We start from the raw sequence: 141,593 nt of genomic DNA on the forward strand, positions 1-141,593 counted from the left end.
AACATGACTGCACACAGAATTTGCACGGTTTAGCGTTGCAGAATATGTAACAGAGATCTGCTGCCCTCCTGTGTTGTAAAGTATTATGAGCAAATAGCATATCTGGCTAGCTTGACATGATGCCAGGAGAGCACATTGTAAATAGGTTTTCATGTTAAGCAGGAGACTATTCAGCCAAGGTGAGTTAAGGCAGAAGTATGTTTTCAATGTGTCAGTAAGTTTGCACCAAAAATGGCCAGGCTGAATTTCATAAAAGTATATGGTGAGGTGGAACGTAGGTAAAGGGGAAATCCCAGTAATTATGGGGGAAATGAGGATCACTTGTTTAAATGTGTGAGGTACAGGATTCACCTTGGTGGAGAATGTACTATGAGTGCTCGTTTCCCCATATACCTGAGGATCAGCACCTAAAGGGGGGTAGATTTAAAGGTTCACCAAACAACTAATGGTAAAACTGTTGTCTTCTCACTTTTTGTTTTTTTTGCCAATCCATTCATTCATCCATACTTTTTCTTTATTTGGTTTAGGGACATAAAACCATCTAACCTGATGGAAAATGAGTGAGAGGTGGGATACAATCATGTACACTCACACCTACAGTTAAATTACAATTACCAGCTGAGCTAATTCATGTGTTTGGACTCTAGGAGGAAATTGGAGCATCTGGAGAGACCCATGCAGGCATAGGAAGAACATGCAAACACCATACAGAAAGTCACCGGGTATAATTTAAAAAGGAGGGCTGGTCGAATAGTCTTTTTCATCTTAGGAAGGTTTTTTTAGTTTCATGAAATGACCCAAAAGTACTAGAGCAGCAGCCATAATGAGAACTGTCTGACCATCCTTTATGAAAGAAAGGAGATAATTCCATTCCACACTTCCCTGCACTTTTAAAGGAACGCTCAGTTATTTTCCATCTGGTTAAACTAATTGTGATTTGTGTGGATAAATATTAGGACATGGGGGTAGGTGCAAGCAGTCTACAACTTTTTTTGTGCCTTTCTTTCCTATTTTTTTTTCTTTCCTATTTAAATGATGAACCTTGATGATAAAATAACATTTTACATCTCATTTCGCTAACACGATATAGTCTCTCTCCTCTCTCTCTCTCTCTCTCTCTCTCTCTCTCTCTCTCTCACTTGTTAGGTATGTTTAAATATTACCCATGACCAAGGTGAATAATAAACAGATAAACCTATTAGTGGATAAGTGTAGGTACAATCAACAGTTACCACACTCAATGTCATGCTAAGAATGCTGTAAGTCTGCACTCAAAGAGGAACCAAGCATCCGACACCTTATCAAAATATGACAGCTGGCTGACTCTGTTAGAGAAGAGGGAACCTCCCATCCCACATGGTGATAATAATTTGGCTCACGGTATGTGCTCTGGGCTAAGCAGCGAGCTCTTCCATCTCAACCACCTCTGCTGTAATCACTCATACTCTCCGGTGCACTGTGCCTTGAGATGTTATATGTTAACCACATGTACTTATATGTGGTTATTCATTATTTTTCCAAACTCATTCTTGCTCATAATGACATCTCTAGGATTTAATCACAAAGACAATCATCTAGTATTTGATATTATGGTGAAGGAAAGGAGTGTTTTGATGTGTACATGTACAAATAAATCAAATCATGCACTAACTTTTACCTTAGATGTTACAAACCCATCATATTACACTGTTACAATTTATGTGAACATTATTATCAGTGGTGCAATGACACTTAAAATCATCATCTTTATCATGGAGAGTTCAGAGGATACTCTTATCTTGGCCATTTCCACAGCTGCTTTTAACAAACAGGTTCCAATGTAACGTGGTATGTCTTGCAAAGGGAAGGCCACTGGATACGACAACAGCTCCCATCTTTAGGGAAAAAACAGCACTTTCTAAAGTTTCTGTAAAGTATTCTTGTGGAAGGTGTCCTTGAGCAATGCATGGTTTGCCAAGGTGATGGCTCAAGATCAGCAAAGGGTTGCTAACCCTCATCAGTAGCCACACTCAGTGGTCCATCCAGATCAGAGGCTACTAGGGGTTCCTGTCCAGGAGAGAGAGGATGTGAGGAGTGGCATCTGTGAGAAAATGATCCTATTTTTCACTTGAATTATTACCTCAGTAAACAATATAATAAGTTTATGCTCCTGATTGCTTGTTTAAGACTTCTTCCATACAGTTACAATGATCTTTGTTTTTCAAATTAAAACATTTTAAAAAACCAAGAAAACTGAAATGCTAAAGCCCTCGTAATTGGTGACACATCACTGTGGCTATGCCTATTTTTTATATACAGTACAAGACAAAAACACAAGCTTTCTTCGTACTAACTCATCATCAACGAATCATTTGTACTACATGAGAGAGCATCCTCGGTTCCTCAGGGTGCTGCTTCTTGTGTTATAATTATAAGCGCATGCTTGAGTCTAAGAAAGAAAAAAGGAAAGAAGTTGGCAGCATAGACTCTGAATTCAGAGTCAGCTCAATTCGATGAAAGGAGCCTGTTATAGTGGTTGAAAAGAGCTTTACTTCCTACTCAAAGACATGCCTAGTGCATTGATGAGGACCATGGATGTTCTCTGTTATATTCGCTGGAAGGAAGGGGTACAAATAAGCCAGTAGTTCAAGTAAGAGAGGATCTTTGCACCACAAAGGCACAGTTATATGGCTGCCCTCATGCATATAGGCATGGACAAAAAAGAAAAGCATGATATACTTGTCTTGAAAGGTGAGGCAAATGTATTTCCTGCTTAGAATGAAAAGGAAAAAAAGGTATGCATCTTTGTAATTCCAGTGTCATGGATTCATGGCTTGCCATGGATACATGGATTTATCTGAATGACATGTATTCAACATAGAATAAAAATTGGAAGGACTTTTGGATATTTTTCATGCCTTCTCTGATCAAGACATTCCAAAAATAAGATTAGTGGCTTGACAGCCCAGCAGATGGATCTCTCCTGTGACTAATACAAACCACTTTTATTTAATTTACTCAATTCAATTAAATTCAGTTAAGTTTTATTTATATAGCGCCAAAATGAAACAAATGTCATCCCAACAAGCTTGAGAGATACAGTCCAAGCCAGGCAAATTATAATCAAATTCAGATACTTCAATTGCAATATAATCAAAATAATTAATTAAAACCCTGATTACTGTCATCTCATTAATTTGATGCCAATTTTTTTTGTTTTTAAAGTTGCCTAGCTACGAAAACCAACAGATGGCATTGGAACTTTTCTCTGGTTTAACCCCCCCCCATCTTGAGCATGCATGAGGCGATGATGGAAAGAAAATACTGCCTTTAAACAGGAAAAAAAAAGGAACTAGACTCAGGAAGGGCGACCAGCTGGGTTGAGAGGACAGGAGAGAGGAGTCAATAAGCACCATAACACCAGGCGAGGGATACCTGCTGAGAAAGGGAAACACAAGTTTTGGTCATGCGCACATGGAGAGTAAAGACAGCACAGTGAGGAAAATTGCTCAGTCCATCATGTGAGGTCCCACAGCAGTCTTGGCCTTTAGTAGCATAACTAAGCGATATCTCAGGGTCACATGAGCCATCCTTAAAGATGAACTTTATCAAAAATGGGCACTTTAAGCCTAATCTTAAAGGTAGAGAGGGTGTTTGCTTCGTGAACCCATATTAATAGCTGGTTCCACAAGAAACAGAACTAATAACTTAAGTATCTGCCTCCCATACTACTTTTAGAAACTCAAGGAACCACAAGTAAATTTCCAAAGCGCTCTGTTGGGAAAATATCAAACAATAAGATATTTCAGATCTGATGGAAATTGGTCATTAAGAGTATCGTGATAGTACTGGAAGGTAAGGTAAGGTAATGCCATCCAGAGTAACTATACTGTTGAATAGAGTCTTCTGGTCCAAGGACGACAACTTCAGTTTTGTCTGAATTTAGAAGAAAAAGTGATTATTTCAATATACAACAATAACATCCCTGAACAGAAAGTCTGAGGTCCGAAACCCTGACCAGGACAAAAGGGTCTCTAATCTTCCACAGCCTGTACTGTTTCACAAAGTATAGGTGGATGTTATAGTTAATGCATGGGTCGTAAAGTGTTTTTCTAAGATGACTCACACTTGGAGAACAGCTCATGGTCATTGTCCACTTTAGGTTGGCCTCTACAAGAAGCACTGAACAGCATTATCGCTTCTTTGCTTTTTAAATAAATAACAGTTAGAGTGGGAACACTGACTGGAAACTTGCTGGTTTTGATGTGCTTTTAGAAGATGTGAATAAGCAAAGGTGAAAAGAAACGGCAAAAATCCCAAACACTTTTACTAATGCGTGCAAATATTCAAACCGCTGCTTTGGGTGGTTTTTACCTGTTTCAAAGATAACTTCATAGCTTTAGCGGAATGGAAACAGCGTTCGAATGGCATCTATGGGCCCCAATACACCAAACTGACATCAAGAAGAGAAAGCAAAAGCCAGATTTTCTGATCTGTGTCCTCATGTTGCCAGATCCTAGTTAACATGATATTTTTATAGTCATTATTCCTTCAATTTTTTTCCTCCAAGTTCTAGCTCAGTAATATTTTAATGTGTGTGGACTTAAAAACCTGCTTTTCAATTGAAACGCGGACATCATATGAATTGTTTTGCACACGTATACTTTTAATAAGCATTCAAGCTTTATGTATAGAAATATAACAGTTAACATTACATTAGCATATTAGATCGAATTCACTAAGCTGGGCATCTCACCAAAATAAACATTGACAGGGTTTAACAGAGCCGATGGTTCAATACATACCGAAAAGATGTTTCACCCTTTTGCTTGCGTAGTGCTGGATAGTGTAGTGGTAAGATTGACACCTTTCATGCAGGTGACCTGGGTCCTTAGAGACCCCCTTACCCTGCCTGCCTACCTGTAAGTCACTTTGGATAAAAGCGTCTGCCAAATGCATGAACATGAAAAGACAAGAAAGAAAGATGTTCACAGACAATCCAGACATTCACGATGGCCGATTGATGCCTTGGTGTATAAGAGCCCTAACCTTGCAAAGATTAAAATTACACACTGCATCAAATATAAAACTCAAGATAATCACAGAGATGAAAATAATTCCTGAGGAGTCATATGAGCTTGAATAAGGGCAACTGGACTTCTTCTTGGATCTTGAAGATGTTTCACCTTTCGTCCGAAAGGCTTCTTCAACATAATTCCTCAGGAGGGCTCTCTACAATTTTCATTTGTGGATTTCCACTGCAGTTGCTGTTTTTACCTCCTCGAAGTTGGTTTCTGATCAGGAGAACTACTTCTGCTGAATTAGAACCACTAGTACTAACGCCGACACCACCACCTGCGTGGTTACACTATACAGCCTTTATTGTTTGTCACGTTTCTTTTTTTTTTGGGGGGGGGTTCCATCAGATATGCTTGAGCAGTGAATATAAACCCAGCTACTTTCTGTGATGCACACAGACAGACGGGCACTAAATTCACCTAAATTCAGTGTGACCAACCTGCAAAAAAAAAAAAAAAGCTGCCCTTCACCAAGTATTACATTAATTTAACCTAAACTGGGCAGAACTTAGACAGTACAATTCAATAACAATAATATGAAGAAGAAATGGAAAAACATGAAGGAGAGGAGAAAAGTAAAAGAACAACCGTCATATAGCACTTTGTTTAAACACATGTTAAGTGATTCATACCAGCAGCAGATAGGAGAGTAGAATCAAGTTTGACAACTTGATAAAACAATTTAAAAAATGGTAGTATTCGAAACAACCAATGATGGACCCCAATCAACCAAATGGATCAAGTAAAATAAGGAAAGGTTATCCAGTAAAGTAATGTGTTAGGAAGAGGTCACTGACTCTGCTGACCCGATATCCTCAGGCTGCTTTTTCCACAGTTTGACCGTGTTGTTCACCTCCGGTCTTCAGCTGTCCCTTTTGAACAAACAGAAATACTCTGCACACAGGCTTATATGATACTAAAATGTCAGGTCATAAGAGCCTCAAAGGTCAATAGTAAATTCTTAAAATCAATTTGAAAACATGCTAAGAGTGAGTGCAAGGAGGTTAAAACTGGTGTGATGTACACACTTGTCTTGGTTCTTGTTAAAAGTATGGCTGAATTTTATACAATCAGGAGCTAGGATAATCAATATTTGGGTGAAACAATGCAGTAGTCAAGGGGGAAGGAGAATAAAGCGTGTTAAATGGTCTCTGTGTAGTCAATACTTGAAATTCATTGAGACAGAGGAGGACAACTGACAACCACAGTGAGCGGGGCAACACACCCCCCTCACCTGGAAGTTGTCATTGACTAACTGGATAACATCAAAGCACACTGCACTTTCCCCTCTTTGACTGTGCAACAAGAAGGTAAACATGATTCTTACTGAGTGATCCACCTACACCAGCGAAAAGATCTGACAGGCCAGCTGCTGGAGTTGTCGAATTTCTACCCCTCCAGAATCCCACCCTCATGCAAGTACCCTACTCACTGGGGGAGGCGAATATTTCCCAGTGCTATAACTGAGGTTTCGATTAGATCAAATTCTATGTTGAATTATTTCTATATGATTTAATTTTTTATTTTTTTTGGAAAACAGCATTTCTGGCCCAAGAATAAAAAAAAAAACAGGTTTTGCAAGTATTCTGAAAGGTAGTTTAGAGTTTGTAATTTCCTTTAGGAAATTAAAAATATTTAGGATGTTTGTGACTCATACTGCACTACTAATTTGTGTCCATTTATACTGTTTAAGATTTCAGCGGGATGGGGCACAGCTGACCAATCAGACCGAGCTTTCCTGGAGCTACAATGCTTATGGACAATCTCTAAAAGTAATACTTTATGCTACACAATTGATAATAACTTCAGACTTGCTGTGGTACTAACGTGTTTTCATCCCACAGTCTTTTTTTCCATCCTCGTGGACTTTTTTTCCCCTCTTTTTATTAATGATCATTTATTTGATCATACAACTATTTCTATTGAAAAAGGTAAATAACAAGTTCACTGTCAGGTCATACTTTTGAAAATGCACTTACAAACATGTAATTCACAAAGTCGAACCCACGTGCTTAAAAGTGCAACAGCATTGGGTGAACTTCTCTCTAATAATACGCAACAATGTATTTTTAGCCGAGCTCGGCCCATTATCAGCAGGATTAGTAACTAAAGAAACAAAGAAAGAGTCGGACAAAACACACACAGGTGACTCCGTATCTATGCATTTAATAGTCCGAAAACGCGGAAGCTAAAAACCTGTACTGGTATCTTGTCAGCCACATCTCGGGCCAATCCGAGCTCTTAGCACGGTCCCGGTGAATGTCGCTGAGAGCTGGTGAGAGCTGGTGAGGGCTGGAGAGGGGAGCAGCTTAGTCAGAGACACAAGTGACCGCTAGCTTCATGTCAGCCGTGTAGACATCACTGAAGTAGCAGCGGAAATCTTTCCGAGGGAAGGAGGAGAGGGAGAGGCAGAGGGAGAGTGAGGGGGCAGCCGGAAGGGATACGGGACTCTTTTGCCTCACGATTTAACCGAGTAATTATTTGTTACGACTCGGTTTCGCCTATTTTAAGCACTTCGCAAACATCAGCTGGAAGGTTAGCTAGCCGCCGCCATCTCCTCTCAGTCGGAGCGTCCGCCGTGTCTTCCACACCATGGGGAATGCTGCCACCGCCAAGAAGGGCAACGAGCTAGAAAGCGGTGAGTCTGGGCTGCTGTTTGGTCTCAACTACGTTTTATGTCCTATTTAGGCGTTTCATCAACCCTCCGTAAAACCGCTAGCTATCCTGTTATAACCCTGAAATTGTCTTAACCGGTGGCTACTGTAAAGCAGGCGAGGGCCGTCAGTCATCTATCGCACACTTGCACATATTCCACCAGTTCTACAAGCAGTCTTCCATAAGCGGTCGACAAGGGCCATAGATAAATGTTTGTGTGGGTTTGCATGTATAATTAACGATAGCCTTAGATAAATCAACTTACAGAAGATGAGCCCAGACTTGTGGGTGTGTTAGCATCCATAGGATGGGGAAGGGGGAGCATTGGCAGTGTAAACAAGCTACTAAACGCAAAGAATTGGCTGTCAAAGCAGCTGCTTATTGACACATTCATAATACTGGAAATTCTAGATGTTTTGTAGACGTTTGCATGCCCGCTGGAGCTCAAGAATTGTCAAGGCTGGATACCAGCTAGCCTGCTAACTTTAGCTGTGATGGGGGGGATTAGCCCACAGAAGGCCCCTCATTCCGTCCTTATGGTCGTAGCTGTTCAGGCCCTTTACAGTCAGCCGTGGCATGTAGCCGTTTCCTGTCAGAATCATGGTGTATATACTAAAAGTCTCAAAGTCAAAGTATCACTTCAGCACCCCCTGTACAGTGTCATCTTGAACTTGTGTCATTGAGTGTGTGGCTCTTTACTGTACGTTCGGCTGCGGGCTCTTCTTAGCACAGCCAGCTGTGTCAGGCAGAAACTTTGCACTGATGATCTTAAATCTGCAGCAATAAACCACAGACCCATGACTAATTGGTATAAATAGGCATTTAATTATTTTATTTGAAGGCAGTGTGGGACTGTTTCAGCCCCAGGCTTCACTGCCACATTTTATTCTTAGCTACATAAACAAAGCTTTCCCTCTGTACAGCACCATGACCAAATATGGTGAAGAAATGACAAATCCCCTCTTTCCATTCATAAAACTGGGACCTACTACTGTCTTTCCAGCATAGGCACACACCACTTGTGTTTTTTTTAGACCCCCTTCTCTAATCTTGCTGTGGTAAAGGTCCATTAGGGCTCACTTCTCACACTCAGCTTGTCATTGACTGGAGCAGCTTGTCATCGGACCTTCGTCAGAGGATAAGGGGTATTACAAGCTTTGAAAGGTTTGACGTAACTCGGCCTAGGCCAGTGTTACTTTACTGTCATATAGTTTGATGTGTCCAGCAGATCATAATTGAACACCCCATGGTGTAAATCATAACTGTTTCCCTATGCCCGGTTGTAAAACACAAAAGTTGTCGAGGTTTATTGTTTGTCGTGTTAATCAAAAATTCCTTAATGGTCCATTTTTGTCACACGTTTTCAATCTCTTAAAGCAAAAAAAAAAAAAAAAAAGCAGAGTTGAGTTTTGCACAAAGTCTGTTTTATAGTAATGTCAATTTACAATGCTGTGAGTAAGCTCCTTTGAGATTTATTGACCTGCTGAGAGACACCAGGCAGGCGCAGTGAACATTGCCAACCGACAGCTTTTGAGCAGGACAGAGATGATCAGATCAGCAATAGTATCTATACTACAAAGCACTTCTTTAGAATGCAACTATGATCCTTATATCCTGGGAAGAGGCTAACTGTTAAATCCGTTTAGGCTGACACTGTTCCCTGAGCTGCAGATTTGTCTGCAGTGTAGCTGCTCTTGACAAGGCCACCTGGTTACCGAACGTGTTGTGAGTTTTCTGTGTTTACTGTATATAGATGTCACTGGCCAGAACGTTTGGAAGAGTACCAGCGCAGTCACACTTGGACAGGGGGATTAAACACTTGCCACCCTGACACCTATTTTATTTCACCGTACCCATGTACTCTGTTCACGCCACAGTGCAACAAGATAGGTCGACATAACTCAGCCATGTTATGCTTGGCTGAATTTTGGCATTGTTCTTCGAAGCGGTTGGCAAACTTTGCAGACTTTAAAGCAGCTCATTTCCCCCATGTCAGATACAAAACGGTGCAGGGAAGTCTTCGTATTTTTGAAACTGTTTAAAGTTTCTCAGCTTGTCTCCTGGATGTTTAGTCAGTGTGAAAATTCAGATGTCTCGGATGTCATCTTAGTCTAAGGAAAATTTTGCTATTTGTTTCCGTAACAGCCAATAAAACAACTTGTCGGGGTGAAATGAATGATGATAATTGTTATCTGCATTTTTGCGCGACACAAAGAAAAGCAGCCGGCTCTCACCGGGGAGAATCTGGAACTACAGACATGTTTGGTATTTTTTTCACAGCTAAGTACTCTCTTATCAGAGTATCTGCTGATTCTGTTTTAATCTACTTGTTTTGTGTCTGCTCTCTCTATTTTTTTATTTATTGTTTGTCTTTTAAAGGTTATTACAAAGAAAGAAGTCTTAAGTTCTCCTAAGTCAAATGCTTTGGAGTCAACTCTGTGTAGATTATCAATTATTTTTTCTTTCGCTTTGGGGCGTTAAGTTATCATTTCAATCTGCTCTAATGTGCATGACTGAATTTCTGCTACATGGCATTTTGATACACCTGTTCTTCAACTACCACAGTAGACAGTTAGTCTGTGCTTAAATTCCTCAGGTGTCAGCTATGTTCTCATCCCTGTTGCTTTGTGTCACAACATATCCTTCATGTTTTTTTTTTTGTGATATACTTGTCATGTACATGAACTCTGTGTTTCTCTCTTGTTTTCTCTTCTGTATCATCCCATCCGTGTGGGTGATTGTTCCTGCAAAACGTTGGTGATCAATAGAGACTTTTGGTATGCTGATTCCTCAAAAAGATGACCAGAATAGCAGAACAGCATTGGTTTCATTGTGAAAACCTGCTTGACGTGCTTGCTTCTATTGTGTGCATTGATAATAAGTCAGTGTCTTGTGTTTGTTTCTGTTTATTTATTTAGTTAATTTTTTTTTTTTGTTTGTTTGTTATCCACATTCTCTCAATCTGGATACCTGCGACCTGCTGTGTTTCCTTTACATTGGTTTGTCTTTGCTCACCATTTCTAAGCTGTGTTTAATAGCCTTCCTGCAATTTGTATCACTGCAAGTGATGCACAAGATGCTCAGAGAAACTTAACCAATAGCTCCTGTGTGGTGTGTTTTCCCTTTTCACTATTGAATAAGGCTACTAAATGACAGAGTTCCGAGTTTCTTGGCATGCATCACTTGTCTGCCTGTTGTGGATGTTGTTGTCTTGTGTTTTTCCTTGTCTTTACCGTAAACTGTGATTTTTATTTTTTTACAAAGGCATTTATTTCATATCCAGATGAGAGTTGATTCTGCCCTTGTTCTTCTCCTTTGCCTTACAATTTAATTTCCGTTCCCGACTTTTATTCCCTTTCTCTTCTCATATCATAGCTATTTAGGCTGTTTGCCAGTTCAATTAAACCCCAGATATGTTTTTGTACTTGTAACCTCACTTGTTTTGCCAAAAAAGTGTACCAACTGTATCTTTTTGTTTGTTGTTGTATTATAGTGAAAGAGTTTCTAGCCAAAGCCAAAGAAGATTTCCTACGGAAATGGGAATGCCCACCACAGGTGAGACCCGTGAGAAGTTGAACATAACATTTACAGCCTTTGTGCCACAAGTATTCTAACATGCGTTCTTTCCACAGAGCACAACGTGCCTAGATGACTTTGACAGATTAAAGACTCTGGGTACCGGCTCATTTGGGAGAGTCATGCTGGTGAAACACAAAGGGACAGAGCAATATTTTGCCATGAAAATACTGGACAAGCAGAAGGTCAGTGGCAGCTTTATCAGGCCTCATGTGGAATTTTCAAATGAACACCAATGTTGACATGATCATTAAATGTGCAGGGACAGTAAAAGTTAGGGGCTACTTAGCATAGCCAAAAAAATGACTGTTTATCTTCTTAAGAATGACATTTTTTAAACCATTTGTGCTGCATTATGAGATTACCAGGGGTTGCACAAGTCAAATGAATTTGAATAAAAAAATAAATAAAAAAACGACTTCTTCTTTTAAAGTTCCTATAACCATGTTGCTAACTCAAGTTCGATTTTTCTGACTAAGTCATCTTATCTCCTCGTCTGTCAGGTGGTGAAGCTCAAGCAAATAGAACACACGTTAAATGAGAAGCGGATATTACAAGCAGTGAGCTTCCCCTTTCTTGTCAAGCTTGAGTATGCATTTAAGGTACCGTGAGCTTATTTTTGAAATTCAGAAATTCCTTTTATTCGGTTCATCGGCAGAATGTAAGTTTTTCTTACTTGTTTTGTAGGACAACTCCAATTTGTACATGGTAATGGAGTATGTTCCAGGAGGAGAGATGTTCTCACACCTAAGACGAATTGGAAGGTTCAGGTGAGCACCGTTTTGGTATTTATTGGATGTAAAATACACTGTCACTCTGTAGTGGTGTCCTGGCTTAGTCTTTAACTTTTTGTTCATTTTGTTGATTATTTCTTTATTTTTCTCCATTATTGACTCTAAACACGTCTTACTTCTTCCCTGCCAGTGAACCACACGCACGATTTTATGCCGCCCAGATAGTGCTGACTTTTGAATACCTACATTCGCTAGATCTCATTTACCGAGATCTGAAACCGGAGAACCTTCTCATCGACCACCACGGCTACATTCAGGTGTGCTACAATGCAACAAAAGTAATTCATCGTGTTGATGCCTCTTCACTTGCCAACAAGCAGAATACAGTATATGCTTCTTACTTGCAGGTGACAGACTTTGGATTTGCCAAACGCGTAAAAGGCAGAACCTGGACGTTGTGCGGGACACCCGAGTATCTGGCGCCTGAAATCATTCTCAGCAAAGTATGGATCTTGTATTGTTTTGTTTTTCGGTGTACATATCACAGTTTATGTTTTCTGCACTTGACTCAAGACTCCACCCAAAAATAATCTGTACAGTTGACACAGTTTGGAGCCAGAATATGTAAATGGAGCCCTTTTCACCCAGTGCTGATGGTTTCTCAGTTATTTCCTCATTCATATTCTTCTATGGCCTTTGCTCGCTTTGAAGTATGAAGTGAACTGCAGATCCTCTGAATGGGTGTTCAGCACTAAATCACACTCGGCACCACACTGTGCTCCCCTCCCCTACAAACTAACATCCTGCTCACTTGTAGCTCTAAACCCAGAAAGAGACAGCATTTATCTTCCATTTTGTGTCACAAAAAATGTTGCAGTGCTCGTTGCTACGGCAACAAAAGCCACTCAAGGAATTTTTCATACCCAAAAGATATATTTTTGTTACATTGTATACTTTTGATCCAGCTAAGTGCGGTTTCAAAATGTCACTATGCAAACACACCATATAACGTTACACGACACCTGCGACACCTTTTGCTCCGTAATCAGCACCGACACGTATCTATGTATTCTGTTATTGATTTGTAGACTGGTGGAAATGTAATGGTGGCGTTTTGGGTTGGAAGCCGGTCACCATTGAAAGGAAGGGAAATGATGGATGACTTTCTTTTTTTTTTTTAGTTTACTTTTCACGTCATCAGTCCATATTTCCATCTGAGCAATGCATTCACACTAGAAAACAACAAGAACCAAACCATGGTTCACTTTCTCTTTTAGAAAGGAAAAAATTAGGTGGTTTAACACGTGTAGTCCAGTTTTGGATCAAACTGACAAGTCCAAACCAAATGAATTGGGCATTAGAGCACTTTTCTCTTTATTTTCCTTCGCTTGTTAAGTTGTATTGATGTTTTTTTGTGTCCATTTCAGGGCTATAACAAAGCTGTGGACTGGTGGGCCCTTGGAGTCCTCATCTATGAAATGGCAGCTGGCTACCCTCCTTTCTTTGCAGATCAACCCATTCAGATCTATGAAAAGATTGTGTCTGGAAAGGTGAGAAGGGTTTTGTTTTAGATTCTTTATTTGGAATAATGTAACGTGCAGAAAAAGAAGCCCCCAGTTTTATCTGCTAAAATAAAAAAAATCTTCCCAGGTACGATTCCCCTCCCACTTCAGCTCAGATCTGAAGGACTTGTTGAGGAACCTGCTGCAGGTGGATCTGACCAAACGTTTTGGCAACCTGAAGAACGGAGTCAACGACATCAAGGGCCACAAATGGTTCGCCACCACAGACTGGATTGCAATCTATGAGCGAAAGGCAAGACAAACACATTTTGTAGTAACATCATCACTCCTGTTATTTGCACATTGACTTATTCACATTGATTTTATTTGGAAGTAGAATCTTCAGTTATTGCACATCTTAAAAAGTTAGTTTTGTTGGTTTTGTGTGGTTGGAAACAGTGGAAACATTTTCCAGAACTGGAAGGCCAGTGTTTTTTGCCTCATCTCTTTTAAATGACCCTTCCCTGTTGGCTTTAAGGTATTTCTGTCGCACGCCATTTTTCCCGGACGACAGTGATGATGGATTGCTTTGATTCATCAAATTTTTTTTTTTTTTTTTGGTGTTGAATAGACATTTTTTTTCCCAATCATTTAGAAATGAATGACATGAAGAAAGTAGGGGTGGGACGATATGCTTTGGTCACGATTCAATTGTATCACGATTCCAAGGTGCCGATTTGATTTGTATCACGATTCTTGATAATTGCGATTCTACAAGTATTGCGATTCGATATAATCAGTAATTGCAATTTTCTTCCTCCTTAAAAAACAAACAAGTTGATTCATACACTTCTACAAAAGGGGGTTGAGAGGCCGCACCTCTAGAATTTGCGACATGGATAGACGAAAGGCGGCAAAGAAACGCTGTCAACGCTGTTGACAGCTGGGACGGCTGTCAACAGCGTTGGTGATGTAAATCGCAGACCGGACGAGTTATGTATTTTCCCCTACTGTGATGGTCAATAAAATGTGATAAACTCCAGATTAAATGAAATCTAAAATTGAACGATGTTTTACTTTTTCTCCAATAAGATCAGGAAGAAGTGGTCCGATATGAAATTTGCAGCTCTCCGACGCAGCATGTCACGGAGGGGGGGGGGGGGGGGGGGGGGGATTTGAGTGCCTTGGAGGAGAGGATCGGAGCTACGTCTTTGCGTATGCGCAGTGTTAAAGCGCCTCTCCTGTACGGCTCATAAGCCACTCATCATTTTCCCGAAAGAAATCCTGCCGGTCCCGGAACACTCTCTCTCGCCTGATGCGCGCGTTCAGGTCCTCTAACAAAGCCAGATCTGCCATCGTTTCGCCATTACCGCGCCGCTAGAATCACCTCTTAAATAGGCGGTTGAATAATGAGCCATCACTCTTCCAATTACGGAGTTGTACTTGTTTAATTTTTTTATTTATTTAATTTGCGTTTATGTTTATATTTATGTTGAAGTCAAATAAAACATGGGCCTTCTTTGAAGTGATAAGTCTGTAATTTTAACCTAGGGATTTGTTGCGACTCATGAGGCACGCACTAGTGACGCTGCTGTTTATGTATGCTATTGCAGTCACCGCAAGTCAAAATGGAAAAGTGCGTACACGGCTTCAGACCTGTCGTGGCGATTTCATCTTTCCTGCGCTCACGATGGATTTGATAAATGCCAACCTTTGCGCAGAAAAGAACGTACACACGACCTACGCATGTTTTTCGTCTTACGCAAGTTTGATAAATGAGGGCCACTCTGTTTAGTAAATACAGAGCTGGTTGAGGTGGATTGATGATTCTGAAGAGCCGACACTTTGAGGGTTCATTTTTATGTCAGGTTTTTGCCACAAAAAAGTGCACTTTATTGAAGCGAATTTCAGCTTGTGGTTCGGGGGGGAGAGGGTAGTTAAGCATTTCAGTAAGAAGAGAATAAAATCAAAGACACCTCAGTTTTTCTTCCTTTGGCTCAAGAAAGAACATGTAGTTCTTCTTTTAATTGCAGACAAGCTACAAAGAGTCCTGCATAACGAATTAGTTTTTCAAGCATTAGCAAAAAAGTGTGAATGACACAGAGGAAGGTTTTGGGAGTTAGTTGGGCGGCTCTAATGTTCTCTTTTGTGCTTTCATGTTCATGTGTTAGAAATATTCCAGGTTGGGTTCGTCACTTATTTTCCCTTAATGCCGGTGAAGCAATGAAATGGGTTTTTATGAATATTAATGTGACAGTTTGGAAGTGTTTTCGTTCTTAATCACACTATTTTTAAATGAGGAAAAAAATGCATCAAAAAAACATTATTACAACCTTTCACAAAAAAAAAAAAAAGATGATCTCTGTTCAAATCGGTTGATGTTATCCTATTTGACGATCTGCCAGTTTTAGTCAATGAGCTGATGCCGACGTTAGGCTAATATATCTGTGTCTCTCTACTCAAAATATATACACGTTTCGGTCTCTGCTGACTTATTTAGGTCTCCGTAAAACCTACAGCCTCACAATGAGTATAAACAGCAGGTTGCCAAAGGAAAACAGTCTGTGAATGTTTAGTCAATAATCAGAGAGTGAGAAACCACAGTCGCCAAAGGTGCCCCTTTAAGTAAAGGTTTACAGGCCGATGGAAAAATAAATCCATGGCTTTTGGGCATATTTATAATCCCTGGCTTGAGATCAACTTCTTTCTACAAAAGTGTCAGTTGACAGTGTAAAAAATGGCTCAAGTGCTATGGAGGACAAAAGGCCTCGAAGGGGGGAGGCATCACCACTTGTGGACCAATTGGGTAACACCAATAAATGTATGGGTATGCCCTGCTGTTAACATGAAAAGTGGGAAGTAAACCTGTAGAGAGAACTGCATGTTGTCGTCTCTCCACACACCTTAAATTGCTGCATAAAGTGTGTAATTGTCAGTACCGGAATGTGGGAGAAGCAGCTGGATCCAATAGGGAAGGGTCTCTGATCCTGATGATATGACCACTTAAGCTGAGAGTGTTGGATACTTCTACTACAATAATGCTGGCTTCATAGAATACAGTAAAGTCTCTGTAACTGTGTGCAGTGGCTTTCACACACCAGTCTGAGCTGTTCTTTCCAGATTTTTTTTTTCTACTTCTATATGAGACCATATATCTTCCCAACTCCCCTGACAAGCGGTGTAGACACAACCCTAACAGCCTTGTTAAATGCACGTCTCTGTTGCTCTTGCAGGTCGAAGCTCCATTCATACCAAAGTGCAGAGGCCCCGGGGACACCAGCAACTTCGATGACTACGAGGAGGAGGAGATCCGCGTTTCTTTAACGGAAAAATGTGCAAAGGAGTTTGCTGAGTTCTAGGACGCAAGAACATGGATATATCAGGGAAAATAAGGGGTTCTTTGCACTCTTTTAAAAGACTTGTGATGGAGCAGAGACCATCTTTTTCAGATCTACTACATAGTCCCTTCATTCCACAAGGCTGAATGAGGTCGCCATGATCCTTGGGTGCCGATAACCTATCACACTGTTGCATACACCTGCGTATTAAAGCAGACACCTCACTTTTCTTTTCTTTTTTTAAACTTTTCTTTCAATTTTTTTTTTTTTTTTTTTTTTTTTTTTTTTTACTTTGAAAGCAGTTTAGTCTTTGGTATTTTTTTTTTGTACCCAATTAAAATGCGATCATTTTTTGATCCACGAGCAGAAACCGAGAGAGCGACCAATCACGATCCACACGCTAACACTGACTCGTCTGTGGCGGATTGAAACCCCGTCCAGTCGGTTGTGCGTCTTTTCCCTCTCGTCATCAGCGGTGTCCACTTCACATTTAGTTCTAACCAGCTAACGAAGGTAGATTTTTGTCTCGCGTGCATATCTGTCGGTTTAAGATATTCGAACACAACGAGCGTTTAAAGCATGACCAAATAGAAAACTTTGGGTGACACAAGAAAGAAAAGAGGTCCTTTCTTTTCTTTGCTTTTTTTTTTTCCTTAGAGAGCCAAATCCCCCCCCCTGCCACAGAAGCATCTGTTGACTGTCTTTTTGGTACTCTGGCCCAGGCACAGAAGGCAGTTGCAAACCTTGCATTGGTAAGAATGCAAGTCCACTAGTGTGTTTGATCCATTTGGGTCTGTTAGTTACAGTCAAATTTGTCATTTGCTATCTCATTGTTTTTAGTTTTTTTTTTTTTTTTTTTTTTGTTCCTTTTCTCATTACCATGTTTTAACATTTTAGTCATTTTGTCCCTAGATTTCAGGTCTGCTTGGGACCCTTTGTTAGAAGTCTGTGGAACAATGCGACCTCAGTAAAATTGAAAAGTGAGTTGGAAATCCTTTTTAGGATTTTTAAATTTTTTTTTTTTATAGTGTTTTGTAAAAGTCGCAAAAGGTCAGTGTGAACAGTGTTGGGGGGCTTTGCGCCTCAACACAGTTGAATCTTACACGGAATCACAGTTTATCATGTATTAAAAGAAAGATGTTTTAAAATCTTAAGAGACAGAAGGACAAAAAACGGCATATTTACCATATTCTCCTTGTTATCACCCCCCTTCCCCCAACAAATTTTTTTATTTATTTTTTTTTTGCTCCATTCTTGTCAAAGAATGTAGATTTGCGACTTCTAGGTATGCGTATTTGAAAGCTTGATTTTCAAAGTACATTTTTTTTCCCTCACGATACACTGGCTAAACTAAAGACTGCTCCTTCTTATCACATGTAACCCTGTTATTGTTAAGCTCATTACATTATACGTATATGCATTGTTTCATATATGTTTTTATTTATACACATTAGAGATGCTAATAAATTTTATTTTTAAAAGTGATTTTAAGTTTGGCAGCTGTCATTCCATCGTGGCGTTTGTCATTCTGCCTCCTGTCCGCTGGCGCAGTTCGGCAGTTTGATCTCTTCACCTGAGAATGGATGGATCCGAGTTCGAGTCCCTCGTTGACAACAAGAATGCAGCCTTTAATTTCAGTACATGGAAGTCAGACAAATGGAAATAATTAGTTTGGTAACGCGGCAAAAAAAAACATTTATCGCCACATAGAGCCGTCACGTGTCTGTTTGCAAAAATTCTGGCTGATATAGGAGCTTTTTAAAAATGTAACCAATGTAATACAGTATTTGCATATTTCTATCATGGGTATTTTGTACAAATTTGGAACAGAACTTATATAAAGACGTAGAGGTAGAATATATTGAAATATAATACATTGAATATTACTGAAATCGAAATATAAATTGGTACTAAATATAGATTTTTTAAAAAAGGACTAAATACAGTATACATTATAGCTAGAGAGGGGATGCATCATATAATCTAATAATATCAAGCTATACAGGCTTTGAAACAAAATATTTGCACTGGCTCGAAATTATATTAAAAAGCAAATGCAATCCAATTTAACCAGGTTTTGACTTATAGCGATTGTTTCAGAGGCTGGCATCCCATTAAAACAGGAAGAAGTTTCTCACTTTGTTTGAATACGTGTCCTGACCATAAATATGGGATGTTTTGCATGTTACTGGAGGTGGTTCCATTTTACTCATTGAAATCGAAAAGCGTATTTTTTTTTAATGTTTTCGACGTCCAGTCATGAGCGGATGTGTTAATGTTACAGTAAACTCATGGACTGCAACAAAATAGGCTTTTGTTTTGCAGCCCACGCTGCCCTTCAGTTCAAAACATTAACTTTCTCCATTTTTGCCTGAACAATTTCCGCAGTTTAAAAAAAATGAATGTGCCTTATTGAACGTTGATTACAGCGAGTGAGGGCGGGGACTTTTTTGGACCTTTACATTTGCCGTTAAGTTCGTGAGGGGTTGCTGGGTAATGTAGTGCGGCAGCAGACACGTGGGACGGTGCGTCACTGTGTGGAATTAGCAGAACCATGGCGGGCCTGGAACTGTTGTCTGACCAAGGGTACCGTTTGGATGGAAGGAAAGCCACCGAGCTGCGGAAAGTCCAGGCCCGTATGGGTGTGTTTGCTCAGGCTGACGGTTCCGCTTATTTAGAGCAAGGAAACACGAAAGCTCTGGCTGTGGTGTACGGTCCGCATGAGGTAAGTGGCGGGTTGATACAGTCCCGGGTATAGTGTAGGAAGCGAGGGTCTGATGTGGTTCAACAGTAGGACTTGTCTGCTTTTATAAAGGAAGTTAACTGTAATGCACACATTGTATCCAGTGGTCCAGTGTGTTTAAGAGCATTTCTATTGTTTTTCGGTTTTATCAGTGTATTATGGGTTCTAATTACAGAGAGCCTGCTGCTATCAGAGCGTGTTATGTGTGTGTCAAAGTTATTCCACAATGTAAAGCAAAGACTCGGAACATCGCTTTACAACTACACGGTTGTTATTCACTTCAGTTTTCGATGGTAACTTTGTTTTTGATGGTATTGACTAATATGTCACATTATGGAAAGAGATTTGCAATCAGTGTGCTGTGTGATTAATTTAGGATGTACTTTTTTTTTTTTTTTTTTAAGGCAGTATTATGGCACAGTATACTCAGTCCTGCTTAGATTAAAGTACCAAAATGAGTTGTGCATTACTTATTTGATGTTCCTCTCTCTGTCCCCTCTAGATGCGAGGCTCGAGGAGTCGGACCCTTCACGATCGGGCTGTTATCAACTGCCAGTATAGCATGGCAACATTCAGCACAGGGGAGAGGAAGAGGAGACCACACGGAGACCGCAAGTCCACTGAGATGAGCCTCCACCTCAAGCAGACTTTCGAAGCTGCTGTGTTGACACAGCTCTACCCGCGCTCTCAAATAGACATCTATGTCAAGGTGAGCATCGGACTGATTGTTACCATGTCCCACCATCTTGGAAAATGTGTAAATTTTTCTTTTTTCCAAACAAAAATACTGTTGGTACTCCAGATTCTGCAGTCGGATGGAGGTAACTACAGCGTGTGTGTAAATGCTGCCACACTGGCAGTGATTGACGCCGGTATCCCGATGCGGGACTATGTGTGCGCCTGCACGGTAGGCTTTGTGGACGAGACTCCCCTCGCTGATCTTTGCTATGCGGAGGAGAGCGGAGGAGTGAGCTCCCTGGCTTTAGCGCTGCTGCCTCGGGGAGGACAGATCGCTCTACTTCAGATGGACGCCAGACTGCATCAGGATCACCTCGAGACTCTGATGGAAGCTGCAATGACTGCTTGTAAAGGTGTGAGCAAGGTGCTGGATGAGGTGGTGAGGCAACATCTTCGAGAAGCCTCAATGCTCACCAGAGAGTGATGTGTATGGACTATGATTCTGCGAGCAGCTTTTATATTTTTGTATTCATTCATAGCAATTACTGTATACTTTTGTATATATGTGACCCTGAAAATAAATATATGAATGCACAACTTTTATTTGTTTCTTATTTATTTCTTTGATGATTTGGAATACGTTTAGCGATACAACTGAACAGGATATATTGAAAGAAGGGAAACTGGAGGACCAAGAGGTGAGCAGACTATATTTTGAGGAAGCTGATGTGTTGCTTGTTATCATGAACAACCTGTAGCACCCCTCTAAGCTAAAGAACACAAGCAGATGTGCTCATTTTTAAAGAAGACCTTTTGGGTTTTTTTGCGACAGATTTTTACTCACTAATCATACAGCAGTATTTAAGTGTATGCTTCTGTAATGATTGTTTTCCAGGTCTGCAAATCTGTGATTTAAATGTTACTTATAATCTGTGGTACATTTATTTTTTGGGACCACTCAAGCGTATCAAACTGATATCTTTGCATGAAGATTGGTCAACTTTTATCACAATTTATCTGTTTATCAAAGATTTACTGCAAAAGTTTTGGTCCGATAGTATTTATAGGAAGATGACCCGTTTCACATTTTTTTCTTTAAAATAGTACCAAAGGCCGGTGCTCCTTATTTCTATTTTTAATTTTATCTGCGCTTGCTTGGGCGGAAGTCAGTCCGCGGTATTTGCGTTCCCCCAGGAACAAGGAAATTGGAAAGAGCAGCTACTGCTGTGATCAAGCCCAACGTCTGCAGGTGGATGAGACCACGGGACAAAGGTATGTTTTTATTCATAATATACATAATGCAAAACTGTTGATATGATTATCAATTCCGGACCGTCTTGACAGCGTTTTGAAACATTCAAGATCCCGTGGAACCTGCTAGGTAATTAGCAAGCAGCAAGCTAAGCACAGTTGTCAGTCGATGCTGCTGTGTGACAAGGGGTGGGATAAAACAGGTCTAGCTGGATGGAAACCCACCTAATGAAGTGTGTGTGAATATTTGTATGTTTGGTAATGATAAAACCGATTATATCAAGTTGTACAGTTATTCTTACTGGCACTGATTGATTTATATTCACGCCTTGAGTACATTTAATTGTTGTAATGTGTTACAGTGGAAACAAGATGGGACTGTTGTCTGACCCCAACAGAAGACGGGCTTTGATCAGCCTGCTGACCCGCCTCAATGCTCCAATCTCGTGAGTGCCAATCACTGGAGGATGTCTTTAATTCCATGTAGCACTTTACTGTTGCACCTATACTTTATTTTATAAACATTTTGATTTCTCTTCATCTTTAGTGCGGTCTGCTACTTTGCGGGTGTGGCTTGGTTTATGGGGTTGGCATTTGAGCCGTTCACACTGCGGACCTACATGTCAGAAAATGCCATGGGATCCACAATGGTGGAGGAGCGCTTCCCTGCTGGGGAGAGGGCACTCGCCACAGGCAGAGAGTTTTCAGCTCATAAGAAGAGAGTGGGGTAAGAATAGTTGTTATTACCATAAATTTAAGTGGAAGTGCTCTGGTTTGTTTTTCACCTTTAGCCTCATGGTAACTTTTATTTCTTTCTCTGCAGTGGGATGCCGGTGGACTGGCTGGTGAAAACCATGCAGGCTCGAGGGCTGGAGGTGTATACCCAGAGCTTCTCTCGCACACTACCCTTCCCTGATGAAAACAAAGAGAGATATGTAAGTTTGTGACTGTAAACATATTGCATTTTTGCTCTGTCCTCACATTTCTGCTCTCAGCTAGTGACAAGCTGTTTTTTTATATTTGAACCCGTTCCCTTTTTTCCCGGCAGTTGGTGAAAGGTACAAATGTCTATGGCATCCTTCGGGCGCCCAGAGCTCCGAGGACTGAAGCCCTGGTGCTCAGTGCTCCCTGCAGCCCCGGCGATGACAACAACCAAGCTGTGGGACTGCTGCTCGGCTTGGCTCATTACTTCCGGAGTGAGTGCTGCATCTGTATCAATGTACGAATTAGACAGCACTGCGAACAATGTTGCATTTCTTTGTGTAATAAATTCTCTCTTTAATAGGTCAGATTTACTGGGCCAAGGACATCATCTTTCTTGTAAATGAGCATGATTTGATTGGTATGCAGGCCTGGCTGGAGGGTTACCACCACACCAACACTACAGGTGATTGCCTGCATTCATCCAGTGACAATGGACATCAACAAATATCACTGAAACATTTCAATTAGTCACATGCGTGTAGTCAACACTGATCACCCAGCTTCTTGTAGAACTGTTCTTAAACCAAAACGGCTGTATTTTTCAATGTTTTTTTGGAACTTGTCATTTAGGTATGGACTGGTCCCCATTACAAGGTCGCGGAGGTTCAATCCAGGCAGCATTGTCCTTGGAGCTCAGCAGTGATGTTATCACCAGTATGGACATAGTGCTGGAAGGCCTCAATGGCCAGTTACCCAACCTGGATTTAACAAACCTCTTTAATGCCTTCTGTCAGAAGATAGGGGTCCTTTGCACAATCCAGGGCAAGGTAAAGGCTTTTAAAGCAGTGCGATGTGTTTGTTAGCAGACCAGGGAGATGATCTGACTTTTTGGTAATTGTCTGTTGACGTTTCTATAGCTGCAGAGGAATGACTGGGACAGTGTGTCAGGCTACAGCCATGCAGTTCAGACCATGATGCTGATGGTAATGAAGCAGGCCAGTGGGCGCCCGTGGGGAGACCATGGTCTGTTTTTGCGCTACCACATTGAGGCTGCCACCATCAAGGGCATCAACAGCTTCCGCCAGTATAAGACTGACGCCACCACCATCGGCAGGTCAGAGCAAACTGCATACAGAATTGTGTTTATCATAAACTTTTATGTTTTGTTTACATTCATCACCAATGTGTGATTTGAAAACAAAATAAAATGTCTTTTAGGCTGCTGGAGGGAATGTATCGTAAACTGAACAACCTGCTGGAGCGCCTGCACCAGTCCTACTTCTTCTACCTCATGCCGTCACTCTCTCACTTCGTCTCCATCGGATACTACATGCCAGCCTTTGGCCTCCTGGCCGTCATCTTGCTGCTTCGTGTATCCTCGCCCTGTAATTTCCGAGAGCATTTTAAGATGACCTGAAATGAAGTGCAGAAAAGTCAAAGAACGACTGCTGAAACTCACATATGACATATCAAATGTTTGCCTCGTAATCTTTCAAATTCCCCCCTTAACCGTGATTCAGGCTTTAGACCTGTGGGTTCAACTTTCAACCCCGCCTCCCAGGACTGACGATGGAGTTGTCGATATTGAGCAGGTTGGACACATACAGTAGAATAAAAATATAAGGAATTCAGCGATTTTCTTTACTTTAATCTGTTTAATCATCTCTCTAAAAAAAAACTTCTTTCCCAGCAGTCCAGTCCAAGCGTGCTGTCAGTGTTGACTCCTCTGGTGATCAGCCACCTGACCGGAGCGGCTCTGTACATGTTGCCAATCCGTTTTCAAGAGATGGCTGTCGAACACTTCCCGGTGTCTGAGACTGAAGCGGTCGTCCTGACAGCTATTGCCATTTACACGGCAGGACTGGCTTTGCCTCATAACACACACAGGTAGGGTAGCTCCTTGCACTGATTCGGATTTATGACCATTTGATTGACTTTTAATTTCAACATGACATTCTGAAAGGATTTTTCACCATTTTGTACTCACTAATGACAGTTGTGTCTCAGAGATTTCCCTCAAATCTTTACTGGAAATATAAATGTCCAAACCATATCAACAGGAAGATTACACAGGAGATGTTGAAGGAAGCTTTTTCAACATGTCAGCTCAGATTCAAACTCGGCACTCATAGATTTCTGACCCTCATCATTGGGACACCAGCGATGCACCAGTGAGACGCTCTTGCAGCAGAATGATCCGTTTTTGGTGTCGTGTTTTGCAGGTTGCTGTCAGGTGAGGGGACGGAGCAGGGATGGAAGGTGCTGAAGCTCGTAGCTGTGCTGTACCTGGCTGTGCTGTTGGGTTGCACTGCCCTCATAAATTTCTCCCTGGGATTCATCCTGGCTCTCAGCCTGGTGCCTGTGGCTGCTTTTGTCACACCCCATGTGCCCAAGTAATACGTTTGCACACACACTTTAGCCATTGTTTCTCTGTAGCCATAATCCTGTCTTGCTTCAGTAGAACGTCATCGACCTCTTCTTTTCTTTTCAGGGTCCTGTCAGCTTTTGTTTTGGTCATCCTCAGCCCCGCCTGCACACTCCTGTTCTCTGTCTTTTTCTTCCAAGAGCTGCAAGAAATGCCCGTCAGCTTCCAAGATGGTTGGTTGCTGTACCTGTCAGTCATTTCGCAGGGCATTCTGGACCACTGCCTGTACGGATCTTTGGTGTACCCACTCATTGCCTTGCTCATCTATCCATGCTGGCTGCTCTTCTGGAACATCCTGTTCTGGAAGTAGCCTGGAGGTCCACCGAAGGCTTACAAATGTGCAACCACTGTCTGAGGTGATCTCAGACTTGTCTGTACTGGAGGAATGTGAGGAAATAACAGTTGTTTCCACTGGAAAAGAAGAATTGCCTTGGAGAGAATGAAATGACTCCCTTTCAGGACATGTTGTTGGTATTATAATATTTGCTCCAAGTACTTTATTCTTTAGGCACTGAAGTCATTTTGGAATTCCAACCATTTTAAACAACAATGAACTGATTTGTACTTTACTTAACTCCTAGAATTATAGAAATGTAAAAAGGGGAAGACTTCCATCTAGTCTCAATGTCATTTTGGGTTCTTTTTGGTTTTGGAGACATGAACAATAATGCATTATTCTGTTTGTTTGTTTTAATTATTTTTGTTTATCAGACAAAATGGTTAAACGGCACTAAAAGAAACTGTTGTAGTTGGTAGTCTGCCTCCTTTTAAGAGGTCTACATGTGTTAAGTCATTGCTACATGGAATATTTTTATATTTGTTTTGATAAATTTCTTTTGAAACAGGTTTATTTCTTATTTATAACTGCCAAAATAAAAGAATGAAAAGGTGAACACGTTCTCTCTGACATACTTTCAGACTTTAGGAGGCTCGGGTTAATCTGTTATCGAATTCAAATGGAGCAAAAGTTATTAACTTGAATATACTTTGTTGCATTTTCTTTTTGGACTCTTCACTTTATCATTCATAAGGAAACTACTCCATCTTGGCTCTAACCAGAAGTGGAGATGGAAAGAGACGATGAGAAGTGAATAACTTGTACTCAGACAGATACCTTTCTTTATAGTTTGATTATGTACTGAAAACAGATCATTCCTTTGCTGTCACAGCTCAGAGGGAATCGAGTATAATTAGACCACTTGCTGAAATGTACATCAAACACTCTATGCATCCAGGTAAAAATAATACACTAAATACAATGTTATTTAAAAAAAAAAAAAGAAAAGAAAAAGGAAATAAAAAGCACTTGACATCCCTGTAAACTACTCATTGCTTCTCCTCTCAGCCTCGTCTCTTTTTTTTTTGTCTTTGCTCTTCCAAGATTATTTATTTTGGCACCAACAATGTCGATGTCGCACTCACAGACGGAACGGGGCATTGCACGAGGCTTCACCTCTCTTCTCACTTCACAGTTGGCAGACACCGAGGATGACGTTCCCTCATCTTCAGCTGCGATCAGATGCGAGAAATTTCATCCCCTCTTTCACCCCTAAAATAAATATCAGGCGGTTTGTGTCGATTGCGCCACACGCACACACCCTCTAAAATAAATAGCAAAGAGGTCTGGCCAAATTAATATGTATGTCATGGTCATGGTCATGGTCATGTTGTCTGTATAAACAGACAAAGTCCTCCATCACCAGTTCATCGTCTGAGCTCTGCGTCATGCTACAGTGCTTCTAAAGCTCCAGTCTTCAGCAGCCAGCCAGCTGTCAGAGGACTCTCAGTGCACTTGACTGTCTTTATGTGAGTATCTTGTCAACATGGATGCGGCAGAATTAGCCTCCTCACTCTGCGAGTGTGTTTATGTTTGTGTGTGTCTGTGTGTGTAAGTGAGCAAGAAATGAAACCCAGACAGTGGTGATGATGATGGGCAGTCAGCTGCTGCTTAAACCGGACTCTCCGCGATCTTCTCTCCTTCCTTTTTCCTTTACGAAAACAAAGAGGTGACAGTCAGTGAGGGGAGACGTTAAGTGTCTCGAATGTGCTGCATGTTAGATATCATGTAGTACCTGCTGGATACAGTGCTGAGTGTCAGGTCTGGCTGTAGCGCAGATCTCACAGCCAGGACGAGATGGTTTGTTGATAAAAGTGCATGAAGGACAAGCCCACTCCGTCTGCTGTGAGAAGGGAGCAGACAGTACAGTTTAATCTAGTATTCACCCAACTGAAAAGCTTGGATATGATCATACGTGCCTTTTTATGTCTTATGACTCTATTCTTGGTGAGTAAAAGCTTCATTCCCTCCAACATTTAACCAACTACTAATGTGTAGCATCACTGCATCCGCAGCCTTTTAATCGGCACAGCTTGGTTAGATACCTGTGTTTTACTGGCTTTGTGGGCGTGATCATTGAGCTGCAGCTTCTCAATGTCGAGGACATCTTTGATGTTACCCGATCGATTATTCCCTCCGCTCGTACCTGTTGGAATCAGTGAACAGTGAAGCACACTGAATTAACACCCGCTTTTATCCAAAAGATAATCAAAGTCGAATGAAAAAAACAAGGCAGCTATTCGAGTAATTTCTTTGGATTTTGAAGTGCTTTAGATTACATTTGTTTCAGTTTTGTGTTGTGAAAATTAATTGGAAAAAAAAAGACAAACAACCCTCTAATCAACAATATTTTATTCCCGGTTAACAATATTCAAATATTTCTGGTCACATCTGCTGCGTGTCGCTGGGCAGAGATTCTGAGGACCGAGTGCCAATAAATGGAATATGTTTGAGGTCCACTTATGAACTTTATCCTTTCTTTGAGCAACTATAGGTTGATAAGGCAGGTGGCTTTTCATTCTCTGAGCATTGACAAATGTGGGCATTAGCTGTCACATGACACAACAGCCAAATGGCATTTTTACTGCAAATGGTGCCATTTAAACACACAGACCTCAGACCTGTTCTATTGAACCCCAGCAGCAAGTTAACATCTCCAGCAGTGGATACACTCTATATCAGGGGTATTCAACTAAAATTTAAAGAGGTCCAGTTAGAGAGAATTTCTTGAAGCAAAGGTCCGGAAGATCATAATGTCTAACTATTTAGTGTGATATATATTTAAGTTTAGTGTGATATATATTTAAGTAGCCAAGTAGTTGTATCAACATCTGCATGTAATCAATACCTGACGGTTAAATCAAATGAATTCAGTACAATTCAAAAACTTTTTGACAATATTTATTGTCACGTAACATAGAACTGAACATGTATGTATGACTTCAGATAAGTATAATGTTCTCGATCATAGCAGGGGCTCCATCTGTGGTTATTGAAACCACTTGTTTTGGCTCTATTCCTCTCTTTGTTAACATCTCCTTTATGGCCAGGTAGATGTCTTCTCCTCTTGTACTCGTCTGAAGGGGAGTGACACCTAACAGGTCTTCACAGAACGCTTTCTGGACTGGTCATATTGGGCTCTGAGACCACTTATTTTCTGTGATCTCACTTCAGATTTGAGTGGGTATGTTTGTTCAAAACCTTTATGTTTTGTCTCATAATGGCGTTTCACATTGGCACTTTTTATAAGTGCCACAGTCTCTGAACATATGAGACACACTGCTTTAATGCTCCCAGTGGGAAGTATGAACAGAAACGAGTCTGTCCATTCCGGATTAAATGCTCTATTTTCGCTGTCCACTTTTCTTTTTTTGGAGAGCGCCATTTGTTACTTCATTTTCTCTCCCTTTGTCCGTCTCACTCCTGTTTCTCTCCCTTTGTCCGTCTCACTCCTGTTTCTCTCCCTTTCTCCGTCTCACTCCTGTTTCTCTCCCTTTGTCCGTCTCACTCCTGTTTCTCTCCCTTTGTCCGTCTCACTCCTGTTTCTCTCCCTTTCTCCGTCTCACTCCTGTTTCTCTCCCTTTGTCCGTCTCACTCCTGTTTCTCTCCCTTTGTCCGTCTCACTCCTGTTTCTCAACTTTCTTCAAGTCAGTCGTCTGTATATCTCCCTTTGTTTTCTCTAACTGTATGCTATCTATCGTCTTTTCATGTGTAACTTGACTCAAACTCTTTTCTGTCTGCACTGTAGGTTCGCAATGTTTACCGCCTGTAATGCACAGACTTGATTGGCTGAGTAGTATCACGTGGGATTGGTCTGTGCGTTTCCACACCAGCTAAACTGCTACCGTAAAGACTACAAAAGCTGCGTCGGTTAAAATGGAAGCGCTCCGTCAGGTTTTATCATAACCTTCTGTTTTTGGCCGGTTAGGTCCGGGTCCGTATGGGACGGCTTTGCGGTCCGGACCTGGACCGCAGCCCGCCAGTTGGTGACCTCTGCTCCATATGTTCCTGGCCTCTACAAAGCTTTCCTCATTTTGAATTATCAGCTCATATTTTCCTACTGTCATCAAATATATCCTAATTTTGTGAAATAACTTAGTATTCTGTAATGATGAATAAACTGACACCTGAATTTAGTGTGGGCTACACTCATGCTGCAGAAATAGAAGAATCGTTTCCCAATAGTAAGCGTGTTTAAATAACACAAGAAAAAAATTATTATTGTACTCGTCCAACCCAAACCACACTTTTAAAATGCATGCAACACGTTAATCTGACTAAATTGTACTAACTAAAGCTTTTCCAAACCAGACAAACACTCCCAGAGTGCAGTTAAAGCTTGATTAATCCCGTTACTGCATGTATATGCAAAGCTAGATTTGGAGAGGCCGAGATGCATCTAAATGCTCCAAAGTTCCATCTATTTTTGTAAAATCAGTAAAGCATACGAAAGCAGCTGAATGCCCATAAAGCTGCTCTTTTGCTCTCTTTAACTGAAACTGATGCATATATTACAAACATGGTGGTCCAGTTAGATGTCACAGTCAAGCTGTAACCATAGCTCGATTCAACTGTGGATGAGGGTTGACATTATAACATAAGATTAAATAAGGCCATTTAATAACTTGAATGCACCAAACACTTGATATGTACTTTGGTGGGACTGATAGTCCTCTTTGTTTCAGATTTTTTTTTTAAAGTTTATAATGTAAAGCACAACCAGTTTACATTAGGTGTAACTTTAGAGAGTTGATGCAAAGAGTTGGTAATGGTTTGGAAGTGGTTAGCTCTGCCATCTGGCAGGACTGCAGCAGGTTGCAGTTTGGCACAGAAAGGCTTAAGCAGGCCAACACAGGCAAGTTGAATAAGACCAACAAAAAAAAAAAAATGTACAGATTCGACAATACAATGCATATTTGCTCTTAAATCTAATTAACTGTAGTGTGTAGAGTGTAAAAAATGTTGTGTTCACCTTGGTTGTTGTGGGGAAGCCTTGATGGCAGGGTGCTGTAACCCCTCCAGTCCTGGGAGGTGGGGCCGTTACCTGGTGGGAGAGGTGGGGTCAGGAGGGCACCCTCCAGGTCCTGCTGGAACAGCTGGCGGGTAATGCGGGCTTGTCGGGCAGAAATTAAGTAAAGGTACGCCGTATCGCCATCCTTTTGGACCCCGTAAGAGGCCAACGACCTCGGCTCGGTGCACAAGCACTGACCGATCACCCAGCGCTGCACACGAGGATGGAAGCCGTACTCGAGAAACACCTGAAGAAGAAGAAGAAGAAGAAGAAGAAGAAGAAGAAGAAGAAGAAGAGCTGTGGAAGTCAGTGGAGGAAAACCCACCAAAAACTATCATTTTATCAACTGAGAGTTTTCTGACCTGTTGCTTGAGTGCCGCCACGGTCATGTAGGGGTAAACTTTCACGGTGACACAACAGGAAGATGAAACATCCTCCACCACCACAGACAAACTGAAACACAAATATGGCATCGTAAATAACACACACACAATAGCGTAAAGGACACTACAAGTCATTTCCATCTCAACCCTCTTCACCTGATTTCTCCATCAGCATAGTTTTTTTGGGACAGCTGTATCGTCAGCACAGCTTTCTGCCGAGCCAGTGCCGACGCGTGCTGTGAAGCGGCCCGAGTGTCACCTGCTTCGATCGCCCGAGCAAGCTCCAAACATAGCTCCTCTGGAAAGCACAGGTTAGAAAACCAAAAGGGACATTTTTGGAACATGTTGCGAGCAGAGAAAGAAGAACGCGGGGCAGTACACTGAAATACTCACCACAGAGTGGCAGCGAGGCTGAGCTCCACTGGTCAGTCGCTGGTGGTGTGTTGTTCGGTTTGCCATCTGATTCGCACGTGTTGATATTTGCAACTGTCAGATGAGGGAAAAATTGTTACTAAAACACTGTGTAACATCTGGTTGCTGACGGACTCAAAATAACAAATAAATAGTTAAATGTCAGGACTTACACCAGCTGCGCTAAGCTGACAAATTTACAATTTTCCCATCACAGTAACACTGAATCAGTAAAACACAAGAATCTTAAAGTTACAGATCATTGTGGCAATTGTGATAATCTTTCAGACACTTTATATCCTCGACGTAGCATTTCTAAACCGGAGTTTGTTTATATTTCAAGCTTTCATCTTACATGCAAAAACAGGTGCTTTATAAGCCTTAACACTTTTTAATCCCTTTCCACGTGGGGTTCACGATGGGCACGTCGTGTTCGTGTTTCAGTTGTTAATTTCTGAAAATGGATTTTTATTCAACATCATCTTCTTTCATCTTCTAGTTTTGAGACAGAAAAAGAACCCTGGGACAGAGAAAATGGTGCACCAAGCAATAAAAGTCCCAGCTGAGGATGCTGCAGTCATATGTTGTGCAAATTAAACAGTGTTAGGAGCAACCAGGGGACGCCTGTGTTTATATTTGTTTGGTGGTTATTAATCCCTCAACGTTCAGCCACTTTATTAAAGCTCCTTGTTTGACTTCTACAGTGAAAACACTGTTAAATACATCGCAAATTAAACAAGTATGTGCCGCGGAAAGGATGATAAACTACCATTTTGCTGTGTATACACTCATATTACAAATCAACTATTGGTGCTGCTGCTTTTGTTATCGTGTTGGTGTTGATGTCTTAAAATAGTCTAAACTGCTTAAATCGCGAAACTCTGAGCTGCCAAACGATACAGTCTTAAACAGCACAACTGGTCAAATCTGATTTGGGGCAGCCGTGGCTCAATCCCCAGCTCCTCAAGCCAACATCTCGAAATGTCCTCAGGCAGTATACTAAAGCCCAAATTTGTGTCTGAATTCATGTATAATAAATGTGCTTAATGTATAGAATAAGAAGCATAATATGAATGTGATTATAAATGAGTGAAGGTGAAGGGCTGATGCCTAACATCATCCTCACTAACAATCTAATTAACGAACAGAACTCTGTTTTTTGACTGACTGTTACATTTCTTTTCTATTCTAATGCTGCTCAGACTTTCTGAACAGAAAAACACCGGCTGGCCAAAAAAATAAATAAAAAAAGTCGACAAACTGACCTCTGTGTGCCTCTCTTAGTGACGACATCACCACAGTGGCCCATTCCTCTGCCTCCCGGTCGCAGCGGAAGTTGAAGCGGATGCAGTCGTGAGGCGGAGCAGCAAGACGCATCTCATGGCAGCGAGAGGATTTGACCTCGTACTGCACCGAGTGCAGGTCAAACTCTGCAATGAACTGAGGGTAAAAAGACAAACTAATACAGAACTGTTCTGAAGCCAAAAAAAAAAAAAAAAAAAAGTTCTATGACGTGAAATCAGCAGACGTTTCTCAAAATCAAACATCAACTCAAAATGCCTCCAATCTGGTTCATTTCACTGGTGGTTGCAAAAATTTTTCACAGAATCTCAAAAGCCGGAACAAATGTTTGGAATTTCAGCAATTATACAAGTAGTTGTATATTAGTTAAATAATTACATTCACAAAAGGAGGGTAGCCGAAGGATTCTGCAAATTATTGGATACAGTGGAGCATTACAGACAACCCTTCTCCTTCATTAAACTCAACATGAACTTGGGGACAAAAAAGTCCAAAAGACCGATGGAAGTGAAGTATATGCTGCAGAAGAAAAGGAAATATTCCCCAAGAATATGGCCGATAGTGTGTGAAATCTTCAGTCCGACACAGGCAGACCGTCATCAGGGAGGTAATTTGGCAGCAGAGATGCTTCCTTTACATAATCTGTTTCCTCTTATTCACCGTAGAAATGGAGGGAACTTAAAGGCCCTTTTGCCGGGAGACAAAAGCGGCAAAGAGGGATTTACCTCTTGCCAGATAGCAGATAGAGCGTATGTGGATTCTCTGAAATGACTGTGTACAGAAAGTCTTACAGATGATCTTAAAAACAACTGGGATCAAAGTCAAAACCGTGCAAATCAGGAAGCGTTTTTGATCGTCACGGGGCAATCTGACTGACTTTGACATGAAAAAGAGATTCAGAGCTTGTGAGAGGAAGATGTCATGCTGCGAAAAAAAGAGGGACAGATGTGAGAGTTCAGTTTGGAAGTGGTGAGCTGAACAGAGTGCAAATTAAGCTCACCTTGAATTATTATCAAGCGTCAACATTAACGATCGATAAAGTTAGGAGATTGGACATAAGAAGTACCTCTAATGAAATGTCTTTTACATGTCATGATGTCAACAGTTTTTATGTGCCAAGTATACTCAGATTTGGGCTCAGCCAATGTGAGGATTGTATTTTCCGTGTGTACTTCTCATGCAATATACTATCTCATTACGTCATAAAAATCATTGTTCACCTACAGATTGATATGGCTTTAAAGGCCTAGCTCTGAGGAACTCGGAGCATCACATCTGAAGTTATTATCTCCTAACCAAGATGTCATCTTCGCTTCTGTAAATCACATCAGGAAACATGCAAAAGGGCCCTGAAGGGCAAAGAAGGTAGAGTTCTTTCACATCAGAAATGGAGGGGGTTGTCTGTGTTTTGCTGCATGACATCTCTGAGAGATGTAACAAAAGTTAACTGCACACTGTATCTACGTGAGCCTTCAAAAATGCACTTTTTGACTACAATCTCGGCAAGCTGACGGAGATATGCCGCGTATCACATCCAGACTCATCCGATTAAGGATTTTCTCACCTCGTTTAGCTCCATATCAGATTTAAGCACTCATTAGCCGCATTCAGCTGCCCTACAGCTCAGCTCAGGTGCACAAAGGTAATGAAGGTGTATGCTTAATTCATGAGCTTTATGTTCTGCATTTTTATTTACTTCTACAGAATGAAACACTAACACAAAGAAAAAAAAGGCTAAACTGACTTGAAAAGTAATCAACTCCACCCTTTCAAGGCTCAAACTCATTTCTCAGGTACTTCATCTCACTATTACCTGACAATCAGCATCAGCTTAACATTTAACGAGGCTAAATGTCAAGACCTGAATCACCTTGTGATCTGCTGCATGATGAGTTAAAGAAATTGGATTTCACAATGGAGTGATATTATGATGAAGCTTGAAACGAAAGTGAAGCTACAAGCTTCGCCAACAACATTATTGTAAACCTAACAGACAGTTTGAATCTATTTAAATGTACGTTTTCCTGTTAGTAGCTGTCACAGCGGGTCCTTATCTCCAAGTATGATTCTGCGGAGCTGCAAGTGTGTGCCTGACAGCTCCCAAACATGGCGAGCACCGTAAAGGCCTATAGTGCTGCAAAATATAGATATAATTCAATACGGTGGCTCATCAAGTACGTGTTGGAGCGGATAACGACAGCTCTTCTTCTAAGCATACAGGTCTGCGTGTGAAATCTCACCACACTGCGGTTTCCGCTCGTATCTCGCAGCGCCAGTCGGAACTCTCCGGCCCGGCTCGGGTCCATGCTGAGCTGCAGGCGCAAAGCCTCGCTCCCTGCTCCGGGGAGGCACAGCGGTCGGATTCCGGAATGGGACACCGAAACACGGACCGACATTAAAACAGTACTGCAGCAAGCAGTTGGCGGAGGCCCGCCGCATGTAGCCTGTTGGGACGAGGCAGGGACCGAAGCTGGGGGAGCCCAGCCGCCCGAGCTGAGTGCCATGGCGCGGACACCAGGAGCGGAGTGAGGGTCGTCACGGCTGCCCGCTTCTGCTGCTAGGTCTATATGGTCCGCCGCTGTTTGGAGTTATCACGTTTGTTTACGGGCAGGCTGTGGTCGTCTCCTCGCCTCGCAATCTTTTCCATTTCTACCCGACCCGAGCGAAAGAGGAGCGAAAGAAAAACAAAACAGGAAGTGGAGAAGTCCGTCTTGTATTTAGCTCCGTGCAGAAACTGAGCGCAGAAACTTTCCTACATTGAATACGAAGAAAGGAGATATAAGTGTTGTACGTATTTATTTATTGCACTTCCATTCGTTGAATGATATCTAATATATATATATATATAAAATGGAATAATCCAATACACATATTTTGTTAGATTCTGTTGATCAGGGCTATTATTGTTAAGGAAAAACTCATACACACTCAGTAAAATAGAAGACAAAATAGATTATAGAAAATAATAAATAAATAAAAAAACATAATACATGTGGAATATTGCTAAATAAATAATTGTTGAATTGTCTCTAGTTGAATATATATATATATATATATACACACACATACATACATATGTATATACAATTTCACTGATCTGGACTGAGATTAATTATTCCAACAGAAAACAGTACAATGCTGCATACACATTCATTCATCAGCTAAAGATGAACTTTTTAAGGTAACACTTTATATCAAGGGTATAAGTCATATACAAACGTAGTCTTTCGTTACAGCATAAATCATGGTGTTTTGTTATTGAAATTATTGCAGGAAATTACATGAATTCCCATTTGTTACCATTAAATAATAACCAGCTCACTTGATTTATGTCGTTACTTCCCATTTCATTTGTCGCAGTTTTTGGGGGGGAGGCCATTGGGGATTTTTGGAAAAAAATTAGTGATGTGGACAATATAGACCAGTTACATTTTTTAAAACATGGCTTGATATTTTTGACATATAACAAAATGTAAAGTTTTCTTACAATCCTTACTAATTAAAGTAATTAAATGAAGATTCATGGAAACCAAGCAATTTGATGGCAAATCAGTTATTGTCTGAAGTAACAGTGAATTAACAGTAATTAAGGGATTATTTAGTGTGAACAAATCTGATAAATCCCTGTGAGTTGATCGTAAATTAATGGTGACAAACAGGAATTCAAGATTTATCCTGCATCATGTATTAACTCACAAGTCATGCATTAACTAAGGATCACTCAAGTATATAATTTGAACCATTATTATAAACTGTTACTGTTCTCTACATGACAGAAATATAAAGTGTATAGTATTCTTCTTGTGAATTTCACTGCATTGTTTGTCTAAGGTTTCATTTTAATTATCAAAACTCTCTTAAAGGTTTTCGGCTTTATTGTCAGGTTTAATTCACCGAATAAATTCATGAAAAGATCAATGAAACAGCATCCAAAATGAAACAAATAGAATAAGAATAGGAACTTCCGAAAATGAGTGTGCTGAGTGCAGCCAGTAAAAGCTTTGCCAGTTGCTTGTTATTGATTTACATAGTTTTGTTTTTTGACAACCTGAGATCAGTGATTACAGAGTACACCATGAACCGGTTTTATTTCACCATCAACAAAGCCACATTTGATCTTTTTTTTTTTTTCTTTACTTGGCATTTGTTTGTTTGTGGTGAGATATTGTGAGCTGGTGGGTTATCAGCGCTTTTGGTGTAGCTGCGAAGCACGAGTTGTTCTTGACTTGATTTTAAACCTCTAATGTGTAGTGAGAATTTTTTTCTTGTCCGTTCATAAATCAAAGTAAACTTTGGATAAATTCAAACATTTGACCGTTTTCTCAGGTTAACAAAACTACATGTTAATTATTTACATTCAAAATTTGATAAAGAAGGACACGCAGACACATCTGTACATGCAACCATTCTTGATGTTTCCCAATTTCCCAGTCTCTCCATCACCATGATGGAAACCGTTGAACCTTCCATCTACTCTCTGTCATCACTTTGTGAAGTGTTTTTATTTTGTACAGTAATTCTGTCTTTTCTGTGATCAGTACAAAGAACCTGCTTTTAATCTGGTTTTCATTTCAGTCAGGCTGGTTACACAGTAACACAGTTTTTTACTGTTTTACTTTTAATCATTTTCCATACTACATTTGTAGAAATAAATTCAAATAAATGACAATGAAACATTTGGATATAAGACGAATTCAGTTATGTTGAGAGAAGACACTTCTGTTTTGTCATGTCACGCATGGTCAAGGTTAAAAGTTAACATTTAACAAAGAAGTAAATTGTTGTTCACTTGATGTTTTTTTAAGTGTGGCGAGGAAGGAATAAGGCAAAAATATCACCATGTCATCCACTGCTGTCTGTTAATAAGGCACATATTACCACATTTTTTCCATGTATAACTTTAACTACAACACAAATGCTGATGCATCATGTGTCTGAGAACGACAGAAACTGTTCAGCTCACTACATCTCAGCGTCTGGTCAGTGAGAAGTGAAGACAAGTCACCGAGATGTCTGTCCTGCAGGAAATCAACTTGAATGTGAGGAACATGAAGCCGTTAGAGTATTCAGCGCTGGCCAAGCGGACAAACAAGATCAAGGAAGAACTCAGACAGGTATAGACAAACACTAATTATCACAGATCTGCAATATATACTGATGCTAAAGTTTTGTAACCTGTGATGTATCTGTTTTTAATTCACATGTCCACAGGGAGTAAGAAAGCCTTACAGGGAGGTGATAGATGCCTCATGGGGTGACCCACACAGGTTAGGTGTGAAGCCTCTGTCCTTTGTCAGACAGGTAATTTCAGACCCACAGAAGACCGTGCAAGCTTGTTAATTATGTTCTGACTGAAAAATCTCTGCCATACACTGTCTCACAGGTTCTGGCAGCATGTCTTTACCCTCAGCTTATGAACACTGATAAACTGCTAGAGGATGTCAGACAGAGGGCTCAGAGACTGCTGGGGAGATGTGCTGGGGAGAGTGTAGGTAAGGCCCATCACTGTGGTCATATGATGAAAAGATGATATTTAGGTCAAATTAAGGGTACAAATAAACTATTTGCAGGGTCACGCGTCGCATTTCTGTGTGAGAAGCATTTAGCTGTAAAAACTTTCATTGTGGTTTGTTTTCCAGTATGTTGAAGTGTTGTAGTCCAACTCAGGCTGTGACTTGCCTACTTTAGAGTGACATGTTAAAGTTTGGGGCATTGGGGGTCAATATTTCGGTTACTGCTAATGGCTCTGCTACTAACAGATGACCTAATTTCCAAAAGGAAATCAGGTAAAGATGAAATGTTTCTTCATATAATGAGACTTTTGAAACAACAAAAGAAAGTAAAAAAAAAGAAATGGGCCATTCTCTGTACTCAATAACACCCCCTTTGGCAAGTTTCACAGCTGATAAATACTTTCTGTATTCAGTTAAGAGTACTTCAGTTCTTGTTTGGGGGGGGGGATTTCCTTTTTACAGACCGTGAAATGATTGCCTCTAGAATTTGCTGGTGTTGAAGTAAATTTGAAGTAAAGTTATCTGTGAAACAATAATAATAAAATAACCCATTCAATTCTAATTTCATCACTGCATAGCCTATGTTAAAAGAAAGCATCAAGGCTTCGTCTGAGCGGGTCTTAATGGGTGAAATATTGGTCTTGATTTGCATTCATAGCAATCCTACGAGCAGCTCTTTGGAAGGTCGTCCTGGCCTTCAAGCGCACAACGTATCCTCCACCATTAAATTACTAGCCCAGGAAAATACACTTTGCTGTATTCTATAACAGTTTGCAGACATACATTAAATCATTATTTGGAGCGCTGGCAGCTGCTTCGAGGAGCAAATAACCTGCCTTTTCAGGATATCATTACCTGTACAAACAAAACCATTGCAGTTTTTTTTTTCCTTATCTTTTTTTTTTTTATTCCCCCAGGTTCATATACGGCTACAGCGGGTATACCTGAAATAGTCCAAAGAGTCTCTGAATTCATAACAAAACGGGATGGTGGGGTTCCATCTTACCCTGAAAATATATACATCTCCCCCGGCTCACAGTGGGCACTCACGGTAGCATCACTCCCACACTGCAAACAGTCCCTTCTTATTGTTGATTATTGGTTAACCTGATTATAATTATTCATCCCTAACCCAATCTGTCTTTCACTGTGGTAATTAGAACATCTTCAACATCCTGGTGAACCCTGAGTCTTCAACCAGAACAGGAGTATTAACTCCAATGCCATGCCACTGCACCACCACTTTGTCCATTATGGGGCTGGGAGCAGTAGCCATCCCCTACTACTTAAGTGAGGAGCAAGGGTGGGCGCTGCAGGTAGAGGAGCTGGAGCGAGCGCTGGAGACTGCGAAGAAAGTCTGTAACCCCGTTGCTCTGTATGTCATCAACCCAGGAAACCCAGCAGGTAGTAAAATTCAGTCAACAAGAGGATTATCTAGCAGTTTTACATTTGAGGACACATGGTAATTTTCATGTCACATTGCCTGTAGGTCATGTTCAAAGCAGAAAATCTATCCAAGCTGTGATCCGGTTTGTTTCAGAGAAGAGGCTCTTCCTTTTGGCTGATGAGGTGGATCAGAGTATCATAATCTGTTCAAGCATAAAGTGAAAAAAACCAAAGTACCTGTAAAAAAATATGCTCACTGATTTATGTGTTCCCCCTTAGGTCTATCAGGACTGCATTTATGGGGAAAACAGCAAGTTTGTCTCCTATAAAAGAGTTCTGGCTGAGATGGGGCCTCCTCTGTCAGACACAGTGGAGCTGGCCTCCTTCCACTCAGCATCCAAAGGCATAATGGGGGAGTGAGTTTTCAGTCCTGATGTGTATCTGAAGTGTGTCATCAACACACGAAAAGGCTCTCCACTCAAAACTTAAATGAAATACCATGCTTTAACTTAGACAAATGAATGGGCTGACAAAACATTTTTACTATTAAGTCAACAAAAATGAGAAGGTTGAATTGTAAATCCCCTGTTTAAAATTAATCAGCAACGCATAAACAATTAATAAACAGCTTTTAAGGCACTTTGATTTGTTGCAGGAAGGCATAAGGACAATTGCAAGTGTTTGTGATATAGCAATAGTTGAGAGATCAGCATCGACTTACAGTTGCTCACATGAAGTGATCGACTTGTTTTAAGTGCCTATACTTACTGTGAATGCTAAAAAGATCGTTGCAGAGCTACTAAAAAAAAAATGGTAAACAATTCCATGACAATATGTTGCAGAAGAAAAATCTTTAAAATGTTTACCACTTGAACTGTAATGTTTAGACACTTCATACAAGTCTCTTCCAACAGGTGTGGACTGCGTGGTGGATATGTTGAACTTGTAAATCTGGACCCCGCTGTTATGAAATACATCTACAATCTATTCTCCATTGATACATGCGCACCTGTGTTAGGCCAGATTGCTCTGGATCTGATGGCAAACCCTCCACAGCCGGGAGACCCCTCATACCCTCTATATCACCAGGTGAGACCTGTGAAATGCAGTGCAGTTTTGCTACAAACCAGCTAATAACATGTGGCGCTCCAGTATGAATTTGCAAATGCTCTTGGCTCTCTTAAGTCTGCTCGGTCCTGTGTAGGAGACTCAACACATCAGAACCACATTGGTTCAAAATGTAAAGAGGGCCTGTGAGGTTCTCAACAGCCTGCCGGGTTTCAGCTGCCAACCGGTGGAAGGAGGAGCGTTTGCATTCCCCAGAATGTATCTCCCGCTTAAAGCCATTCAGAAAGCAAAGGTTAAATACTGATAAAGCAGAGCAATATGATGCAATTAATGGGGGGTGATTAAAATAAAATTGTGCCATTTCAGTGGTGTACCATAACATGAGATGTCTGTGGATATTTTAGGAAGTAGGAATGCAACCAGATACATTTTACTGTATGAGACTGCTGGAGGAGGCTGGAGTGTTCGCCAGTCCCGGATGCGAGTACGGACAAAAGGAGGGCACCTACCACATCAGGTATGAGACAAGCCCTACTCTAGATGCAGACTTAGAAATACTAGACTTTGGCTTTATGAAGAACAGGTTTTTTTTTTTTGTACAAGTGGTTAATATCAAAGTTGAAAGATGTCCAATTCAAAAGAACCTCAAATACAATTTCACACCCTTCTTCTATCTCTACAGATTCTGCATTATGACCACTCAGGACATCATGGAAGAATTACTGAGACGCCTGACCGACTTTAATATAAAGTTTATGAAGGATTTTTCTTAAAAAAAAAAAAAAAAAAAAAGAGGCATTTGTTTCATTGCAGACAATAAAATATTCAAAATCCTACTCATGTTGTCATGTAAATGTTTATTATAATAAATATGACATTATTTACCATCAAGTTCAGTGACCTTAGTCTTTACTCAGAGTAAAACGCAACTTCTGCTTTTCAGAAAGCAATTAAATTCAGTATGATGGGGGGAAAAAAAAAAAAAAAAAAAAAAAAAAAAAAAAAAAAAAAAAAGCCAAAATCCAAACAATGGATTTTTACATAACATGTTGAGTTCAACATATATCAAGAAAACAAAGCAACAGCGAATGGTCCACTGTGGATTTCTGCTATTTAAAGAGTTACCGATTAATTTAAGGGAAATAATTATCTCCATTACTCAAAAGTGCTAACAAAACTAAACTTTATCCTCTTTGGTTCCCCTGTACCAGCAGGCAGATCAAACATGCTTGTGTAGATAACGGTCATTTTCAGTCCACCTCACTTTCTCTGCTTTGACTGTGAAGAGAAGGGTTCGACTCCGTGTTGTTGAGCAGCTCTACAATTAAGGATATGAGCTTTCCATCTTGAGTCGTGTTGGCGTTGCTGGGATTGTTTAGGTTCCGGTACAGCATGGTCTGAATGGAAGTACGGATCTCCCACAGCAGCTCCCACATCTCAACTGACAGCTCGCAGCGCACCAGAGAGCGTCCGGGAAATGATACTTCCACCCTGTCACCGTTCACTGAGAAACACACACACACAAAAAAAAGAAGATTATATTTTTGATGCTTGATGGAAGCTCAAGGAAAACAGTTTGACATATTGCTGGATGAAGGTAGTTTTAATAAAAAAAAAAAAAAAAAAAAAAAACAACCACAGGAAAGAAATATCAGCTAATGATCAGTTAAAGGATCTGAGGGTGGGGAGTTAAGGCTGATAGGCTACCTTACCTGTTTTTATCCTAACAGACTGTGATCTGGCCTGTGTAGTGTTGTACGCAGGCTTTAAGAGGTAAAGTGTTGAAAATGAAAGAGATGGATGATGGCGATGCTGCATTCATATTACATCTTTTTTTTTTTTAATAAATAGTAGAAGAATATCTACTGCTGCACTCTGAGACAGTGCATAGGATGTAGTGACTTCTAGTGGCTCAGAGCAGTGCAACAAACTGAATAAGCCACATTGAGTCAGGGTGGTGGAAATTAAAAAAAAAAAAAAAAAAAAAAACTTTTCAAAAGGCAATAACCGATTATTTTCTGACAATCATATACACTAAACCAATAGAGCTCCTAAATATTACATTTTAAAAGACAAAATGACACAATCCAACTATCAGAAAACATGTTAATGATTTCAGACATTTTGACCCCATTACCAAAACTGATGTTCACATGTCTTCCAGTCCTACACACCCAAACACCTACAAACACTACAACACCTGCGTTATTAGACTGCAGACGCCGACAAATATGCTACCTGTCTCTGTGATATCGCAGTCTGTGAGCAGCAGCAGGGCAAGTGGGTGAACTGCAGAAGAATCTCTGATGAAAACATTCCCGTTAGACTTGACAGCGCCGAAGAATGTCAGCCAACGACTAGGGAGGTCATCTTTTCCTCTGCAACATCAAAGACAGAGTTCAGATGTACGGCATGCAAGTACATAATGCTGCTGCAGTGGAAGTTCCGAGCATCTTCAAACCTGTTCACTGAGGAGCGATGAAGCAACACCGGTCCACCGAGTGTGCGGAAAGACAGACTGTGGGGACGAAAGCGCCCTCCTTTGGTAATGACACCCTTCTTCATCTGTAAACACAGCAGGCGAATTCATGCCAAGCTGGAATGCGACCTCATTAAGCAGTGCAAGCGGAAATCGGGATTCAATGAGCAGAGGCAGGTTTTTAGACTGATACACATAGCAACTGTGACTAAAGGAAAAAAACAAAAACAAAAAAACAATTATCCTACTTAATGGATGATTTACAAGTTTTCGGGGTTTACAATAAGCCTCCCACAGGTCACTCTGGGATGCTGCCGTGTACCTGAATGAGGTTGGGATACAGTCCAGCCAGAAGCACAGCTTTCAGCAGCTCATCTTGGTTACTGTGCTCATTGTAGAGAGAAGTGTGACGCTGGCAGTCACTGGCACGAGAAACCAGCCCTGCTTCCTGCAGATTGTCGCAAAACTGAGAGATGAGACCTGCCACAGAAAGAAACGAGTCCACATGAGAGGTTTCAAAAAGCTGGCTCAGCCAGTCTTTAATTGTGCATGCAAGTCAGACAAACCGTTTATAAATCGGAGACTAGCTTTAGACAGACTATATTTTTTCGTAAATTCCTCCCTGTCGTCTCTGTCGCCCTCATGCTGAACTCTCCTCCAACCAAGAACTGCTCTACTGAACACCAGATAGTCACTGAAGCTGGAGCCGCTCAGAGCCTCTTTGGCCTGGATAAACAAAACACAAATGATTGAATGACATCTACAGCAAAGTACATTTTAACACACAGGTTAAATAAACTTGTTTAAGAACAAACTGGGATTTCATATATTTTAGGGTACAATTGATTAATAGGGACAAAAATATTTGGCATTGGTGCAATACTGAGAAAGAAAGCCTTTACTGTGAGCACTAAACTATAATTCATAGAGCAACTGTCCATGTCAAAATGAAAATTCTTGTTTTTGCCTCAGACAGAGGAAGACTCCTTCCAAAAGTCTTGCTCTGAAATCATGTGGGAGTATAGAATAGTCTAGTAACATAGCAGACTTGAAATACAAAAGCATAGTTTACCGTTACCTAAAGGAATAAGCAGACTCTTTCTGTGTTGTTGCTAGTTGTGCTACAGGTAGATTAAAGCTCACCTTGTTGACGAGCGCTCTGTTCTGCAGGCTGTTGTGGAACGGGTCTCTGGTGAGACAGGCAGCGACAGACGACATGGGCAGAACACACCTGAACATAGCACTCAGCACCAGCACTTTGCCCAGCCGTGGGTCACATGACATACAGGCAACCCGTTCTCCTAAAGGAGTCAGAGTTTCTGTCTTATCCAGAACTCCTGCCAAAGAAAAACCATGTTGTGAATTTAGTCCTTCGCTTAAGTTTATAAATTGGTATAAATGAGGGTTAGTCACTCACCTATATCTTGTAGGTTTTGCACAGCATCTCTCACAGCTTCTAGTTCGGGACTGTCCATCACTTGGGATAAGAAATCTACAGCCTACACACACACACATGCAATTCCAAGTTGTCATTTAATTTGGCAGAAAAAAAGATTAACAAAGAGAAAAAAAAATGGGTTAGAAGCTCTTTTAAAGTACCTTGGAGTTAGGACTGTGAATTTTAGCCTGCACCACTAAACTCTCAAGTGGTGTACGCAAGATCTCAGGAACGGGGAAGGGTGTCATGGCTTCTAACTGTTTCCTTGGGAACAGGTGGTAGGACTGCCCTGGCTGACAACGTCCTGCTCTCCCTTTTCTTTGTGTGACATTAGAGTGAGATATCCAAACTGTATCCAGACAGGAGACCTGGAAAACCAAACAGATGAATTAGTTTCATCATAAAGCCCGGGACTGTTTGCTGACAGATCCTGACAGGAAACAGAAGTTAAGTGTAAATACTAGCCTTTGTCCGTGGGTCATAATTCTGTTCTTTTTGAGTTCCTGTATCCACAACATGCACGATGTCGTCTATTGTAATGGAGGTCTCAGCAATATTTGTGGCTAGTACAATCTTCCTTTTTCCTGCTTTTGGGTGCTGGAACACAGCCTGCTGATCAGCCACTGATAGGCTAGAGTGCACTAGAATTAAAACGGAGGAAATTATGCTTTTTTCCCCCCCACAAAGAAATTACCGGTAAAGCTGTCTTTTTTTTTTTTTTCCTTACATGGTAGGATCATGTGCGAGTCTGAAGAAAAATGTTGTTTTTCCTCGAGCTTCTGTTGAACTGCTCTGATGTCCTGCCACCCAGGGAGAAAACACAGCACTGCCCCTACAGAATGATAGGGAAGATGTATGACAAGAAAAAAAAAAAAAAAAAACTGAGGCTATCATCTTAAAACACCGTTATGCATTACTGTTTTGACATTGTGTTACTTACCAGGCTCTCCATTTCTGTCAATGTGCTCTAGAAGATCAGCTACCAAATCCAGATCTGGTGACGCCTCAACAAATCCTCCCTTGAACAATATTGAATAAAAATATATAAGACCCATGGAAAAATAACTACATAGTAGATAAACACTTCATATATAAGTCACCTATATGAAGTGACTTATGACATAAAAAAGCTAAAAAAAAAAATCTGGCAGTCTTCGGTTTCACCTGCTTGTCTGTCTCCACTCCCTCTTGGACTCGAGCTCGACGTCCCATCTCTTTCAGCAGGTCCTCCAGGAATCTGTCTTGTACTGGATGCATGAACCCTGGCACCTTTACGATAGGGCAGCCTCCAAAGTACTTACTCAGCCGCTGGTTGTCCCCAGTAGCACTCATAAGCACAACTCGTAGGTCAGGGTTCTCCTTTAAGCTTGAGCGCAGTAAGGCAAGAAGTAGGTCTGTGTTTACGTCTCTCTCGTGGACTTCGTCCACTACGATGTGACTGATTCCCTTCAGAGTCGGATTTGACTGCAGCTTCCTCAGCAGGACGCCCACAGTCAGGAAGAGCATCGCTCCTCCACTCCGCTCTGGGGGTCTGCTCTCAAGTCTCACCTATTAAAAAGAAGAAGAAGAATCCTAAAAATCAGCCAACTGTTTCAACTCTAACTGGAAAAAAAATAAATAAAAATAAATAAATCATTCAGTTCAATTGAGTTTTATTAACACAGCGCCAAGTCTACCTGATATCCCACACAGTGTTTAAGTTCTGGACCCATCTCATGAGCAACGCGGTGGGCCACAGACACAGCGCTGATCCGACGAGGCTGAGTCACCAGGATGTTGCACTCGGCGCCCTCCCCACCCTTCACGTGTTCCTCCAGCAGGAGGCGAGGGATCCGTGTTGTCTTGCCACATCCCGTCTCGCCAGCGATCACAACCACCCTGGAAGACCGCACAGCCGAGATGACACGCTGGCGGTGGGCATCGACTGGCAGCTCCACACACAGTCCAGGACTCGCCTTTTCCCATTCGTTCTGCAGGCGGAGGTTGAGCAGCTGAGCCTGATGTTCAGACAGAGGCCTGTACGGCCTGCCAGTGATAGCATCAGTTACAAAGTCTTCATCCTCATCTTCTTCATCCTGGTTTACAGTCTGCTGTCCTCTTGCCTCTTCTTCCTCCCATAGTTTCTGAACTTCTGTTGCTACTGGGTACTGTGAGAAAAAAAAAATGAGGTAATTTTGAGTCATGAATTGAATATATTTATACTATTATGGAGGCCTAAGCTGTGGTTCCTAGCCCAATACAGATCTGGGTGGTTACAAAACACCTTTGTGAAAAACGAAAATAAATGTTTTCCACAAGGTTTGAAAATGACATGAAAATATTTATTGAAAAAAATAATTATTCATACATAAATATGATACATGCATCTATATCCGTTTTATTTTAAGAAGAATATTTGTGCTTGCAGCATTTAGATTTGCCAAGATCAGGAGAAAAGTAACATTAATGATCAAAATAAATGAGGAGAGTCTAACTGTCACCCCTATGGGATGAGAACCAACCTGTGCAAGGTACCCCCTCATGTTTTGTTCCAGGTACTCTGGGACTTCCAGTGGAAGTGGACGCCTCTCCCTCTCTCCTGCCTCCTTCACCTTCTCTTGATGGTACTTGGCATGAGTGAGTGGGTTGTTGTTTTTATCCAGCAGCTCCAGCTCCTGCAGCAGGTGGCATGATACAGGTCTTGACACACTTCTGACATGTAGGTAATGGCATGATTGTTTCACCAAGCTCGCCTCACCTTCAGCTTCATGCAGGCCAGTGCTGCAGCTTTCCTCTCCGCTGCCACTCGGCTACTCGCTGTGGCTGTAAATGCCATCTCCTCAGGCCAAAGCAGGGTCAGCTCACACTTCTTTAGCTTTCCTCCTGACGTTCTGAACTGCATCAGTTCCTGCAGTGACATATTACAGAGTAACTTACAAAATAAGGCAAGCTAAAACTGAAAAGCTGGCAGTGCAGAAAGGGAAGACATCTACCGACCCTGATTCTGTTGGATGATGTGGCCACTTGGACAACCCTGGTCAGGAGAGACTTAGGTTGTGGAAAAAGGGAAAGAGCTTCAGAGACATTGGAAGAGTCTTCTTTAAGAGGCAATCGTTCCTCTGCTCTGGGTGGGACTACATGAACATTATCTGGCAACCAGTCTTCCTCGTTATCATGAAGGTGGGAATATAGCCCTCCTTTTCCCCGACCAGCTCTCCTCTTGGGGAGCTGATTGTTTGGACCAATCACACCCATTTCCTGTGCACAAACAAGAGTGTTGAGAATCCATATCGGTAAACCGGCAAGATAAAAAGTTAATATGTGCCGTTTCTTCCATTACAGATGCTCACCCTGAGCTTGAGACAAGCGGCGGCAGCAGCAAATCTCTCTGCATCGATCTTCTTGGAAGCATAACCCTCCTCTTTAATCTCGCAGGGCCACAGCAGCGTGACGGTGGCTTTCTACAGAAACACATTTACAACACACACTTACTGAAACAAAAGTCACGAATATTGTGAATACGTAACTGCTATGTTATCATGACCGTGCTGACCTTGAGACCCGCATTTTCTGTGCAGCTGTACTGGATGAGCTGGGACGGGTCGCTCATCCCCATTGACCGAGAAATTGTGTTATTCAAGAGGTTTTTAGGATCTGGGAACTCCTTCAGGAGGTCTGGGTTAACATTACCTAGTTGATAAAACAAAAGTCAGACGCAGAAAAAGGTCAACCATATGCACACACCACTCCAGCCAAGTAAATAAATACTGAAGAAAGACCTTGAAATAGAAAACAGGAATGATGGGTTTTTACACAATGAATGTCATTGAGGTTAATGCCTTTGCGAACTGTCACCTGTTAGCTAACGTTAGCCAGCCGGCATTTTTCTCTCACCTTGTTTATTCTGGACATACGACGTGCCATGTTCCTGAGAGCTCCGAGCTTTTGTCCCATACCACCGCATTTCTCTGCTCCAGTTGGACGCTGTTTTTCCACCAGTACCAACGCATTTGGTAAGATTGTAGAGCGAGCTCAGTCGCATGAGTAGACCACCGGGTAGCGCCATCTTTAAACTACAAACTCTTCTTCTTTGCCTAAGAGCTGTGGTAAGACATATGGTTTTTACAGCGACCCCTGTTGGATCGGAGTACAAACTAACGCATAGAAATATCCCCCCTCTTGACAGGCATTTACCAAGTTCTTAGAATTATTTTTTTTAATTAAATTAAATGAAATTTTTAATTTTATTTTCTTCCTGTAAAACACAGAATGAAAGAAATTCATGCTGTAGATGAGTCTTCTGAATATTTCATAATAATAGATAAATAAATCATTTTCAGTCTCTTTATACTTGCTTTAAGCCTTTGTGTAGTTGCATTTAATGAGTTTGAATTTCTTTATCTGTAGTTATTTCTTAATTAATCAGTTTATGCATCTCCATAGCGTTTTGATTTACAAACACAAATTGTTAATATTGACTTCAAAGCAAAGCAGAACCTGGGTCTGTGCTCTATGGGCTCATTCATTTAGCTTTCTTTGCGCACGAGTTTTCAATTAATGTGGAACATCTGATAAGTCCATTGATGATCGATTGAAGCTTAACAATGTAATTCAAGAGGTTCTCAAACAACCAAAAGGCGTCAAAGGTGATCACAGTTCCGACCTTTAAATGCATTTATTAATTGTGACAGTTTCATTATATCATTTACTTGAAACAGAGTATTTGCACAGTGTTAATTAGTACTTGTGTGTCAGTAAAGCCTCTGAATTCTATTCCCACCACAGTGACAAGCTGAGACTCACAGTTATAGCACTGACCTGATAAACTGCAGATGCGGATTACCTTTACTTGCTGCAGTCTGACTCCACCTTCAGTGCACTTTTCTTCTGTGCGCAATATGTCTTGAATAAACCTAACATAACTCTACACCTAAAGGAGACCAGTGTGGAATGTGAGAATATTGTGACAGAGTACTATAAGCCGTCCAACCTGTTGTCTGTCAAATTCGGGACAAAAGTGGTTACTGGGCACCAGTTGTTGGACACTAAACTGCAAATTTGTCTGAGCAACAGACCACAATGCCCATCCAACCATTTATTTTCTATACCTGCTTAATCCAGTTCAGGGTGCCTTTCCCAGCTATGGTGAAAGGCGGGGAACGTGCTGCAGATCACTGACACAGCAATGTTACAGACACAAGCACTTTACCCTTCATTCCAACATTAATTGACTGTTTAAAAAAAGTCTATTGATTTTGAATTTTTGTTGTTTAATGACATGTAGATATATACATTCATAGACTTAATGGAAGAAATTACTTCCAGTTGATCCATGAGAAGAGAAGCAATGCCATACAGCTTTAATGCTGGATACTGTGAACTCCTAAATGGTCTATCAGTGAAATCAAGCTGGGATGTTTTACCCCATGCAAAACTGAAATTAAAAACTCTGATCTGCTGATGAAATACAAGACATAGAAAATTCTGTATTTTTTTGTACAAACAGAATATGTCAAGTTGCAACTAGTGTGTACAGTACACCACGGTGATAGGCTACCTGCCACCTGGAGAATAGAAGGAAAACTCCCAGACTGTGTTTGGTTTTGTCTGGACTGATTCCTGTAAACAGCTCTTGCTAATAGTTCTCTACTTTTGGACAAACGAGAGATGGAACTGGAACTTGTCCTCCTGCTTGCTGTCACAACCGGTAAGTTCACATTAAACCCTTAATATTTTTTTTTGTAGGCGACCACCAAAAATGAATGTGGAGCAAGCTGATGACCTTGATTTAGGAGAAATCTGTTTATACTTTGGGGACCCTTTAACAGTTCCACAGCTTAATAGTCTCACACTGTGTTTAAGTGTCTGGATGTGGTGTGCCCAGTTACCAACCCAGCACCAACCGTGTGGTGAATGGGGAGGAAGCCCTTCCTCACAGCTGGCCATGGCAGGTGAGTCGGTGCAAAAACTAGTTTGTACATCTTCATATTTCAATAGAATAAATGGTTGTTCCATAATGTAATGTGGACTAAATACTGTAGATGATTGATACGATTTTGTTTTAGCTACTGCAAATTACCTGAAAGGATGCTTCTCAACAAAATGTGCATCATTCTTAACATGTCTGATTATTACAAAATTCCTTTTTGTCATACGCTTTAGGTTTCTTTGGAGTCTTTCCTCCCCACTTGTGGTGGAACACTTATTGCTCCTGACTGGGTTTTGACTGCTGCACATTGCATCACGTCAGTAAAAGTTTCATTGTGGCTTTTGTATCTCAAATATCAGCTGTTGTTTTAAAAGTGAAAATGGTACTTGAAGTATCTGAATTAATATAAGGATCACATACAATTCCCAGAGTGAACCAGAAACCAGGGAACCGATCTGAACCTTTCTTATATGATGTAAATGACATCTAACTTTTAAACGAACAGACTCTAGGTTCTGCTTCCCCTCTCAGATTCCACACATACCGAGTGGTTCTTGCTGAGCATGACATGAACAAAGAAGAGGGACCCGAACAGTCCATCATGGTGGCAAAAATGTTCATCCATCCAAAATGGAATGACAACTGTGCATCTTGTGGGTAAGTTGTGCGTGTGAGTCTTTTATTTGATATAAAGAATGTAAACCCTTAAAAAAAAGAGCAGCTAAACAAACAATTTTTGCATATCTTAAACAAGCATGTAGAAAAGAACACTTTATAAAGTTGAAAAGACTCAAAACATAATGGTGTTGTTCTGTTACATAGGAACGATATCGCCCTGCTTAAACTGGAGAAGAGTGCTGTTTTCAATGACAAGGTTCAGCCTGCTTGCCTGCCACAGCATGGTGCTACTCTCACCCACAACCAGCCCTGTTACATCACAGGCTGGGGACGTCTCTATTGTAAGAGCTGCCCCTACTCCGTTAATGTGGGGTCTCGTGTCATTGTGGAAATCAACATGGAATTTTTGAGACAACCTAGAGATGCATCAAATGATATAATGATAAGAAAGTCATTTTCTCTGTAGCTGGTGGTCCACGGGCAGCTACACTACAGCAGGCGTTGCTTCCTGTGGTCGGTCATAGTGTCTGCAGTCAAAGCGACTGGTGGGGCAGCTCAGCTAAGACAACCATGGTCTGTGCAGGAGGAGAAAGCAAGTCAGCATGCCACGTGAGAAACAACCTCAGACCTTCATGGTTCGTTTTTGTAAAACAAACTGATCATGTTGTTCAATGCTCCAGTTTCTTTCTACCCAAAACTTACAGGGTGACTCTGGAGGTCCCTTGAACTGCCAGGGCCAAGATGGCAGATGGTACGTCGAAGGAATTACTAGTTTTGTGGATGGACGTGGGTGCAACACCCCAAAAAAGCCCACAGTCTTTACCCGAGTAGCCTCTTTCATTCCCTGGATCAGTGAGGTGAGGAAGGTGGCTTAGAACCTGCAATCAGTCAGTTTACACACAGGAGGCTCTTTGTGAAGTGTTCAAATTTCATCTTGTCCTATTTCCTTGCAGACAATGGCCCAGAACTGAAGAAGTTTTCATAAATGGTGAAGCGAATGGACAATAAACGGTATAACAACATGCATTACATTTGACTTGTATTTTTAAATATGTGCATACAAAAGGAAATTAGTGGTATACTTCAAATACAAAAACATTTTTATCGAATAGGAAAAATGTCATTTTTTTTAATATGAACAGATTTAACATTGTAAACAGACAGAGTAATATAATGGAAATAAAAAGGCATTAGATGACTGTGTCTGTATGTAAGCAGGAAATGAATATGAACAGAAGAAACCTAAAACTGATCATTATATCGAAGCCAACCTGACTGATCTGAATATAAATAGATGAGACGATGGTTTTTTTGCCTTTGTAAATGATCACATTATGAGAGCACATGCTAAACGTTTGAGTGACTTTGATCTTATGTAGCTATTACTTTGAGCTTGATGACCAGCAGAGTAAATTGAAAACACTCATGGGCCTGAGGGCATCCAGGTGAAAAAGTCGACTCCCTGCAGCTCCTCCGGTAAGTACTCCTGCTCTACGGGACCCCTGATGGCCGGGTTGTATTGGTAGTCTTTACCGTAGCCCAGCTGTTTCATCAACCTGGTGGGAGCATTGCGGAGGTGCAATGGGACAGGAGGCAGGGGGCCTTTGTGGTTTCTAAGACAAGCCTTTACATTGGCATAAGCCTTGTAGATCTCGACAGACTTGGGGGCTCGAGCCAGGTAGACGACGCACTGAGCCAGGATTACCTGACGCAGAGAAAGAAAAACAACTTTTGTAAGAATGACCTAATATTACAAAAAAGCCCCTCATTGGTTAGATCAGCCTACCTCACATTCAGGCATCCCAATTAAATGACAGGCTTGGAAAGCGGACACAGCCTGAGGGAGGGCAGAGGGGTCTGCCATACCTGAAAAGAAACAAGAGATGACATATCCATTCACGCTGGATTATAGAAAACATTTGCTTTTCACTAAATACTCTCTGTGCATTTCAGTCCTGTGGGCATCGTCTTCCTTCTTTTCTTTTTCTTTTTTTACAAGCACCATTTTCCCTTACAGCGATGGTGTAAAATAAGTATACCCACTTATTTTTTCAGACTGTAGTTAAGGCAAGAAGTGGTTATGCTCATTGGATGGGTCGGTCAGGTTGGGGCACTAATTTCATACTGGCACTTAGTTCTCGAGCAGCAGAGGTCATGTGACAATGTGCAAATACTACTGGTTTATTTCTAACAAAATATATCAGAACCTTCTTAAATATCCCTTTTGTATAACATATTTATAACACACAGGGGTACTTTATTGTTGTTGGAAAGGGTTATGGGAAAAAATTTCACCACCACTGCCTAACAGTTTTCATATCGAACAGTAAGAAACTCGCAATAAGGAAATGGTCAAACAGAAGAGGTTTTTCAGTTAATCAGAACATTGATTTGGGAATGGGGTCACAACCAAATTAACCATTAAGATTTGCTCACTCGTTGACCAGGCCAACTTTTAGAAGCCATGCAAGCTGCTAACAACACATCATAGTGTATTGTGAAAGATACTGGAAAGAGATATTAGACAGCACTATGTGTGCAGCTGATATAATGACACTCAAACTGACATTAGTACTAAAAAAAAGTTTATTACTTGAGCTATCCTTACTTTTTATGCACAGGGCAGCCATGTCAGATTTTCAGAGTTGGGGCTGGTGAGATTCCCTTGACATTCTAAGTCGGGAATCCAACTTTGGGGGACATACCAACTTGACTTTTTGATTATATGTAGGAAAACACAATACAGCAAAAACTACCATTTTTCCATTAAATCATTTGCTCACACATCAAAACGGTACAATGAAAGCGACTGTTTTATTCCCCAAATAAAATAACTAGTGTGACTGAACACAGGACAATACACACACTAGCATAAGCACAATCTACAGAAGATCTATCGTTTATAAAGGTCCCAGTTCAGAGAAAACAAAGGCTCAAATTAAGCAACAACACTAGGGAGTCAACAATGGTTACAACTATATAAGGCTACACATGAAATCAATACATTTGCTCTAAAAAAAACAAAAAAAAAAAACAAAAAAAAAAAAAAAACCTCTAAACTGGACGACAACAGTTTAAAAATGAATTCAAATCATTTTTATAATAAAATCTGAGATGATGAAATACTTCATATTTCACGTACCCACATCCTCACTGGCAAAGCGGACCAGTCTGCGGGCCACATAGAGTGGATCCTCACCACCCTCCAGCATGCGGCCCAGCCAGTAGAGAGAGGCATTCTCATGGGAGCCTCTCATTGACTTATGCAACGCTGAAATGCAGTTGTAATGCTCTTCACCTTTGAGTAAAACACACACACAAGCACACACACACGTATTATCACATGTAGTAAGGGACGGAGATCATCATACGGTATACAGCCTAACCCTATGCCAAGTTCTAAGAGACCGTATCTGTAAAGGTCATAAGTAAAGCTGAGGAGCGGTTTCATCACCCAGTGAAGTAGGGAACAGTACATCTCAATCTTTTGGGACAGCTGAGTGTTGTGTAATAGGTTAGAGTTGAGGACTAGTAAGTCTTATGAGGGAGTTATCCATGGATACTCAGCAAAAAAGGGGTAGATGACTGGAGCAGCTAAAACTACAGTGAGCACGTGTTAAATACTCCATCTATTAATAATCTATTAATAAACACGATGCTGATAGAAGCTGTTGTGACTCAGAGAACAAAGCAACATGGAATCTCTGCATTAGTTAGCTGCCACAGCTGTGAGCTCACCAAATTACATCTATCTATAGCTTTATGAATACACAGTACTACAGTCAGTTATACTTTATTTTGAAATGGAAACTAAAGCGCTCATAGATGTGTGCACTGTAGTCATGTGTGTTTAATAAAAAACAAAACACACAACTACAACAGCAACAAATATTCATGCATTATTCACCTCTTTGCCTGCTAAATTTCAATTAAATTCAAATAAAAAGCCCCGTGAAGCTCACACAGTTACTGGTAGATTTAGTTAATGCGTTAAAGCTCAACATATGAGAGTCCACGAAGGAAGAGGGTAAGAATTATTTTTTCACAAACGTTCAACTTAAAAAAGTTTGTCATTTTGAGAAACTGCTGCACCTGGTAATAAAAACAGAGGGATGCCACAGGGATGCGATTTTCCTCTCAATGGACATTTCTTTCCCCTTCTGATACTGGTAAAATATATCTTTTACATTTGAATGAGCATGTTTCCCCCCCCCCCCCCCCCCCGCCCTCATTTTTATTCATTCATTAAAAAAAAACACAGGTACACCTCCAAAATATTGTTATTAAAGCATTTCTCATTGCCAGTTGTACTGAGTTTATTTGGAGTGTGCTGAGGGCTGTGAGCATACACACAGAACTAAAGTTACCGCCAGGAGCTTCTACTTCCTCCCAGGGGAGAACCCTGTAGGCATGTCCCACACTGAAGACATGCTTGCATACAAGCTGCATCACTATGTGGACAATGCGTTTACCAGGCTGGTAACAATTTTGCTCTCATGATCTGCTGGTCAAGCTGAAATACGTCTCACCACACAAGCAATCAGTGCAACTCTGGTGAGAATATTCCCTGCAAATGCGCTAAAGCTGCAGAGAAAAATCTGGACATGTTGATTTCTGCACGAAATGCATTTGAGTGCTGTTTGATACCACCCATTTCATTACTGAGAGTATCATTGTTTCAGACCTACAAAGAGCAGCTGCTAACCCTAAATTCAAATTGAAATTCATTTTATTCCATTTACAATATATATAAAAAACTAGAAAGCTGCAAGCAGCTGTATGCGGGACCGAGATGTGCGCACGTTGGGGCGCATCTCTGCCCACACACACGATACCCTTTATATACGTACGAGGTCGACAGGGTGGACGTGTGTGCCAAGTTTCATGACTTTGCGATGATGATAAGGCTTTGAAATCACAAACGCCATCACACGATTTTCACCGCCTGGCCACGCCCACACCGTTCAGAGTTTGGAAAAGTTTCTCCATGATTTTTTCCCGCAATGTCTTAAGAGTAACCTGGACAAGTTTGAAGCTTGTAGCTTGTAAATCTGTAGGAGGAGTTCGATCAAATGCGAGGTGTGGGGAAAAAAAGACATTTCCAACCACCAGCAGGTGGCGCTATAGGTGGATGCCACTATGATAATATGTACGCGTGCAGGCTGGGTCCAGCATTCACCGTATGAGGCCGATTTCAGACCAGAGCGTGGCGTGGCGGCAGCGAAACGACGGCAGTCTTACGCCGGTTATCAGGCGGTGTGTTCAACTTGGCTTTTCACACCGGACAGTCCGCGGCCGCGGTAGTTCTGCTCCAGCCCTGTCTGCATTCCCCATTCATTTCAACGGGACACCGCCGGCCGCCGCCGGCCGCTGCCGTCCAAATTCCGCTCGAGTTCTATTTTCCAAAAGCAGCGCGGGACGGAGGCGTCTCCGCGCCGCTACCGCCCGACTACCGCCGCGTCGGTGTGCAAGGACAGATCTGTTTCCATGTATTTTCACCTCCGCCGGTGAAAATCGCTTCCGTTCCGCCACGCTTTGCCGCCCTGGTCTGAAATGGGCCTAAAGTTTGGGACAGATTGGATAATGTATGTGGGAGCTATAAGCGACTTCATTTTTTGTGGCGAGTGATGGCGAGTCATCGAACTTTGAGAAGTCGCCACGCCCACACTCTTTAAGTTTTGAAAAAGTTGCCCAATGATTTCCCCCCCCCCATGTCTTAAGAGTAACCTGGCCAAGTTTGAAGTCTGTAGCATTAAATCTGTAGGACAAATTCGATCATATGCAAGGCGTGGAATCGGGCAAAAATGGCACAAAAACTCACTTTCCATCCAAAATGGCCGCCTTCCTGTGGACGTGGAACCATGGCGGCATGGGACTTTTTTGTGCGTCTGGGCATGATGAATGAGTGTACCGAATTGTCGTCCCACGCGAAACTAAGCCCAATGCGGGGAACATTTTTAAGCATCGTAGGGGGCGCTATAGAGTCAATGAACGACTCCCAAAAATATAAAGTTTTGATTGTTTCATGTCGTCACCTGGCGCTTGCAAAATTTCATGAGTTTTTGAGTACCTTTTGCAAAGAATCGGAAAGAAAGAATAATCCTTACAGATACAATAGGGTCCTTGCAGTTTCACTGCTCGGTCCCTAAAAACAACTCTTTGCACTTCTCTAATAGTAGACTGGAGATGACTGAAAATAAGTTTCAGCTAACGATTACAGCAGCAGGCAAAAACAGTCCTCTTACACAAGCAAGATAAGCACATCTGAGCTTACCAGCTTTATCATAGAGAATGTGGGACCTCTGAAGACCCTCCTTGATGTGCTCCTCTGTCACCACTATCTCCGGAGGAGAACCGTCTTGTGCTGACAGGTTTAGTCGTGTTGAGTTCATCTGAGCCTGAACAGCCAGCTGGAGACTGTTAAGTCCTGTTCTTGCATCACCATCACAGAGGTAGGCTATGGTGTCCAAAGCCTTTTGTTCAATGTATATATTTGGCCTAAAAACAATAATATACATCAGTTATAGAGTAGGACTGGGCGATTAATCGAGTTTTACGATTTCTTGAGATGTTTTATGAAATCGAGAAAGATTTTGACATATCGAATTTCTCGAGTTAATGCTGTAGAACCTAAATGAACAAGATTTCGCCACTCTGATTTTCCTTCTGTGCTGTGGAGCTGTCCGCCCCGCCTCCCCTCCCCTTGCGTGTAAGCGGCGTGCGTATGTTGTTATTAACTCCTTCAACATGGCGGCGCCCGCAGAAGAAGCCGACGCGACAGAATTTTTACCAAAGAAAAGGACAAACGGCTCAATTATATGGCGTTATTTCGGATTTAGAGCCTCTGATGAAGAGCAGAAGGAGGTATTCTGCAGAGAATGCAAGAAACTGGTGCCGTCAAAATCATCAAGCACCACGAATCTCTTCAACCATTTGCAGTACCGTCACAAACTCTTATACGAAGAGTGTACAAGGCTGCGGTTCGCGGGAAAAACAAACACCACCACCACATCTAAGAAGACACAACAAAAAACGCTCCAAACATCTTTAACCCTATGAAAAAACAAGTGCAAGGTGGGCCAGCATTACGGAGTCCATTGCCTTTCATATCGCAAAAGACATGATGCCCATAGCGGTTGTTGAGCAATCGGGCTTCATACGTTTTTTTAAGGAAAAGGAAGGCAATGTGTATTATTTATTTTTTTATTTACTATATAACTGTCTACCCTCAGATTTTATGTGTATAATTAGAATAAGGCAATATATTTCTTCCTTGGTTTGATAATGTTAAAAATGGTGCACAAGCACTTACTTGTTACTAGTACCTACCTCTAGGCACTTGGCTGCCTACCTGTTTGCACTTCAATAAAAATTTTTTTGCTGAATTTGGTGCGATTTTTTTATTTGTATTATTATTATTTTTTTCCTGCATAGATATCGAGATATCGTATATCGAGATATAGCAAACACTAATCGAGATTATTGTTTTTCTGAAAATCGCCCAGCCCTATTATAGAGTAGCAGTTAAAAATGATTCTTAAACAGTGTATATGCTATTGTAAACGCAAATACTATTATGCAGTTTTCCTCTGATTTGACTATCCTGCTAATGTATGTATGATGGAGTGGCAACGTTTAAAGCAAGTTGATCTATTGAATGTAAATGTGACATTTGTCTGGAATGTGTTGAAACAATGACAACATTTTTTTTTTTTCTAGAGTTGTTCAGAAGAGAGCAGAAGAGAAAAAGTTGTTTCCAGGTGTTTGTCTGATACTCGGAACCAAACCTGCTCGTCCGGTGTGGAGTTTGGGTTACTCTGATTTATGGCCAAAAATTAGCAGACTAAGCCTTTAACTTCAATATGTGCTGAAGGCCACAACTCACAGGGCTCGAGTCCACATAGTGCTGGCAGCGTGCTCGGAAAAAGCGCTCTGACGCAGAAGCACTTTTTATTTCTATGATGACAATTTCACGACAACACACCTCCGCTTTGACTGCTGCGGCATTACATAGCCTACTCGTTTTCCTTGTTTTATTTTAAGCCTCTGACCCCGGATACGTTATCTAAAAAAGATTTCACCAGGAGCGGCAAACAGTGGATACTTGCCCTCATACTGACAGCTGAATTGGTCTAACACTGTGATGCAGGGAGAGTTCAATCTGTCTGAGACATCAATATACAGAAAACCAAAGTCTTGTGTAGGAGCCACTATTAGAAAAAGCCCAATTCTGGGCCGATTTCAGGTTTATTAAGGACCATTTTAAAGTTTCTTTCAAATGGTTTGTGGTGGAAGAGCACAACAAATGAGCCTTACTTTGCTCTGACATGTTTGACTGATATGTAACAGCCTCCGGCTCAGAATACATAAACACAGCAAGAACAAGGTTATTTTCCATTTTTCCTGGTTGCCTGGGTGACAGTTTCTGCCCATACGATTGGTTGCCTGAGTAAAAGTGGCCATGGCAACTGAAAAGTTCAGAGATTTACACAAAAAAAAAAACAAGGTGAAGCACACGGTGCAGTGCTTTTTCTCGAGGTGACGGCGTGCGCTCGATTCAATTAAAACTATTAAAAAAAGGTCATGAGGACACCGACCTATACGCAAAACATTTTCCAAAGGATTTTGGAGTAATGTGTGACACTTCAGTCAAGGTGTACAGGTAAGCACTCACTCGTGTTCATCATCTTGGTCTCGATCTTTCGATTTTGCTGGACTCTGCCGTTGAACTGTGATGCCAAGTGCTGCCACGGCCCGGTTCAGGATCGAGCCCATCGCCTCCACAGACAGTTTCTCTAGAACCAGCACCCGGCACCTGCTCAGCAGGGCAGCGTTCACCTGGAAGGACGGGTTTTCAGTGGTGGCTCCGATCAGAGTAACTGTCCCACACTCCACGTGGGGAAGAAAGGTGTCCTGCAGACGCACACACGGAGTGAAAACAGACATTTAGGTTACGAAACTGATCGATTATCAGAAATCACTGCCTAGTGCCCCAACACTGGAGATGAAATCACAAAATACAATCACTTTATTAACAAAATGAGCATTTTTAAGCTTTCAACATCATTAAATAAGGATTTGGACCGATGCTTTCTATCATCTTCTCAGGGAATTTACAGTTACACAACACAGGAAAACTCAGAATCCTAAAATAGTTTATGGAAGCCACGGCTTTCAAGGTAAAAAGATGAGGAAAAGCAAGCAAATCTGGTAATTCAATAGATAAAAGTGGCTAAATGTCATCGTTTGATTGGCATAATTATTAAAAAATATGAGACCTTAGTGTAAATTCTTGTGACTAATACAAGTTATTATCAGTGATTTAAGTGCCACAGGTAATATACCACAAGCTTGACCATCTGTAGTGTAAAATACACAAATTGTGTCCTCATGTCTTTGTATCTGAAGTAAACGTCACAAACTTTGATCTGAGCACATCTTTCGGGGCACAATACTCCACCTGCTGGGATTTGTTGAAACGGTGAATTTCATCGATGAACAGGATGGTCTTCCTTTGACATAGCCTGAGCTCATTCTGCGCCTGCTTGATGACCTCTCGGACGTCGCTGGTGGACGCACTGGTGGCCGACAGCTTCACAAAGCGAGCTGTTCCTTTCTTTTTACTGGTGCTGGCAATTATGTGGGCTAGAGTTGTCTGAAAGGAAACAAATCACAAGTAGAAAAGCGTGGGACGCAAAAAACGGTCATGTAGAGCAATGAGCGTTATTCTGAGAGCCATGTAGATCTTCTGGCTTTTAGTCTTTATAGCCAACTTAAAAAAAATAAATAACCAGTGATCGCTGTGAGACCGGTGACAGAAGGAATTTAAGAGGCATCTAAGAGTCATGAAATGCTGTACAAAGATGTTATTATTATAATAATGATTATCATTGTTTTTTGTACTAGTTAGACAATTAAATATTAATGTATATTTAGCTTCAGCAATTGAGTATTAGGGTTAAAAGAACATCGTCTATCCCACTTTGTGACAACTTGCATAGGACTGCATCATAGATCTAACAGCAGGATAATGTGACCTGCGCACCTTTCCGCATCCTGGTGGACCCCAGAGGATCAAAGATGGTATCTCCTGAGACTCCAGAAGCGACCTAATGAGTGTTTGCTCGCCTACAACTTTACTTTGACCAAAGTATTCCTCCAGTGTGTTTGGTCTCAGTACCTCCGCCAGAGGCTTGCTTAATGTGAGCGATATTCGAGGCGAGAAATCATTTGTTGTCTTCAAAGTGTTTCCGTTTGACACAGATGCAGGTTGTTGGCAGTCTGTGGATTCAAACTCCTCGGAGGTCTCTTTCAGTGCACGTTTCACCCCCTTTCTGTGAGCACTGACGGGGCTTTGTTTACTCGTAGACACACCACTTGGATCACTTTGAACGGGAAGTTTACCCTTGTTGGTCTGAAACAGGGAGAAAACAGGTGAAGGCTGCGTCCCTGCCATGGAGGAGGAGGAGGAAGAAGAGGAAGAGGAGGAGGAGGAGGACACAGATTTGTTTTCAGGTTCCGCACTAATGCGAGACTTTTTCACAGGAGGTCCGCTCTCTGTTGTGGACGGGCTGCTGTCTGTAACACCTCTCAGCAGACATACGTCGAGGTGTCCGTTGATTGTCACAGGTGTGAAGTCTTTAAAACATATTGGACATTGGACGGAGTCCGGCGCTGGTGGTGACATCTCGGTCGCCATGTTGATTCCCGCGAAATGTCAGTTTGACCCTAAATCACGTGACCAAAAACATGGCTTTGATATAAACTTTTAGAAAGTTGTTTTTCTGAACGCTTATTCCCCGGTGCGACTTTCCATCTTTACAAGCGAGCTGGTGTGAGCAAACAAAAAAAAAAAATCTGGTTAAGAATTTTCCAGGTATGTTTCACTTTCTATCCCGTTCGAGTGCGTTTACGTGCAGACGAAACTGTCCGCCATCAAAGTGTTTTTATGGTCCATTATGTTTTAACGGAAAATAATGTATTTTCTATCTTATTATCAAGCTTCAAAGCGATTTCACTATTTGCTGCATCTTTATCTAATATCTAATAACTAGAATACAATACATAAACTGATACCAGTGTGCAGAAACGTAGGCCTACTTCCCCAAGTTATGTTCCCCAAAACATACAGAACAAAAGTGCTTTTTATTCATTTTTTTCAATAAGGCATTATTGATTTTTAATAACGTAAAAAAGTGGAGCTACAGGCATGGCAAGGTAATTTTATTTGTAGAGCACAATTCGTACACAAGGCAATTCAAAGTGCAGAACGATGGCATTATTGTGAGTCACTGTCCAGGTTTACCTGGGTTTAAGCAAATCTTGTTAGACAGGCACAAGGTGTTATAAGACTTTGATGAAGTCAACCAATAACCAAACAACCAATATTTTTAATATTCAGTTCACCCAAAGACAGGGCAGTATTTGCTCACTGTCATTTAACATTCAGGATGTCAGACTCAAAGTTAGATCAACAACAGACACAAACAGTGCAAACAGTCTTGGTCCACGTTTCAAGGTGAGACAACATGTGTCTGAAGTAAACTAGTCCTTAGTTCTTCTACCCATAATGAGAACTAGACAACTGCTATTTCCTCTTGGGCTTCTTGTCTCTTTTGTAAATTGTGTATTGGAACATCTATTTACCTCCAGTAGTATATCAAGAGATTGCGAAAAATCTTTGCATAATCTTTTCTTATTGATTTTATTTATTAGATATGCAAAAAAAGCTCATTTCATTGTTTCCATGGTATTCAAGGCAAAATGAATGACAAAAACAAGTGGTATCAACAATTGATCAAACACATTTTTCTTCAGTGCATCACCTGAGCTTGTCTCTCCTTTCTGCAGCAATCCCTTTTTCTGGAGATGCATGTTTTTTGGTTTGGGTAAATTGTCTATGAGATTATGTAAATAGGGATTCAACATTTACAAGACACTAAAAATTATGTTTTTAAATGAATGTAGATGAGTATGAGGGAAAAGGCATTGACTAAAATCAAAAGCTGAAAAGTTAATGTGTCAAATCTTCTGTTTTAATAACATGTTTCTAGTTAAATGTTTTCATGGAGAGTTTAGTGAAGGCCTGAATTGAGGCCTGAATATCAGCCCTGTTGAAGGTCTGTTTAAGTTCTGAGAATTTTCTAAGGTCTAACATGGCCATAACTAAATATCTGCTGGCCCAAACACAGGTTGAAAGTGCACAACATCGTGGTACAAATACATGTAATTTACTGTGTAAAGAACAGGAAAATATGGATACATAATAACAATGATAATAATAAAAAATGTATTGATTTAATCAGGCTAGTTTCTTTATTGCTGACTTCCTCTGTCTCTCTTTCTTCTTTCCTGCTCAAACAAAGTCTTAGCCAAGAGAAACACAACAGAGAGGCCAACCAGGCTCGGAAGACGGAGGGAAAATTCATGGAAGGAAGCGCTGGCAGCCAAGTGAGAATGGCTGAGGTGAAATCAGTTCTTCAACGTGCTAGCAACTTGGCCAGTTGGCCTTATGTCACTTAGAGAAGCTAAAAGCCATTCGCAGCTTTTAGGAGATAAGGTTTAAAATTGAGGTATCCAGGTACTTCCTAAATTCTATGTTAAAGATGCTTAAGTGAAGTTAAAGAGTGATGATGTTTTATGTTTTTATAGCCACTCTTTTAACCTGTAAGAGCACCAGCAGGGGTTTTAAAAGTCATTTTCTTGATTAAGAGAAATGTTGGTACATTAAGTGCTTTTACTCTCTCTTGTAATGGAAATCACCCATCATGCCCATTTTTATTGTCATGCCCTCAGATTTAGACATGGGGACAGGTTTCAGTTGCAAATTGGGGAAAATGCTTTAAGTGGGAGGTCTTCCAATCGGTATAAAATTGTCTCATTGACTATCACAACATGTTTTTTTTTTGTTTTTTTAGGATGGTTACATGCAGAATCATGAAAGTTTGAAACTTGGATTTTGAGGTGCATGCATCTTCAAAGTGGAATTGATCATAGAATTTGGTCATCGTGGAGTACACTCTCTGATGTGAATCACATTCAGCAATGTGCTGAAAGCAATTTTTTCTGGGAAGGCAACCACATGAGAGATAGGTCACAAAGTGCAAATACTACTGGCACTCTATTGGAACAACTAAATATGGCATAGTAACCTACTCTGAGCTCTCAGGACATTCATCTTTGTCTGGGCAGGCCAAAAAAATCAGAGCGGAAATAAAAAGAGTGAAAACACTTCTCTTCTTTATTTAGTAATAAATTTTAATAAATTTAAAAACCTTTGATTGATTTATTATCAAAGTTCATCATTCTAAAAGGAAAGAAAAAGCACAATTCAAAGAAGTGAAATATAGTGTTTCCAATTTCCACTGATACTCATCCTCCTGTAACTACACGAATCATAATTAGTAGAGCTTTATGACAATAATCGAGCGTTGCTTTAAAGTTGCGGCCACAAGGACTTGTGGGATGGAATTATCTCCCTTCTCTCGTAAAGGATGGTCTGGTGTATCCTATGCACAAAGAGATAGTTCAGGAAGCACTGGTGCTCCTTTTCTTAGCATTGAGAGAATTGGAACAGCTCTTACTTATCATGGATGCTACGTAGATATTTTTGGGTCATTTCGCTCAGTTAGGAAGCTTCCTAAGCAAAATAGACTATTGGACTGGATCCCTGATTTTCTATGAAGACTAATTGGAGTACAACCAAACAGTAGCCTACTTCTAAAATAAAAGACATTAGCTCGTCTAGTTATTCAATACTTGATTCGAGACCTTTTGAGAAAGAAGTCCAAATATTGAATTTTCTCCTTTTCCATTCCGGCTCCCCTGAGCTTTTTAACCTACTTCTGTGCATGTTCAGACGGAGAAGACAAATATATGTGTCTATTTGTGTATGGCATTTGCTCCATAAGATTTGATGGCTATATGAGCAAAAAATGAATTTCCATGTTTTAAGTATGGATAAAGACATGAAATATAATAATAACAATATATAGTGACTGGGCAAAGAAGAAAAATCCCTCAACTTACATGCAAAATCTGCAATATTTAATCTTATGAACATTTCAAACCAAACCTAAATTGAATTTTGCAATACACAGATATTTTAAAGCCAAAAACCAGTTGATCATGAGGATATGCCAGTGTCATTGTGCATTGTCTCTTATTATAGACTTTGAAAAACAAACCCTGTAATGTTTGCTGAGTGGAAAAGCATGACACCATGTTTATTGCCTACTCAACACGTGGCACCATTGCCAAAACTGAATTGCAAGCAATAGCTGTGTCGATTTCAAGTAGTGCCAAATATTTTGTAAAACAAGCGGTCTGGGATTCAATGAATCAAACGTTGCAGCTGAAACATAAGCAGCCTACTACAAATCAGACTCAGACCAGTGTTTTTGTCTTCACGGCAGTCAGTAGATCCATTTGAGCAGTGAATAGTGGTGATAAAGTGAGCTCATTGTTGTACTTGGCAAAGCTGGTGGTGAAATTAGAGGAGACTGGGGAGGTTTCCATGCATGCTGCACATAGCTGAGACTGATGAGATGATGCATTCTTGGCAAGACGATTTCTTGTGAACTACACTAAAGATTAGGTTGTTGGATTTAAAAGAACTCAAAGATACCATCTGTTTACTTTTCCCCAGATACTGATTTGGAGTTGCATTTCATAATCAATCAAAATTTGAAAGATTGTTCCCACTGGATGATTTAAGAATAAAAGTTAATAAAACCGCCTCTGTTGCAGCCCCATGTGAGTGTGTGCGTGACATTTGCAGCAGTAATCCAATCGCGCAGGCTATTTATTTACTGCATGTTCAAGTGACTGTGTTGACAGGGAAACTAGACCACCTATTACAATTCTCTCTGTTTTCACTGTCAGTACTGTCTTGTGGATTGATTTTACTTTTGGATTGTAGTTCACATAGTTTCTGTGAGTAGAAGAGAGGCCAAGAAAGAGGCCTAAAATTAAAGGTTGTCTTTCAAGTGCAGAGTAGGTGGCTGGGCATAGCGAGAGAGAAAGCTTGTCTCTCCGACACCCTTTGCTGGCACCTGTCACCCTTTTGTCATGAGGACACACTGCTCGTCCTTTGGCTGCAAAGTGTCAATTGGAGTAGGGGGTTGACTGAATTAACAGAGGCTGTGGAGGGTAGCGCAGCGTTAATGTTTGGGCGGTCCTTTCCCTGAGGAGGCGCTGTCATCTGCTGCTCTTGAGGCACTTCTTTTTAAGCTCCAAGAGGCCCTTTGTAGTTAAAGATAGGTAAAGCAAGGCTGTAGAGGAAGGATGAGGGGTAAAATGAAAGCCATGGAGAATTTAGTCACAGTGGGGGACATCTGGCTAGTCAACAGCATGTGTCTGGTTGTTTCCTACCTCTGGCGCAGGCTGTATGATTTACTCTACCGCAGGACGAGGCACGGAGCATCTGTCCATAAGGTACTTATAAAGCTGTTTGACTCGTAGAAAAACTCAGTCATTAGCACAGGAACACTAACATTTGAAAAAAACAAAAACAAAACTAGAATATTAACCAAGTAGCAATGGCCGCAAATGTGTTTTTTAGTAAGTCATAAACATTTAAAATTTTCTCATGCTAATCTGCCATTGTAATCTTTTTCGTTTTAAGTCCTAATAAGAACATACACAACAAAAAAGCTCAAGTTGCTTAAGACTTTACTTGATCTGCAAAGACCTGCTTCAGATGCCCTCAGGATGCAAGCTAATGCTGAGGACATGCTGCTGCAAAAGCTTATGACAGGAAAGCTGTGGCTCAACCCACTATTAGAATATAATCATTTTATGTGGGCTGAATATCACATATTCATCATCATTACGGGCCTGTTGCGAACAAGTTGCACTATATTGCAGAAAACAATTATTGGATTTAGAGTTCTGCTCTCTTTTCCCTTGAGACACTAAACTGTGTTATCCTTTCTTACCGGGCATTAAACAGAATGCCAAACTAATACTATAACTCCAACCAAAACCTGATAGCAGCTGGTAGAGTAGCAACATTTTATAACCTTAATAACCTTTAATAAACACTTAATCTCTCTCTCCTAACAGGAATGTCCCACAAGAAAAGCAAGTAATCATTTTACGAAGTGTTTATTGACACATATTTCTTTTACTCCTTTTATTTAGCGCTTTTATTTTCTCATGTTTCGATGTTTAGATTAGCAAAGCAAGCCACAATAGATAAAGAATACCTTTCTTGTTTATTGGGGATATTCCTTATATGCTATATGTCATACTTCCTCCTTCATACTCGTGGCCAAATCTTGTTTTATTTTCCTACTACTAGGTCAGTTTTTGCTTGTTGTAAAAGTGAACTCGAGCAGCTCTGTTGCTAGACAAGGTTTAACAAAAAGCGCGGCTGAGCCGGATGACAAAAACTAGAATGTGGAATCAAAAACATGAATAAGACTGTGAACAAAAAACAAAAGACTTGACATGGCATGGCATGGGAAAAAAAGCACTCATCTTAATCGTGGCGTGGCATGAGGGGTGAAAAACAGAAAAAGGATAATAAAAGGGGAAACTGGGAACTAAATACTAAACTGGAGTGATTGGTGAATGAGTGCAGCTGGAGACAATGAAAAACAGGTGACGTGAGTGAAACTAATAACTTGGCATGGGAAGTGAGGGGAAAAACAATGGCAAGACTAAAACAAAACATGAACTCTAAAACCAAGACATGACAACCTAAAACATGATAAAACATAAAACTAAAAACATGGGGAAAACCCCATGGCCGTGACAATGATCAACAGTAGGTGTTGTGCTGTGTTGCATCATCAAGTTTCAGACATTACTTATGATAGACCAATTTGGTAGCATGTTCTCCTCTTTAATCATAGTGCTGCAATCACTTTATCTTTGGACAACAAACAAGCTACCTTTATGGTTGTCATTACTTCAGTGCTTGCAAAAGTCATATCTCTCAGCTAAAAACACATATTAGCATTAATGAATATCAGTGTTATCATATCAGTTATATTACTGAATAGAAAAAACATGCAGTTTTCTGATAGGATCATTTTAAACTGAACTATATTATGTCTTTGGGTCTAATTCCTGAATATGCTGTTCTATCAAAAAAGCTCCCACCAAGTGGATGACTACTTTGTGCAGAAACTCTTAAACACTTATCTGCACAACCTGAATATGACGCAATGTTTTGTGCCGTTAATAACTTACTTTTCTGCTCACTCCTCTTATGTCATCCATCTAAATGTCACATTTAATCCAATTAGCTACCATGTGATGGATTATCCTCTCAGTAATGTGAATCTTTGCGAAACACGAGCTCAGTTGTTATGATGCCAGTATGTTATGGATAGGAGCAGAAAGGATAACGCATGAGATAAGAGTAAGTGGTGTCAATGAGAGTTGGGGCTCTGAATCTGCTGTGAAGGCACAGTGAACTCTAGTGGTAGGTCTCGACAAGCACAATGAGGTGTTTCTGGTTTTGCTGCCATCTAGTGGCTGCTGGAGTGTAACATCACATTGCATGAGCGCAATTGTGACATTAGTACCTATTCAACTTATAACTATTCAACCTTGAATGGTCTATTCAAGGAGAATTTTCTGCTAGAATTATTTTTCTAAAATCTGTAACTCTTTATATAAGGTACATTTCTTGGTTTAGACATTGCTTAAAGCTATTTGTCTCCATCAAAATTATTATCTGTGCCAGTTGGTCAAGTGGTAAAGAGCATGTCTCGTGCTGGCAATGCCCATAACAGTGACTGCTGGTTTGAGTCCTGATTGTGCCAATCTTTGCCTCATCTCCTTCCCCCGGTCTCTCTCTTCACTAACCTGTCCATTAAAGGCAACAATGCCTGCAAAGAAAAATATGCCAGATCCTCAGTTCCTCTTGTTCATCTCTGCTTAGGAGTATATTTATTTACAGGACTGTGTATACAACACTGCTTATAAATATACACACCGTGTAGTTATCTTTAATCACATGATTGTGTGTCTCAGAGACTAGCTGAAGCCCTTTCAGCCTCTCTTGTTTCCATTCCTCTCTTGGCATTTAGGAGATCCACACTGACATTTACTGTGGGAGATCCACAAGTATGTGACTAAGCTTTCTTTGCATTCTGTCACTGATTTTAACACCCTTCGTGGCATCTTCAGCGTAAAGCACCTCTTACGTTTCCATATTGATAATAATAGTGCACCTGGGAAAATCTCCCTCAGAAGCTCTGTGCTTGAGTTAAATGGAATTTAAGTACAAGTAAGATGACTTGAACTGCATGTAGACAAAACCTCAGCGGTATATTTCCTAGAAACTAATCAGCACAGTGATCAGGTAAATGGGATTTAATTTGCCATTCTTATATGAAAAACTAAACACATACTTATAAACTATATGTTGTAGCAGTCACAGTGCCGTGTGGATTAAGAGTTTTTCAAACTTTGACAAAACCAACATTCCTGTGGGGGATGTTTACGTATGTGGATATAAACCAGATCTTCATTTTCTTTCCACAAAGGAAAAAGAGACAGGACAATCGGAAAGTAAAGAAAAAAAAGCCACCTGAAAGTTTTAAGTGTTAAACTTAAAATATTGACTTTAACTATTTCCTTTATAGCCTCTTTGTCCATTCTGGAGATCAACAGTTTTGATAGAAATATGCAGTATATAGCTGTGACTGATTATTTAATTTTAGTAAGAAGCAGATTGCTAATTTAAAACTAATTTATGAGGTTCGGTGTCATAACTTACCCCTATGGAATATTCTTTATTGTAAAAAATTGTCCAGTTTCAGAAAGCATCAATGCGTATATTATGAACTTCACAATGTTTTGAAACTGTAGCATGCCTACATACCGTGTCGACTTTTAATATTGCGTGTGCATGTGTATGTGGAAAAGTAGTTTCTGATGGGACTTTAATACCTTATATAAACAAAACCAAGGATTCTGTCAAAGTGCAGCCACAAACTGCGTTCACATGCCAAAAGAAAACCTGAGATGCCGGGGAAAAAACTTCTCAGACATTAGCATGGGGAGTTATGTTTCATAGCTGCCGCACGAACTTAAGCCCAGAAGTTTCCAAGGGAAAGTATAGCCAGAGTTGGTGGGCAGGGCGATGTGTGAGTGGAGACGGCAGAGGTTACTGGACAGTAGCCACAAAGCACACGTCCCACTGTGCTCCCCAGGACATTGTGTTCTCTGTCAGAGTGGTGGCACTCCATTTTTAACAGCTGGCCCTGTCTCAGTGCCAGACAAATAGCCTAATACGGGTCATGTTGGTCACAAAATATGCTCTGCTAATCCACAGATAGAGAAGAAAAAGAAAATGCCGCCTAAAGAATAAACACTATGTGCATTATGTGCAGACGGTGAAATTATTGTCATTGGTGGTCCTTTACTTTGTGTGGTGTGTAGAGTTGCTTAAGATTTCAAGCCTATATGCTCATCATTTCTATATTAATAATCATTTTATGAGAGCATTCAGTATGATTAATCAATTAGAAGAGCGGCAGAAAAGTATTTTCCAGATGTCGCCTTTGGGTATGGGAAACTACTACTTTATTTATGAGTAGTTACAAACAACGGGCCATTTGAAAACAGATAACAACAGATAACCAGTATTATTTGTTCAACCCATATGTATAATAAATATAATTCAGTCTTTTCTGCTTTTTTGAGTATATGTTTTCCCCTGTTAAATGAAGGTTAAACTTCAAATAAAGGTTTTTATTTCCCATTCATTCTGGCTACGAAGGGAGCACGCTGACCTTAGAAGTTCAAGTTTTACTATTTAAAGGAGCTATCCCCTGTGCTATATATCAATTTACCTTTGCATTTTTTCCACTCTTGAAGGCCTCGAGTTCAAACTATAATGTCACTAAGGACACGCATGTAAACAAAAACTGAATAATTCCTTGTGCTTCATACAGGTTTTCTGAGCATTTAATGCACTTGACAATGTCTCCAAACATCTTGATAATTTTGCTGTCACATTGACTAAACAACTTCATTTCATGCACCAGTAGATTTCTCAGCTGTCACATTGTGTGTACACATACTTGCTCTTGTCAGAGGAGGTAAGCGAGGACTTTGAGCAGTGGTCACAATGTTGTTACTTTCTTTGGCATCAGATTCACAGTGAAGTCTACGGGATATGAACTTTATATTTACTTTATGTCCTAAGGCCTGTTTATATCCCCCCCTGCAGGATTTGACAATCTCAGTGTAACCCCTGTCTGGGATCAATGAATGATGTACTGCAATAGTGCGGCCATAGCCTTGCATGCTAGCTTTTACCAGTGCTATGATGCATATTCTTATTTTCCCTTTAAAACATTTACAACAAATTCTTCATAGTGTTTTTAATGCTGTCTGTTCCATGTTAAACAGCATGATAAAGTTGACTGTCCATGCACCTCAAATTGCCTCTACACACGACAAATGACCTACACCATCTATCATCTGTTGGCATCCACAGACAGGTGTGTGTGTGTGTCTCTTTCTGAGTGATTGATGGCTAGTTTCTCTCCCATCTGTTTCTGCCCTGTCATAGTTACTTGCTCTCTCTGTTGTAGTCATGCTGCTCGAGTGATCCCAGAAGAGAGTAGAAAAAAAACTCACTGGTGTATGAGGATTTCTGTTGGCTTTGGAGAACACAGCTTGATTCTCATGCACGCAGGAGAGAGATTATTGTGCAACCATGTGTGGTGACTTGTCTTTATATCAGAGCTGACACGAAGGCTCCTTCCCTTCACTCACCTCTCACCGCTTCATTGCTCACTGCACTCATTAGCCCAGACTTTGGCTTCAGTCACTGGAGTGTGGCAAATTTTTCCTGGATCACCATGTCCCAGTTTATACTCGGTGTTCCTGTTGTCAAATGTATTTTATTGTGGCTTGCACATACTGTAGCTGGATTCCTCCTGTGAATTTATGGGGACAAAATAAGTTTGGGAAGTTTGTGAAGGCAAATAAATAACTTAATATCTGTTTATAATCTTTGAGCTGACACCCATGTCTGTTGTTGGACTAAATCATAAATGGCCTATGTGGATTTATTAGGAACTTGGATTATGGTCACATTGCTCAAGCTTGGTTAAAACAGATCCCTTACGCTCATAACGGAGGTTATCAGTCGATTTTTTCGTCAGTGAATACGCATTGCGGAAATTATCTGTGTCACCCATCTCTTCTTTCAGCCTGAGGGTTAAGCATCTTACTGTGGGTCCCCTTAGTCAGGAGCCACAGGCTTCTTCCCGTTTCCCCTGATACCGAGTAGGCGTTACAGGCATTCAAGAAATAAAGAAGGGAATTTGCATTGCAGCATTACTCTCATTCACAACAGTACACACATAGAACCATGTACTTCAAGGCACAAGTGAACCGTGCCCTTAAGGACTCTTCAGTGCTTTGAGTATCTTCATGAACTACTTTTGATTTAATTTTTGAGAGCTAGAAATGAAGTCTTCCTTCAATGAAAGTTCTGTCGTTCTAGATGCCTGTAAATATCGTTTAAAACTGTGGATCATGTTTCAATCTGTTAATTTAAGTTAATTATTTTGTCAGCTGTGCAGATCATTGAGCATTTTCTTACTTCTCTTACACACAGAAGAAGAACTGTGTACACTGACCATTTTGACACCTAGTGAGCAAAGGGCCGAGGTGGGCTTTGCAGTTAGCGGCTCTTAAATGTCTCAAAGCCCAAGCATTGCCAAGCCCCCACCCCAAACACTTGAGCCCTGCTGACGTAGGCCGACCATTTACATTTAGGTGCACCGACTCACTCTATTCTTAATACCATATCTACAGGAGAGGAGCAGAGGGCTGACTTCAAAACAATCAGAGCTCAGTTTACTTGAGCTTTAATGTTTATTGGGATTTAGAATCTCCATTTATTTGATAGGTCATCAGTTGATTTGTGGTATTTGATTTTCTGCATTTTCTGGATTTTTTTTTCTTTTGCTTTTGTTTTACTCTTCGTAGAGCTGGCTACTATTTCTGAAAAAGTATTTTTGTCTGTTTCATGGACATTATTGGTACTATTTTTGTCCCAAGTTGGTGTCTTAACGTGATTTAAAAAAAAAAAAAAGAAGATCACTTAAAACCATGAGTTCCCTGGTTATAAACGCAGTGGGAGATGGCGATAGTATGGGCTTTGACCTCATTCAAAACCGCATTGAATCTCTGAGCAGCAAGATGGACAAACTGATCCACATTCAAGAGAGGGTCCTCAGTCGACTAGATGGGATGTCTCAGGACATTGACATCATTGAGCAGGATATGGAGAATTTGAAGGTTGACAAGGAGGAGATTCATCTCCCACCTAGAATGATGAACCAAACTCAGGTGATGGGGCGAGAGGTGAGGGAGATCTGCCGGGAGATGAACACCATAATGTCTGTGGTGAACCAGCGGTCCGAGCAGCAGGCTCAGAAGCTGGAGGGAATGGAAAAACTGGTTCTCAGCATGCAGCAGGTGATCAGCTTCATTGGGGAAACAGTGAAGAGTTCAAGAGTTATGGAGATGATGTTCAAGATCCCGGCTGCTCGGAAGGGCTCCAAACATAAAGACAGTAAAGGAAAGAAAGCTATCAAGAGGAAATCATCCACAGATACAGTAAATAAGAAGCTTGAAAAGGTGAGAAAAGTTGAAAAATAGTCTCTCTTTCTATTGTTACATGTAACTGTTTGTTGTATCTTCTGTACTTGTGGATTACTGGCTTAACAGTTTAGAAACTAGAATTTGCATATGTCATGTCGATATATCTAAAGGTCCATCTTTAAACATCCATCTTTAAAAAGATCTTGTCTTGTATTTGTTATCGCTGCACATAAACAGTTTTTTCCATGCTGACTTTGACTTCTTAGATTTAAAAGGGACCATGTTGTTCTTGGCAGAACATGTGAAAATGATCATAGCACCAAAGCTGACCTACAGTTCTCTTGCTCATGAATGATACTTGGCTTGTGTATTTGTTTGCCATATAATGATGTCGGGTAATAAGTAGTGTCTCAGCTTTGGCATTAGTTTTTGAAGAGTAAAAAGTATTAATTTTAAAAAGTGTAGCTACGGCACAAATATGAAACCCAAATACAGTCCCCATTTAACTCACGTTTATAGCTGTTGGATCTCTGCCCCTACTGGGTGCAAAGTGGCCTCCTTGGCATGATGCTACTGTTGGATCTCTGGCAGCACACGAGAGGGCCAGTCTGAGGCCAGGAGTGAAAAATGAGTGGCCTGCTTTGCTGTTTTTTGACTGGGGTTGCAGTGTTTGTGGAGTTTTGACCCCCATTGAGCTTACCATGTGTCAACATTTTATGATGGGTCAAATTTCCCTCGGCGTCTATCATACTTTCTTGTTTGAGCTCTTCTAGTCTTTCTTTATCCAAGAGTCCCAGTTCTGTTTGTGCCAGTTGTGGCAAAGCATTTGAGATCTCTTGTTTCAAACCCCCGAGTTGTAAAGTGGGTATTGTCTAAAGTCTGTGCCACGTGATCCTTTGCAAATTACTGAACTTCCTGTGGTGCAAAATCACTTTTCATAAAACTTTATGGGGAGTTTTCGTGATAATACTGTTAATGTACCTTTGATTTAAGGCTTCCACTCATTCTTTTTATTCAACACAGCATGCACTGTAGTATTTAATTAATGCTGCTTGACTCTCAGAATAAAAAAGTCAATTTGTAGGTCATTCATTCTTACTCAAGTCACTGTTGCTTCAATAAGGCTGTGCACAAATACGCCGGGAAAGCCAAATTGACATTTTCAGCTGGATGCCGCAGGTTTGCGGATCGATTGCCAAGAATTAATAAAATAATCAAAAGTACAATTTTCTTAATCTCTTAGACTAAATGTCTCTTTTCATGACACTGTAGTCACCATCAAATCCAACATGAGCCTTTTGACTTTATTATTATATCATTAGGCAGATGCCAAGATGACTATGGAAAGGTCATCAAGTGCTTCTTGGCTGTGAAGGCATAGATTTCTTTTAGAACATCGTCACACTCATATCACTTGCGTAGCACCAGAGGTTCTCTCCAAGCAAAGCGCAAACTCATGAGAAAGGTTGTGACGTCATACAATGTTATTACTATTTATATGCTTCACCACTCTGACTGCTTCCTGACTCATGTTTCAGGGATTTTTTGTCGTCGTCAGAGCGCCTGTCAGGTTTTTGCTCCATCTTATTCCACTTCCACAGGTGTGAGATATTTGACATGGAATGTTAACATGTCTGCACTGCGGCCTCTACACTTACTCCCTAGTCTGTCAGTCACAGGTTTGAACATAAGCGCTGTCTCTGGGGAAACACTTGTGCTTGATTAACCTCCTCCACTGTTTACCTCACAACAGCATTCAGAAACAAGCATGCCACACCTCACGTTTGAGACAGGTTTTTTCCATGCTAACCTGATCGGAGAGTGTTTAGTGCGTATCCTCGACCTCAGCAGAGAAATTTGAATAACAACCTTCAGTGGCATGTAATATTTTCCACTCAGGGTCAGCGTTGCATTCCATTTCTGAGTGCGACAAGTGATAAGCTATAAATTCACTGTCCTGCTGCCGTCTATCCATCAGCCATGAATAAGCAAAGGCACGCCATTATGCAAGCCAGTCTGTGTGTGGTGACATGCAATTAATGTGACCATATGTAAGCTGAGGTGTGGGGTGCGTGTGTGTTTCTTATGATATTTCTTATTGCATTACCTTATCAGTCACATATTAAAAGTCTTATACAATCTTTTACTAAAATGTGTTGCGCATGTTATATGTATCCATCAATTCAAGATAACGACATGTCTCGGTCGTTTTTTTTGTGAATCTTTTATTGCATCTTTTAAAATAGTTTTGCCTGTATTTCATGTAATTCTAACTTTAATTTAAACCTGTCGCTTTTATTTATAGTTTTACATAAAATGTATGCCTTCCATGTGCATTCATGTAACCCTACTAAGCTTTTCCATCTTGTCTTTTTACTAGAAAACTACCTCTTATAAAGCCAGTAAAGGGAAACAAGAGATAATGCCTGCATGTGAGCCCAGTTCTCTGAATTCTTCTCACAAGATAAAGCTCCATGGACCAAAGCATTTCCTCGCCTCACGTAAATGTGGAAACTTTGTAGGTTTTCTGTGCTTATAGACTGTATGTACACTAGAAGTTGTCTTTTTTTATTTATGCTATTTAAGTCTATGTGCTTTTGCAATTCTGGCTTATAGTTGGCTGGTGTCTTGTTCTTAAAATGCTGGCTTCATATTGTGAATTTCTGTTTTTTTTATATATATATATATAAACAGACATAAAACATGCAACATTGTGAAAGAAAGAGAGGAAGGGGTAGATTGTCACATTTTAGATTAGCTTGAGAACAAGGTGACCTAGCTGAATTGTTTATGTTAGACTGGAATTATTAAGTTCAAGTGAAGACCTAGAATTTAATCAGACAGTAGACTGTTGAAATTCTGTTGAGAATGTGTAAGTTCAATTTTGACGAATTGTCAAATCTACTGGCCTCATTGTTTTCATTTTCTATTTTACAGCTGAAAGACCACAAAGATGGAGCAGACAAGCCCTGTTCGAGCCAGAGGAGTCTGAAAGCTCAAAAGAGGATAAAACCTCCAGATGCAGCAGGTGCTGAGGGCAACAAATCATCTCTACAAATTTAAATGTGTCTGTTTCAGTCAAATTAACCTTCCACACCGGAGCAGTAAATGCAGCAAAAATTTTGTCTTCTAGGAGTGTCTGTAACTGTAACATACTACATGGTGAAGAAACCATTATAGAAACCAGGTTCTACAGGAAATATTTTTTCATTGCATTCTGTATCCTATGATCTTTCACTAAAAAAATTCTGTGTTTCTCACTTGTTAATATGAAGGAGAGTCGTAATGATCATTTAACTGAAAATGAAATACTTGATCTGAATTCTGTTTGAACTTGATGTAGATAATATGTCACTGAAGAAGCAGGCTCTGCTTCTCGAAGAGGTGCAAAAACTCAACAAGGAGAATGCAGAGAAGTCAGGCCACCAGCTCACCCCTTTGGATCTGGAGGCCGGTGTGGCCCCCAAAGATCAACAACCTGATTCCCTTACTTGCAACCTTGTGGACTACCTGCGTGAAGACTCCCAAGTGGCTGAGAAACACAAAGCTGTAGAGGCAATTAGTGAGGCGGAGGTAGGTGATGAGGAGGCTGAGGAGAAGGCAGCGGTTACAGAGAAGGAAACCAAGCCCGATGTGGAGGATGTAGAGCAACAGAAAGAAGAAGAAAAGCTCCCAGGGGAAACACAGCAAGAGAGTGTTTCTGCTGATGAAGTCTCAGAGGTCCCTGTTCTCCATCAAGACGAAAAGAAAATGATTTCTACCAGGTATTGTGATCAGGAAAGATCAGGCAGTAAATGTGTCTGAAACTGGGTCTGAAGTTATTTCAGATACAAAATTACCAAAGTCATAGAATTAGCTATGTGTCTTATGTTATGGTAAATGGATTTTTTAGTGGGATTTTGGTGAATATATCTTTGACAATCCAAACTATACGATGACATCACTTCATGTGTGTTTTTCTCCTTTTATGATTTATTGACTAACATGAACAGAATGGAGGCATAGTATAATTACTGATTTTTTTTCAAACTTATCAAATGAGTGTGATTTGCTTCCTGCGGATGATAATGTTGATTTAAAAAAAAAAAGAACCCACCAACTTCGATCCACAGTGACAACACCGAAGATGCAGCACCTCAGACTGAGGAGGCTCAGATCATTGCCACCCAGGAGAAACTTGTGCTGGAAGAAAACACAAAGAGCCAGGTGATTGAGGATGTGGAGGAGAAGAGAGATGACAACATGGAGGATGGGCAGGAGCTTGACTCTGAGAGCTGGGCTATCTTCAAAGCAGATGGAGTTGAATTCCAGCTGAACCTTAAACAAAGACTGGAGAGAAAGGAAAACAATGCAGAGAATGATGATGAAAGAAGGCATGAGGATGAGGATGCTGAGAAGTTTCTCATTGGTGAGTCACAACATTTCAGTTCTTAAAACAGGGGATTTATGTCTGTTTAAGGCAATGTCAGACTAAAAGTATTATAAGTGTATCAAATTGGATGAATCTTTATATTTAACGTTAGTAGTTTGATTGTTTGAGTGTGCCCACAGTTGTTTTATGTAAGTGTATGTATTGAACAACAACTTAACACTTAATAAACTTTAATTCTAAGTAAACAATTTAAAATGTCTTCAGAAATAAATACTAAATAACTAACTTTGTATCATTAGAATATTTTTATAAAATATCCCATCTGGTTACATAGAACTTTAATACAGTGAAATTAAAGAAAAGTAGTCATACAGTTGTATTGGTGCCCTGTTGATGTATTTTAAATGTTTCTTCATAATATCAAATATAGTTTGGAATCCTCTTATGACCTTAATTTAATTACTGATTCAGGGTTCACCTGCAAGAGAAGGGTTGAATTTTTATTTTTTGTAACAAACTAGAATAAAGCCATGGAATTGTCAACTGCTGCGGAATATATATAAAAAAAGGAAAAAGCTTCGTACAAGACATTGAAAGACCTTGAGGCTAACCTTGATAGATCTTGAATGATGGCTTCAACATGTATTCATAGCCTGAATGGGTAAAAGTCAAGACAGCACAACTGAAAGAAAGCCCACTGACAAAAAAGCTGCAGTCCTTCAGGTAAGCTGTTCCACTGGAATAGGAAATACAATTGGAGCTTCTTAAGACTGAATTTGCATCAACCTGCTTATAAACGTTAAAATGAAACTCATAATTAAAGGAACACCCTGTCAGTGAAACATAGGGGAGGTTTTATCATGCTGTGGGTCTGCTTTGTTTCCTTTATTATTGCAGGCTTTGAATGTATCAAAGACATGATTAAATCAGAAGATAAACAAGCCTTTTATGATTTCACAGGGCTCGATTGTGAGTGTGAAGATTTCGGTCCTCTTAGCAGGACAGAGACCTGAAGTTTACATCCACCAGTTCAAAAGAAAGGCAGAAAAGGAAAAGGAAAGAAAAGAACAACCATTTTAAACGGGTTGGCAGGGATTCATGGCCTACTCGTCATTGAAAACCACTGCAGAGAGCAGAAATCAAACTTTAAAAAGCTTAAAACCATAGCAGTTGAAGAGAGATTGCCAATAATTTTGTCTGAAGCACATTTTGTGTTTTTATTACCTCACATGCACAATAAGTCTTTTTCTTTTCTTTATTCATTTTGGACATTTGATCAAGATATTGTACAAACTCAAAAAATACCTTTGTATACATTTCTGAAGATGTTCTGAATCCTGGACATAAAAATAAGGGGTGGTCTGTTTATGCAGAAATGTATCTTTTATAAAGATCACAGAATATTTAGATGTTGAATTTTCAAGTGGAGTACAATGCTATCAGGTTCTGAAAAGCCCAGATGCTCCTCCGTGACACCTAAACAGAAACTCGCTTCATGTTTATTGCAGCACGTTGGTGCATAATGTGCTAACTTGATTATAACAGCCTTGCACACTATTAAAAGCCTCACGGGTGCTGATTATCATTGAATCTTCTATGTTCTCACATTCCCCATAACTTATGAAAACAGATCATATCTTCTCTTTTGTCTCCCCGTCCTACTTTAGACACCACACTTCCTCCGACGGCTCCTTTTAATCACCGCATTGTGTCGGCCAAGCCCAACCAGATCAGGAACTTCTACACCATCAATTGGCAGGAGGTCCTTGGCGGGTGAGTGCTGCACTTCTCCTCAAATCTCCATGAAATGCAAGGCAAATGAAAGCTATTGATGACAAGTTGATCTAATTTAGATCAAAGACAGTGGAAAAGAGGTTTTCAGTTCCCCATTAAAACTTAATTGTGTATCCCCCCTCCCTTCCCCTCCTTTCTTTTCCTCTCATCTGTGGTTCATAACTTCAGAGTCACGCAGTTATTTTTACTTTCGGACCGACTGGAATGTGAAACTGTATCCTTGAAGCCAGCTGGTAGCTAATCATTAAGTGTTAATCCTAGTCTTCAAAGATGAGACGCAGGCCAGCTCAAATTTAATAAAATTACAGATTAAGCACAACACTTGCCAGAAACTCTCCCTTTTGTCATGAGAAAATATATTCTACACTGTCGCTGTCTTATTTCAGATTTGTTTCCACACTTCTAGGATGTTAGTTAGTAAGGCTGACTGAGTTGGCGACTGTCACGGTGCAGCGACAGAAAACGGATTCTTTTCTCCCTCTCTTCCAGGGGTCGTTTTGGCCAGGTGCACAAATGTGTTGAGAACTCCTCAGGTCTCACTTTGGCAGCAAAAGTCATCAAGGCCAAGAGTCAGAAAGAAAAGGTACAGCCCCTACGTTGTCATGACAATGAATTAGTCCATTCTTGTAACTTCCATGAAAACCAAGCCACACGGGTATTAAAAGCAGGGGCCCAGTTACAGTTTTTAGTACTTCCTAGAATGCCACAAGGCTACTCTTGGAACAGAGGCAGGGGGAATACTTTTCACGAAGGTGAGAAATATTTGACCTAAAAGAGAAGATGCATAGTCTGTGATAGCAGAGAACAGCTGACACCTCTCATCGTGTCCGTTTGTGTGCTCGCCTGTTTATGTATCTGTCTCTGTGTGTCCTGCATCGGTGTGTTTTTGTCTACCTCTGTATCTGTTTGCGCCTGTGTTTTTGGTAGGAGGTGGTGAAGAATGAGATCCAGGTCATGAATAATCTGGACCATGCCAGCCTGATCCAGCTCTATGCAGCTTATGAGTCAAGGAATGACATCATCCTTGTACTCGAATAGTATGATTCTTCTTTTATTATTTCAGCACTAATCTTGGCCAATGAGTTTACCTTTTTTCCTAATCTATCTCATTGTTTATATAATGTACTCTATATTGCCAAAAGTATTCTCTCACTACGTGGTAGGTCACGTAAAATGAGAGAGCGGGGTCAGCGGATGCTGAGGTACATAGTGTGCAGAGGTCGCTGCAGACCTCCAAACTTCATGTGGTCTTCAGATTACAGTGCATAGAGAGATTCGTGGAATGGGTTTCCATGGCCGAGCAGCTGCATCCAAGCCATACATCACCAAGTGCAAGCGTCAGATCCAGTGGTGTAAAGCATGCCACCACTTGACTCTACAGCAGTGGAGACGCGTTCTCTGGAGTGGCGAATCACAATCTGAAAAACTGATGAACGAGTCTGGTTTTGGTGGTTGCCAGGCGAACGGTACTTGTCTGACTGCATTGTGCCAAGTGTAAAGTTTGGTGGAGGGGGGATTATGGTGTGGAGTTGTTTCTCAGGAGCTGGGCTTGGCCCTTTAAGGGCAGATTATAGTTCTGCGTCTATCGTCTTGACGTGTTGCTTTGCTCTGGTCGCGAACCACTTTTCATGTTATGGTTCTGCAACCTCGGTCTGGAATTTCTAGGGACGCACAGCAGTTTCCCCTCGCGAGAATTTCGGTGGGCGGTGACGAGAACTTCGGCGGCGCCGGCAGAAGTGTTTATCTTTCAAAAAAAAAAAAAGTGTATGCAAGATATGGATCTGGAGTTGCTCGACATCGAAGAAGAACAGCTTATTTTATCGGAGTTGGCGAAAATGCAAAGGAGGAAGCCACACAGACAACCGGAAATTCACACTGAGGACCAATCACAGCCGCTTTTGTCTGCGCACTTCCGTTGGTGGTCTGCGTGCGTATGTCGCGTAGTCAGGATTTTTCTGAGGTGCACGAGGACGCGCGCAGCCTCTGCGTGGGGGAGTGGTCAAGATTTTGACGCTCGCAGAGGCTCTGCGTCCGAGCGTCAGAGGCTTTGCGTCTGAAGCATAAATCAGCCTTTAGTTCCAGTGAAAGGAACTCTGAATGCTTCAGCATACCAATAGATTTTGGACAATTTCATGCTCCCAACTTTGTGGAAACAGTTTGGGTATGGCCCCTTCCTGTTCCAACATGACTGAGACTGCGAGCCAGGTCTTCTCGTCCAACATCAGTGTCTGACCTCACAATTACATTTCTGGAAGAATGGTCAAAAATAATCCCATGAACACACTCCTAAACCTTGTGGAAAGCTTGCCCAGAAGAGTTGAAGCTGGTATAGCTGCAAAGGGTGGGCCGACGTCATATTAAGCCCTGTGGATTAAGAATAGGATGTCACCTAAATTCATATGCGTGTAAAGGCAGATGAGCGAATACTTTTGGCAATATAATGTATGATTTAAAATATTCTTGGTAGTGTAGGTAATTATAGAGAATTTAATCAATACTTTAAATTCAAAATGCTTTAATGCTTGTTGAGTGTGTAAGGTATTCTATGCATTTGTCTTTATCATTAGTGTTGGTGGAGGGGAGCTGTTTGACAGGATCATTGATGAAAACTACACTTTAATGGAGCTGGATGCAGTGGTGTTTATCAGGCAGATCTGTGAGGGCCTGCAGCACATGCACAAAATGTCCGTCCTGCATCTGGACTTAAAGGTAACAAAGACATGCTTACAATGCTAGTCAGAATATTGGTACCCATTAATTGTTAGGATAGAATTTAGAATATCTTCAGAAATAAAGGGAGAAATATTTACATTAAAAAATGTTTTCAGTCTTTTCACAATAGTGAAGAAAAAACAAGCAAAAAACAACCAAGGCAACAAAGCAATATCCAAAGCTCTTGAAATCCATATATTTTAACAGTTGTTAAGTACCACAGTCACAAACTGTTAGGACACCTGAAGGATGCAGAGCTTAAAGGAAAGTCAATGAAAGGAGGTTGGTTGGTGCATCTTGTGGAATAAACAAACCATAAGGCACCAGCCAAGATCAATCAACATAGAGTGGTGGTTTCAGCCTACATCAAACAAATTGAATCAGGTAGAGTTGCATGTGCAAAGACCAAGATTAATACCACAACAGGCTCGGAACGCCTGGACAACAGTTTTCATAGACAAATTGCAGTCATTCGGGTACAATGCTGTACAGGCAGAGGAAACATAAGTAGAACTTTTGATGATGCATGATTCAGAATTAAGCTCAGAAGGAAAAGAACATCCTGTCAGTGATAAAACATGATGGAGGTTCTATTACATGTGGCTGTTTTGCTGTCTGTAGTGGTGGTTTCAATTGATACACAAAGATAATAATGTAATCACAACACTATCAAGGTATTTTTGTGGGGAAATGTGTTACTCAGTGTCAGTAAAGTGGTCTGAAGTGAAGGTCTGTGGTCTCTTGGGTCTCATCGAACAGTAAAAATAATAGTTAAAAAGCTAATTCATCTGGCTGGCAATGAGTCCTGACCATTAGCCTGTTGAAAACCTTTCGAGAGTACTGAAATCTTTCTTTGTAAAAAGGACTTCAGTAAACCTTTAAAGTGCTTAAACATATAGCAGTGCAAGGGTGGCAAAAACTATCAGCCGACTGGTGAAAGAAGGTTTTAGATGCCTACAAAAACAGGCTCTCATTGCTGTCAAATATTATGCAACCAAATATTAGTGACGGGTGGTAATCTGTATCCAGGGTAGTTTTTTTTTTCTTCTATCATTTCACTGTTATGCAGTGAGATTTTTTCTTCAATAACATTGAATATTTTCTTCAAAAATTCAGATAAAAAAAAAAAAAATTAATTTGCATTTATTTCTGAAGATATTTAAAATTGTGTTAAAGCATGTCAATGATTCTGAACAGTACCGTGGTAATTCTCATTTCCTTTAGACAATGGTAAATTAAATGGAGTTTCTCAGAGTTATGATGATTCAATCAGTTTAATTTGCCTTGTTAGGTTAAACCATTTTGTTTTGTTGTTGCTAAACTTTCAGCCAGAAAACATTCTGTGTGTGAGCAGAGTCACCAATAAGATTAAGATCATCGACTTTGGTCTTGCCAGGATGTAAGTGCTGGTATTTGATTCTGTTATATCGACTGATTTCATCTTGAAAATGTCAAATGTCAATGATATGAACTGCAATTATATCACCTTTCAGATATAAACCAAGGGAGAAACTGCGAGTGAATTTTGGCACTCCAGAGTTTCTTGCCCCAGAGGTCATCAATTACGACTTTGTGTCCTTTAACACAGACATGTGGAGCCTCGGCGTCATCACCTACATGCTGTAAGTAAGCTCACAAACACGTGCACACTATTTCACAACTAATGCTGATGATTGTCTCCTCTTTCGTGTTAGTCTGAGTGGTCTGTGTCCTTTCCTTGGTGATGACGACAATCAGACTCTGAACAACATCTTGGCCTGCAAGTGGAGCTTTGAGGAACAAGAGTTTGTTGACACATCCGAGGAAGCCAAAGACTTCATCAGGAGACTTCTCGTTGTAAATAAAAGGTAGTGGCTTTCTATGTCTGTGTGTCTGAACTGACTTGATGTTATTATCTAGCAAGGATGAAAAATGTGAAAATGACTTGTGTTTCTCATCAGCTGGAGGATGGGAGCAAGCGAGTCACTAAGGCATCCTTGGCTTTCTGACCCTGTTCTTCATCATCGTCTTTACACAAAGGTAAAATGCACAATTTCTGCTCATAAAGTACTCTAATACTCCAAAAGGGTATCAAAACAACGAACCATTGAAAAATCTGGGTTAATGATTCAAACTTCGATATGTTTTTTTTAACGACGGCTTTCTAGAAACTAAATTTCCTCATATAGGAATTATTTCATAAGGTTGGCTTCATAAGGCTATAGTTAGTAGAGTACGGGATTTATATGAACTCGGCAACCTGTATTGTGTGCACCTGTTATATACTTTTATTCTTGTGAATATTGTTTAAACACTTCTTACTATTTATATATACATAGAAAACCATGTGCAGATCACGGAGATCATCATGTGTGCCCACCGCCGATAGTTAAGGTGAGTCTTAAGGTGTTCATTTTCAACGTTTAAAGTCTGTTTGCTTGTATAAAAAGATGACTCTTATAAAGTAACTTGCATGGTAAGGATATCATATCATCCACAAGGGGGAAGCATGTCTCAAATTTTGCGCTGAGCAGCAGAAAAGAAGAGACGTTACAGATATGGTCCTCTGTAATTGAACCATCTCGGTGTTTCTTTTTAGAGCTCCGCACTGATGTGACGGCTCCCGCTGTGGCCACTTGGACCAACCCTTCTCTCATGTAAATCCCCATAAATTCCAGTCTGTGCACCTGAGACATGGACTGAAATTCTGGCTACCCCAATAACTTTTTCCTGACATGTGATCCACTGTGTTGTGTTATTTTGACTGATGTGCCCCAGAAAAACAGCTATAGTTCATTAGAAGTTAGTAACAGTCATACAGATATGTGTTATCCTGTACTTTCATTAAAATGCCTTTTCTTCAATGGATGTAACTATCATGCTAGAAAAACAAAGAGAGAACAAAACAACAAGACTATCTTGTAATTTTATTTAATCCAGTAAAATTGCCTTAGTCTTTATGAAGTGAATAATGTTCAGTTGGTGTTGAAACCACTTCATGGTGATATGTAATTTCTGTCATATGTTATTTGGTCTTTCAAAAACGGTGCTATGAGTATCTGACACAGCTTCAGCAGACACATGTTGTCATATACTTGAGACTGACTGTGTGTTCCACTTTTGGTTTGGACGCTGAAAGGGCATTTTTTTACTCTGTACATCTCTTTCAAATATTTGCTTCATCTCACCATTGTTTATCTCATACAAAAAACACTTTGTTGTGTTGTTTTTTGTTCTCTGCTCAGAAATATGTCTTTTTACTACTATTGTATGAAGGTTACATAAGAATTCGCATTCTGTAAACGTAACTATATGCGCAACATTTCCCGTCCTCTCTGTTTTAAGTTTTTGGGCTGTAAAACGACTATATACTGAAAGGTTGATTTAAACAGATACAGGACAGACTACAGAAAAACACTGGATGAGCATAGTGTATGTGGATAGAAAGGAATTCGTGTGGCTGGCGTTAGAAGAAGTAGTTAGTGCACTTTATAATTTTATTTATTTAAACAAAAATAATACACCAACCTATTGTGGTAGGCAGATTTTGTATGGCTGCTGCTCCTCATGTCTCCTGCGTCTGTTTATAAAGAAAATACATTTCAAGTGTAAAAAAAAAAAAGAAAAAAAAGAGCACTTCAGCAGCACGGTTTATGTCTTATCAGCAAAGTGTGTTGTTTCGTTTATGTTGCATGGCTCTCGTTCTTGTTTGATCAGCTACTAAAACTTAAACGTGACCACATACAACTTTTCAAAGTTGTGTTTTTCTTCTTTTTTTTTTTGAACTTCACTGTATCATACCACTCTCTGGTTGCATATTTACACCAAATGTAGCTGCTTCTTCCACAAAACAAAGTTATCTTTGAAATGCCTTCTGTGAAGGCTCACCAGGTGAAAATAGTACAATACCTACCTACTGTTGCCTAAGATGTTAGAGCTACATTTAAGTAGTCTAGTTTATCTTAATAATGAATGTTATGTTGATAGTTGGAACACTGAGTGCTAGTAAACAGTAGTTGTCCTCACTGAGTGTTAGAAAATTCAGCATGTATTTGTGAAGTGTGACCACACCCATTAAATGGAAATAGTGTCTTAAAGAGTCTGTTTTCTTTTGCTCCTTTCCCGTATTTTGAAGAATTGTACACCACCTATCAGAAGGTAAAATTTTTAATGTATAATGTATAATGTAAACCTGACAAAAGATTATTGTTTGAATGGATTAGCCAGATTTACTGTCTCTAAAAGATAAAAGTATGGAACTTAAATAAAGTCAGTTATTTTATTTGTTTTAAAAGAATCATATCTTTGACAAGGAACTATTTGAGTCGGGGATTTTTTAATCCTGATCCAGAATTTTGAAACATTCAAACACAAGCTTGAACTCAAGGGTTGAAGTCGAGCTGATTTCAGAAGCCTACTTAAAAAGAAAATAAAAAAAATAAATCTGAGAATGCCAGTGTGCAAAACCGTCAACTGAATGTGTACGGTGGTGATTGTGGTGGGAAAATGGGATCAAACATATCGGGGAACGAAAGGGTGGACATCAGGATTTTTAGGTCAAAGCAGATATTTGAAGACACGGAGGATATCTGCAGTTAAAGCTACAATCCCAGAAAATCCACCCTTAACTTTCAGCCTCTATTCTATAAAGGACTGTAAGGTCCCATTTTACAGAACCCACAGGGTTAGCTGGGGATAAGTGCAGACTGCACAGGGTAGCACTACGAGAAATATGTATTTAATTGTACAGAAATACCAGAAAAGCAAACTATCTAACCCAAAAAGCATTGTAGACCACTTTAGCATGCACATGCTCTAAGATGGTTAAGGCTGTAAAATTGCAAGGGTCGAGCTGTTTTGTTTTTACCATATATAGTAGTTTTGATCTACATAGCCGATAGCAGACAATGACACAGAAGACTGATGAGAGAAAAAAACTGTCTTTTACTTCTTAGAGAATGGACTGGGAGATAGATATGCAGATAAAAGTTGAAATCCACCGCAGAAACATTTCCAGAAAGTCCGATGTTGAAGGCAAAGTATAATAATTAGGTTCATATTAAGGAAAATGCTTTATCAGTTGAATGTTGCATGATTGTAATGTATACCATGGCACTCATAAGACAAAGGATACGTTACAAGTAAAGAGAAAAATAATGGTTTTATTTGATCGATTTTTTTTAAAGTAAAATGTCGAGCCATTTTTAAAGATTTGAGGAAACCAGTCTCACGGTTAAGTCTGCCAATTCCTGCATTCTACAGCAGCATGGACTCTCCTCTGTGACTGACTGTTAGGATGGTCTTCTTCCCTTTCTGAAACCAGACATACAGCTTGTTCATGAGTCCACACAATATGTTTACTTTTAAAGCAAACTCAGAATACAGCAGACTCTGCAAATTTCTTGCAGATTTGGACTTACTTACATAACATGCTGGGCCAAGGTTCAGGCATGAGATCCTGCCCTGTTTAGTGTTTTAAGCCACACAGACATTTATCCTACCTAAGGCCCTTGGGCAAATATTGTTTTCGTACAATAGCGATATTCCTCTTAGACACACTGTTTCCAAGATGGCTTATTGCTCTAAAGTAGTTAAACCTTCCCCTTGCCAACCTTCTGTCTTAGAAATGTCTGTTGGTTTCAGAAAACATCGTCTTTTGGGTGCAATGAAATAGTCTCTGCCCTTGACTTAGCAACTACTGGAGCTCCCTCATCTTGCTTGTCTTTTATATTGCGGCTGAAGGAAGATCAGTGTTGTCAGGGATAATCCAGGGGTTTTATTATGTTCTAGAATAATGTGGTTGCCTGAAATACAAAAAAATATACAATTTAAAAAACAGCTGCGTTTGACAAGTTGAGTGAATGTGACGGAATTACATAAGATTGAAAAAAAAGGATAGATAAAACACTATAAAAAATAAGTGCTATGATGACGTTATCCATCCCCTACAAATATGATCCACAAAAATTCTCTCTAATTTGGAAAACACCATAAATCTATTTATTTTCCTGCTGGCTGCCGTATATTACCATCAACACGGTATGGACCTTTGCAAAGCTTCTCCTGCTGTGGTGTAATAGTATTACAAACAAACATTTTTACAATGTATTACAACACTCTAAGCATGAATTTCAAATTCTTTCCACAAAGACTTCCTACAACTGACAGCATTGTTTAGTCTTCCACTTATCTGTTTTCACACATCATTTCATTCATTGAACACAAAAGGTTTCAATGTGAGATGTGGTTCAGAGAGAGTTCATACATTCTTGCATCACAAACACAGGCAGAAAGAATCCAAGTCAGATAATGGTCATTACCCCGAACATGCAAATTGTTTGGCAAAACAGGTGATGCTAATTTTTTCCAAGGATTTTTGCCTTCTCTTTCTTAGCCTTTTCGTTTTTTTTCTTCTGAAGCCTGAGGGTTGGGAGCCAAATGTAAGCTTTTGCTCTATCCTGTGTCCAAGGCCTGGGTTGAAATGGTGAGAAATTCAATTTGAGAGGAGAAAAAGGGCTCCAAGAGCTGCCCCCCCACCGCATTGCCTCACCCTTAAGTCCCCTCCATCCACATCTCCAGGGGCGATCTCGAGGAGCCAAACCAAAACCAGATGGACTTATTGGACCTAAAGATAACAAATAGTGCCTGAGTTCCTGTCAGTTAGAGACCACCAGAGCAAAGAAGCTGGGGGTGGAAAAAAAAGCTGACTGACGTGCCTTAATCTCTGTCATACTGCACAAAAAATAATCAATTTTGACAAGTGTAAGAATAGAGTGAATTTGAAGAAAAGAGAAAGACAGTAGCTGTTAAGATTATTTATGGTTCTTGTGCTGTAATTTTGTCATATCGCTTGCATTTACAAAGCTGCTGCCGTCCTGACTTTGGGAAAGTAAGCTGTCAGCATTCACCCAGATCTCTAGGTGGCATGCTCCCTAGTTGGTTAGTTGATACCACCCACACATACTAAGAAAGAAAGGACAGAGAGAGAAAAAAGGAGAGAGTGACCCTAGAACTCCTCACAGCCTCCCTCCAGATTGAGTAAGAAAGTGTCCTTTGTAACAGGAGTTTCCTGGATGTAATTAAAAAATATTGGGTCCTGCTCAGAAGGGAGGAGATGAGGCTCAGGGTTGAGGGAGGCTATGTGAAGGGTAAGATTCCCTTCTCTTCTCTTCGTTTCATGTAAGAGCCCCTGGAGCTGGACCTGACGTTTGTCCAAACAAGAGGTGCTCTCTCTCAAAGGAGGTCCAGGGATAGGACCAGTTAGTTCTCAGGGCCAGGGGGCAGGTGGTTCTGATTTGTGCAGGGGGGAACAGACCACGTTTATGTTCAGTTAATAGCAGTACACGTGTCGTCACGTCCAGTGGTGGGAACATGCTGGGTGAGTGATCTGTTTTTAACACCACTGAGCTCTGCAGCCAATAAGAATGTTCAATTATCCCCTTGTAGTTTTTTAGAAAACGATCACACCTGAGTAACACTGATATCATTGTACTTATATTACAGCAAGTCTATTTGACTTAGAGGGAAGGTCAAGTTGGCTTCATAAACAATAAAATGCACTCTTGCTAAATTTAATACACTAGCTTTCTTTTTCAAAAGTTAGTCTGACCAGTAACTTGTGCAGACTTCTCCGTGGTAGTGAGATTTTCATGATATTTCAAACGAATAGAATAGACATTTTACTGATTATTGAAAAATAGAGGCTCATTTTGAATTTGATGCCAGCAACATGTCTTAAAAAAAGTTGGGAAATTCATGGGAAACTAGGAAAAGTCAATTATTCTATCGCTCTGACCAAAACCGGAATTTTAAAAGTTTTAAAAGTTAGTCGGACCACAGTTGTATCATCAAATTGAGTTTCTCAAGACTGGACCAAGGTAAGACCTCAATTTCTGCTCCTGTGCACGCATACTGAGACAATGACTGCGGTACAGTTAAATGGTACAGTTGAGCTGTAACCACTGCTCAACTTTACGATGTTGACTGTCAGAGATGTCTTGGGCTTCATCGATTGGTGACATATATCTTAACTATTTAAAGAAACTCATTTAGTTCTGCTCTGTCAGGTTTGGATCCATAGCTTTTTAAATGCTTGTTCTGGGCTTCAAAATTGTGCGGTTTTGAATTTGAATGTAATATATTTTTATAAGGAGAGATCAATTGAAAAGACGTAACAAAATCTATAAATATACTCAAATATAGTTGAATTTGCGACAGTTTTGCTTGGCGTTTAGAATTTTGATGTATCATCTCGGTGAAGCGGAAACAGGAATGAAGGAATAGGATAGAGAATTAAGAAGAGGTGGAGATGGAGAGGAGGGGGGTTTTGAGAGTCAGCCTGAAGGGAGAATGACAGGACAGAAGAGAGTTTTAAAGAATGATGACAAGACTGATTGGCTCAAAATGCAGCAGACAAAAAGATGATTGTAACAGAGAGGTAATGACTGATATAGAATGAGGGGAATGAGAGGAGAAAATGGATGTAACCAAGCGTAACTCAATGAGAAGTCAAAACACCAAAGAATGATGGCAAATGGGAGGGAATAGATCTTAATTTTAGATTTTGCGCTAATCTTCCCAATGTTTACTTGTGGAATGCATACATGATGTATTGTGTTTTTTTTTGCATGTACACTCCAGAGTCTTTGACGTTTTCTTCATCAGAGGTGTTTGGCGTTGCAGCGTTGTCCTCTATGAACCCTTTACTCACAGTGTCAGAACTGCACTATGAGTGAACTTTGACCTGTTGTTGTTGACTTCATTTGTTGTCACAGACCAACGAGTTACTGGGTTTTACTGCAGCAGTTCAGAGTTGAAGTGATGATGATACTCATTCTCTGAGCTGCTTACTCTTCTCTTTCTGTGGCCAAAGGAAGAATACAAATGATTTGATTAATAAGTACACAACAACCAATTCTAGAAACAGACAAAAGTTTTTTCTCTGATGCCTTCAAGAACAATATGTGTTTTGATAAATTATTGTCTTTGTTAGATTTTTTTTAATACTTTGTGTTTTTTTGTGCTGGAGCAAGTGCAATACTGTGTACTTTTATTGTTGTAAAGTTAAATCAGTTCTTATAGACAAGGAGGTGGTGGGATTCTTAATAGACTGTCATCCACGTAAGTAAGCTTGAAATCATGCAGAGACAACATTTTGCCAAATTCTTTTTAGAAATGGAAACTCTTCTTTACTTCTCTTATGAGGGGACCCTTGATGAAGATCTCTGCTTGAGGTTTCACAAGTATGGTTTTTACAGTCTTTTATCGTAGATCGTGAGTGATTCTGTGAGGTGGTGAAGCAATAAGAGAAACAACTTTGTTTGTTTTTCGTGTGATCCTTATTTGCAATGACTCTTCTACATGACGGAGGTAAGAGTCAACACTCTTACCGCAGGAAATTTCAGTTGTTTCAAGGCCGCTCAGTTCTTGGAAACCTTTTGGAAATGACAAAGCAGACATTCAAATTGGCTTCCTGATTTGGACTTAATTGTCAATAAAGTATGAGTTTTATACGTCTTAGGTGGAAAATATTTTCAAAACTGTACCAGAATTCTTATCTGAGCAGAGTGGCCAAAAGTTCACAGATGAATATCAGAGTCATGAGATTTTATCATGTTATGGTAACATATGTAAAATGCCTAATAATTAACATTAAAAATATTGCAGGAACCAATAGCATAGGCCACATATTGGAGTAAATATGTGGTCCACGCTATCACTCTTCAAACCCTGTAACAGTTCGACATGACTTTTGAAAAGAAAAGAGCTCCCCCTCACATGCAGATCAATTTCCAGACAAAGGGGGGAACACAGCAGCTTGCTTCATACAGTGTTTTCATTTTGTGGTTTCCACTCTGATCAAATGGCCATGCTGAAGCTTTTAATGATCTTAGAGGTTCCCCACAGTTCGGTCATCTGCTTGGCTCCATATCACCTCCAGGTTGGGCCCACTGCTGGTCAGGCGCACCCTCACTGGGGCCCTTTCCATCAGATTTGTATTTACTCATCCCTCTGGTTCAACCCTCAGCCTGCAGGGGGTCTCTGTTCATTCTGCCAGGCCTGCTGAGAGGCCTCTGTGGCCAACAATCCATCAGGCCTCAGTGTGTGTACATGCTTTACTATCTTATGCCTTAGCTTGTACTGAAGAGTCTTTGCTTAAGGCACTAATAGGAGCCAAGCGTCTTGTTCAAACAGAATCAAGATGGATATTCTTTGTGATTATCTGAACACAAACTTGTATGCAGGCATTGGTATATGAACATATCACTTGTGTACATGTTTTCTAACTTCAGACCTTTCCCTCCAGATGAATGAAGTCCATTTTGACCCTTTACCCATGCAAACATATACTTATCCTGCCCCAGGCAAGTTTTATTGGATCCCCTTGGTGTAGTTTCACACACTGCGTGTGAGACATGGCCACAGACACACATAAGCTTGCACACGTTTCATTTGTTACAACAAACAACATACTAGTCATACACAAGCGTCTTATATATCCATATTGTACACGTCTCAGCTATGTTCTCCCATCCCACCCACAGAGTTTGTCCTCCCTCCCAGTGCACAGTGATCGATGAGCTGAGCCCTGGTCTCCCTGCAGCAGGGTCTGTACTGAGGGGAAAAGACCCTTAGCCTGTTCTCTGCCTGACTCCCAAAAACAGCTACCATGGCCAACAAAAACAGCACAAGGCACCCAAATGGCAAACCTTACGGCTGCTTCTATTGTAATGTGAAATGTTTCCCACGATGAAGTTCAGTGAAGATAGGGGGGGGGGGGGGGTCCAGATAGATGACAAAACCATAGAATTAAGAGACAAGGGTCAGACTGAGGTGAGGCGATAGATGCGGTGATTTAATGGATGTACCTTGTTGAAATGTTAAGTTCAGCAAAAAAACGTGTAAAACATTTGAAACACTTGAGGAACTATTTCCAACCACAATAGCCAGATACGTACATTTATATCACTGTCTCGTAACTTTATTTGAAAGGAAAACACGCATTTGTCAGTCAGTGTTAGGAGATCACTAATACCTGACCTAAGCTAAAAATTCCACGCTGGTTTGTTCTTGGTTTGACATTTTTGAGTCTGCCTTCATTTAAGTCCAGTCTGCTTTTAGACAGGGGAAACAGGAAAAGAGTCACAGCGCTGCGGTTCATTCTTCAGGCCATATTCACTTGACCACACAAAGAGCCCATTTTGAGGGAGAAATTTTATGTGTTGTGTGGCAGGCAGTACAAGCAAAAAAGATTTACTGTGTCTGTGTCTATTCAGGGGTGTTTTGGATGATGGTCATACTGGAGATTTATTACAACGAACAAACATAAGTGATACTGTTGCATGAATTATCAATACTTATGTTCACAAAATATTTTTATGCAGTTATATTATGTTTTAAGAAATAATATGGTATTTTATAGCTTTAGATCACATTTGACATATATTCCATATTTATATATAAAGTAATAAACGCGCATTGTACATGGGTAGACTTTAGGTATGCTGTCATGTGAAAACTTTAGCAACTATATCATTTGTATTTCAAAATCTTTTACAAATAAAAAGTTTTACATTAGATATCTGTGACCAAGGGTACTTTTACACAAGATAATGAAGATATTATTTTCAATACAAATGAAATACTTTTACACATTGTGCTGTGGCTGTTTTTGGCGAAGCCATGATGTGAAAATCTGAGCGCTACTTTTTTGATTAATTTCTTTCTTTTTTTTTTGGCCCCTGAAAATAACTATGTACTGAAAAATAGAAATTAAAAATGGAAACCTGATGGGTGCTTACTCTGTAAGTGTGCATGTGTGTGTGTGTGTGTGTGTGGGGGTGGGCATGGAAGTTGGTGGGAGAGGAGGAAGCTGTACCACTGAGGTAGCACTTGGAGTGACTAACAATGGCCCACACATATCCTGTGGCTGTCAAAATCTGAAAGACCCTACACAAACACTTTGGAGGAGCCACAAATCCGCCCTTTACCTTCAGTGTTCCAGGATTTGTTTCAGTTTGAGCAAGTTTTTGTTAAGACTTGAAAGCAATACTTTCAACTAGAAAGCAGCTTTTTTTAAAGGCTTGTCTTTTTGTTGTGTGTTTCCTTCTGTTTGGGGAGACATGAAATATGAACTTAAACAAACTTTGCTCAGAGAGAAATACAGACAATACTTTAATTTGGGAAAAGGCCCTGTGGAATATCAAACACAAGTAAATTATATTTATTTAATTGTTATTTGCTCCATCACTCATATTTCCAAACCTCACATTTTCTCCTTATGTGCTGTCTCAGCAGACCCTACACCCTCCAGTCAGAAAGGGAGAGGCCATCAGAAGTTGCAGGCCACATCAGCACACATCAGCTTGGGGAAAAAACTCTGCTGATTGCTTCAGAGCAGGAACCCACTTTCCAGAAACTCAGCAGAAAATTAGAAGAGCGGTTTCATGTTGGGGATAATACACACACCTGTAGTCCTCTCATTACTCTCCCAGTTTCTTTAACTCCAGCAGTCTCACTTTGTCCTTGTCTATTTATGCCCCCCCCCCCAAAATAGCCCTGAACACCGCATATACGACTAGACTAATTTGTCTCCGTCATCACTCCACAATAGCAGCCGTCTTGTAAGGAATACAATGTACTGCCAGGGAGCATTTTGAGAAAACCCTCAATACTGTAGCTGCATGATCTGCTTGGCCAGTGCTGTTTGCTTTAACGGGTCGCTGACAGACTGACCCAAGCAGAAATCTTTTTTACTGCCCTAAATTGGACTAGTGCTTTCTTTGTGCATTTGCAAGAGCTTGCTGTCACTGAGTTCAACAATGTAAAGGGGACCACCCATGCAAAAAGAAATGTCATGATGGAACTTGCCATGCTTGCTTTTGTGGTAGTTGTGTGCAAGCAGACCACATCATCGCTGACTTCGAAAGGAGAATAGTGGGGTCTCTGACCAGCAGAGGGCGACCAACTTGCTGGAAAGAGTCCCAGAACATTTCTAGGCCAACATGAACTCCATCCCATTTTCTCAGAGTGTCAAAAATAACAGCTCCCATTACTTTCATGGCTATAGAGGAAATTTAAGAAGGATGGTATGAAAACCTCCTGCCAGCCAGAGCTGAGACTAAATGTAACAGCAGAATCTGCAAGAAGATTCTGTTCTCATTCAATGCCTGTGTGACTGGAGGGTGCAACATCTTAAAGTTTCTCCAATGTCACAGTAAAATCCCATCCACTTTGTGTAATAGTTTCATGGTTTTTAAACTGTCCACAAGCTACTGTAAAGATCAAAATCTAGAATTCCAGTACAGTGAAGGAGCATTGTAAGAGGTGACCTGGCCACATATTGCAAGAGCATATATTTTGAATGTCAAGGCCTGGCCACATCTAATCATATCTTTATCCTCTGTCCTGGCCCATCGCATAAAAAAATCCCCACCACTAACCCACCGGCAGCGCCACTCCCCCACCCAGTCCAGCACCTCTCTCCGTTGTTCCCATGGTGAGGGCCGTCACCAACCAATCCAATTCAGCCACCAGGACCTTGGTGGTCTGGAGAGTCTCTGAGGTGGTACAGCCGCAGGCCTGCAGAGAGTAAACAGGACACTGGGGGATGGAGGGATGGAGGAAAAGGGATCGAGAGATGAGAACGTGGAGTCAGCAGCCTTGCCGCCCTGCCTGGGGAAGAGGAAAGCCTGTAAAGCCGGTAGATTCTGGGCTCACACAAACAGTAGAATGCCCAGAGAAGCAGCTTAGTGGATAAGGCTTTGGCCAGACAGAGGGGGTAATTAAATATATTCTGAATTAATATTCCTGCACACACAAACTTTTCCATTTGAAGTTTATTAATTAGATTTGATTATTGAACTGGGAAAAAAAATGTAGTTTGTTTGTGATTAGTCAAGAGAATCAGTTCACTGTAAGAATTAGTTTAATTAGTTTACTTAACCCACAAGCCTTCGCTTTGAACACTGGTGTTTCAAAGTTCATTTATTGAGTGGGTATAACTAACACTATATTGTTGGGGTCTTAACCCAAAATAAAAATAGAATTGTGAATTCTTTATCTGCTCCTATTAAACACACATTCACTTTTTGCCATTTTCTGCTAAAGAATGTTATGTTTTGTCTTACACAATAAACAGGCAACCAAATGATTAATTCAACAGAATTCCCAATTATTTTGGGATGTTCCACGAACGAAACAATGAATCAGTTAACAAGTTGAAAAAAATAACCTGCTCATTAAAAGAAAATACTTTTTTTTTCAAACAGTTCACTGTGAGCCTCATCCTAACCACACCGGTAAGATTATGCTTTCACATGAATGCATATCAATAATAATCTAATAGCACAATGTATGAGCAAATGGGTCAACGCAGAATAGGTTTTGCTTTGATTACTTTAAGTAAGAATTTCCCAAGCAGTACCTTTATTTTCAACAGACTACTTTACATTGCATTATTATTATGATTATGATTATTGTTACTGTTATTATTATTACAATATTTTTTTTTCATGTGAATACTTCCTTCACCAGTCATCTTTTTCAGTTGTTCTATATTATATGGCATATACAACTACAGATTAATTTATTACTAAATAAACAAGAGACGCGAGTTTGTTGTGACCAGCACTGGAGTAGAGCAACTATATATTAGTTTGCGTGAATACAAAGTTTACTCTGTTAACTGTTTTGGATTTTACAGGGAAAATCTCTGACAGGTTTCAAATGTAAAATGTAATATATGTTAATACGTAATATGCTGCACACTATTACTACTACTTTATAATAATAATAATAATTAGTATTATTATCATTTTTAGTAATATTGTTGTTATTATTATTATTATTATTATTATTACTTCCATTATAAGCATTGCTATTATTATTGTTAATTTTTTCATACAGCTTTGAGATATTTAAAAAACTTCTTTGAGCAAATTTTCTGTTTGGAGCACTTTGATGAAATAAAAGGAAATTTAATGTTGATACTTTAAGACACTCTTGAGGCTGTCTATTTATAAAGGAGTATTTTATACAGTGAGCTATTGCTACTTTTGCTTGAAGATTTGAAAACACTTTTTATCTCTGGCAGTGGCAGAGTTACTACTTTTGAATACAGTAAATTGCAATTAGAAGTATCATAATGTCACAAACTGAGCTATCAAAATAATGATAGTGGGGGGGAAAAAAAGACATCAAAATCTGTGCCAAAAAGAGGTTTGAATATAATTCACAAAGAGGTGTGGAATTCATCAGTGCCCAAGTCTTAAGGGACCGTGAAATGAGTAGCCAATATCCACATGTTATACACACCACCTGTTTCCAATAATATTACCCCTGCAGGTGATGACAGGTTGAAAAGTGATTTACCTGAGCAGGTTTTTATTACAAATCTGTCTTGCACCATTCCCTCTGCTACTTAAGGAATCAGACTGGCCTCATTGTGGAACTGAAACCCACTACTAAATGGCCTCGGCTTCCAACCAACTCTGGTGATAAAGATAGATGAGGTGAAGTGGCACAAAGCATTTGTAACTGTCTCTGTTACTGAGAAATGATATACCCGTTTATAATGGAGGACAAAAATCCACAAAGTAAAAAAAAAAAAACAATAAACAAAACACTCCGTAAAAATAATTCTCCAAAATTGTTAAAGTGATAGAAATCATTGATAAAAGTGTAAAACTGACAAAAATGCACCTGGAATGGTTAACCATGACAGCAAACTGTGTCTTCTAAATTGAATTGTCCTTTGAGAAGCAATTTTTTCCACCAGTGGCTTTTTCATTATTTTCTTTCAGAATCCATATCCAAAGCAGTGTACTTAGTCCATGTTTTCACAGATTCAGAACCAGTCATCTGGGTTTTGTCTCTCTATTTAATGTGCCAAAAGGGACAGCAGAAATTAAGGCGGTTCCACCAGGAAATATAGGTATCTAATAGATCTACTCCCCACTCACATTTTGACAGCAACGGCAGGTCTGGTGGACTAATGGCATACTTCTCCCTCTGCCAGTGGGGAGAAATTCACCGCCACATGGGAAGCCACAATCCTAATAGGCAGCTGGAAAAGAAAGGCAGACATAAACTACTACACTCCCTGCTCCAGGAAGAAGATGAGGACTCTCCACATAACAAATAACCTTTATAGAATTGCGACAGACTTTTATATGATTAATTTTATGTAAGAGGTTAAAATGGGGCAAAATATCCACAGATAATCTAAATTCGATCATATTTCACTGAGACATGTGCTTCCCCTTTCCTGGATTGCTGAGGCATGTAATAAAACCCACACTGTTTGACTTGCTTCCTGTGAACCCTAGAGCTCGTACAAATGGTGTTTTAGGTGATGTGAATGCTTATGAATTTCATTTTCGAGTGAGGGACAAAAAAGACAAAGGAGGAATGGAAAAAAAAAGAAAAGAAGCTCCAAAGACTGGATGATTATGGAGAGCTTTTTTTATTACAACTGTCCCATTGGTGAAATAAAACTTTTTACTTTGTAGTTAAATAGAGCTATGATCTAAATTACAAGAATAAATGCTGTCACAACTGAACAAGATTTTAACTAAAAAAAAAACATAAATCATTTGGGGTAAAAAAAAATCAGTGAGGAAGTGAAGACTGGAAAATCACACTGCACTGCTCACACATGGCAGTATTTTTTCTAAAATAAAGCAGTAGGTCATAGGTCCCCTGGGTAGGAACAGTACATGCATTGGACTTTGACAAATGTACTTGAAGCAAGCATCATTGGAAACAGGATTCAGACAATTAATTGGATGAAACATAGTCTTGGCATGCAGCTACAGGTCGTAAAACATTAGCAAAGTTACTTCTGGGTGACTCAAATCAATTGAAATACAGTCAAATTATCTACAGCAATTAATCAGTAAGAGATACATATTGTAACTATTTAGAATTTGAGTTATATGTTATATATCATATTTTCGGATTTTGCAATTAAAGTAATGTTTTGCTAATTAGTAGTCTGCAACATTTTGGGAGGTCAGGGGGGGTAAACAGCTGTGTTTCATAAAAGAAAGAGTAGAATTTAAAGCATGCTTGATTTGAGGGCCCATGCATTACTTTTCTCTGTTGTGCTTGTGTGTGTGGCCTCCATGCCGGCCTTTCGTGTGCTGGAGTGCAGAGCATGAAATGGGTCGAGATTGGCTGTGTTTGCCCTCAGAGGAGCGCTCTTTTGAGATCATATCCTAATCCCTAAGAGAGGCCGTCCACAGGGTCACTGCTTATTCAATTAGTCTGAAGCCAAGGCTCTAAACATGGTAGGGCGAGAAAGAGTGTGAGAAAGTGTACAGAGAGAGGGTGGTGGTCCTTGCGTCTGTGTATATTGGAGGTGATGGTGTGGGACAGCTGTGGAAGCTGCATCCCTTATCTTCTCTGATCTGGCCCTGATTGTGTGTCTTTCATCATGCTGGACAGAAGAAGCAGAAATCAAAAGACAAGAGCATGAAAGTTGACTGAAAATATTTGGTGACGTTGAATTGTTCCTAAGCGCAGATTAACTCTTCAGCCAGAGGGTGGCGCCTACATGACATCTCATAAGTAGGTGTTAATAACTTTGGGAGCTTGATAAGAGGGACACAAGAGTCTGTGGCCCATTCCTGAGAGGTCATCGCTAAGCCTGAAGATGAAAACACAGTATCAGAGAGACATTCAATTACCTTGAGATGTGTTGACACTGTCCCAGCAAATTATTCTGCTTTTCATCTTCTGAGAACAAAATCCACTACTGAATAAAAGGTGACGTAGTCTTCAAGAAGGTAACAAAATTTAGATTTGTATGCCAATTTTGTTTGATAGAATTGATATCATGTAATTGTAGTTTGACATTAATAAAAATAATCCTTCAAGACCTCTGTATGTACGTAAGTCTAATTACCTGTGGAAAAAAAGGTTGTATATTTAGTTAAAAGATGTGGGCATTGTGTGTGTTGGCCATGTGGTTGACATGTGGACCATACACTCCATGATTACTGAATAGAGAGAAAGAAAAAAAACTAACTACATATAAAGTTTTCAAACCAGCTAACCTGAGCCTACAAGATCCCTACACACTGGCTGGCTTGGTCATATATAGCACCTTAAAATCAATAAACGTAAACCATGTGCTTATCTCTATAAAGGAAGGGTGCATTTATCTGGCTATTCTCAGAAAATTAAAATGTGCACATTTATTGCATCATATGCCATCTCTATAGATACATTTATCTATTATCATTGGTTTATGTATAGTTTGTGTAATACTCACTGCTGTGCAACAATACACTTTAAAAAGAAGTAACTTGACTAGTTGTATGTTGATATAGATTCTCAGTCATTCAGGTCATGGTTATCCAAGGAAAACTTAACAGTCACTGACTGTTTTTCTTTTTTCATGTGCTCAGTCTGATGCGGAAAATATTATTATTGCTGATAGGAAGACTCAGGTTTATTTGTAGCCCAAATGACCTGCTGTAAAACAACTAGTATGACAAATAGTCCAAGTGTGGCAACAACTACAGTTATAAATAATGTATCAGAAGGAATATAAAAATGTTTGAAGTTATTTGCTCACTGAGGATGCACTGGGTTGTGGAGGGAGAGGAAAAAAGTAAAGGCTGAAACAGCCGATTAAAACTGTTGAAACACACACCTGGTGTTCGCTGGTCTCTTCAAACTCAAAATCTCTGTGTTACTATACAGACACAAGCTCTTGCAAGATAAGGAGACACTCTGAACAAACTAGCATGTTGGTCATTTTTCTGTACATCTCCTGATATGACAATAGTAACAGGAACATGCCAACCACAAGGCAGCATAAAAGGCTAAAGACAAACTGTAAAATGAGGGTTGAAAACAGTTGAACAAAAATTATATGATGATTATCTGAAATATGACAGAAATAGCGAATCAAAGTCTCGGGATTTGATGATCAGTCCATGGATGTTGACAATTCCCTCAGTCAGACTCGGTAGCTCAGGCATTTGCTGACACATATTGTCTTTTATGACCACTTCAGATACTTAAAAGGGATTAAAATTGGATTATTGCATCTAATAATCAGCTCAAAATGTTACGCAAAAAGAAAAAGGTTTGCAATTTTCACTAATACTTTGAATGCTTCCAGAAATTGGCTGTGATTTTGTGATTTTCACAGCACTGTCTCCTCCACTATGTGCAAAAAAAAAGAAAAGAAAAGAAAAGTATATTTCAGTGTTACAGTGAGTTGATAGACGGTGACATGTAGACTAAACAAGGCAGAGATGATGACAGGCACTGTGGAATCCAGGCATGGAAAACCAACACTGCTTGTCACTCTGGAGGTTTACTAGCTCTGACATTAGTTGCCATGTGCACCGCAACATCCACCTCGAGCCCTTCTTTGACCACCATTGTGCTTGGAACTGTATGCATTTGCACAACTCTCTGCATGATGAAATTTCAACCTGTACAAATTTCATATTGTAGAACCACTATCTTAGCAGTTGGGATTAAAATATTTCATTCCAACATCTTTCTTTCCATGCCCCGTCTTATGTTGCATTTGAGTTGAATTATTCAGACCATTAGCACTGACTGCCAACTTGCACAAACCTTTCACACGAGACCAATAGTCATAATTCAGAGACTGAGATATGTAGTTAGAAAAATAAGAACAAATAAGAGCGGCAGGATGCCTACAAAGCAACTATTTTACAGTAAATCCAATTCAAATCAAAATCAATTCAACAAATCTTGAAGGACCTGCAGGGTCATGTCAACATAAAAATAAGCATCGTGGAAAAATGCTCCCAAGAAAGCTTCTACTTCCACATTGTTGACAACATTGCAGGAAAAAAACATTAGAGGTAGGCAGCTCATTACTCTTAAAATGTGGTAAACTTACTTTATGCACAGGGAGACTTCAAAGTATGACTGACAAACACAGCAGTTTAGAGTTATATTTGAAAAAGCTAAACAAAAGAAGAAAGTGACCTTGTATATTAATGCCTGCAGCAAAGTGCGGAACATAGAGTTTACAGTGATCTACTTTAAAAAAAAGTTTGCTTTATATAACAGGACTGATGTGTCTAATTTTGCTAAATGAATTGATAGTTTTCCTCATCTAATGTGCTACTGAATCTGTTGTGATAGTTGGGAAAGTCAAACACAGTCTATATCATTGTTAAGGCCAAACTTTTTAAAACCTCTTAACTCAGTTCACAGAATTTTGTCTAGTCACATTGAATGGCCAAACCAAAAAAAAAAGCCATAGTGAGGGAACACAACAGAGGTGGGAGAATCTGCTCGAGGGAAAACCATTATAGAGTAATTTAATTGTGCAGGTCTTTATAAAAAAGTGGCGAAATAGAAACTGCTCTTGAATAAAGGCACACATTTAAGTTGAGAGGCTCTAAAAGCATGATGAAAACCGTTCTGGTCTGATAACACAAAGCCTGATCTCTAGCCCTTTGTCTGAGAAATACCAGACACTGTTCATCAAATCAGCCCTATGGAGAAGATTGGGGGTGGCAGTATTATCTGCTGACTCGCATGCAACAGACCTAAACATTACTTTTTTACTTCACTCTCACTAGCGATTTCTCAGTTTTCTACATTTCTGTCACTCGAGAATAATTAGTAGAAGGAGTTTAAAACGCATAGTTAGCCATTATGAAATATATGGTTGATTAAATTTGAATGGTTTGAGTTTATATATTTCAATATTCATGGATGGTGGCCACCGTAATCTCATATGGATGCCCCTCTACGTGGAACAACGATCAACATCATTCACACAATCTTTTGCCCTAAACTGTCATACTGCTACAGTTTGGACATGTGGGCAAATGTCCATTTTACATTTGCTCCCTTGAGACAGGACTGATATTGTAATTAACATACAGTATAGAATCCCACACATGGAAAGTGTATTTTTCCAGTAATGCTCATTCATTATTCTCTTCATGTTTGTGTTGCACAACACAAGAAAACTCAAATCTTCAGGTTGCTTTAACTTGACCTGAAACTTAGGCAAAGCACAAATCATTGCAGTAGGCAAATTTTTTAGCCCAGCTGAATATAACACAAAAACCACAGTCAGATGAGGTACAAATGAGTGTGGCACATCAGAGCCAATTGAGAGTGCTCTGTGCTGGGGTGGAGGCCAACCTGCTGCCAACAGCATTTCAGCAAGCCAGCGTCTGTCAGAGCAGGCAGTCCAAAGAACATGGCTTACCGGAAACCAGGGCAGTTTGATTGAGTTCCTGTTATTGACTGCTTTTTTTTGTGAGAGTAGGCTTCTGCCAGGTTATTTTTTTCCCTCTACCAGCTGTCAGAACACAGACTGTACAGAACCACATGCCCAAGAAGCACTCAAGGCCCCAAGGCTTTCAGCTTCAAATAGTCATTAGTCATATTATGGCAAGCATACAATATTTGATAAGCTTGTAAGTGTCTGAACATTGGCTTTTCTTTGTACTGTGTACCATTGTATGGAAGGACATCTTTCTAGGTACTGTGTCTAAGTGTTCTGTATACTCTGGAGCAGGAAAGTCATATCATCCCCAGACAGTAAATCAGCCCAGGCACTGGGTTGCTCCTGTTCAGAGGAGAACAACTCTGTGGAATGGAAGTAGTGAAGGTTAGGCGGTGAGAGGTAATGCATTGTTTGGCCCGAGTCCCAGGCCATAGTAAGGCTGCTGCTGGCTAGAAAGCCTGAAAGATGTGTTTGTTGTACAATAAGTTGTAGCGCCATTGCCATATGGGTATAGACCTTCGGTCAGTGCTGCACAGACGTGTAGTTCCCTGTGCCAGAAATAATAATAATAAAACAAAGAGGCCTATTCATGCTTCCTCCCCAAAGATGTATTTACTGCAGTAATGATATTAGAGATTCAGTGAGGATTAGCAAAGTAGCTTTTTTTTTCTTTTAATGTCACTGCAGAGGGCATCCAACATCCTTAAATCCACTCAAAAAGGCACCCAGTGGATAGAAATTACACATGCACCATATCTTTAGCAGCTGCTTAAGCAGGGCTGCCAGTAAAGACAGTCAATCTTCTTGTTGTGTCACCCTTGAAAGTGGAAAAAGTGTTCTACAACCCTATCACCCTCACAAGTCTTTTTAAAGGCGGGGTAGGGGATCTTTTTCTGGAACATTTTTTTACATATTGCTTGAAATACTCTTCACACCCCCATTGCAACCAATTAATTAAAAGTTTTGACACAAATATGAAAAGTTTTAGTGGCCTCTAGAATGTACAATCTAGGAAAAACAGTATCCAATCATTGTGAAAGGACCGTTCACAATGATTGGATTCTGATGCCGTCTATCAAACTGCAATCTGCTCCTCCCTCCCCCTCCCCCTCCCCCTCCTCCCCCTCCTTCCCCCTGTGCGCGTACCCTGCTCCGTGAACGAAGCTTGGCAGGAAGCTAAACTAGAGCCAGCTTGGCTAGCACCTAGCATTATTAAACGTATAGTTAGCATATACTAAATACGGCAACGATCGATGCTTGCTGTCAGAATAGCGCTCGTGCACCTTCGTGCTCGTGCGCGTTCATGTACTCTAGAGGCGTGCCTTCGGGGGGGAAAGTGAAGAAAAGGGTTGGGACTTTTTACCTGTGTATTTTCAAAATGCAGCTTCGCTGGACTCAAAATCCAGGATCTCCTACCCTACCTTTAATTTTGGATGGAAAAGAAGTAAAAATATGTAAGGTCACTTGAAATAGTCAGATAGCTAAATTATGTAAGTGTCATTGGGGCTAACAGCTTCCATAGGATTTTGTCCAGTGAAAATCTGTCTTTCCTTAGTGTCATAATATGACCATGAACTTTTCTGCTATTTGTATTTCATGAGTACACAACCCCATCAACCCCTTTTCATATCACACCTCTTCTATGCTACCTCTCCACCTACATCCTCTTCCGGTTTGATTCCCTCAGAATGAAGCACCATGGGAGACAGCTCCAAACTGCATAGACATCAGGAGGATAAAAGGAAGGCTGGAATTGTTGTTCCAAATCACTCCTCATTTGTCATAATTTGCTGTGCATATTTGTATTTCAGTGTTGAGACTGTGAAGGGAAAACACCTGTGAGAATTTCAACAAAGGAAGAAAGATGCAGTTTGTAAATTTCTTAATGCTGAACATAACCCACAACGCATTGATCAACTTTAATCTATTTCTGGGTGCACAGATGTATAAATTATAGCTGTCATCTCCTGGTTATCGCTGTTCCACCCAACTCTATATCAAATTATTCATCCATTCTGAAGAAGTAGAATCAGTTTGTCTACATTAAAGTTCATATTATAAGATAACCCCCAATGACTCATCTGTCAAAAACTTGAGTCTAAGGCTTATCGAAAGTCTAATTAATATATCATTTTATGAAAAACCGTATGATAATACATCATATTGTGAAAAATCACATGATAATGTATCAATTTCTTTCTTTGTTTTATTAAGCAAATCTGTACAAAGGGAATTTCCTTTGCAGTGAACAAAAATTATGAATTCTGGTGGAGGCAATGCATCACATGAACCTCTTCATGTACTGCTCCGGATAGCTTAGTTTGAGGACATATCTAAGTTCCCACTAGGTAGGTGTTATGCTGATGTGTTACATGGTGATTTATTTAAATAAGGGAATAAAAAAAACGTGGGCTTCCAACAAGAGTTTTCAGGAAGTACAAGAGGAGGTGTCCTCTGTGGGAGAAAGTAATTCTCTTTGGTGTGGGCCTTACACATGCAAACACACACTGGGAAAGAAAAAAAAAGAGGCTATATAAAATATCTATGTAAACTCAAAAAGTATGCCATGGCCTCTTAAATCATTATTGTGAGAGCCACTCTATTAAATCAAATGATATGATGTGACCAACTTTTTCTAATGATTTATGAGAAACTGGGGAACTCGTGAATAACTTACAGCATAAATTATAGACTACATCTAGGCCCTCATTAGAGCCTCTGTATAGTTCTGGGCAGCCGGAGAAACATGGTGGAGGGCAAGGAGAAGGATCCACTGCACCTTAGGCTCATTCTAAGAAAATCAAATGAGCAATTCATATTTTCATATGATCCTACACTATAAAACATTGTTATGGTTATTATGTCATGTAGCTGCCAGTAGAGCCCCATATGTGTCTCACTGGAATTTGTAAAGATGCCATGTCATTCCTTTAATTCTTTCTTAAAGCTAAAGTAGCGAAGTTCACATATCCCAGGATGTGCTATGCAATAGCAGATGTATTGATTTAAAACCTCAGGGGAGCTGCTGCTAATGGCACCCTTATCAGGAAGATCTCCAAAAAGGAACTACTTAGTGACGCTCAGTACTTGCAGCACAATTGCCACAGATGTAGATGTGTTCTGTTGCTTTTAGCATTTTCTTTGAGTGATCGTTCTACATATAAATATGTTAGAAATCATAGAATAAGTTATTTAGGCTGCCAGTAATAACTAATTTATGTCTTTGAAAAGTTAGCTCTATAGCCACCATGAAGAACATGCGAATAGAAAACAAAAACGCAAACCTGGAAGAAACCATGCTTCTTTTACCACTCTGCATGAGCTCTCTTGAATGAGCGGAGCTAAAAAATTCCGAGATTGCAAATTCCAACTTCCCACTTCCAGGGTACATCGAATGCAGGAAAAACGTGATTCAAAGAGCCAGTTATAGCAACACTGATGAAAGTGAACCAGATAAAACTGCTGACAGAGTAGATTCAGAGCAGAAAATTATTCTTCATCCTTGGAATTACTCAAGTGAAATGTTTGAAGTTGTTGGCTATAAGAACAATTCTTAGCAACCAGAAAGGCATTCATCACAAAACCAAGTCATCATCTATTTTGTGCCCTTTATGCAGGTGCTGTGTGGTGAATAAGGGAAACGACTGACACAATGGAAAACTGTCAATTAAAATTAAATCAGCACTAGGCACACAGTTATTCATATATTACATCATTATGACAGAAATCATTACCTTTCAACATATAGTAAAGGGACTTTTACTGATTCCATATCTATTTCAAAGAGCCAGTTAACCACCTGTCAGAAAAGTACAGAAATCAATTAAGAGCTACCTACAGGTGCTGATTGTTTTGCCCCTGACCCCGGCTGTTTGTTTACCCAAGGCATGGTTGCCAGTGGGGGATGTGAGGGTGAGGAGTAATTTGAATTCCGCAGGGTGGAGTTATGGTGAAGGGTGCAGCCACCCTCTATCCTCTCCACCTAAACTCACACAAACACTCAGTCAGTCTCCATGTGATGGGCTGAAGCCAGGCTCCTGACACACTGCCTGCCTGTGAGGGTAGATGGGGTATGTGTTGATTCAGCTGGGGGAGGCAGAGGTGCCGAGAAGTCAAGTGACTTGACCTGGGTCAAAGCACCTCTCTCAACCACACACGCACACACATATAACACTTGCAATGTGCGCAGACTTATAATTCACAGTTGCACACAGATGCACACATTGTCAATCACTTTTATTTGCCGAGATTGCCTCAAATGCTTCCACAGAGAAATTTATTGTCTGGACTACTGTGGCTTTGCTCAGGAATGTGTTTATGAAACACCCTCAGATTGCCTGTTCTTCCTTCCTTTTGTGGATTATACCTACCTTTCAACATAGGCACACTTTTAAGTTTACCTCAGGTCTCACCTTTCTTGTTTCTGTAGCTGACTTAATCTTTGTGAGAGCCAAGAACAGCTAAGGAAGGGAAACAGACCACAAAGGAAGCCAATATCCCTCTGGTTCATGGGACTTTCTAATGTTTTGCTTCAATATTCGACCAGTAGGAAGTGCATTGTAAAGTGAGTCACAAGCTTATCATCAGGAGTCACAGCTTTTAACTGCACAGTTTCCTCTGTTTCTCATAATTTCCAACAGATTCGTTATCTGTTAGTATGAGGAGATTGACATGTTAAGCTGTCTCGCTCCTTGTCTTTCCACTGATGGTACAGAAGAAGATATAACACTAGCAGCATTTCAAATATTTCAAGCAGCTCCTGCAGCACAAGCTCTCTACTCTGTACAGTCTCTAACTTCCAACTGAGTGAAGTTGTGTTAGACTGACCGCTCTTCACTTTTCTGACAGCACAGGAGCGAGTTTCCACCTCATGAGTCAGCCTGGCAAGGCCCAGGTGTTTTTAATCCAAACTTTGAACAGTTCCTGAAGAAGATTGATGAGCCTTGTTATATATGTCCAGACAAATGGTAACAGGGACTGCACTTAGCTGTGCCAGACAGCGCGCACACACTTCCTTAATGGATGTGCTTAATAGGTGTGAATCATTGAGTGAATGAGTGAGAATATGTAAGAGAGATTGTATGAAAACATGTACCTGATGGAGCATTTGGGGGAGAGTGCATCAGTGTTGATTACATAGATGTTGCTCCGTGGTAGAAAAGGAACAAATAATTTTCACTTAATTTGTCAGACGGCATCATCAAAAATCTTTTTCGCCCACTCATTAACACACACATTAAGTCACTATGTAGTTTTCACCAGAGGACTCACCAGGAGGCAGCGACAAATATTGCTGTTGTATTCCAGACTCTAATTGAATGAGCCTTTTAGTTTCTCGCTAGATATTAGTGGTTATGAGTAATTCAAACAAACACCGGCAGGACAGGTGTTTGACACAAAAAAACAGTGCTGGGAACCTGTACCATTCTCCTACAGGTGTATTACTTTGTACAGCTCTTGAACAGTTGTAGAATCTGATTTGTTTTTGGATGGCTTCTTTCCCACAGATCTGCCTGAAGTCTCTCTGGACTTTGACAGTTGCTTTTCTTTTTTAAACCACCATCAATGTGTCTTTTGGAGCCAAACTATACTCTTTAATGGCAGTTTTCTCTTAATCAACACCTCCACAATAATCAAACTTACTTAAGTTTATATTTAAGTTTGTCATAAACAAACACTTATTTGAAAATTCTACTCTAGGCTCTTGAATAAATGTGCTTGCCACATACAGATAGCGAAGGATATTTCTATGATTTTGCTGATACCAGTATTGATTGAACGGAAACCATATAGATCCGACGAGTAAATATGTGAAAAGATTAAACAGTTAAGACATATCAAAACCAGACTGAATTTTCTGCCTTTTCTGTAGTGTGTCTTGTAATTATGTTATTTAGGTCTGTGATATGTAGCTGTTGTCTGTTGTCTGCTTATGAAAAAGGGACTGTACTTCTCTGCCTGGATTCAGTAACTGACAGACTGTGAGATTCTTTGGAAAAATGATTTAAAACTAGTGCTAATTGTATTGTAGAAGTATTAAAAAAAAAGATAGGGACAATTGCATCTCATCAGGACTTGAGCCAGGAAGCTGCACTGTTGGTCCTCAGACTTTTATAAGGTTCTATGAGGTAAATTTGTGACTCACAACAACCTTTATTGCAAATTGCTGGATTTCAAGAAGATTTGGTAGCGTTAGCTGACCATTTAGAAGAGCTTCTTCTCTTAGGTCAGTTGTTGTTGTATGATGGCAGCAGCTTTCCTACGTTAGATACTGTAAATGAAGGCACTGTGTCAACACCAACAAGTCATCACTTTAAATCTTAGCCTTTGTGCAAAGTACAATTTCTTAAAATGTACATACTACAGTTTAAATAAAATGAAAACAAATATCTCTCTGTATATTTCTGGAATTTTGAATTTTGAGTCTGGGAGAGATCCTCGAAGAGAGCTTTGGCTCGTTTTATGCCAGCTTTTGTACAACTAACATCTTCCCAGTAAGTGTTTATAAGATACGACTTTCACATGATTTACTTCTCTATAGAAAGAACCAAACAAATGATTTGCATTTGTTTTTCTTGGAGGTGACCATGTCAGGTACATTTCTATAAAACATGTGAGAATGGAATGGGTGGCATGGTCATTATAACTGATGCTGATCACATAGTGTTTCAAGTAAAACTTAAATGTTGAACCTTTTTTCTAAAGAATGCCATTCAAAACCTGTACATGTTTATTTTTCTATCGCTGTGCCTTTGGAAGGTGTGCAACATTGTTTCCAAGGCCTTGATGTTGGAAACTGTTAGTCTACCAGCAAAAGTTGGGAGGACCACTGCTTTGTCCCTTTCTCAATTGGTACATTCTGGATGATGAGCTAGTTCTTGTCATGGAGAGGCCATTAATCAGAATCAGGGACTAAATTCAGAGAAAATTATGTCTATTCCTGTTTTTCCACTTTGTCTGTGTCTCTGTCAGACTATCCTGAGGCAGCTGGTGCACACAGCATTAAAGCCAATACTTGTGAATTACATGCCGTTGTTTCATACATATGTTTATATATAAATATATATATATATATATATATATATATATATATATATACACATATTTATACATATATACACACATATGTATATAACTATTGTTATAATAGAGCCTGCAGATTAAGTTTGCACTTAAAGTGCTCTCTAACAACAAAGCATTCCCTCTTTCTCCAAGAACTTTAAGCACAAAGTACAGTATATGCATTGTTTATCAGCAAGCAACATTATCCACAGGTGAAATATGATTGGAAAATAGTCTAATTTATGCTTGTGGGCACCAAGTATGAAGGGACTGTACATTTTTCATTTAAGTCAAAAATAATTTAATTAAAACAGTAGCGTTGTTATCATCACTACCTTAATGTTTGGCTTGGATTTTGATTGTTTTAGGTTTGTAATATAGTTTTCATTGTTTGTGTTACCAAGAACAGGTCACTATGATAAAGGTTCCTGTGGCCATTAATGAGATTCAGCCAGTATTCAAGCAGCACCTTCTGATAAATACAATTTCTCTTCTTTATTACTATTATCATCTTATTTCTTTGTACTTATATTCAAGTCCAAAAAAGAGCCAGCAAACATTTCATAGATACTGAGTCATACGACAAAATTGCACCGCAAGTTCAAAGGATTTACTTCGTAATTTTCAGGAAATTACACAATAAGTAGGGGGTTCTATTACCTAGTCTTATGATTACCTGTAGAAGATAAAAGCTGGTACAGTGATGGCCATCCTTAGCATAAAGTTAAAAAATAGCTGTTGGAAAAAATATACATTTTACCAAACATTTACTAGCTTTGCAGTTACAAAAAACTCTCATGGTGAGGAAGTAGTTACACACAGATTGTAAAACTTGCCAAACTACTGTATAATTGAGCCCTATTGTCCAGGTTTTTTTTGAGCAGGACTGATGTTTTTGATCACCTTTTCCATCTGCGACACACAACACAACTAAATTTGTATGAGAGGGAAGTGCTGGCACCAGGCACTGAGCACGGCAGGGGCCTGTGGTCTTATCAGCAAGCAGGTCATGAGGGAGACTGAGGGGGCACACAGGCCATGACACAGTGGGACAGGAGGAGGCAGACAGAGTTGGGGAGGGAGAAGGAGAAGTGAGTGGGGGACTGTGGGACTGCTCTATACCCTCCAGTGTGGGTTTGTTCTACCGGGGGACCCCTGCTGTGTTGAACAGGCATGCAGAGGGTAGATAACCACGATAGAGGATGAATAGATGTGAGAAAAAAATGAAACCAACATAACAATTCATGGCAGTCAGACCTACTCAACATGGTAAAAAACATGTTTTTGATGGCCAAGCCTCATTCACATCATGGATCTCTGTGTTTGAAAGCAAGCTGAGGTAACACCAACAAAAAAAATCAAAACAAAATCAGTAAACATTTATGCCATAAACTGAACATAAACATTTGTATTTCGCTAGGAAAAATGCACTGAATTAGCATGTAAATTACCCTTTGGTGTTTGTGGTGTACATATTTTACTGGCACAGCCTGGTTCTCTTCTGGTCTCACTTGTTATTTTCCTTTTTTTCCTTTTTGAGTGCCTGCAGTTCCTCATGGTTGCTGCTACAGCGGAGGACGGCTGGCCCATAGGGAGTCACCACTGTAATGCTAAACTGAGCCATTTACCACTGAAAGTCTGGTGCCAGCGGACCCGTTTCGTACACACGCACATTCTCCAAGATATCCTTTCCAGTTCAACTGACTGCACTGTTTAAATGCACCCGCCACCTTATTCAATTAGAGCTTCGTTAGGAGCCATTTGAGCAGCAATTTGCTTGATTATCTGAAAAGTGATTTATGAAGCCAGACGTTGGATTTTCCCTCTGCTTGCTCTCCATTATGTCTGGTAGATATCTGCGAGTATTTGGTACATGATTTATATTCAAAACCATGACAAGCAGGTGTGGAAAATAAGTGATGTAGTGGGTGGAAAGGAAGGCAATGGGGAGAAGTTGATGGAAATTATGGAAAATGAGACAATAGTGGGAGCAAAAAAGTAGGCAAGCAAGAGATATACTTATATAGACAGACCGAACGGCAGACAGCACGTTTATCATAGTTTGAGTTCGATAGAAAATGAGTCAGACAGAGAGTAATCATGCTGATCCTGGCGCACTTCGATGACCTGTTGGAAGAGCTCTTCTTTGACGGTTTGCAGCAGAGGGGCCAGAGCGGCACAGTTTCCTCCTCAGGATGTCAGTGAGGAAGAGCCACGCCATATTTGTCTGGGCTGCTGCCTCCATCTCATCACTATTGCTTTCTCTTCCTTGTTCTCGCTGTCTCACAACATCATATCATATGTCAGTGTTTCCTGTCAAAAATCTTGAAATGTTTCTTATCAGAAACCGACAAAAGCTGCAACTTGGTAAAGGATGTGACCATCATTTATGCAGCAGGCCTACCTATGTTCCTCTATAAACAAAAAACAAAAAAACAGTGATATATCGAGTGAAATGTAAAAGTTTAGGCACCTGAAGAAATCTGAGCCCTCGGGAAACTTTTACAAAGGTCTTAGACTTAAACAAGCATATTAGTTCTACAACTTACAATCATTATTGAGAGAGGTCAGTAGAGGCAAATTAAAAGCTTTATAACCACTCTCCAAGAAGTCTTCTAGCTGAAACAGTCATGAGTCCATACAACTTTTAACGGTGCCCCTAAAAGCGGCAGAAGGGAAATATGACTCGTATGACTTTATGTTTAGTCTTTAGTTTAGAAGTCTTCAGTTTAGAAAGCAACAATGTCCTTACAAAATAGTCCCTAAGGAGACTTTTATCCATGGAGCTTTGTGTGATATCAGATTGAGACCAACATTCTGTTAATAACACAGCAGTTTACTAACATTTTTGTCAATTCATGGTTAAAGTAAGACAACAATATTACTTTACTAGGGCTACAAAAAGATCACGGTCACATGGTTTCTATGGTTACATGTAAGCACAAACGATTTTAGAAATTTACATCACTTGAATATGGTTGAAATTAGAATCTAATTGGGGAGGGTTAGAGAATTTTAGGACTAAAAATCATTATTTTTATAAACCAACCGTACCATCATGGATGCTATGTTTGAACTTCAGATTTAGTTGCTCACACAACCGCTAAAAGTCGCACATTCTTCAAACTTAATTATTGGCCAGATCTGCCTGCATGATAATGGTATTATAAAAAGAATTATAAGGGGACTGTTTTTGTTCAGTTCAGTTTATCTCAGTAAATAAGCAATTACAATAAATAGGAACCTTGTTATTGACTGGTAAACCAAGAAAACTTCAACAGAGAACAGCAGTAGGACTTTTAAAGAGCCAAATTAAAACCTTTGTTTGACTGCAAAAGACCTCGAGGAAGATTGATCAGACTTTGAAGTGGTGGTGGATTGTTCCATTGCAGCCATAGTTGCACAAATATGACCATCAAGGAAGAGTTTTTTGTCATAGAATCTTTATTTCATCCTCACCATAAAATTCATCATCCAAACATTGTCAATAAACATCTTAGAAAACCTTGTGCAGTGTGAACATAGGTTGTAAACTGTTGAAGTTTAAAAGAGCATCCCTATGTTTGAAGAAAGAAGGCTGCAGAATTTCACAAAAAAAGAATGGATCTCCAACTAATAAGCAACAATGAGCTGCTTTGGGTTTTCTATGCACTATGCTTACTATATCTTTGGATGAAGATCAAGTTTAATAGAATAGAATAGAAATAGAATAGAAAAATACTTTATTAATTTTTAATTAAATAGCAGCAAACTTTGCAAACACCAGATGTGCAAAAAGCCTGAGATGAAAAGAGGTTCCACTACAGGATAATGATCCTTAACACACTTTGGGCAAGAGACCAAAAATAGGGGGGGGGGGCACTGAGCCTTACGCACCCCCAACTTTAAGCCCATGTTCCACATTGTTCTCAGCAATGAATAACCACATTCCTCACCCTTTTCATTTATTCCAATCAAATATATTTTGCAAATATTTGGCTTCTTTTATATTCTATTCTTCTCTACACTTATATCTTTATAAGTTTGCATGCTTTCTTCTGAAAAGCACTAATGTTGCAGTTGCGCTTGCAAAGTACTGTAGAAATACAGCTGAGTTCTTATCACTTAAATGTTATGTTTGATATAATTTCTAAGCCATTTTTATGGATATTTTACAAACAATTTCAACTCGTTAAATACAATATCTTCATCTTTATCTCTGTATTTCTCTCTGTTATCTGTCCATTACAAATATTGTAAATATCACGATTGTCAACAAAACTGTCAGCTTAACCAGATAGATGTCCGTCAGACAGTAAACAGAATGCGATGTGAACACGGTCTGAAAAAATTGTAACTGAATTCTGTGAAGATGTTTTATTAAACAATATTCACGGCACATTTTGTTTTTCAAATCCAATGTATAACAATTTACACTGAACACAAAACTTTAGAAAGAGAGAACGCAGTAACGAGCAAAACAACGAAAGATATCGTGGTGTTCAGAAAGCAATGAGGATGAGGTGTTGAACATTTCTTTATGAAATTAGATTTTTGCAAAAAAAGCAAGAATGATTTCAGAATAATTTGATAATAACATGAAAAGCAGCTACAGTACTAATCAAAAGTGATGACCAATCCTCCAACTCCAATCCCACTGTAGAAACCAATACTATAAAACTCCCCAATGTAAATAAAATAAATTGGATTGATGTAATTCTTTTCCAGTTTTTCTGCTGACACACTCCTTTGTTTAACCTGTAGAGGTCCATGACTAGGAAACAATCCAGTCAGTTGCAGTCAAGTAGTAAAGTTGTCCCTGGAAATTAATCACTCAGTGTGTACCCATATAGACCCCAGGATATTGGCTTTAAACTGTTTGTCCAGGGCATAAGGTCAGGAGATAGCAGTATATAAAGCACTCCCTATCACTTGTACAAAGATAAACTGAACCTCAGGTAACTTCGTTTTTTTTTTCTCTTCAATATGTACTCCCAATTGTGGATTGTCAAATTGTGTAAACTTGATTGTGTCAAATTGTTTTGCCATAAAGTCATCATACTCTCTTTTTACACTTGTGGACTCTATCAATTAGTAAACAAGTGAAAACGAGTGTCTGCCTGCTGTTCTATGGAATTCCAGCCATTCCCCTTGCGTCCCATTTTCCTGCCTGTTAATGTAATCGGAGGGAAACAGAGTCAGCTTCCCAATGCCACAACCTCCAGATAAGACTCATTTATCACATGTCATACCCCGTGGCTTGCTCCACTCTGGCTCGAACAGATCGAGTCCCAGACTGCATCAAATCACTGAACCGGTCTCCAGAGGAATGAGGTGCATTGGTGTCTGGCTGAGGTCTAGCTTTTGGTTCACATTTAGTGGAAGAAATGATAGCAGGGCACATAACAGTCAAGAGCTGAGCTAATACACAGTTGGCATGTTACTGTAGCTGTTTCAGAATTGATTTATTCATTATGTCATATTTTGTAAAAAGTTGCAAAAGGAGTATTCAAGTGGTAAGAGCTTTTGGCTCAATAATAAATAGATTTATTGTGACAACAATTTGAAAGGTCACTTTGTGAAAAAAACTTTTGCCTGTTCAGAATTCAGACATTAAGTAAATGCTTCTCTGAAAGGCCCAGTGTCTCACCTTTAATCTCATAAGAGGTGCGTTTTGAGTACAAGCAATGGGATTTTCCTGTGAATTTGTCACATTTGTCAAGGGTAGACATGATGAAATTAGCTTCAGAATCAATCTGTCATCTCAACTCACTGATGGTGTGGCAAGATGCCATAGGCCTCTCACTCAGCAGACACATGCACGGAAGAATGCAAATGCACGCACCAACTGTAGCCCACACACATGAACACAACCATGCATCTCGTGGCAGAAAGAGAAAGTTTAGGTCAGAGTTGTCTGTGTCTGCTTTTTACCAGGCTCGATTGAATCAAACAAGATTCAGTGTCGTTAAATGTTCAGGCAAGCCCTAATCCTCTCACCTCTTTGGTTCCAAGACAGGAGAGCTTTAGTCTTGCTGTCTATAAAGGCAGACTACATTAGTGCTGGTCTTGGCTGAAAAGGGTGCTTGTATTTCAGGAGTCAGGCCTGAGTCTTTTCCCTCAATGCATGGAAATTCTTAAAACACTGGCGTGACTTCAGGAAAACATTACCTGCAGCAGTTTTTGCAGTGGAGAGGGTACTGAGTGCCAGCCTTCAATGACCACTGGGTTTACAGGGAGGACTGACAGGGTTACCTACTTGGGCTTTCCATGTGTGCCCACACCAGGCGCTCTACTTGGGTAGCCGGAGATCCAAATTGCCTGTGACGGCGCTCCTGGAAATAGGGTCTGAACCCCTGGACTGAATAATAACCACACATGTGACAGTGAATGTCAGTTTTTAGGCTCTGGGACATTGAGCATGAGTCAGGCATTGTCTGACCGGATTGAGATGTGGGCCCATTTGCAAGTTTCAGTGAAAGCGTTTTCATGGATATTCTATGTACTGCAAAAATTAAGCCAAATCAACAATTGTATTTCACAAACTCAAAGGAAAAATATGACTTTATAAGAGACTTTTGTTGTCAAGACTGTCTGATATATCGAAAATGGTAAAACTGCTCACCAAAGTCATCGCTGAGGTCAGGGAACACAACCACATACCTAAAAGAGGTCAGCTGGGAGATTAATGTGGACAGGTTGTCTTATAACTGTAAAGAGTCCCATGATTTTGCCAAAATATTGAACCATTACGTAGGTAAATCAAATATAACTCGAGTGCATAATTTTTCATTACACAGGAAAACTGGGGTGATTTTAAGAGTAGGCTAAAGCTGAAAGAGAAGTTGGTCTAAAAACTATAATGGCTGTGACGGGAGAGTTTACATTTACAGTTTATTCTTAAACCGAGGCCCCATGTTTTTTGTGTTAAAGGGAGCAAAAATGTTTGGAAAGATCACCTATTTAAAAACCAACTCTAAAAACCAACTGTGAATACTCCTGAAAGCCCATTTTTTAAAGTAAAATCTAATGTTTTTGCCATTGACATGCTCCGATTTTATGTAACTGAGTATAAACACAGAAATTTGCTGTTGGGCATAACCATTTTGCTAAATAGGGACCTCCATCCATGATACTTGCTTGCTGACCTAATCACTGGCATATTCTTCCAAGAATACCTGTTTACATGTGTGAGGCTGGGGAAAGCTTTTTGTTTACTGTGTTTTTGTAGAAGCAAAAGAAGCACACCAGAGAAAATACCTTATGCTTCCATATTGTAAATGTAAGATAACAAAATACATACCGTGTAGTTTCACTTGCAGGATGGAGAGTTGGTCCAAACAGCCTTATTAAGCAAAATACCATCTCAAGAGTTATAGATATACCGGATCTGTCAGTGAAAAAAAAAATATTTATCAACAATATGGCCCCCATTACATTGCATTTATATTGCTGTTGTACTGAGTCATGACATAGCAAATGAATAAGACACATTAAATCATGTAATGTAAACTTTTACACGTCATATGTGCTCTCTGGGAGGTTTTACCCTGCCATGAATTATCCTAGAAATATGGGGATTTTACTTTAAATTATACACTTTAGGTAATCATTTTACTTTTCATCTGCTTTAACCTGTGTTGATGTTAACAAATGTTTATGTTGATGTTTAAAATCTTTACATTACAGTCACAGAATAGATTTTAAAAGCCTGCTGATGGTTTACAAATCCCAGAACGGTTTAGGCCCAAAATACATCTGTGATATGTTCAGAGAATATAAAGCTAGCAGAGCTCTTAGATCCAAGGACTCAGGTCAGCTGGTCCAGTCCAGAGTCCAGACTAAACATGGAGAAGCAGCATTTAGCAGTTATGCAGCAAACAAGTGGAACAAACTGCCAGTGGAGATTAAACTTTCACCAAATGTAGACATTTTTAAATCCAGGTTAAAGACATTTCTGTTCTCATGTGTCTATGCATGAAATATCTTTTAACTTATCTAGACTGTTGCTTGTTTTTAAATTCATTTAAATGATTTTATTTGTTTCTCTTTATATTCTTTTATGTATTTTTAATGCTTCTTACACTCCCTGCTGCAATGCTTTTATTTTATGTAAAGCACTTTGAATTGTTTGTACATGAAATGTGCTATATAAATAAATTTGATTTGACTTGATTTGATTTGAACAAATAAGATTTCAACTGACAAAAATCATGGTCAGGATTTAAATAAGTGACTGATAAAAATTATATAAAATAAATAATGAAATTTGAAATTTGCTTTCCTTTTTTTTCCGCAAATATAGAACTTAAGCTATTACTGTATAAGGTGCAGCCAAACACAGAGGAAGCATCCTGTCCCAACATAATTGTCTGGAGTGTGGGTCTTCCTCGAAACAGTAGAACGGAAAAGAGACAAATTTCTGACTAAAATTATGATTTGGCTCAGTGGTTCAGGGAGTTTCCATGCTCAATCACAGCTGACCACCTGACCTCCACTGAACTGTAAAAATACAGATCTTCTATCGGGAGATTTTTCCTTTCTTTTTTTTTCTTTATCTCTAAAACTCCTCTAACTACAACTAACTACACTCTAACTAGACTCTCTGTCTCTTACTGTGTACTCTGATGAGTTATATACACAAAAAGAGTCAACGCAGTGACTACTTAGCCTACAGCAGTATGAAACAAAAAACTGGTGTCAACGTGACATGCTGCAGTAGCCTGATGAGGCTTGGCCTGTGGTATCCGGGTGGAGTACGGTGGCAAGTTGTGGATGGAGAGGCCTGCGTTTCATCTTTGAGACAGAAAGAATAAAAGCAAAAGAGAGACAGAGGGAGGCAGACTGTGGTGGAGAGAGGGAGCTGGGAGTTAGAAAGAGAGAGGCCAGAGAGGTGAGGGAGCACAGCTGACACGAGCTTCCTCTGGGTCCGGTGCCTGTTTTCCAAAGGAAGTGCAGGAGGCCTAATCTGTGGCCCCCAGAGAAGGGGGACCTAGTGGCCCCCGCTCATTGTCCACTTTATCATCTCCTGCTTTTGATGGGTTTTCTCTTCATATGGACAGGGACTTATCATGAAAAAGAGCCACAGGAGACAAAGAGTTCTGCTTGGAGTGAATTACGAGAAAGCTTGCACGTATCATCAAATTGATATCTGCAGACACCTACATGCACAGAAAGCTCAACACACGATGCAAAAATGCAACTTTGTATGTCAACGCATGTGTTGAAATTAGTTCAATATTAAATAGAATTAACACAGATAGTGATGTGATTTTCCAGACAAACCATTAACGTATGCTCTGTTTTCATCTTGTGTGGCATCTACGTAAAATCAGTCAGGGAAAACACTGTGGCTCGTGGGGTCAGGAAGTTGATGCGACCACTAGAGCCACAGTTTGTCAGACTGTCGCTTCATAATGAAAAGCTGAGGAAGTCACAAGCACACACATATACATGCACACACAAAGTGCTTTTTCCATCACTTCATAAGATATTACACAAGGCATTAGATTCGTTTCCATCAAAGCTTTTTGCATAAGTTTAACCCTTACTTTATTTTAAACCAGGTCACCTAAACCTAAACAGACAAACAGTGGTGAATCTTTTTGTTCTCTTTTTTAACTCCTCTCTTCCTGCTTCTTCACATATGCGAGGCATTTTCTTGACAGTTACAACTAAACACACTGTTCATTGAACCAACTTTGGCTCCAGCTAAATCATGGTTTAAGAAGCATTGATGCAGATTCCTTACATCCTTCCACTCCTCCTCCTTCTCCCCATGCTATTTTGGAGCTTTTAAACCCCCTCCCTCCTTTGTTCCCGCTGATTAGTGGGTGTGCTGCAGGGAGTTGGCTCTGCAGCAGGGATGTCCGATGACCGGGACCCTTCCTCTGAGGGTTGCTAAAACACCCAGGTGTTTGCATAGACACACACATACACACACACACACACACATATGTACATTTCCTCCACCTTATATCCCCACCTGCAACTGTGGACTTTGTCTGTTGCTGGAGCTATTATGGTCACCATCATCGCCATCATGACTATCAAGACTAATGTTAAGCTAACCACCATCTGTTGGATGTTGTCAATCCTACAGTCCTTTTCTTGGGAGGTTTGCTTCATTGGTTCAATGTCTGCTGGTGACAATGTTGAATTTTTATGTGGAACATGTAGAAGAAAGCTGGATAGTCAGACTTTCACATGTAAATTAATATTACACAGTTCACACAAAGCTGAATAAGACAAGTGCAAGATAAATGTTAAACCTGGTCTCACTGGAATGCATGAAGTAAGAACAGTGTCTTTTATACTTCATTGCATGGTGGTGGCATGCAATGTGTTGAAAACATGAGTTGACAATTGTATGACATACAGTTGTAAAAATGCCCACCAACCAGAAGCCCAGGTTTAACTGATGCTTGGAATAGCCATTTTGTAACTTTTTGTCTGTGTGAATAGGTTTAGGTGAGAAAACTACATTCTTAGCTTTAGATACCAAAAATACCTGGTTAGTATTTGTAAAAGTTGATGTCGAACTGCCGAACATCACCAAAAAAATACAATAGAACTAAAATTAGAAGCTGGCTTGATGTCACTACCACGTGGGATGAGAATTGTCACATGTAACGTCAGCACATTGTGCACTTTCACCACATATGCTAATAATATGTTCTCATCTCCTGCATTTCTGAGACCAGCCTGTAAATCTCTTTGCATTTTGCACCAAGCTGGAATTTTAAATATTGTGTCTGTGATGGCATCCCTACACTGAGGTACTTGAAGTGACAAATCAACCAGCAACATTTATCTGATGTCGACTACTTCATTTTGTTGCGCATAAGTACACATACAATTTTCCCAGTCTATCGTTAATGATAGCTACTCCTCATCTACCTTTGACATAAAAACATTGTTTGTCTCCTGCTTTTTTGTTTCCATGTTCTCAGTCATTTTTGCTTCATTAGTGATTGTCATAATTACAGACCTATCATTATTAGCGAAGGGACAACGTTTCTCATTTATGTTTTACTCGGACATGTGTGAATTGATCCATATATTTAATATCCAATGCATTAAATAATATTTTGATTTGAAAAAGACGGAAAGGGCATCATTTAATTGTTAAACTGTCCAGCAATGACCTCTTTGCAAGAGCTAAAGGTCAGTGCAAGAGCTAAAGAGGGGAATAAAGATAATAAGGAAGAAGAAGTGACCAACATTTGCAAGGAGAACATCAGCAAAACCTAAAAATCTTCTCCACATGAAAAAAAGTTGGCGGTTGGCAGTTGGCGGCAAGTACAAACATCATATGGACACGCCGCCAAAAATTCCCCACTTCAGATTGAACCATGTGTTTACCCTTTGCATATTTAAAAATCCTACAGGCTTCACGTTTCAACAGGAGCACTCTTGAGACATAGATCAGTCATTTTAAATCAGGGATTAGTTTATTCTTTAACACATATGAACTGCTCAGGAGACTGATGTAACCTCAAACGACAAAACCAAAGATTTTGTTTAATCTGATATGGAATTAAAAAATTATTTTGAGATACTAAGAATCATTTTCGGTGGAAAATATGTTAATTTGCGATGGGGAAAATGCAGAAGGTAAAATCAACCCCAAGGCTTCAACAATCTCTACATAAGTTATAACCGCATGTCTCTTTGCCTCTTCTGTCTGTCTCTTGGACACACATGAACACACATTCCTGCCATTAATGTCAGGACTTTGCTTGCTGTCTCAAGCTATGGATCAAGCAAAATAGAGAGCTGACCTCAGCCCCTTTCAAAAGGAGCCTCTAATCCAGCATTCTTAACTCGATTACAAAGTGTCAGAGGGATCAGAGAGACTCTCACCTGTCATCCATCTCTGAGCTATGAAATCCTGCCAGCCACTATAGGACAGCAGACAGCAAATGAAATAGAACAACACTTAAGATCGTGTGAAGCACTGCTTCATGCCTTTCTGCATGAGCGAGGAATTACAATTGATACAGTGCTTGTCTGGTGTATCACATGTCTGTTTGCCGATTTCAGAGTTCATTTTTCACCAGCCAGACATTTGGTGCAGACACTTTCACTTTGGGGTGAGTAAGGAGCATTTCAGAAATTACAAATAGGCATTTCCTGGTTGATTCTGAAGAGAGAAAAACATGGTCGTTATCTAAAGTTAAATCTGCAGTACAAACATGTAAAGCACTTTGAATTGTTTGTACATGAAATGTGCTATATAAATAAATTTGATTTGAAATGATTTGATTTGATTTTAGGAGCTGATCATTTAGTTATTGCGTTACAAACAAACAAACAAAATAACTACAGATAGATTACTTGCACATGTGCTTGGGAATTGCAAGCTGTCACAGGCAAGTTAGCATCAGCAAAGATAATGTCATAGTCATAGTGGCGATATCTAATTTATATAAAAAATCATGAGGCTGCAAAGGATCTATAACAGAACATTGTGGATGCCCAAATTAATAGCTGACTTGAGCCCTTTTAATGCTTGCATGCAGGTATCCATATGAGTTGCCCCCAGCCCCAGTATTTCTGTTTTTTTCTCTAGGCAGGTAGGCAGATGTGCAGTCCTCCAAAAAGCACATAGACTTAATAAAAACATAAATTAAGAGAATGGTTTGGCTAGCGCCAAGATATGCTAACAGCAACAAATTTCATAAATCAGAATGAAACACCAAAAAAAACAATAAAAAGCGTTTTTAGACCTTTAGGACTGGAACATACCTATGTGGGCTCTCTGCATTGGGGCTTCACAAATGCACTTCTATGTTAAAGTGTTTTGCAGCCACTTGGGAACAATATCAGAGATATCTGAGCCATGGGTTCCTCTTGGTTGTGATGGTAAATTTGCTGCTCCTTTAACTTTGCTCTGTTGTAGAAACTGTCAAAGTGAACCAAGGTCTACTTTGTGATGGAGTAAGACAAAGTGTTAAAGTAATGAAGATCCTCAAGTGCAGCTGTTGTCTGAGTTTTTCACTTGTGCTTCTCTGCAGTTTATCGTTTTTGGCTCTCCCACCACCTTGTTATGAAATAATTTGTTGTCAGCCCCATCCTGGCTCAAGCTAACATTCAGCTAATCAGAATTTGATCAGTGTGCAGGGTTATCTCTGTTAACTTTTTGGAGGACTACAAGTCTGTCTGTCTGCATTGAAAAAATACCCGTCTGTGGGAGCTGAGAGCAACACAGATGGAAGCCTCTGTGTAAGTACAAATGCACTCTTAGGCTCTGGCCTTGGAACAGGAAAGGACTCAGGAAGAAGAGACCACAACTTATCAACTTCAAACTTGACACTGCACATCCTCAGGAATACACCACGAGCTAAGTAATTCCCATCTAAAATTCTCAGGAAAAGCAAGAACAGAAAACTAAACAGACGCACAGGTGATAATTGCTTCACCTATTAGTGAGATTAGTTACTCTGTTTGTAGTCAGATTTGGTGTTGGTGTTGCAGCTATTAACATTTCTTATTGGATCAGTAATTGGCCAATTGGCCAAAACTGCCACAGCTAGTAACATAATTTTACTTAAATATGTACTGTAGTAATTGCTATTACATCTGTTGGAGGGGGTGGGGAGATGAAGACGTGAAAAATTTTTATTTTCAGATTGTTGCAATTAAAAGCATCCCAACATCCTACAACCATGTGTCGGGTGTCAACTGAATCTCCGTTCCACTGTGGCTTCATTACTTTGTACTGTAGATCAAAGCTGCTCAACCTGCACCAAAACCTATTCCAGATATTACTAGATTAAGTTCTTTTATTGTTATGTGAAACTCATGATGGTCAAAAAGTTTTTTTATTTTCTTTGTTTTTGTCAAAATGTGACTTTTGGTAGTTTTATTCGAGCTCTAGTAGTTTAACAGATTAATGTGTTTCAGTGTAGACCTGCAGAGGAGAAGAAATGACCACCACTGAAGCCTGTCAACTCTCCTCCTTTTCCTTTCACTCAGTCCTGCCTGGCATGTTGTGCTAAGGCAGGAAGGAGCAGGATTCACCGGTGGCTCATTAAAACCCATTAAGGAGCAGCACATAGACAGGATACGGGTAGTGAATAGAGGAAAGCAGGGCAGGGCTGAGGACACTGTTACTCTCTCTACCCCTGCAACCCATTCACTTCTACTGCCTCCTCTCCTCTCCATCACACGCATTCACACACTGTTATCTTCTCCTCGCAGCACTTCCTATGGCCCCACACATATTCCAGCGAGCCACTGCTCTTAGCTCTGCCAACTCATGTCTCACACCCCCTCTGACCTGAGTGTGTGATGAACAGGCCAGGCGATAACACATTTTTCACTTTGCTGCCCTCGCTATCTCTTTGTCTGACACCTTATCTCTTGTTCACTCTCTTTGTTTTTACATCTCTCTGCCCCGTTTCACCCCAGACCCTCCGTCTCTTGTGATAGTAGCCATCTTTTTGGCACAATGCATACAGTGATGGACCGGAAAAGCCGCTATAAAAGCAGAGCGATCCAGTACACAAGTCGGCGTACTGTCTGGGGCTTCTGGGTCACAGAGTTATAAAAAAAATGAAGGTCTGCGTAGTTGGGATCATGGCCCTGTGGCGTCAAACAGAAGCTCCACCTGATTGTGACCTGAGGCCAGGGAGGGTGGAGACAGTCCAGTCCGGGAATGAAGCATAAATCATGACTGTCCACTGGCAAAGCATGTCGAGAAACATGATGCCAGCTGTGATTTTTTTTTAGCTCTCCTGCATTCATTTTTGTCTGATAACAATGTACAACTTGCTTAAGTTGAACAAAAAAACAAAAAGATTGTGACATGATCAAAATCAAAAGTTGAAGTTTGACCCCAAAATGCAACATGAAACCATGGGAAAATGGAAACATAATTATTCATTTACCTGTGAGAGTTTTGTGTGGTTTGCTTCCAGCGGTGGCAATTTCCTCCTTCAATTAAAGACGGACTCCTTAATTTATGTACAAAACATTGTTGTTTTTGGTCTGAGGATATCCGATAGCATGTCCTTCCTGCTTTTGTAAATTCCTTTTACTCCTCCTGTGCGAGGTGGTCAGTTTCTACTTCTACACACTTGGCAGCTACATCTCTCAAGCTTTTCTTTGGCCGGGTCCTCATCCAGCAAGAACATGTTGGTGTGTTATACAAATCTAAAGTTTATGCTATTCATATTCATTCTGCACTCTTTTACGTTCAGAAAAGAAGATGGACTAAAAGTGCAGTGTGATTCACATAAGGAAACACTTTCTTTTTTATCTTCAATCGTTTCCTATCGTTTTTTTTTCATGTCAGTCACATTATTGCTTTGTCTCACTGGCGTGCTGTTGAGCTCAACCCCTCATTCAAGTAATCATAAACTCTTGACACCACTGACCCTGTTAGCATTTTGAAGCTCTTCTGTTTCACTTCACTCTGACAACGAGCTAAGAGTCTTATGGGTCCTGTTTGGACACAAAAGCTGGCTCAGGAGTCTATTGCCAAAGACAAATATAAATATAGCAGTGTCATTATCTGCAGCAGTTAACTAGGATCATTTTTCTATCCTGCCTGCACGTGCTGCTTGTAGGTGTTGCCATAGCAACTAATCCTGTTTTCTTAACTGCACTGCTCTCCTTGACAGGGTTTTGCAGGGTTTAGGCAAATGAAATGGAGGGAAATCACTCTGTGAGGTTGGTGGTTGTTTCATTACCCATTGCAGAGTGTAACTAATTTAATTGCTTGCTCACACATACTTAAAGGCAGATCTCTCAGGTGTCATGTAAAATTTTGTGTGCCACTAAAGTTGAAATATTTCATGTAGAATTAGTCACAATATAGATATTTGAATGCAGATTAGATAAAAGTAAACTGCATTGCAGCACAGTGATTCAAGCAAATAATTTTGTGTCCCTGTTGCGAGTCTTCAGGGAGGTTAAATACAAGCTTGGCTGCACACCAGTCCAAATGGTTATTGTAAGGATTCCTGGCTTAATCTTACTAATGATAAAAGTTTAGAAACTGGTTGCGATGATTAACTTGGCTGGCCTGCCGTATAAAAATAATAAAAAAAGAAACATTGGCAAAAGGGAAACCCAGTCCCAGTAAAACAAAGCTCTCACACACAAGAACATGCAAATCAACTGGACAAGGGTGAAAAAATGCAATGATAAAATGCACTGACAGATATGGAAGCTGACCGGATCCCATCCTGCAAACATGTGGACATGAGCTGTCGCAGTCCACCAGATGCAGGAGAAATATCACGCATGAGAAGACCACAACAAGGTTTTAGCACGGTGAAGCAATAAAATCATCATCCACAAAGCGTTTGTCACAGTGCTTTCCACAATTATCTCAATATGTGATAAATTTTTTTTGCTCCTGTCATTGTCTCATTTCCTGTTCCTAAAATAAGAAACCATGTTTCCTTCTATCCACTACTTATATGGCAACCACTTACAAACGACTGGACGAGGATACTCATTCCTAAGCTATTTGTCAAATGACTAAATCAATGCAATATGTTGCCTCAATGGTCTGTTTTCAATGTTTAGTGGTCTGGGAAATGTTGTCACATGCTCAGACAACTATCTTAGCTCCTACTTTGTCAGTCCTTGCTGGCAAAAATACTGAGCATTGCGAAGCCGCATTTGTTGACGGGGAAAGTGGTTTACTTAAAGATTTCCCCCTTCATCTTCTGTGCAGATAGTGACCCAACTGCACACAACTCGCCTCCAGGGGAATACTGCAATCTGTTTGTGGTTTGCAGCTGGATGCAGGTGATGGAGCTCCTCTTGTAGCCTGGAAGACAGCTGTTTGAGTGGGACTAGGGGACATATGAGGCCAACGGGCTGTGTTCAAAAGGCAACAAGAAACCCTGTAAAATGGGCAGTTTTTAAAATCTAAACAATGGTAATGAACAAGAAATGTTCAGCTATTGCTTATAATCTGCTCAGTGTACAGTATAAAGAGATGTTGCCAAGAGAAATCAAAATGAGCTCAATGAGCTGGTGGTGACTGCAAAAAAAGAATAGTAATTGCTGAAAATTCACCTTAAACAGGATAGATATATGATCGATCAAATGACTCAAATCACTGCAATGTAAACACATTAAAAGTTAATTAAAAGAAAGTTGAGACTGTAAAGTGCCATGAGGTCCGGGAACTTTAGATTGCACCTAACTTGTTTCCAGAGATGCTTTGATTTGGTCTGTACATTTGAAAGGAAATCCATTTGCTAATTGATTATTGCGTATTTTGAAACAAAGTTGCTGATTGGTTTACTTGGGGCCTGATTACTATTTACACTAGAGTTTAAATGGCTTCCTGTTACGCTATCAAATCATGCAAAGTAGAGGTAGACTTGGTAAACACTGAGTGGCAGAGATTTAATCCAGAGAAAGATCATTTTAATGTTGCCCTTTACTTTTTTTTCCTCTACAGTAACTCCAACAACTCAAACAGTTCGATTCTCAGAATGTAATATATTGATTTAGGCTTTGGTCATAGAGCTGGTTCATGTAAAGTTTCATGTGTGGAAGCTCTGTGTCAGCAGAAGGTATTAAGGAACTGAAAAAAACATGTAAAAATGTGAAACAAGAAGGTATTTTTTAAAACTATTTTTTTTTTTGTCGTGAAAAACCCAAACATCTAATACTAGAACCAAACTGATGTTATGGCCGACAGCAAACAACTATATCACTTGACATTTGCTCACTTGATATTACTCAGCACATCGTGCAGGTCTGAGCAGTCCTTATGCTGCCTGATAGACAGACAGGTGGCAGCAGAGAGCTACGAGGCCGCAGCAACTGATGCCCCGGGGTTTTCTTCTACACAATTAAAATGTATGTCTCTTTTATTCCATGCCAACTTCATCTTAGTGAGATTTCTCAGGTCTTTCAGAAGGTATAAAAGTACTTGAACAATCTCAGAAATGACTCATGAAGACAAATACAGCAAGCAAAGGATGTTTCTGATGGAATGCAAACTCTGGACCCTACTGTGAGTAAGTATAATTTGCATCGTTTGAGCTGCTTGCAGGACAATGTGTGGAACAGGAATGCAATTAAGGTTAATCATATGTGATATTACATATTTTAAAATGGGTTCAACTGGAGCTCAAATGCAAAGTGAAGACTGATGAAGAGAATTTTCTATGAATAAGTCATCTCTGCCACGGTTCTTTCCGTCTGCGTGTCTTGTCGGCGCTGGGGACACTGCAAATGTTTTGTCAGGGTTCTTGGTGTGGTGTCAGCATTTTGGCACAGGGGAGTGATTTAAGGAGGCATGGCGTGCTTCTCATGCCCCTCCACGCCTGACTCTTCTAGTCTGACCTCAGAGTATATGCAAACAAATAAAATGCCACTGCCTTTTTAATTAGCTCCAAGGCAGAGATTGACAGCTTGTAGTGGCAGTGATAACACAGTAACCAGCTATTACTCTAAATATTTGGTGCGTTGCACAGTTAAGATCATGCGTGGGATCTGGCGGCATCACAGGTTATTTCTTTTTCCTACATTTGGCAGACGGCTTGCTCAGTGTCACCTTTACAGGCAGAACAATAATTTATACGGCAGAAACTGTTGATGGGAAATAACTGAGGTCGTAACCTTGATTATTGCCAATTTAGTGAGCAGACCCAGTGTTCGTGCTTTATTAAATTACTGCTCGCCCTCAATCTGGCACCTTGAAACAATGTTGATGTTGACCTTAAGGTTACACAGTTCAGCCTAAATCACCGGGCTGGAACTTGAGTGCGAAAAAAGCTCGTAGGGGGCTTACTGTGTCTGTTTAATTGAGCAGTGATTCAATATTTAGCTCTGGAGACAATGAGATTTCGTACCCATTCAAGCTGAACTTACACATAAAAAATTTTTTTTTAAAAACATGACTGTAAAATAAAAAAATTAATCATAATAATAACGATGAAGAAAAATAAAAAAGATACTTAAAATATTTGTTTTGAGCATTTTTTGAAAATACAATAATTTCCCATCAGAATCAATGTGTTTTCAACTGTCAAACAATATTTGCTTTTGATTGTAAAATCCCTCATGATAAATATTTGTCATTGAATCACTGTAATTCCTCGGTAAAACATATCTGCATAGGCGCTCATTACATTGTCGGTTTTGGCCCAGCATCAAAGGCGAGCTAGGGCAGATGAAGAATAGAAATTCCATGACATGTGTTAGATATCACATTTCACTTCAGTGGAAATCCTGCAAACCTCTTTGTGAACAGCACATCTCTCTCCCTGACAATTAATGCATTTTTGTTTTCTCTCAGAAGCAATATTTCTAATCAAATGTAATATATGTTATATGAAAGCTGCTGCCATCATTCAGTCTGCTGATATTTTGTTGTGTTACACTACTTGACATGAAATAACATGCAGCTTCCTGATCTTTCCACAAGCTGAAACTCTGGCATCTTTTATTGATGGTTTCATACTTTAGACTGATCTTAACATTTTAGTGGGAAAGGGTGTAAACTGAAGATAGACTCGAGTGATGACATGCTGCATTATCTGGCACTTTAATAATTAACCCTCGTTTAATAAATCCGCTTTCATTGCATGACTGTTCTTGTGGAACCCTGATCGTGACCCCAGACTTTAGTGCTCACGGCCATGAAAGCCATTATTCACAGTACGACTGTGCGAGGGCATATCTGACTCTGATGGGGCTTGTGTTTATTTAATGCCGGTTAAATGACTAGGTTCAGGCTTGCAGCTTCCTCTGCTCTTAAAATGTAATTACAGGGGATTCCTCTTCTGTACAGACATTTGACAACTCTGTTGAACTCTTCTCTTTTCATGACACAGTGATACACGCTGCTCTGTCAATATTAGTAAACGACAATATTTAGCGTTGCTTGCGGTTTATGATTTTTCCAGTTGTTTAGCAAATGTTAAAGACTCAACCCAGTTGTAATTCTTATAATACAGAAGCTAAAAGTGAACAAATATGTTACTGTATGTTTCATAAATTAAATGCATCATTTATTGTACTAAAAAATACCATCTTCGTACACAATATCTTGCAGTAAATTGAGTCTGTGTAACTCCTCCTCGTTTTGTTTTTTCTGATTACAAACTAATGCTCCAGGCCAACAAAAAGAAAGCAGCAATTAAAACATAGTTATATATTCAAGACCACCCAGAACTTACTGCTTTCTTGACCCCATTATATTATAATTCTGGCCTGAAGAGTTTACTGCATTGGTTTGTGATGTGGAAACAAGCTTATTATGACTTCCATATAGCTGGGGGATTTAGTTTATTGTACAATTAAAATCCGTTTTTCTCTTTTCAAAGGCAATAAAACTATTCAAATTAGGCTGTCCTAATTTTAGCATTCGAACATTTCGACTTTCTTCAAGCCCGATTTCGCCAACGCGATGAAGAATATACGTAATTTCAAGTGGTATGTTTAGCTGTGATCATTCATCAAAGTCAAACCTGTGTGTTGACAGTGCGGACATTGCAGCTGATCCAGTGTAGCTAAACATTTTCAGTCGATCTCAAATGTAGATGCATGTATGTAATCTTCTCCCGGCGTTTCTATCATTTCTGCACAAACCAGAATTATGAGGAGGGATTCCGTGTGGCCTCCGCGAGGAGAGGTCGATTAACTTCAGTGTGTAGTCCGGTGCGTGTGGGGAAAGCGTCTCAGCACTGCACGGGGCATGGAAAAAAGACGAGGTGAGTAGGAGATAAAGCAATGTAGATCATGGAGTAACGTTTTGACTTCACGGTAAAACAGTCATTGCTTCATTTGTCTACTTGAATTGTTATGGTAAATAAAATAGAGAAGAAAAAAAATCACAGGTTTTTAGACAAGACTTTTTTTAATTTGTTTATAATCTATACAGCTCCTTTTATTGTCCATACGAAATTAAATTGGTGGCGGAAGAAACATCCGGTCTTCCTCACATTGTTCCACAACCTGAAGATGACATCGTAAGATGCGGACTCAAAATACATTTTTCTATAATCAGGACTTCTAAATTGCAATATCGGGACTGTCTTTATTAAAGGAAAATAAAAAGAAACTAAATAAATTGTTGAGTATTTCACTGCAGTATTTTTGTGGGATGGTGTAAAAAGAGTTGATAGATAAATTTATACGTTCTTGGAAGTCAAAAAAAAGTTTTTTAAAAGCACTAAAGAGCCATCTGAAAATAAAAATAAAACTATTGAAACGGGTCATCAGGAGAAACTTAAGAAATGACACATTCCTCAGCCAGTTCAAGTAAGTGATGTTACTGCTTTCAGTGAGTTTATTTAGTCTGCTATTCATCCTGAAAGTTTCCTTACTTGTTCTGCAGTGCATGGCTGACAAAGTAAAAGACACCAGGGACACAGAAAAAAATCGATTCAATTGATTCTTTCCCACAGTTTCAATAGATGTTTCTCTTGTAATAGGTGATATTTTTGGTGATCATTTTGAGAGATAAACATATAACAGTGTTATTGCTGGCCTGAATGGGAAAATGAAGAAGCTGAATTAAATCAAGCCTGCGGGTCAAATGTTAGTGTTGCCCAGCCAAATCAAAGTTTGTGAGAATTTTTTTTTTACACCTTCTTTTAAAGCACCATGACTTAATTTATGTATAAGTAGAACGTTTTGGCTGTATCACAAAGGATTGTAAAATTAAATGAATATGATGCGCTGGACATTTGTTTTAATGAACTTAAAGTCACCTTTCAGTGAAAAATCTTAGGTAAATAAAGGCGTATATAAAGGTTACCAGTGCTGCCATGGTTCTTGGGAATGAATTTGCATGACTGTGTGACTGTGTGACTGTGTGAGTGTGTGTGTGTGTGTGTGTGTGTGTGTGTGTGTTGGTTTCCATGCATGTTAGAAAGAATTAGAGAAATGGGAGAGTGACAGGTTCAGACAGGGAATGTCAGCACATTTGAACATACAAATGTGTAAGGAAGCATCTCTGGAGCAGATAGATTTTTGTTCTTGCATACACACGCAGACATTTCTTCAGCTTTGCCATCTTCCTTATTCCGGCCTTAAGGAGACATTATGTATATGTTCAGACCTAAATCAGTGCAATGGTAAAATGAGGACTAAATCTGTGTCTGTGTCTTGGCTGCATAACATCTGTACAGTGTTTAAAAATAAGAAAAACTATTTTTAGGTAGAATTGATACTATCAACATAAGAAAAATTGTATTCCAGGATAAGTCACTTTTATTTATATATTTCAAAAACACTGGGCTTGAATTTGCCACAGACCTTCTATTCTAAGACTTGGTTCAGTTAAGACCCCTCCTCCCCCACTGGTTTCTCTTCTTACACTTTTTATGGAGTTTCTTCTCTACCCTGACAGAGGAGAATGCATCCAGCTTGGTGAAACCAACCCACGTCTGGAGTCAGGTGACTTTGCTGGGAACATGTATTGTACTTGGTGATATGGAAGACTGGGCTTGGATGAGGTCCTTCACTCCCCCTTCTTCAGCTTTGTTTTGACTAGCATGCCAACTCTCTGACTACCAGTGAAGCGCCGACACCCCTGGAGTGGATTCTGAGCATACCAAGGAAGAGATGCCTTTGAAAGGACAGATGTTCCTGGGTTTAACCTGCCTCCTACCCAAACCGCCACTCTCCTTCCATTGTATATTTGCTCTGGCTCTATAAATAACTGACTGGTGTAAGTCACACAAAAATGTAACTGATGTGCCGCTGACCTCTGAGCCCCTCACGTTTGGAAGCCAAAGAGGCAACTGAGGCAGGAGAAGAGTTGGCTGATGCAGTCATGCTAAATGGATTCGGGTAAGGGGACACAGTGAACACACCCATTTTGTCCACATATGGACTAGTCTAGATATCTGGACTAGCTCAGCTGTCTTATGTAACGACAGTGTGTAGTCCTGGCAAATGATGGGGCATGACGGGCACAAGCCAGTTTAGCCACAGAGTCTAAGAATAAACACGGCTTGATAAACTTATTTGGTGTTCTTCTCAAAATATGAATACTCAAAAATCGAAATATCTAAATACCTGAAAACCTCGAACGTAATAAAGTATTTCGCTGATTAAAAAATCATGTAGCACTTTCAGTTTGAAAAAATGTCACTTATGTTGAATTGCAATTTTAAAAACTTTTTGTAAGATTTGTGAGACCGCAGAGTGTTTGCCCTCTTGCTGTGGCTGCCGGGATGAATGGGTGATTGTTCGTTGGCCCTTGTGACGACTCTCCTGGGGCCCATCAATTTACTAAGGCTCCTTGGAACATCAGGTCATGGCTAACCAGGCTCTGAGGCTGCAGCCTGGCCTCACTGTGCTGATTTTGCCCCAGTTACAGCTCAGGACCTCCGGGGCGCACAGCTGGGTCCCTTAAAAAAGCTCAGCTCAGAAACACTGCGGCTCCTCTTACCCAGCCCTCGCTCTCCACTGAGAACAGCCCAGATATCAGATACTGTGTTTTTTACTTGATATGTTCATGTTTGCTTGCCAAAGCCCCTGGAAACCATATTAAAATATGTGTTCCATATTTTTTAACCAACAGTCCTCTTCGGTTGAAGAATTTGTCCAGAATTTCCATCATCCCCTGACTTTCCTCTTCTTGCATTTTTCCCCATAGCTTCATGTCTCCCTGTCTCCTACCGACGTGTTCACACACATCTTAATTTTCTCTCTTCCCTCCTCCAGCACAGCTACCGTGTTTGTATCAATTAAAGCTGACCGCCAGTCAGGTGGGTCTGTGGGACATTTTAGAACGCAGAAGGGCAGCCAGTTCTCTTTGTGCCTCCAGCCTGCTCCCAGACTCCAGCCCCAGGCCCTGCTGAGGCCTTGTCCTGGGCAACGCAGAGAGACACCTGGCCAAACCACAGAAACACTTCCAGCTGCAGACTGCCTGACGCTCACCACGGAGAGAATTCAGGCCAAAGGTGGAGAAGCTCACTAAGAACTACTGCACAACCACTGACAGTTCTCCAAAGTTTAGTCCATTTCATTTTTAATTTCAATAAAGCAATAAATGGCTGAAAGATAAAGAGGCTGCTTTGACATTTGTATGAATCTTTACACTCTGTCACAACAAAAGCCTCCTTCCTCATAAGAAAGCAGAAGAGCAGAACAGTTTTTAAACAGCTCTTCTTTAAGTGAAAGTGGGAGAGCAGAAGGGGTGGAAAAAAGGCAGAGAGAACAACAGCTCCCTTTTCTCTCTGACCAGTTGACATGAAAGACCACATTATGTCTGAGATTAGAGGCAATTACACTGGGAGTGCGCTTTAAGACCTTTGTTTGCCAACATGACAGGAGGGAGCAGGGCTGTAATTTGATGAGGGGGCACCGCAAGTGAGAAACTCTGCATGGCAGGCTCCTGGTGGACAGAGGCAAAGAGAAGTCTTTGTCCATAGTGTGGACATGGCACTTGGCAGAAATGGGAATATTAAGAGGAAGACTGATTCATTAGGGTTTCATTCATTTACAGACAAATCTCTAACTTTGTGATTAGATTTATTGTGCAACTACTACTTAAGCCTGAAAAGTGAGATTAAAGAGGCTTTCCAGTCTCAGCAGAAATACTTTCATCTTTAACTTTTGTTCCAGATGACAGTTCAAAAGCTTCTATCTATTGTTTCACCATTTATATGAATTCAAATGCCACAATTGTGCAGGTTCATTCAAATGTCACATATACTGTAAACATATGATTCAGCCTGAACCTGCGGTCACACAAAAGCAACACGACAGATCTTCAAGACGGGACATCTCCTCCATTCTGGCCTGGAGCATTGTTCGAGCGCACTGAGAGTTTTCAGGACAGGAAACGAGCAGCTTGTTCCAGGCCGAGGCGGCAGAATGGAACACGTCTTTATTTGAGGGAAGTCATTCCGTTGATATATAAAACACCAAAGCAAAGTTTCCTTCCCCCTCACTTTCCTGGTGCTATCCCCTTCAAAAGGACATGGTCCTTTATACTGGGCTCACATACACACACGGGACCGAAAGAAAAACAAACAGAGGCCATTTAAATATCAACCAACCTGCCTTCTGTTTGAGCGGAGGGGCTACTGCACGGCTCGGCCCAAACTTGTCCAGTATTCTGATGTGAGACACGTTAAAATGAGAAACAACAATGCAAAGCATCTGTGAATATTCCCACAAGTATCTTGTTATATTGAATATGTGACGCACACACACACACACAGCAATTAAGTACTAAATAATTTATAATTCTCAAAAAAGTGTATTCTTTGAAGTTTTTGAGTAAACAATTGTAAAAGTATTTTAAAAGTAAAGTCTCCATCATTCCCTTTGTCTTCTGTTCACAGTGTACAGTCATACAGGGCTGTGTTGCTAACAACAGATACTTTTAAATAAGGGTGGTGTCAAGACAGATTTGTAAAGTGTAGGTAGTGTTAACAAGCTCTTGTTGCATATGTTAATGATAATCTACATTACAGGTTTAAGGAATGTTTCTTGTGTCTGTTAAAGGCAATGTCTTAGGGATAAAGAAGGGAAACACTTCTCGTGAGAATAAAAAGAAGGGATGTAAAAATGTCTGGAGATTTTGTTTTATTGTTAACAACGAAACTCTGTCTTCATGTATTAACTTTTGGTAAGCATTTCAAACAATACTCAGGTCTACTTGACACACTCTGCTGTCTTATTCTCTTTTGGCTAAATTTTCCCATAAGGTTGTATGAGAGGAGGAAGAGGACCACCTATTAAAGTAAAATCTTAGGAGTGATGGATGGGAGCTCATTGAGGGGGAGCAGAGCAGCCTGCTTACACCCCAAGGGAGGGGGATGATGAACAAGGAGGGAAGGGTGGAGGGGAGAGTTCACAAAATCCAAACTCACACCTCTCACTGTGGGTGGAGGGGATGGAGACCTCCCATGCTGTCTGACTTGGAAATTACATCGACTTCATCCTCTGAAGTCCTTTAAACTTTTGCCTGTTTTCCCTCAAATCTTCTACTTTCATCTCAAATGTTATGGTTGAAAAATATGCACCCTCAGGGCATTCATAATATGTAATAATGACTTACTTGGCTTCTGGAAGATATAGTGTGAAGCAGAAGCTGTTCTAGCACTAGCTTGTTTTAAAATAACTCTTAGATGAAAGCGTGCAGGACTTAAAGAGATGTAGCACTAGGCAGATTATTTACCGTTCCTTTCCCCACATTAACATGTATTCTTTACAGCTCTTACCTGTATTTTACTCAAACACTTGAAACATCTTGTTTTTTTAAACATGCTGGCCATAACTCTGATGATTTCTTCCAATTTGTTGCTGTGAAAATCCAATTTTTAGATGCACTAGGATCACAAAAAACACAATGTAATGTCAGTATCAGTGTTTAAAGCTTGCACAATCTAATGTGCATGTAATGTAAGTTGTTGCATCTTGGTGTAATGATTATGCTTCCAGGAAAAAAATATTTTGCACAGACATACAAAACCCTCTGATAGACTAGAACTATTACAGTGACGGCTAAGTGATCACTGTATGTGGATACTGAATAAATGACTAATAAACTTGCTGAAATCCACTTTGTCTCTTTCTAAAAGTAACCTTTGATCCTGAAGTCACACTTTATGACAATAAGTCGGTAAAGAAGCAAATGGAGAGGCTGCAGCTCTTCGCAGCTTAATGCCTGGTGTGTAGAGGAATTACTGCTGTAGTAGTTTGCCTTTAACTGTCAGGAAATGACCCATAATCTGCAAGCGTTTGACTGCTGCAGCATTCCTGTGAAATGACACAAGTTGAGGTAGATTAGGGGTTGGGTAATTAGCTCATTAGTCAACATAAACACATGGCAGGGCTACCCCATTTCTCCTCATTCTGCCACCCCCCTCACTACCCACAGCTGGTGGCGAAAGTAAGTTCTCACAAACACATATGCACACACACACTCACACATACTTGCACTAACTCATTCAGACACACACCCTGCACCCAGACCATTTCATCATTAATCCCTCTCCTTTCTTCTGCAGTTCTCTATACTTTTTTTTTCTAGCCTCATCATATCCTCTATTCTGCTTTGCTCCAGACAAGCCACTCTTTCATATTGTAACCCTGGGGGCTGAGGGCCAGCCACTTTTCACCAGCACCTCACAGCTTATCAGAGCACTTTATCAGCCTGAGGGAAAGACATGTGGGTTAAAGCTCTTCTCACTCCTGCTCTGCAGCTCAGAAAAGCAGCAGGCTGTCAGCAAACAAATATTTGTAAGCCGGGGCTCAAAAACATGTGCCTCCTGACAAAGAGAAAAGCTTTAGTGGTATTGCGTTTCAGTCTCTCGTTATCTGTGTGTGCGTGTGCAAAAAAGTCAGTCCTTGTGCAACAAGGTAAGCTAACTGGTCACCCCTACAGTCCTGCTTATTACTTAGGGGACAGGCACTGAGTAGTGGGACCTGGACATATCTTCACACATTCTACCTGCAGCAGGATGTTTTGAACTTTTTCTACTTAATTTTTGGACCCTATTTTTTTATCTCTCCTTCCTCTTCTCAGAATCCTGCTGGTGATCAGTAGAAAAGCTCTTTTTCATCAGTTAAAAAAATTGTAAAAAAATCATACAGCATATTGAATTTCAAATGCATCATACCGATAAAAACCTTCAGAAGGAATCTAGGCATTGGCTTACTGGAACACTGCTTTAACACCTTGACTTTTGGTCACAAGCAACGTTTCATTCCAGAACAGGATTAGCTGTGTTTGCCTCTGTACCAATGGAAACAGAACCTCAGTTTGATGGTGTATGGTGTCAAAATGTATGAATGAACATCTGTGTGACTTTTCACTGTTGGGGGGGGGGGCTTGTGGCAAGTTAGGCATCAGGAAGCAGTGCACCTTGGTCATCTGGTGCTTGAGGGGTTGGGGGGTGAAGCAAGCTGATGATAGAAAAGGAAGGGAGAAGAATGAATGAAGCAAAAGAGAAAAAAAAACTGTACATGAGATCAATCGGCTGTGGTTTGCTGCTTAGTCAAATTGGCAAATGGCAGTTTAGAAACAGTCACTTAATCAAGAGACAACACAGCTGATGAATCCATCAATCATCGCCTTAGGAGACAGTGTCTATAGTGATCCGTATCATTTTCTGGGTAATTTAAAGAGAAAACACACAATGAGCCCTCCCCTCAGTTTTAGCTACTTGAATTTAAGTGCAGTGCTTGAGATTTTCACTGATTCACTATTGCATTGGTTTGGTCGTGAGGTTGGGATTTTTTTCCACAAGTGCAATAAAGTCAAACTAGATAGAGCTAACTTGCAAGCACAAAGTTCAGTCTTTACATGTGTTGAGTAAATACCTGAGAGATGGAGGGAGTGGGAATGATGCATATTTGTTATAATACTGATGTACATATCCCTACATGCACTCCACTTCTATGTAGTTAGTTACCTCATAAAGTATGTAGAGTAAATGATCCACAGGTCACCAGCAGCACCCACCAGGGAGAGATGCAGAGCAACATGAACGTTGTTTTTACTTAGAAAATAGCGTCAAAGTAAACAATGGTCTGATGCAATAACTTGTAGAAAAATCTACATGTGGCATTTGGTGAACTGCAATGGAATTTTTGAGGTCTGAGTTGTTTTAGAATACAAAAGTTCACTCTTCTTTTGTCCCTGCTCTTATTCGCTGTAATAAGCTTGGCTCTATCATGAGAATTTCTACATGATACTTCAAATACAGACTAATCTGACTCCTGAATACTGCAGGTAAGGTACTAACTACTCATAAGTACTTGACACAATCCCACTTTCAAAAAAACACAGAACCATCCCTAAAGTAGTTTTACTGACTGACAGTCATATATGACATTATGACAAAACACTTTCGAATAACATTGTTTTACTGCAATGGCTTTACAATTGTATTTCTATACTTTAATGTATTCACTTGAGAGATTTTTCCATAGGTGCTCTTTCTACATATTTCACTTATTCTCCTGGTTAAAGTTTGTGCTGCTAATACAGATCACATGTATCAGACATACGTTATTGCATAAATGCTAATGCTAAAGTGAAGCAGGAAAGCAACCAGTGGTTAATCCAGTGGTTACTGCAACTCGATGTGTACACAACTGAATATTCATTGTGGAAATCTTCTTACAATTATAGGACATTTAGGTGAGGGGGGGACTATTTCAATAAAGTTTATCAGTATCAGACATTGTATCAGATGGTGAATGACCCTGATACGCAAGACTGTTTTTCTAATTTCAATTTAGCCATTACTGGTATTAATAGCAAGAGTAAAAACAACAAACTCGCAGTGGGGATGCTACCAGTGACAATGATTGGTGAGGGAAAGTGCCACACCTTGCTCTTTGGCAGCAGGCCATGGCCTTATCAGGCTTGATGAATTACATTGACACCCAAGCTATCTTAATGACTCCGTCTATCTACCCATCTCCCCTTTCCTTCCTCTCCCGTTTCCCAGCCCTTGGCCTTGCTCCTCCGTCCTCCCACTGTTCAAATATCCAGGGCTGCTTTCTGCCATAAAGTGTGTGCATTTGTGTGAATGTGTGTGTGTATGTGCTGAACTAGATGGGAGTATCGAGTCGTTTTACAATTTGCAGTCATGTGTGACTTAAGAGTAACTTACCTTTTATTGACAGACGATGTCGGCAGCGGTTGATGATTTATGGCAAAGCAGGTACAAAACGGAGGCTATGTTATGTTGTCTTGGAAACAAATATTCTACAAATAAAAACTTACTTGTTTTGACCTGAAGCACATTGTGATAGACACATGAAACACTGCTTTCTATTCTATTGAAATTAGGAGTTTTCTCTAAGGCTAAATAGATTCTGCAGAGTGAGTAGCCCTGCATTTGGCAGCCTGGAGTCTAATTTCCTGGTTTTTAAGGGGGCATCCTTCCCTTTTTGACTCCAACTTCCTCAGCTCTAACACCCATTGTTGCTTCACAGGCCCTCCTGATGTATATTAGGGGGTGCTTCATATGGCCCTTGGACTTTAATTTGTTGACAAATGGCAACTAACTGCAGTCATTCTCACCACCTGTTCTGACAGGCAATGCTGCAGGGGTTAAAACACTAAGGTGACAGTTGTTAGTGACCGTGGCTTTTTAAAGAGAGAATCTAAAATTCAGCCATCATCTGCTGAAAAAGTTTGTCCTTGTTGGGGTAGAGCGTTGATGTTTACTCTTCTTCTTTCTTAATGGATAGGGGAACAAGGCTGGTAGATGTTGCTGTTTTAGTGAATTTAAATATTGTTTCACTGATTGTAGCAAGGTTAAATATGTGTAAAAAAAAACACACAGGGTTCTTGTCACAGAAAAAGTGTAGAAATTGTGAGATGTTCGTATAGGGCAGTGTTGAATAGATGTGATGTCAACCCTGTATGTATTAATATCTGAACCAAACCATGTGTTTTTTCTATTCAGAACACCAACTGATGTGACTGATAGTAAAGTTGAAAAAGTCCTTGGACAATATTTGGTCAGATGATGTTGGAACAGGTTTGAACTTGGTTCTCAGGGGTAGCAGTCCTGGTTAAAATGCTATTCTCCACCCCTTCTCACAGTATTACAAAACAAGTCATAGTTTTGTAATATCACTTTTGGGACAGTTTCACATGGTGGAAAGCATAATCATTCAATTTGGAGCCATGATGATGTAGTGAATTTACAATTTTCATTGTTTAAATACAATTTGCAAGTGTACAAGCCCAGAAAGTGTAATACTTCGAAAAAATCTTGATAAATCTTAGTACCACTAGTTCTACATTAAATTCACGTGCATAATTTTGTAGTACACAATAACAACCATTTCCCTGTTTAGCTGACACCAACGCCTACTTTGTTTGAAGGGGGTAGGTCGGAAACTTTGTCCCACCGTTCTAATATTCATACCCACAACTGAACCTAATTCCTAGTCTGCCACTGGCTTTTTCACATGGACACCAATTAGGCCTGATTCAGGACAGAAATAAAGGTTGATACACTTTACAGGGAAGAGCATTTATTATTTTCTTCTCCTCTAACGTCAGAGTGGGTAACCGGTGTGCGGTCCAAGTATTCTGGTTATAATAGTAGCTCAGTGTTCCGGGAACTCCAGGATAAAAAGTGAAAAAACATGGCGCTGAGGTTTTCTGGATAATAACTCCATCTTTTTGCATTGCAGTGAAGCAG

At 40.1% G+C, this 141,593-nt stretch overlaps 9 protein-coding genes and 1 long non-coding RNA gene across 16 annotated transcripts; 7 read left to right on the top strand and 3 right to left on the bottom strand.

The window, feature by feature from the left end:
* The first annotated feature begins 7,165 nt into the window (after positions 1-7,165).
* On the top strand, positions 7,166-18,347 carry prkacbb (protein kinase, cAMP-dependent, catalytic, beta b). The gene is made up of 10 exons (XM_075483278.1): positions 7,166-7,695; positions 11,206-11,267; positions 11,345-11,473; positions 11,792-11,890; positions 11,976-12,058; positions 12,213-12,339; positions 12,430-12,525; positions 13,450-13,572; positions 13,673-13,837; positions 16,758-18,347. The coding sequence occupies exons 1-10, from the start codon at positions 7,650-7,652 to the stop codon at positions 16,881-16,883; spliced, it is 1,056 nt and encodes a 351-aa protein (XP_075339393.1). The 5' UTR covers positions 7,166-7,649; the 3' UTR covers positions 16,884-18,347.
* Positions 18,348-19,219: 872 nt separating this feature from the next.
* exosc4 (exosome component 4) lies at positions 19,220-20,880 on the top strand. Its single transcript, XM_075482269.1, has 3 exons — positions 19,220-19,587; positions 20,108-20,314; positions 20,408-20,880. Exons 1-3 carry the CDS (start codon positions 19,417-19,419, stop codon positions 20,765-20,767), a joined length of 738 nt encoding a protein of 245 aa, XP_075338384.1. The 5' UTR covers positions 19,220-19,416; the 3' UTR covers positions 20,768-20,880.
* Positions 20,881-21,470: 590 nt separating this feature from the next.
* On the top strand, positions 21,471-25,776 carry gpaa1 (glycosylphosphatidylinositol anchor attachment 1). 2 transcript variants are annotated; one of them, XM_075483280.1, is made up of 13 exons: positions 21,471-21,555; positions 21,897-21,980; positions 22,082-22,261; positions 22,358-22,469; positions 22,583-22,730; positions 22,820-22,921; positions 23,089-23,285; positions 23,376-23,572; positions 23,677-23,830; positions 23,979-24,050; positions 24,149-24,345; positions 24,681-24,851; positions 24,950-25,776. In XM_075483280.1, the coding sequence occupies exons 2-13, from the start codon at positions 21,907-21,909 to the stop codon at positions 25,191-25,193; spliced, it is 1,848 nt and encodes a 615-aa protein (XP_075339395.1). In that variant the 5' UTR covers positions 21,471-21,555; positions 21,897-21,906; the 3' UTR covers positions 25,194-25,776. The 2 variants fall into 2 exon arrangements, with proteins under 2 accessions (XP_075339395.1, XP_075339396.1); XM_075483281.1 differs by having other exon boundaries at positions 24,152-24,345.
* Positions 25,777-25,975: 199 nt separating this feature from the next.
* sharpin (SHANK-associated RH domain interacting protein) lies at positions 25,976-35,054 on the bottom strand. Its single transcript, XM_075483286.1, has 9 exons — positions 34,568-35,054; positions 32,291-32,465; positions 31,008-31,100; positions 30,771-30,912; positions 30,594-30,684; positions 30,193-30,478; positions 27,266-27,366; positions 26,956-27,063; positions 25,976-26,871 (listed from the first exon to the last, which is right to left on the bottom strand). Exons 1-9 carry the CDS (start codon positions 34,829-34,831, stop codon positions 26,821-26,823), a joined length of 1,311 nt encoding a protein of 436 aa, XP_075339401.1. The 5' UTR covers positions 34,832-35,054; the 3' UTR covers positions 25,976-26,820.
* On the top strand, positions 34,629-41,080 carry LOC142398980 (alanine aminotransferase 2). Of its 2 annotated transcripts, XM_075483285.1 has the most exons (12): positions 34,629-35,114; positions 37,352-37,441; positions 37,539-37,628; positions 37,711-37,819; positions 38,758-38,891; positions 39,001-39,244; positions 39,330-39,409; positions 39,506-39,642; positions 40,141-40,315; positions 40,431-40,586; positions 40,699-40,811; positions 40,977-41,080. In XM_075483285.1, the coding sequence occupies exons 2-12, from the start codon at positions 37,376-37,378 to the stop codon at positions 41,065-41,067; spliced, it is 1,395 nt and encodes a 464-aa protein (XP_075339400.1). In that variant the 5' UTR covers positions 34,629-35,114; positions 37,352-37,375; the 3' UTR covers positions 41,068-41,080. The 2 variants fall into 2 exon arrangements, with proteins under 2 accessions (XP_075339400.1, XP_075339399.1); XM_075483284.1 differs by lacking the exon at positions 34,629-35,114 and having other exon boundaries at positions 36,898-37,441.
* Positions 41,081-41,290: 210 nt separating this feature from the next.
* Positions 41,291-48,261, bottom strand: dhx30 (DEAH (Asp-Glu-Ala-His) box helicase 30). Its single transcript, XM_075483279.1, has 19 exons — positions 48,085-48,261; positions 47,744-47,880; positions 47,541-47,651; positions 47,188-47,448; positions 46,949-47,098; positions 46,713-46,865; positions 45,888-46,358; positions 45,376-45,759; positions 45,152-45,230; positions 44,939-45,043; positions 44,677-44,852; positions 44,373-44,579; positions 44,191-44,272; positions 43,917-44,110; positions 43,340-43,499; positions 43,096-43,253; positions 42,756-42,859; positions 42,533-42,672; positions 41,291-41,798 (listed from the first exon to the last, which is right to left on the bottom strand). The coding sequence occupies exons 1-19, from the start codon at positions 48,254-48,256 to the stop codon at positions 41,545-41,547; spliced, it is 3,498 nt and encodes a 1,165-aa protein (XP_075339394.1). The 5' UTR covers positions 48,257-48,261; the 3' UTR covers positions 41,291-41,544.
* Positions 48,262-49,857: 1,596 nt separating this feature from the next.
* Positions 49,858-51,763, top strand: LOC142398983 (chymotrypsin-like elastase family member 3B). The gene is made up of 8 exons (XM_075483287.1): positions 49,858-49,897; positions 50,053-50,141; positions 50,353-50,435; positions 50,651-50,776; positions 50,942-51,078; positions 51,204-51,346; positions 51,442-51,594; positions 51,691-51,763. The coding sequence occupies exons 1-8, from the start codon at positions 49,858-49,860 to the stop codon at positions 51,706-51,708; spliced, it is 789 nt and encodes a 262-aa protein (XP_075339402.1). The 3' UTR covers positions 51,709-51,763.
* On the bottom strand, positions 50,778-61,450 carry wrnip1 (WRN helicase interacting protein 1). 2 transcript variants are annotated; one of them, XM_075483282.1, is made up of 7 exons: positions 60,783-61,450; positions 60,198-60,392; positions 59,412-59,650; positions 57,012-57,235; positions 53,880-54,035; positions 52,524-52,603; positions 50,778-52,442 (listed from the first exon to the last, which is right to left on the bottom strand). In XM_075483282.1, the coding sequence occupies exons 1-7, from the start codon at positions 61,434-61,436 to the stop codon at positions 52,161-52,163; spliced, it is 1,830 nt and encodes a 609-aa protein (XP_075339397.1). In that variant the 5' UTR covers positions 61,437-61,450; the 3' UTR covers positions 50,778-52,160. The 2 variants fall into 2 exon arrangements, with proteins under 2 accessions (XP_075339397.1, XP_075339398.1); XM_075483283.1 differs by lacking the exon at positions 50,778-52,442 and adding an exon at positions 53,346-53,450 and having other exon boundaries at positions 52,523-52,603.
* Positions 61,451-72,503: 11,053 nt separating this feature from the next.
* Positions 72,504-86,278, top strand: mylk4a (myosin light chain kinase family, member 4a). 3 transcript variants are annotated; one of them, XM_075483290.1, is made up of 16 exons: positions 72,504-73,360; positions 74,863-74,925; positions 75,705-75,842; positions 76,262-76,352; positions 76,668-77,088; positions 77,437-77,732; positions 79,364-79,469; positions 79,980-80,073; positions 80,418-80,527; positions 82,058-82,199; positions 83,531-83,601; positions 83,696-83,824; positions 83,897-84,049; positions 84,143-84,221; positions 84,521-84,575; positions 84,781-86,278. In XM_075483290.1, exons 1-15 carry the CDS (start codon positions 72,830-72,832, stop codon positions 84,572-84,574), a joined length of 2,478 nt encoding a protein of 825 aa, XP_075339405.1. In that variant the 5' UTR covers positions 72,504-72,829; the 3' UTR covers position 84,575; positions 84,781-86,278. The 3 variants fall into 3 exon arrangements, with proteins under 3 accessions (XP_075339405.1, XP_075339406.1, XP_075339407.1); XM_075483291.1 differs by lacking the exon at positions 74,863-74,925; XM_075483292.1 differs by lacking the exons at positions 74,863-74,925; positions 75,705-75,842.
* Positions 86,279-128,402: 42,124 nt separating this feature from the next.
* LOC142398311 (uncharacterized) lies at positions 128,403-134,470 on the top strand. 2 transcript variants are annotated; one of them, XR_012772780.1, is made up of 3 exons: positions 128,403-128,465; positions 131,047-133,251; positions 134,131-134,470. It is a non-coding gene; the product is annotated as an uncharacterized LOC142398311 (long non-coding RNA). The 2 variants fall into 2 exon arrangements; XR_012772779.1 differs by having other exon boundaries at positions 131,047-131,165; positions 132,809-134,470.
* The last annotated feature ends 7,123 nt before the right edge of the window (positions 134,471-141,593 follow it).

The sequence above is a fragment of the Odontesthes bonariensis genome, chromosome 14, assembly GCF_027942865.1.
Source record: "Odontesthes bonariensis isolate fOdoBon6 chromosome 14, fOdoBon6.hap1, whole genome shotgun sequence".
Lineage (NCBI taxonomy): Eukaryota > Metazoa > Chordata > Actinopteri > Atheriniformes > Atherinopsidae > Odontesthes > Odontesthes bonariensis.

What these genes read in the sequence shown, in the direction of transcription:
- mylk4a (XM_075483290.1), top strand. Translation starts at nt 72,830, where the DNA reads ATGAGTTCCCTGGTTATAAACGCAGTGGGAGATGGCGATAGTATGGGC. An exon ending in AAAACCTCCAGATGCAGCAG is followed by an intron (nt 76,353 to 76,667) that starts GTGCTGAGGGCA and finishes AACTTGATGTAG; the next exon opens with ATAATATGTCACTGAAGAAG. An exon ending in AAGAAAATGATTTCTACCAG is followed by an intron (nt 77,089 to 77,436) that starts GTATTGTGATCA and finishes TTCGATCCACAG; the next exon opens with TGACAACACCGAAGATGCAG.
- sharpin (XM_075483286.1), bottom strand. Translation starts at nt 34,831, where the DNA reads ATGGCACTCAGCTCGGGCGGCTGGGCTCCCCCAGCTTCGGTCCCTGCC. An exon ending in ACTAAGAGAGGCACACAGAG is followed by an intron (nt 31,101 to 32,290) that starts GTCAGTTTGTCG and finishes CTCATCTGACAG; the next exon opens with TTGCAAATATCAACACGTGC. An exon ending in CTCAGCACTGTATCCAGCAG is followed by an intron (nt 26,872 to 26,955) that starts GTACTACATGAT and finishes GTTTTCGTAAAG; the next exon opens with GAAAAAGGAAGGAGAGAAGA.
- wrnip1 (XM_075483282.1), bottom strand. Translation starts at nt 61,436, where the DNA reads ATGGCGACCGAGATGTCACCACCAGCGCCGGACTCCGTCCAATGTCCA. An exon ending in GTCCACCAGGATGCGGAAAG is followed by an intron (nt 60,393 to 60,782) that starts GTGCGCAGGTCA and finishes GTTTCCTTTCAG; the next exon opens with ACAACTCTAGCCCACATAAT. An exon ending in TTGGGATGCCTGAATGTGAG is followed by an intron (nt 52,443 to 52,523) that starts GTAGGCTGATCT and finishes TCTCTGCGTCAG; the next exon opens with GTAATCCTGGCTCAGTGCGT.
- dhx30 (XM_075483279.1), bottom strand. Translation starts at nt 48,256, where the DNA reads ATGGCGCTACCCGGTGGTCTACTCATGCGACTGAGCTCGCTCTACAAT. An exon ending in GAGTGGAGACAGACAAGCAG is followed by an intron (nt 45,231 to 45,375) that starts GTGAAACCGAAG and finishes ATATTGTTCAAG; the next exon opens with GGAGGATTTGTTGAGGCGTC. An exon ending in CATCGCTCCTCAGTGAACAG is followed by an intron (nt 42,673 to 42,755) that starts GTTTGAAGATGC and finishes TTGATGTTGCAG; the next exon opens with AGGAAAAGATGACCTCCCTA.
- prkacbb (XM_075483278.1), top strand. Translation starts at nt 7,650, where the DNA reads ATGGGGAATGCTGCCACCGCCAAGAAGGGCAACGAGCTAGAAAGCG. An exon ending in AGCTTGAGTATGCATTTAAG is followed by an intron (nt 11,891 to 11,975) that starts GTACCGTGAGCT and finishes CTTGTTTTGTAG; the next exon opens with GACAACTCCAATTTGTACAT. An exon ending in AGACGAATTGGAAGGTTCAG is followed by an intron (nt 12,059 to 12,212) that starts GTGAGCACCGTT and finishes CTTCCCTGCCAG; the next exon opens with TGAACCACACGCACGATTTT.
- LOC142398980 (XM_075483284.1), top strand. Translation starts at nt 37,337, where the DNA reads ATGTCTGTCCTGCAGGAAATCAACTTGAATGTGAGGAACATGAAGCCG. An exon ending in CAACCCAGGAAACCCAGCAG is followed by an intron (nt 39,245 to 39,329) that starts GTAGTAAAATTC and finishes CATTGCCTGTAG; the next exon opens with GTCATGTTCAAAGCAGAAAA. An exon ending in AAGCCATTCAGAAAGCAAAG is followed by an intron (nt 40,587 to 40,698) that starts GTTAAATACTGA and finishes TGGATATTTTAG; the next exon opens with GAAGTAGGAATGCAACCAGA.
- gpaa1 (XM_075483280.1), top strand. Translation starts at nt 21,907, where the DNA reads ATGGGACTGTTGTCTGACCCCAACAGAAGACGGGCTTTGATCAGCCTG. An exon ending in GCTCATAAGAAGAGAGTGGG is followed by an intron (nt 22,262 to 22,357) that starts GTAAGAATAGTT and finishes CTTTCTCTGCAG; the next exon opens with TGGGATGCCGGTGGACTGGC. An exon ending in CTTGGCTCATTACTTCCGGA is followed by an intron (nt 22,731 to 22,819) that starts GTGAGTGCTGCA and finishes TCTCTTTAATAG; the next exon opens with GTCAGATTTACTGGGCCAAG.
- exosc4 (XM_075482269.1), top strand. Translation starts at nt 19,417, where the DNA reads ATGGCGGGCCTGGAACTGTTGTCTGACCAAGGGTACCGTTTGGATGGA. An exon ending in TGGTGTACGGTCCGCATGAG is followed by an intron (nt 19,588 to 20,107) that starts GTAAGTGGCGGG and finishes TGTCCCCTCTAG; the next exon opens with ATGCGAGGCTCGAGGAGTCG. An exon ending in AAATAGACATCTATGTCAAG is followed by an intron (nt 20,315 to 20,407) that starts GTGAGCATCGGA and finishes TTGGTACTCCAG; the next exon opens with ATTCTGCAGTCGGATGGAGG.
- LOC142398983 (XM_075483287.1), top strand. Translation starts at nt 49,858, where the DNA reads ATGGAACTGGAACTTGTCCTCCTGCTTGCTGTCACAACCG. An exon ending in CCTGCTTGCTGTCACAACCG is followed by an intron (nt 49,898 to 50,052) that starts GTAAGTTCACAT and finishes ACTGTGTTTAAG; the next exon opens with TGTCTGGATGTGGTGTGCCC. An exon ending in CTCACAGCTGGCCATGGCAG is followed by an intron (nt 50,142 to 50,352) that starts GTGAGTCGGTGC and finishes CATACGCTTTAG; the next exon opens with GTTTCTTTGGAGTCTTTCCT.